This window comes from Chlamydotis macqueenii, chromosome 4, assembly GCF_036417535.1.
Source record: "Chlamydotis macqueenii isolate bChlMac1 chromosome 4, bChlMac1.mat, whole genome shotgun sequence".
NCBI lineage: Eukaryota > Metazoa > Chordata > Aves > Otidiformes > Otididae > Chlamydotis > Chlamydotis macqueenii.
In genome coordinates, this window is record NC_141559.1 from 9187502 (window position 1) to 9331680 (window position 144179).

Sequence of the window (144179 nt, forward strand, 5' to 3'; positions counted from 1 at the left end):
ACCTGTAGCACAAAATTCAGAGGCTAGACTGAAAGAATTTTCAAAATTAGGCTCAAGACCAAGTCTTCTTACTTTCCTATCCAGCATTCTTGCTGTTTTTCTTCCCTCAAACTATTTAAAGGAAGCTGATAATTTAGCTGGAGTTCAGGCACATGGTTATTAGTGTCATCTGTACCCGAGAGATAAGTGACGTAACCTTGGCGCAATGAAAAAAAAAACTGCAACTTCACTTGTTTCCTGCAAAAGTTTTGGGGTTTTTTGTTGTTGTTGTTTTTTTTTTTTTTTTTCTTGAGGAAATTCATGTGGTTTGTTGTCACTGTCAAGCACCGTAACATACATAGGAACTTAATCTCTTAGAAAATGTATTATTTGTTTATTTTTGCAAGCTGTGGCCTACATATACAGGAGTTTTTCCTGTATGTGGAACAAAATGATTTCTCAATAGGGAAGTGTGAGCTGAATATACCGGTGTTATTAATAGAGGTTAAAAATACCAAAAAGTCAAGATATTGTAGTTGGTGTCTATGCCTGTAGCACATCCAGTAAAAGTCTTATGCAAGTCTCAAACCTGAAATAGTATTGTTTGAAAAAATGAGTCAAGCAGTAAAAGTTTTCCTGCAGTTTTTAAAATGTACTGTAGTCAGGACAAAATTAATAAGTACAAAGATATGAGATACAATGATTTAGCTGAAAACTTGGGCTCAGATGTGTGTTCTCTCTCCCTTTTATTAAAGTTGAGGCAATGTGCAACAAGAGCACATACAAGCCATGAAGCGGGATGAGAAGAAGCAAGCCCTCTGGCTCTCCAGCACAGTGTTGTGAAATTCAGCTTGGAGAAAGTGGAAGCATCTAACTGATAGGTAGCCCTAGACAATCACATCTGGCTTCACAGGGCTGAGACTGAAGCCATGACCTCGTTATGCAAGCCGAAGCCGTTAAGATCATGCCAAAAAAATAAGAGCTGCAGATCTTCAGGGAATGTTGCAATCATGCAGGGAGGCACTAAGTAAGTTTACACTATTCCAGAGCCGGACAAATGAGCAAGAATTTGCTGAACTACAATTTTGGCCTTGGACATCAAAGTCCTTTGAACCTAGTCTCGGTAACCTAGCGTATTTTGGCTTAATACTCTCAGACCTGGCCCAAATTTTCACAGGGTTAAATGTGTCTATTTTTCTGCTATGACCTGTAAACAGAATTAGTGTAGCCAACACCTTGCTAAGTAGGACTTCATTTGGTGCGTATACTGGAAATTATGTGCAGCTTTTAAAGCAGAGGTTGACTAATTCCTCGTTTGCTGTCAGCGCCATAAACACTCATTCCCAGTGAAAAGAGAACTTCAACTCATGCTTTTGGTTTCAATGGTTGCTTGCAAACTGTAGGTACGTGGAAAGAGTTTTTAAAACAAGACAAGTATCAGCGTCTTCTTCCCTTAAGTGGGCTTGGAGATCTTCTGACTTTGAGATCCTTGCGAAAGCAAAGCGTGCGTGTGTGTATGTAGTAGAAAAGGGGTTTGGTGTATATTGTAGCTTGATTTTCCGGACTGCTATTTTTTAATGGAAAAACACACAATTCAAAGTATTAGTGTATCTCTGGCAATTTTAAAAGGATTTTAAACACTTAACCAGCTGATGTTAATTGTATTCTGAAGGGTAACCAGCTTACTCGGTTAATAGGGCTCCCTTGCTGCGGCCAGTATGTGACAGACGTACACATTTTCAATACTTATTAATTCTCTTCACGTGAAATGACGGGGTTTACACAACTGGTGATCTTGGTGTCTCATTACATTGCCCGAGGATGGGACCTTTTTGCTGTCATGGATTTCCTTCACTGAAATCGAACTCCAGCAAACAAGCTAAGCAGGACGTGTGAGGCATGTATCGGGCACTACTGAGCGCACTGTACTTGCAACTTTTTATTAAGGCAGTCATGAAAGATGCTTAATTTCCTTACAAAGGGGGGGTCACCAAAGACAGGAGCAGCTCTTTGAAAAGCATGAAATGAACATGTAAAGGTAGAGCCAAATCATTGCTTGAGGCTCCAGCGCCAGCGTGCTGGGAGCGGAAAAGTCCCTTTGCTCCCTGTGTGCATCAGGCCAGCCTGTCAGTCAATATGTGCTTTCTTACAGATGTTATTGATCCAAAGCACTACACTTGAGTGCCAGTACAAGTTGTACTCTGGCATGGGACTGTCTGCTCTGGGGCTGGCGCTCTTTCAGGCTTTCCTGAACTTATCTTCTGTAAACCTTTTTTTTTTTTTTTTCCACTCAGCATGCTACGGCCGAAGACACTGCCTGGCTCCCTTAAGTAGTTGGGCCCTTTTCCCGGAGAGATCTGAGACACTGTGGGCTCACCTTTAGCTTTGGCTGAGGGCAGAGATGCTGCTGTGGTTGGCTGAATATTTGAGAAGCCGAGTAGGCTGGAGCTGCGGTTTTGGCAGTTGCGTAAGGGTACGTGCACTCGCTGCAGGATATGCCCGTTCCTCCTTTAGAGATAACAGATTACAGGCAGCTGGCACTTTTACTTCGCCCCAGTGCTCGCACTTCCATGTGAAGGAAGTAACCTGCCTCAGATTGTCAAAGAAACAGAACTGCACGATGGTTTAAAAGCACATCCTGGATAAAAGAGAGATTCTTTTCTGACTTGTGCAATTTGAGGAGCAAACATAGATGTTTACCCTGTGCCAAAATCTGCCCATATAAGCAGATCAGACTTTTTTTTTTTTAAATTTTTTTTTTTTAAGTGTTGTTCTGGAAGGTCAGAGACTATTTTGTTTGCTGCAGGTTTTTTGCTTAGTGAAGCAAAGTTCACAGGAGCCAGAGTAATTATTTGATTTCCAAGTTTTCTTCATTCTTCACTGTGTGCTTAGTTAAATGCATCTGTGGCAGTTTGGCTTTGAGCAGTAGCAGAGATGATGTAACTTCTAAATAAGCAATAAACTCCTTTGTCTATTTAAAAAAAAACAAAACAAAGGAACTTCAAATTACTGTTATAAATGATATGAAATTACTCAAGGGCTATATACTGAAAATTTGCTGTGCAGTTGTTTAAGGGTTTACCTCTGAACTTCTTCATCTGCAAAGACTCTGCTACCTCCTGTAGTTCCAATCGCTCTCCTAGATTCTGAAGCAGAAATTTGGGGTTAGACACATCCCGTGTGCAAATGCAGTGTTATGGACAGCTGACCTGTTGTGTTGTATGTGTGTGTTTCAAACGGCACTGAAGGATTACGCTGTTGTAATATGTGGGGGCTGAATCCTGAGACTGAGTCTCTTTACTTTGCCAGGGGCAGTTTTCATTTGTATCTCTTTACTATTATGTCTCAATGTCTCATTTGCCAAATAGATAATAATTCCCTACCTGATAAGGGTACTGCGGCTTTTTCTTGTATTTTGGAAATTTTTTTACTGGGTATGTGTTTCTGATAAGCTTTTAGCAAAGCAGAAGCGTAACAGCTTGTTTTGTTTTGGGTATGTATCAATGCCAGCCAGATAGGGACAGTCAGCCTGGGCCATTTGCTGCAAGGTTATGTGGCCCATTGGTAGAGGGGGTAAACTTCATCCCAATACCCCCCTGCCCTATTTTAGGGGGGAGGTTAGAGAAGAGCTCATCTTCCCCTAATGTGTAAAGGTTCTTTTGTCATGGGTATTCTGAGCCTCTAGTTCCAAGTCCTGTTTGGTAGTGTTGAACCTCTGAATATATAAAACAGTGAAATGGAAGTACATGAGGCAGCTTTTTTTTTACATTTATGCTGATTAAAACTTTCTAAACTGCTTTTTTTTTTGGTGCTTACTTATGCAGTGAAACTTGTAGAAAAGCTCAGCAATTGATACTGCCACAAGAAAAAGATATTTAATTTTATCAATAATTTTTCCTGTGTGTTAAACACTGAATAACTTAATTTCTAAAACATGTAATTTATAAAGTAAAATAGCTTAAATAAACAGCAGTTGCCTATTTGTTTCACTTGCATTTTCTTGATCTAGAAGTGATGGCTTCTTTACACCCTTGTTGTCTTATATCTGCTTACTATTGAGCTCAAGTTACTCATATTTGAAGTAGGTTTCAGTACAATGGCATCTGAAATCAGTGGACCTCTAACTATTTAGGGAGAAAATTTGCCCTTTGCCAAAATTCTGATTGACACATCCCCCATTTCAAGCACGGAAGCTGGTAAACTGAGGAGAGGGAGCTACACCTCTTGAGGATAAACAGAATATCTCCTCTGCGTTGTAACTTATGTCTAATTGTCCTAGATCTGCTTTCTGCCGTGGAGGGTGTGCGATCGCTTGGCCATTGTGGCAGACCTCAGTTTCATGGTCTGGAAACAGCTTTAAATTCAATGATCTGTGAGTCACAGCATTTGGAAGAGGCTGTCCCAGGAGAAACCACAAATAGAAGCAACTCTGGGGCAATTCCATAAAGTACCGAGTGGAACCCAAACGAGCCACATGGGAAGGTACTTCCAAGGTTTCTGCTCTTTCCAGAAATGTTACAACAAGCTGCTCTGAGCAATTTCAACAGCTGATCTTCTTTTTTTAAGTTTAATCTTTTTTTTCCTGGCTCCTAAGGATCCAGAGCTGAAGTTGCTTTTTTAATTATTTATTTTTTTAAGTAATTTTGGCACTAGATTGTTACTGAAAAAATGGAATTGATTTTTGTTGTACTTCCCCAGTAAACTGGCACACTACTTCACTTTTAGCAGCCAGTTATCAGGACGCACTCTGCAATCAGAAAATGTGTAATCAGATTCTTTTGAACTCTTCTAGGAGTCTTGTGACAGCACCTTTCTTTCACTACATGATTTCTGCCTGCACAACCACAATTTAATATTGAAGTTCATTTAGATTAGCCAGTGTAATGCTGCTTGATGAGATGCCAGATAGACACGTGTATATACTTCAACTGAGATTTGATCTATTGCTGCTAAGCTCTCGAGGTTTTCACAATCCATTCTTCCTGTACTTAGGGTATTACCTTGGCTGCTAATTACTTCTCTCATCATGTCCAAAATTTTGTGGTTTACTTTAAAGGTGATGCACCAGCTTCATCTCGCTTAACTCGCAGACCTGCGAGTTAACTGCCTGCTTCTAGTTCTTCCCTCGAGGATCTTGTTCTACTGGTTTCCTGTCAGCTTCCACTTTTCCACTCATTTCAGTCACTGTACTTTTAGATTTTGGAATTTAGTAAATGTTACCTGTTGGACATATCTATTCCCACTTCACTCTTAGATGAATAGACAACATCAGCAGTTGCATAGCTGTGTAATGATTGTGTTTGACTTGCAAAAATATTTAGATATCTCTGTGCAAAATGTCATGGAGGTATACTTTGTACTGTGTTGTGTGCTACAGACCGGGCCAAAGGAGAGGATATCGTTTAATCATTAGAAACCTTGGACTGAGAGGCATGACTTTAGGTTTCTATTCTTGGTTTTAACGCTGACTTAACATGTGACTTGTGCGAGTTGATGATTTAACCTTTGTATGCCCCTGCCTACCCACACATAAAATGAATATTATAATCTCTGCTTCTCAAGTTCTGTCATTACAAAGACTACACTAGCCTCTCTGTGCAAGCACTCTATTTGATAGCATGTTAAGGATAAAGTTCAGCTCTAAAGATTGATTTTCATCCCTGCCCATCCTCATGCCTTACTGGCACAGCTTCTGCTTACAGGGGTACTGGCTCATACACCCAGTGAGTGACGTCTCACAACAACTACGTTTCAATAAAACAAAGGAACTATAAAACAGAAGAACTGAGGCTTGAGAGCACAGGAGAAAGCAGGTCTTTGGAGTATGGCCTGTGAATCTGCAAATCACTCTCAGAAGCAATCCTGGTAGCTGTAAACCTCAGCTTCAGAGTAAAAGGAAATAATATACTGCCTGAGCTTAGTCTTTTTGACCTCCCTAATCCAGACACACCAAAATTCAGTGCGTGTAGATAAGGAGAAGGAAGCAAAAGCCAGAGCACCAATTAATTTTTCTTTTTTTTTTTTTTGTGCATAATTTAGTGAGAAGGTCAGGTGCCATGTTGACATAAATGATGTATTTGGATTAGACAAAACTGTGACAACTGTGTTCCTTACGCATAGTCCATGCATAAGCCTGCATGAGCAAGTTTTATTTCTGCAGGAGTTACGCCATTTGTAAGTGGTATAGATTTACATATGCATGAGTCAGTGGCTTTTTTTTTTTTCCCTTGCTCATGTGTGTAGACCAACTAGAGACAAAATGGACCTCAACAGGATTTGGCCCAACTGTGCATCTGTCTTATCTCTCTGCAGCACATCTCTCACAGGAGATGTGAAAGTTCTCTGGAAGTTCTTACTCTTGAAGATTAAGGACAAGCTAAAGTCTTGACAGTGCTGGCTTGGATCCTGTGTTCCTCCCCTTGAGTTTCTAATCTTCAAAATGAAGAGGAGAAAATGGAAGTAGAAGTTCTTAAAAACTGGGGCCAAAAGAGCAGTTTTGAGTTCTAAGTGCCTAAGTTTAACTGTGGGGAGAAACTCATTAGCTCCACCTTTGTGTGCAGAGACTCTGAAAGAATTAGCGGAGAAGAGTCCAAGTGTAAAAGTAATATTACGAAATGAAAAAAAAAAAATTATCAGACACTGCTACAGCAATAGATTTCCAGGAAAGGCTGGAAAAAAAGTGCTGAAAAAACCATATATTCTTTCCTTGGCTTTGTGCACCTGCTCAGAAAAAAAACAGTCAAGAGGGTGACATTAAGAAACTATATAAATGACCAGAAATTTATATAAAATTTAATATATGAGTGACTACATCTGATGAAACAACTTGGAGAAGGGACTACAATTTCTGTGTGCTAGTACAAAGCCTAACTCCAAGCCTGATACATATTATCTGAGAGCTCCTGGAGTGAGTGGTAATCATAAAGATGACTGAGTGAGGCACAGCATCTAATGACGTTACTTGTGATAACAAAATGCCCGCTTTGCTGAGGGGCTGAATATCTGTTAGTGATGAGGGCTGAAATTCTGGCCTCACTGATGTCCATGGCAAAACTTCGAGTGACTCTACCTCCAGCAAAATTTTACCCATCACCTTGAAATTTAGACAGTGGAGGTAGCAGAAGACTACTGTGAGGTCATCTCTCACTTTTTTGGTTCCTCATCTTTAGAGTCAGACTATGGTCAGATGTTTAATGCAGAATTAAGATTTCTTTCTTTGCCCCACGTGGCTTGCTTTCAGCATCCTCCTCTGTTTTCTCTGGCAGGTTGAGCTGGGCACTGAGTTTGTAGAGAAGCAAGTGAGGACCGCTCATACAGTCCATTCTGGTGTCTGCTGCTGGTATTCTCAGGCAGGAGTCATAACAGTGTCTTAAGCTGCTAAAGGTGATTCTGCAGTGAACAACTCATCGCTTTATTTAGATCATGTGTAGATTCTTTTTTTTTAGCACTGTTTTGTATTAATGATGCCATTGGCTTACTCACTCTGGTATGCTCTATTACGTTATCTCCTGTTTGACCACAGCTATATTAGTGTACAACTTTGCACCTGCAACATTGAAGTAGTACAGGATGCAACCTTTTCTTTGTGAAGTGTTTTACAATAATTTCCAAAATTATTCCAGCCGCTAGCTGTTCAATTTTTCAATATTTCCTTTTAAAATGTATGAGTACATTTTTTCCAGAACAGTCTCAGTGACATGCAGAGACAAAATAACATCTTTTTTTTTTTTTCCCCAGCTGCGTTACCTTTCTCACAAAGACTGGACTAGCTGCTTTTACAGCGCAGCGGGCTCACATTTGGAGAGTCTTCTGCAGTAATTTAGATAGCATTTTTAGTCTGTGCTTTCTAAAACACAGCCCACCATTCTGCAAACATTCATGTTCTGTTCCTACATGTACAGCCTTGCATGGCTTCCAAGAGAAATGTTTCTTAAAATACAAGATGTTACTTAAACTTGGTTGTATATGGAAAGGAAGACTAATTACAGAAAAACAAAGATATTGCCTCAAATCCAATGAGTTTGAGACAGGACAGTTTCTATCGCTCCTCTTTAGAAATTAGAGCACATTCACATTTAAGGTTTTCTCAGAAACCAGTTCTGAACTTTCTTGGACAGAATTCAGAAAAGTGAGACAAACAGCATTTCCTGTGATTCTTCAGTCTTTTACAATATAGATTTTTTTTTTTTTTTAAAAAAAAAAACAAAACATTCATCCAGTAGAGGTGCATACCTCTGCATAGGAAATGCCAACTGAGAGTAGCTTTGCTAATCTTAATTATTTTTTTTTAATGGACTTATAAGAAATAGTCTATGAGCTCCCAAGGGGCCTGCAGACCACTGAGTGAGAAAACTCTGACCTAATCTGTTCCGGGGCTGGTTTATAGCATAGCACAGCAGTGGGCACACGCCGTGTAGATGATACAAATCAACAAAGTCTCCAGTCACCAACTTCCTTTGGCAGTATTGAAAATTAGCGCACGGGGCAGGTTCCCGGAAGTTTAGAGGTAAGATGATGGGTGTAAGAAAGTAATTCTTGCAATAAGTGGACTATTAATCAGATAATCTGATCCGGTGTGATCACAAGTACCTGATGGCTGTACCACGAATGGCAAAAAGCTAAGGCTCCGATCCTGTGAATATGAACGACATCAAGTGGAGCTACTCCGAATTAGACTGCTGATGTGTGCCAAGCTACTCCATCCGGTATCTGTACAGGCCTGGATGCCAAGGTAAGTGTGGGAGAATGTACAGACTGTATATGGTTTTTTTTGTTGTTGTTGTTTATTTTTGTGTAGATGAAAACAAGGCAAATCAAGGTCTTACTTTAGGGTCTAAAATCTGAAGATACATCAAGCTGTTCTATGAATAAAACTGTGAGTGTTTTATTTTCATAGTGAAAAAAATATCCTGAGGGAGAAAAGGATATTTTTGTAGTAAACTACAACTTCTTAGGATGTAAGTACCGTTTCATTGTTGGGTAGGTAGGTGGGTGAGCCGGCAGGATAAATGACTCGGTTTGCATGGATGAGTAACGACCCAATTCCTCTGTTGAACTAAGGTGTGATTCTTTGGCAGGCTGATATTGCTGTGGAGGCTGCACTAATTTGTATTTGCATACTATGGGGATTACTTTCCACAGATCGCCTTAATTCTCTGTCTGAGATTATGCTGAATCTTCTCCGTGGCGTTTATTACCTCACACTGTTTTTGCTCAGGAATTCTGCTCAAAAGGGGGAGTTCTCCTTCACTCAGGGAGCGCAGGTGCATGGCGTGAGGTAAAGCGGTTTCTGTGGAAAATAAAGAAATCTGCATTCAAACATACTTTGATAATGGGAAGTTTAGTATGTAATTTGGTGCCAATTTAAGATAATTTCCTTTCCCGCTAGAAAGATGTGAGCGGAGCCGCAGTATGTGTTAGCTCTTTCTAGTCTTTGTAGTATCAAAGTTGGGGAGCTGGGGGGCTGAGAATGGGGAGCCTGCAGGTTTATTCTTGCCCTAGCAATTAGGCGCTACGTATGTGGCCGTTTAACTCTTCCGTGCCTCAGTTTCTCTGCCTGAAAAACAGTGAATTATGTCTTAGGCACAGGGAGCCTGTGCAGCATCCTCATTCCTCCTGGGGAAACGGGTTTAGGTTTTTTTTTTTTGGGAGAGCAGAAGCGATTGTCGCAGGGTAAGGCCTGGGGATGTCCCCCTCCCAGCCACTCCCGCCTCCCGTCTTCATTTTGGAGGGAGGCGGGGGGAGTCGGTGGCGGGAACCCCCCGCGCTGCTGCCGGGCCCGCCAAGAGTTAACGGCGGCTCCCCCGGGGCCGCGCCGCCGCCTCCCCAGCCCGGCGCTACGTTATTCTTCTTCTTATTATTATTCCCACCCTCTTTCCCCCGGCTTCCCTCGCCTTCCAGTTTTGGCAGGGGATTAAAGCAGCTCCCCCCTGTGGCAGCAGTGACCCAGAAACGAGTTTTGATTCACGGAGTCCTTCCTCCATAACAAGTACAAACGTCAGTCAGAGGGAGTCTCTCTGTGTGTGTGTGTGAGGGGAGTGAGCGCGGTTCTCTCGCTCGGTGTGTGCGTGTGTGGCGCAGGCAGCCGCTCTCCGCGCCCGCCGCCCCGAACTCATGAGGCGGCCCCGAGCCCTCCGCGCAGGGGGAGCCCGGCCGCGCCGCCCGCCCTCCCCTCCTCGCCGCCGCCGCCGCCCCGCCACCGCCACCGCCGCCAGCAGGTAACCGTGCCCGCCGCCGCCGCGCCAGCCGGGGGAGCCGCCAGCACAGCCATATTTGATGGGTCTTTTTTTTTTTTTTTTTTTTTTTTTTTTTTTTTTTTCCCTCCCCTAATGTCGCTCCGGAGGCGGCGAGAGAGCAGTTTGGTGCCGAAGGTCGCTGCCTAGTGGAAATAAGATAGTACGTCATTAACATGGCGCCAAGAGCCGCGCCGCGCGGTACCGGGCGAGGGGAGGCGGACGAGTTGCGGCTCCGCTATCCCACAAGCAACTTGTGCCGGGCCGGGGCGGGCGGGAGGAACGGGGCGGTGGGAGGAGGGAGGGAGAGAGGGGAGGGGAGGTTGCGCTACCGCTCGGCTCGGCGGGGCCGGTGCCAGTAGCGGCCGCCGGCTTTTTTTTTTTTTGTTCCGCTGCGGGCTCCGAGTAGGGAGCGCGGAGCTCTGAAGGTGCAGCGGCCAGGGGAGCTGCCAGCCAGCCCCCCGCCCCAGGGGGGTGGGGTGTGGGGGGACATCGCCGGGCATCACCCGCCGCGGGAAGTGTCGGAGCAACTTGGTAGATGGCAGCGGCAGAGCGGGAGTCCTGCTCGGATAGCGATGTGCACGGGGGAGCCATGGCCAGTGCCTGTCACCCTGTCACCCCCGCATGTACGCGGGAGCCAGCGCCGCTCGCCCACGGCGGGCAGCGTGTGTAGTGTGTGGGGGGGGAAGGAAGTGTTTACGTGCAGAAGCAGCTTCGTAGTGACACCATCCGCCCCATCGCGCTTGCTTTTGGTTCGTAGAAAATGCTTGGAAAGCATAAAAAAAACTGCTCATGGGTGAAATGAAGCAGAAGTTGCTTTTCGGAGCGGGAGAGCCGCCGCCGGTTACCCGCCTGGTCGATGGGTGCGGGAAGCTGTGCTCTGGGGGCAGGCTGTCAGAGCTGCTCCGCTGTGTCCGACCCCACGCGAGGCAACTTGGGGGAGCCCCGAAGTGCACGTGTTTGGGTAGGGGGAGGTGGCACCCAGCAGGTGCACGACGGCCCCGCCCCGGGGGCAGGGGACGGTGGAGCGAGCCCCCCCTGCCTGGCGCTCAGTGGGTGCCCCGGGGCAGGACGTTGCTCTGCTAACCCCCCGCTCCCGGGGGTGGCGTGGGGTGGAGGAGAATCGGCGTGGCCGTGCTGGAGTTTGTTGACGAGGGAACGGAACATCGCCGGCGGTGTTGAAACGCTAACGTAACAGAACGAGGAGCGGCGGCAAACGCCTGAAGTTGCTCGGGCGCCGGTCAGGGTAGCTCCGCGATTCCGCTCTTCCCCCGGGGCCTGGCGAGCAGGAGGGGGTCCGGGCTGCGCCCGGCCGGATCTCCGCCTTGTTTCTGTGTAACGGTCCGTCCGCGGGAGGCCGGCGCGGCTCCGGTGATTATTCCACTCGCTGAAATTAGACAAAGCCGCCCTGATGCCGCTGCCGCCCCGCCTGTCGCTGGGCGGCTGCCTGCTCGGAGGATGACTTAGGTTTTTATTTTATTTATTTATTTATTTATTTATTTTTTTTTAAATTTTGCTTTTCCCTTTGCCGTTGGCGCCCGCCGGTTCGTTACCGATAGGCGGTGAGGTGCTCGTTATTCCGGGGCGGGCGGAGGCGAAGGGTGTTTGTTTGTTTGCACCGCCTGCTGGCTGGTTTCCTGTGACAAGAGGTGATCCACAGTTTCCAGAACTGTCTGGGAGTGGGAGGAGAGACAGACACAGAAAATGAGCTCAAGTCTCCTCCGTGCCGCTGCTGCTCAATCCGCCAAACCGCCGTTTCCCCCCCCCCCCACCTCGTCCCTCCTTCCCCCCCCCCACCTCGTCCCTCCTTCCCCAACCCCCTCCATCACAGCGTGGAGATGGGGGTGGGTGGGGAAGGTGCTGCGGCCGTTTTCGGCAAGTGACAGGGGTTTGGGAGAGAGGCAGCGGAGCCGAGGGCACCAAGTTTGATTTGCAGCCGGGGCCCAGCGGATTGGTGCGGCCGGCGGCGGGGAGGAGCGGGAGAGAGAGCCGGGAGGAGGAGAAGGTTGGAGGAGGGGGGAGAACCGGGCCGTTTCAAATGGAAACCGGCAGCCGTGCCGCTGCCCAGGAAGGTGCCACCCTCCCCCCCCGCCCCCCCCGGGGAGGTGCAGCGCGGCGGCACCCGGGCAGGGTAGGCGGCTCCGTCCCCCTCTTCCCGCCGTTGGGCCCTGTCTCGTGGCAGGCGTTAACGGCCGGCGGGCGCGCGCCGGGCGCTGAGGCGGGATCGCTGCGGGAGGAGGAGGAGGAGAGCTGCCCCCAGCGGCACCCGGCCGGCCTAGAGCCAGCGAGCGTTGGGCTGTTGAGGCTTCGGAATTGACTCTTCAAGCCCCGGTTCCCGCCCTCTGGAAAGGCGGCGACCGTTGGGCCGCTGGTTTGGAGTGAGCGAGGGCACCGCTCACCTGTGAGACCGCTTGGAAAAAGCCGCGCTTCCCGGGCGGGCTGCCTGCCGCTGGCTACACCTCTCCCTCGGTCCTCTTCCTTTTCCTTCAGCTGCCAGCTCTGCTCTGGTAAAGTTTAATATTAGAGTCACCCGCAGGTGACGTCCGTGGGATCTTGAGACCTGTCAGTCCTCCAGTGAGAACTGGCCGTGCGTGACATGCAAACGACTGGTTTGTGTGGCTGCACAATGAGCCTTAAAAATAGATTGCTTCTCCTTGGGTAGCTGTTAAGTAGTATTAGAAGTTGTGATAGCGTTTAGCAACACATCTGAGTTGACATTTTAATGTTAAAGCAGGAAGATGCTTTTTATGCTAGTCCTGCTTTTGTCCTTCTAGAGAAAGACTTAGCTGTGATTTGGAATAATTTCCTTTTTAAGCAGGCGCTGTCTTTTAAGTAAGTCAAAAGCTGCCCACACTTGCAAACCTAAAACCTTCATAAAAGTTATGCCAAAATATGCTTGTTATGATTCTATTTCTAGAGGTTTCTCACACTCAGTGGGATATTGTTGAAACAGCAAGGGTTGTACGTTTTAGTAGCAGGGTTTTCCCTCTGGCTTTAGATACCATTCACTCCCTGCTTTTGAGCTATGTTTAATACATATGGTTAAAATAAAATAATAATAATAAGCTCCCCTTTCCCCTCACAGCTGCAGATTTCCCTTCCAGCTTCTCTGGTTTCATTCCCAATTCACAGAATATAGTAAGAACAAAAACAACTTCCATTCTTTCCTCAGTTGTTTTCTCCGTGGTTAGTATTGCTGCTTCGCACTCCTGTTTTCAGCTGGAGCTGACCGAGCTGACAGCTTTTTCTAGATGGAAGAGATGAACTGCAGTAGGTGTAGGGTGGGTTGAATTAATTAATGGAGCCCAATTTCTCATTGCTCGAGATTTTGGGCAGTTAGTTTCACCAGTACAGCTTAGGAATAACTTGCTGCCACTGCCCAGATTGTAAGGTGATGTTATGAGCTGACTTGCACAGGTGCATGAATTAGCACGTGGATTGCTGAGGAGTGTTGGGCTGATATGTCCGAATTGTGCTTCTGCTTTTCCTTCTGAAATTTTGAATAGGTTTCCTGAATTCAGTAGAAATATTCACTGGGGAGAACACTCTTGGCCTTGGAACATACTTTTTTTGTTTCATGAGACTTGGGAGGACTTTTTTACTCCAAATCAGAGGTCTGTGGCTTTTTTTTTGTGCTGTGGACTGTGCTACATAATACCATAGTATTTCATTTAAGAACTCTTCTTGCGTCTTTGTGACTTTAAAATGTCAATATTGAAGCTTTCTTAGGTCATAAAGAGGAATTATAAAGTTTTAGGTGAATTTTAATAGCATAACTTATTTGTGATGTAGTTTTTTGTTTTGTTTTTTGTCTGGGTATAGAAGGAAAAAGAAGTTTTTTTTTTTTCCTGCTATGTCAGGTGTCAGTTGGTGAAGACTGGGATGGTGTCATAAACAAGCTATTTGAAAAGAGTACAGCAGTAGAAGCCAAGTGTCTTCGTCTACTATTCATTTCATTGAGACTATGTCACACTTTACTTCCATTTGTACAATAAGTATTTTGAAGCAATTTCTCGTGTACTAGAGATAATTAGGTCTTAGTTTCATTGCAGTTAGTGGGTTACTTTTAGGAAAAGCCCATTTTCCAGTTTGTCATAATTCTGCTTTCTTCCCATTCTGTCTCTGCAGCTGTTAAGTGCAGTTTGTTATAGTGACACCCGTTAACACGGTTACAGTTAATTGTCTGTTAAGAGTTTGAATTATACACTCTTTTTACCCAGAGGTTTATACAACCCTTAAAAATACTTGAGTAAGAATTGTGCTATCTAAAACCTTTGACCTGAGGATGTGGATTTCTTAATGTATAATTATTTTTAAAAAGCTGGTTCTGTTTAGCTATTTGCATAACAAAGACTGGCACACTTTACATCTTTCTCTTTGATGGTCTCTACTTGGGGTCAGGAGTGAAAAAGTAGATGGTGTTCTTAACTGTGCAGTGGTAGCATGAGAAGTTCTGTAGTGTCTTGCACGTGTGTGCATGCTGCCATGCCAGTTTTATGGGTTAACGTCTGGCTTTCTGCTCTGAGGAAGCTAGGAAAAAGGATTTGGATTTTTTTACTTCTACCTGTGCAACTCCTGGGACTTGAGTGTGGGAGAAAAGAAACATAAAAGGAAAGATCTTGGCGTTGCTGTCCAGTGTGGTTTTTGGTTTTTGTTGGTTCTTTTAAATTAATCTCCTGCAGATATAAGAATGGAGGATCATGATAATGCATACTGGTGAAAATAGTGAGTTCGCTGTACTGTGTCATGACGCTGGTTCTAACCCATTGCACTGCATCTGCCAGCAAATACTGGGAAGTAGGAAATGCCTATATCCCTAACTGTGCCTAGTGATTTGTGTAGACTTAGGTGTTTGCTCACTTCCACAAGGATACCTAAAGCCAAATGTTACTTTGTGGCTTGACATTGATTATATTGGATTATTGTCTAGTCATTTCATTTGCATAGTATTTTACAAGTAATTTGGAACAGGTTTAGTGCTCCCTCCAAAACACAGTAGCCAGAAGAAACGTTTTGGGTGTTGTAATCTTGCCTTTAAAAACCATCTGAGCAATTGTTACATGTAAGTCCTGAGTTACGTTTGTATGTTTGAAGTTTGTACCTGTGAATGAGTAAAACTCAGAGCTTGACTTTCAGAGCTAGCACGATGGAAAAGGATGGAAAAGCCACTGGTCACATGTCTTCCTAAAGCACAGTGCCTTTAGCTTCTGGAGCAGTGCAGCAGAGCGCATTGCAAGCTGTGCCGGCCTCGCCGGTACTGCCCTGGTGTGGATAGCTCGTCTGAGAGTGCTTGCGGGCTAAAAAGTCATGGCCTCTGTCCCATCTATGCCACTTCTTGCAGTGATGTGATTGCACAAAGTGCTTTTAGATGCTTTTTCCATCCTTGGAAATGAGAAACAGTGCCAGCAGAGTCATGGCTGTATCTATAAAGCTGTGTTTGGTTGAAGGCTGGCATTTGCCTGATTGCACATCTCACTCCCTGAATAAATGGGTAAATGTTATAGTAGAGTCCTCAGGAGAAAAAACTAGCAGCATGCTGTATGTTAGTCTCTCTGATTTCTGAAAGGATGGTTTTAACATGAGGAAACAATCATCTTTCAAGGAAATGAAACTGAAATGATGTAAAAAAGTTTCTGAATTATTAGGAATTTACATGTGTTACTGAAAACTCAGGGGATGTTTGGCTTGACGCAGCTGCCTTTGTTAATTGGGGCTGCTAGACTCTGTAGCTTTTCAAGTGTTGGGCTTAGCCTGCAGGTGAACAGTGTATGGGCAAATGCCCTTTTGGAGCAGGTGTAAGAATTTGGGAAAAACAGCTGTAGAAATGTTTGTGATAGAAGATGTAGGGTTCAAGGGCACGGAGGGTTGGGAAGTTGTTCTGTGGCATGTGTGGGTGCAGTGAATGTTTTGTGGAAACTTCTGGACTAAACAGCAATTATGTGTTTGGATGCAGTTGCAGTATTGAGCTCGGTAACCTGAGTGGTCTCCTCCTGTCCTGCAAGTGTTGCAGGCTGAGTGCATAGTTTTTACTTAGTGTTGATATGAATCTTAAAGCTTGGCTTAAATGTTTCATCTTTTCTGTGCTTTCATGTGAAGTCTCTTTGCTTGCAGGCATAGTGATCGTAGCCAATTTGTACAATTGTGATACAATCAGTCTTGATGAACCTGCCTTTACTTCTGACCTGTTGGAAGTGACAGACCTACTTCAGTTTCAGAAAGTGTTTTAATGAGATCAGAGTTGGATCAGATGGATTGTAGGTGCACCTGGATGTATTGAGTGTATGTCAAAACAAACTCGAGTGAAAAATAACCAACACTTTCATGACTGTGAAGAGTGAGAATTTCAAAGAAAAGTAATATTGCTGGCACTCCAGTCCCAGGTTAGGAAAGGGAAGAGAATGAGATAATGTTATTGAAAAGTTTGGTAGTTTTTCCATTCTGCCTTTTTGAGTATAAAAATACCTCCTTATTTTTATTAAAGGATGTCCCATGAAGAATGAGTTACTATAACTTGTGGGTTTGTTTTTTTGTTGTTGTTTCCTTGAAGATTAAAAAAGTTACTTGAATTCACAGTAAAACATGCTGGGAAAATGCGTATGTCGGTGGTTGAACAGAGAAGGCCTGCACCTTCAGTCTGCACCTAACCATCGCTATCCATAATCCGTGTTTATTTTTAATGCAGTTCTTGTGTGACTTTGAGGTCACTGTCACCTGATAGAAACAGATAGTCTTTGAGGCAGAAGCACTGCGAGACCCTTAAGAGCAGCAGGATTTCAGTCTGTGTAATTGTAATTCTTGTTAGCTGTTGTAGTGTTATCGCTAGAATGTGTGTTCGGAACTGTAGATATGAATGTCTAGTGGGAACAGTTGAAAATTATTTGAGAAGTTGAAAAAAACCTGTTTTATTATTTCTAATGACAACAAAATTTAGGGGGTTAATCTTAGGAGGTTTGAAACTTACTCTGAGAAGCCAAATGCTGCTTTTCCATCTGTGATTTAGTTCCCTATAAACTCAGGTTAGGTTCAAAGATGGGAAAATGAGAAATCTGGATTTTTACTCTCTTTTTTTTTTTTTTTCTTTTTTTTCTCACATGCACCTATAAAGGAATCTCACATGAACTTCATCAAATTGAGTATTTCCTTTAATGTTACTTTTGGGAGCACAGGCTTTTCAATGTGGCCAACATCGGAAACCTGTCTAGAGTGGACAAGGAAATTAACTGCCTTATCTAATGCTCTGTGTTTCAGGGAAGTGGCTTCTGTTCTGGCTTCTTATTTCCTGAAGAACTGTGGAAAGTGCTTGAATTGGGAGTTGTGAGTAGCACTTTCTCCTTTAAACAACAGCAAAGTTTCTTTTTTTAAAAGATGTGTGGTAGGAAGGAGAAGCTTCTGGGCCTCTCCTTATTTTGTGAACTTGCAAAAGTATGGCTCGGAGAAAGTGAACTCAAAATACACTTACCCAAAAGGATGTGGAGGAGCAGAATTTCAAATTCTCTTGTTCATCGCAAGCTCATGAGTGGGTCTCTGTACATATGCTATGTTATTTTGCTTTATGGTGCATAATACTTTTCAGACCGTGTGGGAATGAGCCAAAATGTGAGGATTTTGACCAGGAACATGCAAGTTACCTATCTGAGATAACTTAATTTTTCTTTATTTTCTTTCGTATTCTCTTTACTTTGCTTACGAGAGGCATTTCCATTCTAAGTGAATATGCTCTTTTACACTGCTACTGCTAATATTCCTTTCAAATATAGGAAAAGTATGTGAAATATTAGAAATAGATACTTAGAACATATGTGAAATACTAGAATAGGTATTTATCCTCCTGATTTTAGCCTTGTAGCAGCTAATTGATTTTTCAGTTCTGTCTTAGCTTGTTTTGGATCTGAATGTTGACTTTCTGTCTTTATAAGTGACCATATCTGAACTTGAGTCTGGATCTACTACGTTTGTACCAGATCTGTATTCAGACGATTTTGATGGTCCAGGCTGGTCTGCCTGTTTATTCATCGGTAGCGTTTCCATCTGCTGCACACTCAGAGTTGGTCTGCTTCAAAGCAATTCTTTGGAGAGAATTCTTCTAGCACTGTAAGAGGTTGTCGTTTAATGGTCCTCTATTCTCTGACATCAGACATTATATCTGAACTTTCACTCTATGAAATGGTGACAAAAGGTCTTGGTGAGTTTCTCTTCACCTTTAGTTATCAAAGTTTGCAGCTCGAAACTGTTGCATGTTTCAAAGACAGCCGTATTAAATCCCGCTCTGGAAAGTCCCTCTGTGGGAGGGAGGCTCCTCTCTCCCCATGTTTGCATGTATAATATAAAAAAGCTGAAAATTTTGCAAGGGTTGGGCTCTTAAAACTGTATTAAGTTCACTGGAAGTGTTAAACAGAGCCTCAGTTTCATTTGCCTGTGATCTGCTGGTGATGATAAAATGAATTCCCTCAAAAAATGCTTATTTCTTTTTATATGAATCACTTTTGGAAGAGATGGTATTGTTGTGCTTTTGTGGAAATAGTGTCAGACATTGGTTAGGCTTCTTGGGTTTCCTCATTTTGGGAATTGGTCTTGCAAAAGTTGAAAGTGTTACTGAGTTTACTACAATGAGATGTGTTCTCAGTGAACAAAGCTGAAGTAGTTTCTCAGTGAACAAAGTTGAAGTAGTTAACAGTATACTGAAGGATCAATGAGAAAGAATTGCTGAAAGATTTCTAGGAAATCCCAATTCACATGAAACTGTAGAGGTTAGATTTTCTGCACCTGTCTAGAAGCAGAAAAGTGTTTTGATACCCGATTTCCAAATCTGCACCCAGAGGTATACGTGAGGGCTTTGCTGCTAGAGGAACACCCAGACCTTGTTGATACCACAGTAGATAGGTGGTAAGCAAAGTCTCAGGGGATTTGATGTGCATCTAGGGCCCTTGTTAGTTTAACTTACGGTGGATATGCCTTTCTGCACTTGTCTTGTCATGTTTTTTCTGCTCTTCACCTTACACTTTTCAATAGCTTTTTACTTGTAAAGGCTGACTAGCTGTTTACAGCTTCCTTAATTTTTCTGAATTTAGTCTCATTGCACAGAGAATACATGCAAAAATACCAGTGCCCTGGGAATAGCCATTAAAAAGATACAGAACTTTTTGCCGTGGCACAACTGGTTTGTGTGCAGTTGACCTCAATACTGCTAGAAGTCTGGCAGTTTGGAGGAGCCTTTATGTAGTCAATTGATGGTCTGATTCTTGAGAAACGATGTTAGACATGGCGCTAGAAACATGCCTGCAGGAGAAAGTACCTCTCTTACTTTAGAGGTGATGCCTTCCAGGGCATAGATGTTGAATGTTTAGTTGGTCTGGGAAAACTTGTATAGCTACTGGTGATGTTTCTTTTATATACATCTAAAAGTGGATTATTTTAACCTTTGATTTTGTAAATCTGGTGCTTTAAACAGGAATAAAATGGTTTCAAAATCATATTAGCCAAAGTAAATATTGACACAAGCAGTGAAAATGTTATTGTGTTGCAAATGTAGTGTCAGAATGGGCAGGGGAAGTTAAGCACATTGACTGCAGATATGTGGTGATTTTAAGACCTCTCTGAACAAAATGTGCTTTTGTTTTGGGGTGAAAGCGTTGGTGGGATTGTCACTAGTACTCTCCAGTTTTGTTCACCTGCTCATATGATGACTGTCTAATTAAGGATCCTTGAGATACTCGCTGCTCATATTTCAGATGCTGTTTTAAGTTGTTTGTTTTCCTTTATGTGCTGGTAAATCCTTGAATGCCATCAGAAGCACAACTTGATGACTGTGTATTATTATCTCGGGTTAAGTGCTGTCTCATTGCTTTGCAGGCTGCCTGCTGTTTCCCGTGGAGATCATGAAACGACGTCGGCTTCCTAGCAGCAGTGAGGATTCTGATGACAATGGCAGTAAGTGCTCCTTTGTTGCAGAGTGCAGTAGGTTATGAGTTTGAAAACACGTTTTAACACAGCATTTTATGTGACAGAGGCATTTTGCATACTGGTTGGACTGGTAGAAATGTGTATGGTAGGGATCCAGTTTTGAACTCAGTCAGTCTGAGCACAGGTGGACAGTACATGCAGGATCCCTCCCACTGTATTGACTGTACAGTGCTAGTTAATAAAGTTGGTCTTCTTTAAAATCTTTGCAAGCAACATAATTGATCATTACAAGAACAGAACTTGCATGGAGACATCTGGTGACATTGTCTACAATTTCGTACTTAATAGAAGTTTGCATTTGGATTTTAAATTTGCTTCATTGTTCTCATACTCTCTTATGCAACGGTAAGGTAAGTTGCTTCAAACCTAAGCAGAAAAGATTGATGGTGCATAAAGTTGTTCCTTACTTTGTTTGAAAATTATCTTACTTTTGGAATACCTTTGAAGAATTTGCATTCAGTAAATCAGTAATTTGGATTGAGAATTGATTTTTTTTTTTTTAATTGTTTCTGTACTGACATAACTAACACTAACACAGACTCTGTATGGTCTATTCTTGTGTTTGGATTTCAGGGATTGATAATCTTTCATTTAAGAAGAATAAAAAAGAAGGGTGGGGAAAAAAAAAAAGGCGGTTTGGGAAGTGTGCCAAGGTGTTTTATTTGTCCAAACAAGCAAGTTGATTGTACTTGACATTAGCGCAGCTTAGCCGGTTGTCATAGAGGTTTTCCTGGTTTTAATTTGATCTATCTGAGTTGAGTTATCATCTTCACATTCTGATGTCTTTTGTGATACTTCAGTCTGAAATGTAACAGAAAATGATTGAGGAGGTTTTCCAGTTGCTTTTGGAAGTTTTACTCCGAGAATGTCGCCCTGTGCTACACAGCGGCCCTGCATAGGTGACTCCTTCACCTGCATGCGTTTCTTCAGGTGTGCCTGTGCTGCACGAGAGTCTGCTCCAGTAGCTCTTATGGCCAAATCTACACCTTAGAACAACCTTAGGCAAACTAGTGCTGAAATGAAGGAGTGGTAAAAGGATTGGAGGAGGTGAGAACTAGCAAGCTGATTAGGAGTCAGTCCAAATAAGAAATGAGTAAAATCTATTAAAGAGGTGTGAGGTTTGGCTTGTTTTTGGAGAACTACCTGCACTTGGGGGATTTTGGAAGAAAAAAAATCCCCAACCTGACCTATTTTTCATGGTTAGAATATTTGCTTGGGGTTATAAAAATTGAAATCAGTGTATTTCCTCAAAGGTGGTGTGTACTTCCCCAAAACAAAGATGTGTTTTTACTTGTAAAATAGACAAGTAGCAGCAAATGTGATGTCTTTCATAAGAATTTTGCTTTACCGTTTTCTCATTCCCTAGCAGCTTTATGTAAGTGTTTCATTTTGACAGTAGTGTTTATTTTAACTCTTTTCACTCTCTGATCCCTTCATGTGCCTTGTGTTATAGGCTTTACCAAATAAAATATGAAGCAGATAATCTTGGAATTGAAGTTCTGAAATAGATACAGTTGACTGATCTGTTGCTGATTGTAAAGCTTGTTTGTAATGTCATTTGATATATAACTATCTGGAACAGAGCTGTCCACTTACTGAACTATGTTTTCCACAAAACTGTATTTTCATCTATTCCATAGATCAAGATCTAAGCAAACAAGTTAGGGAAAAAAAACCCCAACACCTTGGCCTTTCATAAGCTCTCTAATTTAAAGCTTAATTAATACAAATAACTGCTTGTTGAATAAATCACATGGCAAAAGCCAGTGAAATTTTTTAAGTATTTTCAAGTATTGTTTGAAATATATACCACTTCCCTTTAATTACACTTTTTTTTTTTCTTGACTTGATGATGAATTTTTCCGCCTTGTGAAGTTACTGGGCAAATTCCGATACACGTTCCTGCATATTCATTCTTTTTCCATACACACGTTCAAAAAGATCAAGGGTTAATAATCAGAAGCAGAGATAACATTTAGTGTAGGGTCAGCATCTCAGCAGCTTTTTGTCACTCACGCTTCCATGAGAACAATGTCTGACACTCAGGCACTTTACCCTCCACTTTTCCTGTTACAGAAGATACCAATAGTTCCTTGTAACTGTGTTTAAACATCAAGGTTTCACCTTCAATTAATCTTTTCTTGTCTTTGGTAGAATTACTGACTACTCTCACTATGTTAATTTCTGTCCAGAGATCCGTTATTACTTTGTCAGTAGTATCTGTGATTCACTGTACTGATACTAGTGTTAGGAGGGTAGGCAAATTTTGTTGCCTAAAAAAATAAAACGTAAAAATTTCTGTGAATTTCTGGGCTCTGTGTTGAAGCCTTTAAATTTTTCAGTAGCTATTTTTCCTTCTCAGAGATTCCAGAGGCAAAAAACAATTAAATAGAGTATTCTGAGCACTTCAAACAGTCGTTTTCTAATTGAAAAGTTGAAATTTTAATCAACACTCAGTTGGAATCCTGTTGCCAAACATCTGCTTCCCTTCAGTCAGTAGCACCTCTTGACCCTGTGGCATGGCTCTTGCATTCCCATCATACTGAACTCGATAGTCCTTCAGCTTAGAGAGCTTCACTGCGCTCCCTCATCTCGCAAGGTGGGGATTGGGCCTCCAACTGTTGGGTTTCTTCAGTTCTGAAATTGAGTTTTCATACTGTGCCTTAGTAGACTGTGTGATCGGGTATCTCAGATTCATCGTGAGTGTCACTGGATAAATGCTGGAGTAACCTGAATGGTGATGCTTTCCTGGAGTAGACTCCAAGTGTGTAGACTAGTGCCACTTGGAAAATGAAGAAATACGTATTTTATTTTATTGAAGTCAGGAACCTGAGTATTTATAAGGTAATAATAATGATGCTACTAATAATGGAATTTGTCTGAAAAAAATAAATGAACGTACAGAGATTGTTTTCCATTAGATTGCTGAACTGAGTCAGTTTCCTTGGTGGTCATAAGGTGATAGAAAACCAAACCTCATACCTACCCCAACCGCTAAAAATGTGTTATACTGAAGATACAAGCATGTCTGTTAGTTCTTCAGAGGAAGAAAAAGATGCTCTCCTTTTGTGAGATGAAAGAAGGGAGAATCATTTTCATTTAGGGATGAAACACAGAACGGAAGAAAGCTTAACAACATGGCTGCAGTCCTAGGTTACGTACATGTATTTACTGACTTATATGAGATATTTCAGTCTGGGTAGTTATTTGCAGTATTTTAAAGCCTTGCAGCTTAAAGACAGAACCCTTGCTTTTCTCATCACTTTTTCTTTTGTGCCTTCTTTCCCAAAAGCTAAGTGCAGACTTCAGGCCCTCAAAAGTGTTTTATTTTATGTCCTCAGTCTAACTACTGAAAATCGTTGAGCTGTGTCCCCTTAACATCAGTCTTCTAAATCCTCATTTAGAGATGAGGGCAAAATAGCATATTTGAAGCACTGAGCAAGAGGTGTCAGTGAAAGTTGTGCGCAGCAGTTCTGCAGTTAGTCCCTGGAGATCTGAGTGTGTTCTCAGAGATTTCGTTTTATGAAATGATAGGTCACTTTTCAACATTTTTATCTGTGAAATATAATTGAATGAAAAATGACTGCAGGCATAGTTCTGGATTTTGAACCTTTGTCTAAATACAGAGGAATGGTGTTGGGAGAGGCTTGGGGAAGGGTTTGAGATTATTGGCACCTCAAAGTAATCCTTTTTTTTTGTCATCTGGCAGCTTGACAGTTTCTGTCCCTGTCCAGATAATGTATTAAAGCAACTATAATAGCTGCTAATATTAGCCAGGCACATCATAAAAGCCTTGTGAGGTACATGCCATCTTCCTTGAAACCTGTGTCAAGTAAATGAGTAATGTTTACCTCAAATTCAATTATATCCTTCTTACCTGCGTCGCTGGCTAGGGCTTTGATATTTTTAAGCCATTTTTGTTACGTTGTATTTCAGCTTACTCCTCCATTGCAAAAATGTCTTGTCTTTATGATTCCAGTTACACTAATTGAATGTTAGATACTGAAGCCATTTTATCTCTCCTGCTTTGTGTTTGACCTGACTTTTTAGCCTCATTGGTCCGTAAATTGGCAAAGGTGGTTTGTGCTGAATATTCCATGTGCTTTGTTTCCTGGTGAGATAAAGTTGTGCAGCGGAGCAGTTTCCATTTATAGCTTCAGGGCATACCTTTTGCGCTAATTGCTTGGACACGTGGACAGACTGTGTTTGAGACAAGATCTGAAGCTCAGACATTTGTATTGTAGGGAGCTTGGGTAAAATCCTGGCCCTCCTTGATGTCAAAGAGAGTTTGGTCCTTGTTTTCTATGAGCAAGGAATTCGGAGCATGATTTTCTTCACACTTGACTTGCTCCCGCGATGCCACTTCATTTATTCTTGGAGAGGTTATCAATTCATCATACTCCTACATGTAGAGTTTCTGAAAGAAGAAGTGAAGACACTTGCAGATGAAAAATACTGCTAAGATTTACAAAGTTTCACATCATTTCACATCACTTCCGAGAAATGAAAGATTTAGTGCTTACGGATTGTGGAATATGGTTCTGTAATTTAGATGGACCCTTACTCTATAATTGCTAAACAAATGTTATTGTAAAGTTAAACATATTTTGCCAATATCCGTTGCTCTGACTGAATGAGGAGCATCTTAGATTTAGAAAGGGCTTTTAATCCCAGTGGACTCGCGGTGTGTTTGAGATGGATCCCAGAGTACCTTCTCAAAGGTTGCTGGGTACATAACCTTAGGTGTGTGTGTGTCATTTACCACAAAATTGCAGCCGCTGCTGGCCTGGAATGTGGCAATTACTTAGCAGTGCGCGTAATGCTGTGCCGTGCTTTATGAAAAGGAAGTGAAGAGTATTTTTCAGTTGAACTGGCTGGAAGGTGAGGGATGGTGTTTAAACAACAGAATGCAGTGTAGTTACAGTGCTAGAATTTGGGCAGAGGAATAAGTTTAGTGGTCCCTACTGTGCTTTTAAGAAAGGATTGCGGCATTTGGAGCGATGACAAATGGCCAGAACTGTCTTACCTGAACGTTAGGCTCACTGGGGCAGGGTGGGTTTTGGTGAAGTTGTTGACACTTGAGCACGCCAAAAGAGTGATTTGAAAGACTTAGCTGAGCTGATAGGTTATCTTATCTGAGGAAGGGACATCACATAACCATCACTGTCGTTTTTGGAGAGGCACATTTTTCTTTACAAGATGGTTAGTACTGACTATACCTAACGCCACTTGAGTTGTGAGGCCTGACAACGTCATGTTACTAAGCTATGAATACTGGCTTGGGAGGTGCTTAGATAGACTTTGATAACCTGTAATAAAACTTGCGCTGAAACTGTGGGTACTATTATGGTAAACCAGTGCTATAATGGGAAGCCTTGGGCTAAGGAGCTAGAGTGGCACTTGGGTCTCGTGATGGAAAATAAGGTGGAGTTCAGGAGTTTCTCGCTGTTAGAAGTGTGGCATGTGCCTATGCATGGTTATGTGTGTGTTCTCTGAGATCATAAAACTCAAATGTGTGCTACTGAGAAAAGCGATGGTAGGAGGGAACCTGTATTGAACTGCTGTGGCAGGGAGCTGCAAAGACTGTTCATTATGTGTGTCAGATAGTGAGCAATTGTGCAGTGTGGTGGTAAAACACTACAGAGATCGTATGGATCCATGCATTGTTCAGCAGCTGCAAGCGGGTAGTTGTCAAATGACACTGAATTTTCAGTAGCGTTGGTGTTGACAAGATAAAAGGCTGTTGCTTTTTCTGTTTTGATCTTGAATGAGATTATTGTATAATAATACACTGTTATATAGGGAAGATAGATGGGCAAATCCTCCAGCAACGGAAACATGAGAAGGGGATGTAGGTTGTGTTTGCATACATGCAGCTTTCTCTGTGATAAGGCCTGGAGACTTCTATGCGTAACATAATGGAAAACTGTCTTAAGTGTAGTCTGCTTCTGTTTTATTTGTGCTGGAGTTTGGGTCTAGACACGTGGAGTTATGTCTAAGTGATGTGAAGCCTTGCTGTAAAGAGTTGTGAGCCAGGCAGTAAATGAGGAGACTCTGAGCATCTATGTTTTCTCTTCAGGCTGCAGATCTTTCTGACAGAGTGTTGGCAGCTGCACCTAGTTGCTCTCAGAGCGAGTTGAGGGAGAGTGTAGGCATCTGGAAATGCCAGTGCTAAGCAGAAGCGACAGGCAGACATACATCCATGTCAGGGATGTTTTGCTCTGTTGTGCTGCCTGGTGTAATGGTGTAGCGCGAGTGTGTTTATGACGGGCAAAGTGCTTTCAGACACACAGTGATCTGAGGCTTTGAAGTGTTCAGAGGCTGTAGCAGCAGGTAGTTCTCCAGGGACACAGCTGGGTGCCTTGCAGATGGCTTTACAACAGCCTTGTGCATGGTATGTGATAGCTGAGCCTTTTCTGCCCATGCTGAGCAGTGTATTAGTTGTGGGGTAGAACTCCCAGAGGGCTTGAATTGCTTTATTGGTCCCAAGGAATTTCTGTTTTGATGGGCTTTTTTTTTTTTTTTTTTTTTTTTTTTTTTAATCAAAACATATCCCTGACAGGTCATTTAATAAATTGGGAAGTGTGTGTTCTTCACATATACGGAAAAAGGATTCATACTTCCTTGATTGCTTTCTTTTGTTATCAGAGTGTGTATATGTTATATACACTCGGTAATGGTATTATAAAAACACTGTATTTACAGTGTAAGGTGTATATAATAGCCTAAGGGAACAGAAAGGTCTTAGAAATTGCCTTTCCAGCACCAGTAGTGTGTTAGAGCTTTGCCTCTCTTGCTGTGAATTACACCTTGTTAGCTTTTCAGGATTTCTTTTTGCTTTTTGTCTGTAAGTGGGTAAACGCAAAGGGAAAACTGAGACATGTACCCCCTCCCTTTGTTCTCAGTGATGAAAACCTCTTTAAAACAGATGAACACCTAGGCCATCCAAAAGGATCCTGACTGTGAAAGAATCAGAATGGTCTTGGTGTGTCTCCTGGAGTGATGGTGCTAGCTAGGCTCCTGTGTTCATCCTTAACTTGCGCAATCTTGTAACAGGTCAGGCACTTAGTAACACACCTTTTATCTCTGATTTCTAATGATGATAGTGATGCAGGTGTTGGATATGTTTATTTAGCTCTGTGGTTTGGGGTTGTGTGTTTTTCATATTCGCTGTTACTCACATGGCTTTTGGTAGTACGGGCTCTCTTAACGTCTCATTAATTTTCCATCTGCTGCAGAACTCATTTCTCCCATGAGGTATATAATATTATCTTAGAAAGGCTTTACGTCTTCCAAATCCCCGTGATTCAGACTTCTCTTATGTTTTTTTGTTATTTTACCAAAACTGAGGCTAACTTTATCTTGATCTTTAGTTGTTTTTCTAGTCGTAGTGATCCTAATCCAGTCTGGGTGTAAGGCTAGTATTCGGAAAACTGGTGATGAATGTAGTAATTTTGGATACTTAATGTGAGAGGATAATTTTGCTGAGAAGTGTCTGGAATCTTTCTAAAATAACTCAATTAGGTTCATTTGCTTTTGTAATACAGAAGAGCTGTTTTGAATCCTGTGTTTGTTTTGACCACAGTAGATTGCTCCTTCTGTATAATTCAGGAATCATTCTTCATATATTTAGATGTAAAAATCAGATCGTTAATCACTGCAGTAGCTGCAGTTGCCTGTGAACTTTTTCTTTCAGTGAGGTCCCTCTTCTGGGTTAGGTATGAAAATATGGAAAGGATACTTAAAAGACAAATAACAGCGTTTTCCTCCTGCCCTTTTATTGGTGTACTCAGAGTGGGTGGGTTGCTTATTCATGAAAGCAGCTTTGGGTAATTCAGTGACGTGGTCTTGGCACTGTTGAAGGCAGTGATATTTTGCCTTTAACTTCAATGGAAGCAGAGTTGAAACTCTTACCTGAGATTTCAAAAGTAGTTAAATTTAATGTGGTATGGGCTGGATATTTTACTATCATTTGACTGGCTCCTTTAATTTCTTGCACTTTTGTGTCTAAGTGGTGGTGGTGGTTGTTTGAATCTGTGAACCATACCGTATAGTTGGGTTTTGTTTACTCAGTGAGTAAATGTTTTCTCTGTTGAAGTGAAGCCCTTGCCAAAGGTCATCCGTTAGCTGCAGTTACAGATCTTAGTGGGTAGTAAAATCTCAGTCTCATGAGAAATTCTTCCACCTTTTTCTCATAGTGTTGTGTACAAGCAGCTTACACTACTTAGAAAAATACAACAGTCTCTTCAGTAACTTAATAAAAACATTGTGTGTTTTCACTGTGCATTCACCAATTTTATGTGCACGGAAACAGCTATTACAGAACTATGTAAGAAACTCTTTCTTCCCTTATTCGTTGTAGGAAGTTAGTTGGCATGGAAAAAATAGTAATTATAATATATCCTGAGGAACGCTGGCGCATTTGAGTTGTCCCTTGTGCATGGATATTTTATGGAGTGTGCTTTCGTCTAGCACTTTAAAAAAGTAATTTAAAATTAAGATTCTGTAGTTCTGGTGCCAAGAGTTGACCCTTCATGTTGCATGAAATAGTTAATTAATCCAGTGGCCTAACCCTCATGTACATGGACCGTATCTGAAATCAGAAATACACGTCAAAAACAGTGCCTTAAATGTGTAACATCTGCAGATGGCACAGTAAAGAAATGGAGATGGAAGATATGGTAGGGATTATTTTACTCCTTACCTTTATAGCTTCTCTGTGGCATGAGACACACCTGAAAATCCGTCTTTTAATACCCACATTAAAAAAAAAAAACAAAACAAACCAGCCCATATGCTGACTTGCACAGATACAGTATACTCTGGTGTCAAAGCACTACCTTGTCAGTGGAGTGTAGTTTCTTTATCTTTTTCTTTTCTTCCTGTTACAATATTTCTGAAAGCTGACAAGAGAGTCTGTCAAAAGGTTTCAAGGCAAAAAGCTATAATTTCTTTGGAATGTAATGAATAATTATGCAGACAAAAATCGTACAACCACGCTGAGAGATTTGCTCAGGAGAAGAGACAACAGCCTGTTTTGTGGGCTCTATTGTGTGTGCAGAGCAGCGTCCTTCATTTTGAAAAGGCTTGCTCAGGTAGAAATTGTGTAACTGATATAGATATTTAGGACATCAATACGTTACCTTCAAAGAGTATATCTCGGGCTATCAGCAGAGCTCCTGGTCAGTTATTCATCTGCAGACAGTGGTTTATTGGTGCTCAGAGGGAAGCATGCTATGAAGTAGCTTTCTTCAAATGCTGGGTGGAAGGCCGATAAGTGCAGTGAAGCCAATACATGCGTGTAGCAGTAGAAAATTGTAAACAAAACAAAACCAGAAGACTGATCACGGAAGTCTGACTGAAGAACCTTTTTCTTGTTCATTTTGAAAGCGTGTTTTGGAGGTTTGTCATAAAAGCCTGACTCTACCTTGCCTTACTCGCATAGTCCCACTGAGATCAATTGACCGCCTTGGGTGTGTGGAGAGAGCGAAGGCTTTTACTGATGGCAGCAGTGTCTGCAAATGATAATTTCTGTGTCCTAGGTCTGTCCACCTGGTCCCAGCATTCCAGATCTCGACATCAGAGGACTTCATGTTCCAGACATGAAGATCGAAAACCTTCTGAGGTATTTGATTTACATTTTGTTACATCTGTCAAATACAAAGCTGTGTACATGTTCTTGTAATGGATCCATTTCTTCTGAGTTACATTTTCTTTTCTTTTTGCTACATTTTAGCTGTCATCTGCCCTCCTCCCCCACCCTCCTTTTTTTTTTTCTTTTTTTTTTCTTTTTTTTTTTTTCCTTTTTTTTTTTTTTTTTTTCTCCAGGAGATTAGAGAGTTCAGCTATTGGCACAGCCACTGCCAGTACCAGTTTGTATCTGTGAATTTTATTATAGTCTGACACCCATTCAACATAGCTGTGGAGTCTTTCCTCTGTATTTTACGCGTCAGGGTTTATTTGCAGCTTGATTTGTGAACAGTGAAAATTTGTATTAGGTACATTGATTTCATAGTTAGTATTGGGTTTTGGTATGTGATCTTTGTTAATGTGTCTGTCAAACTAGAAATCTGCTTCCTAACAGTTCTGTCTTGCGTAGTGCTTTGAGGAAATCCTGTCAAGGGAGGTGTAAACCACTTTGAACTTTCTAGGGTGGATCAACTGTTAGTAACACATAAATGCCATCCAGTTCTTTGGAAATATTCTTGCTGAATCTCCGTATCTTCAGGCAAATACTACATTGCAAGTTTTGTGACCGATACCAAAGTCTTAAGAGAATAGTTTTCACAAGAAGAATCCCATTAATTGCTCTGTGTGAACTACACCTAGTACTGGTGGTTTCTGATATTCTTTTTCAATTGTTGGCTGTTAAAGACCTTTTTTTTTTTTTTTTTCCCCCCATGAATGTGGAGACCTCTGGTGAGCTTATTATTGCTGGTGACAGACTTGCATTTCTTAGTTATCTTTTGTACATCCCTTAGAAGTAGCCCCTTAGACCCAGTTTTGAGAACTACCCCATGAAAGGCTATCAAGAAATAATCTGAGATAATTACGAATCTTGCTGATTTTTGTGTGCTTCTGTTTTCTCCTGTCCCTTTCCTTGCATTTATTGTCAGAATCTTTGCAGTTTTGTGCTGTTCTCTCTTTTTTTTCTCAGCCTGGACGGACTTCTCATATACTTCCTATGAGCTCTGTTCCACAATCTTTTCCCCCTCTCCCTCCCTCTGTTTGCATTGTCTGTGCTCACCACAGCACGCTGTTCTGATAAGTGTACTGGCAGAAAAGTGACACTTGCTAAACTCCTCGGGTGAAATTCTGGTCTCGTTGAAGTTGGTGGCGAAATTCCCATTGACTTCAGCGTGACCAGGGTTTCACCCTTTAGCTTTGAAGTGTTCAGTGCTTCTGAGAGCCAGCACTTCTGTAAGCTCTGCTTTGCTCCGGGCAGTCTGATTGCATCAGAAATTAGAGCAGAAAGAATGGTGTCACAGGGCCAGTGGCCTGGGAACGAGTTTCGTGGCTGTCAGGTGCTGCCTTAGCTTTGCTGTTGAGGGAGTTTCGTGACAAATTTATCTGAGAGCCTGAGTTACTTTGGCTCTCATATTGAACAAGTTTTGTGTTCCATTTTGTATTTTTAGTCTTGTTTTCATTTGACGTTTGATTGCTTTAATTCAAATCACTTAGAAGTGCAAAATCCCCTGGCCAGCTGTGCATGTTTGCTTTGTGAGCCAGTTTACTCAGTGGCTTATTTTTAATTTCTTGATTGGAGCCTCACAGGACTTGTAATTGGATTGTTTAAAACATTTCATTATATTTCATTACCTGCATTCACTGTTTCCTTCATATGGTAATATTCTTTATTTTTTAACGCTGGCAGTTTTTCTGAACATGTTAAGGCAAGTGTTAAGAAAAATGTCATAATTTTACGCTATTTTTAAGACAAAACTAGAGTGGAAACAGAAACATGCTGAGACAGAAGTGGGATAGCGTGTGTGTGTTGGGAAGAAGGAGAGGTTTCAAGATGTGCAGTGTGGTAAGGCAAATCACACTTGGAAATATTCTCAGAGTATTATCAACCATCAGGTTCACTCTTTCCCTAAAATACTGCCTAAAAATCGTAGGGAATCTATTGAGCTTTCAGGTATGCGAATAGTGTGAGACAGAAATGGCTGTCCTGGGGAGACCTGCCTGAGGAGCACTCTGGATAGATCTGGTTCTTCCTCAGCCATATGCAACAGCTGGCTGGAGCTGACGTAAAACAGCCAGTGTGGCCATTGGTTTGGGACTGGGAAGTTGTGTCGCTTTACCCCGTTTGCAACCCTGTAAGAGGATCTAGGAGCACTGCCCAGATAATTTATCTTTTCCTTTGTAACTGTGCAGGGTGAGTATTGACTCTGCCTGCCACAAACTGAGAAGTCTGCAGGGCAACTTTTCTTAAGATGTTACCTACCACCTTCTTGTCCTGGTGGTGCTTATTTTTTGTCACTTGGTTGCTTGCTTTTTTAATTCTTTCCTTTGAATGTGGCATTGAGTAGTTAAAAACTTATGGTTGTGGAGGTGAGGAGTACTGAGTGCAGTTGCTGTAGTCTGCAGCAGCCTTGCCTTACAGGGAGAGTGCGGTGGGGAGAGCTGGAAGGCTGTAGACAAGTGCAGGCTTGTAGCTCTGATGCCTGCGATCGCACCCTTTGCTTTCTGCAGTGCTGATAGGCAGTGGCAAACGAGGCTGAAGCTGCCACAACAGTAGCACAGCATGCCTGCTACAAGAGTGAATCCCTTTTTATTTCGTTCTGAGACTTGTTGGAGACAGCACCGCTGCTTGTTTAAGGCTACTAACCCCAAAGTTGCCAGACATCCTGCTCGTTTTAGAGGTGGATGTCTTTGCAAAGGCGAAGTAAAATTACAGCTATGATTCAGAGGTGTCTGTAGCTGATCGAATAACAAGGGCTTGTGCTGAACATGGAGCTGCCACCAGAATTCCAGTTTGGATCTTGCTTTATTTGATCTTTTGGGTTATTTTTTTAAATACTTGCACAAAGAGTCATCTCTTTAGAATTTCCTCTTGTGGCTGGTCGTGGTAGAGTCACGCCTTGATTTCTACCACAGGGAATTTCTAGAATGTCTTTGGATTAGTCAGAGCTCCAATAATTAAAAAAAAAAAAAAATCAAAAAACCTTGGAGCAAAATTGAGTCTTCCTTGTGCTGCTGTTTTAAGACTCAAAGCTCATGCAGCTTTTAGTGCAGCCAAGGGGGAGGTAAAAGTGGGTAGCACCTTTCAGCATCACGATTCCAGTGCAGGGGGAGCATCAGGAATGTGGAGTTAGTTGGGAGTCATTCTATCACTATTTGCACCTTCTGCCACCCCTTTTCCTGCGATGAAGCAAACTTCTGTCCTGCAGTGGGTTGGGTTAGTTGACTGTTGATACAGTGACGTTGTTACGCACTGAGCTCCATGGTTACCCTGAAGCTGTGAATCATAGAGTGTAAATATCGAATGTCAGTGTCTCTATTTTTCTCTCTTGGTCACTCTCTTTGCAGGTGTTCAGAACGGACCTGATCACTGCCATGAAGTTACATGACTCCTTCCAGCTGAACCCTGATGAATACTATGTGCTGGCAGATCCCTGGAGGCAGGAGTGGGAAAAGGGAGTTCAGGTGCCAGTTAGCCCAGGGACCATCCCAGAACCAGTAGCCAGGTATAGTTTGGAGGAATGTAAACAAATAAACATACGTTTGTGCTGGCAGCTTATGTCTACATTGCCTTGGCTTCTTGAGCTTTATTCCACAGTGTCTAGCTGGAAAGGTCTTGGCTCTGAGAGACTAAGAGCAACATGCTTCGACTTTTTGAATGGTTGGGCCCGTTCTGCCTGCGTGTTGAAATATGAATGTCAGAGAATAATTTCTGGCATTACTTTAGGATGGAGTATGATGACAGAGCCTTAAAAATAGCTTCAGTTTGTAAGCCCAGACTTGACCTCACTCAGCGTTGCTGGAGAGCCCTTGTCTGGTGCTTCTTGTGCTTAGTTCCGAGCTCCAGGTTCCGTCAGGGAACAGTTTGATGAGCCAGATTTAAGGGCTAGAGAAAAGACAGCATTTGTTTTGATTTCACACTTTTTTTTTTGTTGTTTCATTTACTAGCTTAGGAAATTGTTTGTTAGACAACATTTCAGCTGTTTTAAGAACCATCCAGATGTGCATGTAATTAAATACACTAATGTGAGATTTTCTAGCTCTTACCCAAGAAACTCTTGTTTTCCTTACCTTGTTTGTTACACTTAGATATTATTTTATGTTTCAAATTAAACAGTGCAGTTGAAAGAGCAGGAGTGTGCTGCAGCTGAACTTTGTATTTCATGCTCAGTTGGGATTGGAGTTGGAGAAAGCAAGAAGAACAAGGATTATTGTTGTTTAATCATACTTGATCTCTTTGAGTAAGTCCAGGCTGGCCGATAAGGCGTTACCAAATGACCTACCAGTGCGGGTGGGGCCAGAACAGCCCAGTCTCTGATATACAGCAAAAAATTCTGGGTGACACTGCACTGCTTCCGTTAGGTCTGCATCTACCAGCTCTAACCTTGGAGTGGGGGAACTACAGGAATGTTTGTTGGCACTTTTTGTGTTCTGTGCAGCAACCTGCAGACCACTACGTAGCCCCACAAGGTCTGTACGATGAGGAACTTACCTGCGCATGAGGTAAATCCTTTCCTTCCTTCTCCTTCTGAAGGATTTGGACCTGCAGGAGGGCCAGGAGACCTGTGGACTTCAGCAGAGGGAGACCTTCCAGGAGTTCCTGACTCCATATCTTTCGGGAGCTAGTTTAGTGGCTCTACCAGATCCAGATACTCACTTGGGAGAAAGCCAGTGCCCAACAGAGGTGTTGCTCCAAATTTAGGCTATTAAAAGAGACAGGGAAAGAAGGCACCCACAGATGTAGGTGTCAGCACAGGAGGCACCACTCTTTTTTTAGTCGCTGAGCTGTATTGTGTGGTCCTACTGGTGTGCACCTGCTGGTCAGAGTTGCCCTCTGGTGCCTGATTATTATCCTGTTTGCCCCCTCACAAAATGCTTGGAGAGCCCTGTCGTGGTGCTGCTGGAGTGCTGGAACTGTTCTGTGCCTAATTTTGAGAGGGGAGGGAGGTGTTCTGTAAATTGAATTGTCAGTAGCTATATAGTAGCTGGTGTAGAACAGAAGGGAAATGCAGTACAGAGAGCTGATGCTAATGAGGTTTTGGCCTTGTAGCGACTGGTCAGGGCAGCGAGAGTAGGTCCAGAGGGGTGGGGAAAGGAGCGAGTCTGGTGATTCAGTGTGAGCATGTTGTCAGATGGATAATTCAGTTTAATAGTTTTTTTTTTGTTAGGTAGTGAGTATTGCTTTTTTTTACTTGTTTCTACCACAAAAATAAAAAGATGAAGATGGTCTGTTTTGAAGCCAAACTACCCATGCTTATTTCTTCTGTGCCAGTGCAGTGGTATTTAGACAGCCGGTGCAGGGTGCTGGCCCAGAGGTTATGACTTCCACACAAGAGAGGTACTCAAGAAGGAATCTGCGGTACAGAAAATTCAGAGAGCAGAGGCCAGTTTAAAATAAATTCTCTGTGAGGTGTCTGTAATATTTTAATACCGTACAGTATGACCAGGAACAGTTTGGGCAGTGGAGTTAACCTGGCAAGGTCATTCAGGTTCTCACTCTTCCACACTCCCCTTCTGTCCCTCAGAAGCCCCAAATTCAGCATTTGGCTCTCTCCCACCATGTCTCAGACTGTTGTAGATGAGGGGAATATTTAGGGCTGTGCAGGAGACTGAAATAGAGGATTTATTGAGATCTGTGCGCGCAGATATGCTAGCAGCAGATCAGAGTCTTCTGACGGGAGGAGAAGTTAACATGTTGGACCTCAGATGGGAGCAAAATAGGGTGGGGGATGTCCTGCTTGTTGTGGAGCTTAGGCTGTTCCCAGCAGGAAGTGTGTCTACATGGAGTGGTGCCATCTCCTCCTTTGAAGCACTAGAGCACAAAAAAAATCACCAGCTGGTGCTGCGGGAGGCAGTCATTTGGCAGTGTGGCCTGTCGCTCCTGGCAGTACCAGCGTTGCGTTGTGAAGTGAGTGTCATCCAAACTGAATTTCAGTGTGTGCAGTTAACTAAGAGAAGGTGCAACGTCCTCTGCTGAGAGAATTGTGCTGGAGGTGGACTGACAGAGAGATCTTGCTGTTCAGAGGCGAGTCATTAGCTTGCTGATAGAATGGCTGCTGTCCTTTGTGAATTGGGTGGCTTTGCAAAGTCACAGCATCGCAGGAATCTGACTTACGATAACCTGACAACTTAAGTGCTGTAGGTACTTTGCCATTTCCTGAACCGATGCCTGTGGTCGCACAGATTTCAGTTGGCTTGCAGCTAAAATACGCTTTCATGGTTGGTTGTTGGCCAACTGGAGCCTTGAGAACCTGAGAGAAGGTAGTTGCAGCAGCAGCTGATTTAATATTTGTGTTTGGCCCAGCATGACCTTAGTGATTGTGAAAGAGGAATTGCAGACCCAGGGTGCCAAGAGCTCGGATCTGCTTGGGTAAGTGAAGGTGAAGCTAGTGCAAATTTCTGATTCCCTCTGGAAAGGTCTTCTGAATTTGAGAAAGATGGCATCGCTGTAGCTCAACACACACACACACACACAAATTCAAAATAAACATACTATAAGAAAGAAAACGTCAAAGGTAGCAGCAAATACTACGCTTTTCCTGGAATTTTCTTGATCTTGGTATTGTAGTTAAACAGATGGATTTTTAAAAAGTCTTAAAACAGAATTTAACATCTGTGTGTATGGCAGCCATCACTACAGTGTTCTACTCTAGCTTTAAACAAGTGTGAATTCCAGGTAAGAGTAACAACAGCTCTATCCTCTAATCTTTTAATTTTATTTAGAATTCTGGTAATGAATTGGGTTTCTAGACAACTCCAATTAATTTCTTGTAATACTGCCAATCTGTTAGGAAAATGCAGTGTCCTGTTTCCTGTTCCCATCTCAGTGGTGCAAGACGGTTGCTGACGATTGTTAGTCACTTAGAATGAGGCATTTTGAATTCTCTAGAAATAACTCTCTCGGTAACCACACATACCTGACATCTGCTTGTCTGTTTGTTTTAGGATTGTGTCCGAGACGAAAGCCGTTACCTTTACGCGTCCCAGGAAGTATATTGTTTCGTCAGGTTCAGAGCCTCCAGAGCTGGGCTACGTTGACATTCGAACCTTAGCAGACAGCATGTGTCGCTATGATCTCGATGATGTGGATGTAGCGTGGTTGCAACTTGCCAATGAAGAATTCAGAGAAATGGGTGAGCAATGAGTGCTTGTGCTTTTGTGGGTTTTTTGTTGTTTTTTTTTTTTTTTTTTTTTTTTTTTAAAAAAAAAAAAAGCTGGCAATCTTAAGGATATTTTTAGGGATGGCAGCAGTGGGAAGAGATGGTAGTGATGTGAAGATATAGTAATCCTATGAGTTGGAGTAGCCATGGGAAACCAGAGCTGATGTGTTTAAGCCCAAAGATACGTGCTTTCGTAACTGCTGAGTTGTATCTGCTCAGACCAGGTCAGAATCTGGCCAAGTGTTGGTTGGTTTTTTTTGTGGTTTTTTTTTTGTGGGTTTGTTTGTTTGTTTGTTTGTTTGTTTGTTATTTTTTTTTCTCTGCTGCTTTCCATTTCACAAGAGAATTCTCACAAAGTTCCCATTTTGCCATCAAAAAAAAGAGAACATCAGATAGACCATTCAGGTAGCTTTTCCAGTTAGTCTTTTTTAATTTATTTATTTTTCTCTGTGTCACATATCCTTATCCATTTTTTTGGTTAGTGGTATTCAGTGCAAAGAGAGTAGACAAGGAGCCTTGGGAGGTTTAGAGAACCTACAGCAGTTGAATTGCACAGGGAACGAGACAGTAAGGAATTCTTGGAGGGACTTTTTTGAGGAGCCTCCCAAACCCTACTGTGACCATGTGCTTCAGTTTCGAAGCAGGAAGAGGAGGTATCACAAGGGGAAAAACTATTCCCTTCTCTACAGGATGGCTTGTGTGTAGGAAGGGGCAGGGGAGCAGGGGAAGAACAGGAATGTTTCTTTGGTAAGGTATGTGCTTCAGGAGAAGATTTCACTGGAAATGAAGAGGATGTAAGTCAGCACAAAACTTTCACCATATTGTTAAGATGAAGAAAAATACACTGGGCCAGATGGAAGAGGTTTGGATGTGTTGGTGAACACTGCTGAATTTTGGTTTAGCATTGTAGCCCTTCCCTGCTTTGGGTTACAGTTAGTCATACGAGTTTTACCTGGCTGTAGCCCATATGTGGCATGCCTCAAGTCCTGGTAAACCACAAACTGACCTCTTAGGACTTTTCTTAAAGAAAAAAAAAATTCTCCTTTTTAAACCCACGTATGGAAGAAACAGATGATCCAGCCTTGACCTGCTCTCTTATACAAGCCTTTTTTCCAGATCTCCGGTCAGACGTGCTCATGTTTTAGTGCTGGGCTTAGACAATTTCAAGACAGCTCATGATTCAAGAGCTTAGGTTACTTTTCCAGTTATCTTCAGGAAAACAGCAGCACCGAGTCCCCTTACCATTCTTGAAAGAAAAATTCAGAATAGTTTTTATGATTTTTAATTGACATACATCTATCCCACGCAGATAATCCCCTTTATCTGTCTGTTGGTTGCCAAAACCAGAGAGGGCTACCACAGGTTACCCTGGGGCTGTGAATAGCGTTCGTGATGCAGCACAGAGGGGCTCTTCATCGTGCTGATTTGTACCTGTGTGTGAAGCCCTGTAGTAGCCCTTTACGTCTGCGTGAAGCCCTGTAGCCATTCTGCTACACCAACGTAACCTTCAAAAGTACGCATTGCGTGTGAAACGCTGAACAGATCTGATCCTCAGTGTTGCGTTTTGGTGTAGTTTCTTGTAGCTCGTTTGCCCTAAACCTGTATCCACTCGATTCTGCTGTATGAGGGAAGGAAATGCTTGTGTCAGTCGCAGGCAGTACGGTGCGGGTCTGGAAGCACATGCTGAGGTGCTCTGTCAGACACGGCACTCTACAGACGTTATTAATGGGCATTTGAGAAGTGAAATGTTTCCTGATCTGCAGTTGCAGTGCTTGCGTTACGGCGTCCCTGCAGCTCTGAATTCCCTGTGTTTTCTTGGATACCTGTTGGAGTGCTTCACGTGCTGAAAATGTGTATTCTGTCTTTTAAAGAATGAATGTAAACATTTGAACTGAAGCTGCAGCCCCTTGATTCCCTTTTTTTAACCCTTATAAATGCACAATCAGTGACATATCTCTGAGGGGTTTTTATACAGTGATAGCGATCGTGAGGTTAGAATTTAGTTGCAAACTGGTCTGAAACCTGCCATCACCTGCTTTGCTGGTGCAGTAGTTCTGGGCTGCAGGGCAAAACTCACTCTCTTTCATCAGCAGGATTTTGGATGTTCCCTCTTGCTACTTTTTAGCAGCTCAGTTTGGGTAGCAGGGGATGCATTGATCTCTGCTGCAAGGATTTATCTGTCAGTAAGGGAAGCTGGAAGTACTTGTAGAGTGTTTGTCTTCTGATCTGGGGGAGCTAGAGAGGTTTTTTTTTTCTTCTTTGTTTTGTGGAATTTGTGGCTCAGTTATTCACAGGGAGAGCCGAAGAGAGGATTTTCTTGTTAAAACACACATCATGAGGTTGCCATCTTCTGTGTGTCACAGCAAATGTTCGATATAGGGAACTGGAACAAAAGCAGGATATCCTAAGCCTATGCTTCATTGTAGTGGTGTAAGTATATGGAAATTCTTGTGCTGAAGTGGCTTTGCAAGAGGAAGATGATTGTTTGCCGTGGTGTAGCTTTCTTGGTTTCACAGGTGTTTGTGTGGCATGATTTTGTGGTAAAGGCTGGTGTAGTACCAACTCGGAAATATTACAGCCAGTTAATTGTCACAGCAAGTGAGAGATGGAAGCAGAGGGAAAAGCACTGTGCTCTTTTTTGATATATTTTTTTTTTTGTTCTGCATCTATGATAGATATTTTTGCAGGTCTATAATAGTAATTTAATATGATTAACAAACTTGAATTACAAAATACTATAATGTAATTGGCCCATAGCTGTGGTGTCATGAATAATTTTCTGATGGACGCTGTTTGAAAAAAAAACAAATCCCAGATTAGATGTTGCGTTTATTACAACTGTGTTTTTCACTTTTAAAGACAAACTAATTTATTGGTGTAGCAGGGTGTGATGGAGACCTTAGTTAGAGTTGCACTCTATCGGGTTGGAACTTGTAAAAAAACAACAGTTGTTAGAAACTGCAAGTTGGCTACAGTATCCAAGCATTTTTTTGTCATTGATTTCCCCCCTTTACCGCCATCACTTTTCATTCAAAACACACTCAACTCTTTCACCAAAGAGTCAACATTTGGGTTGCAAAATTGAAGCAAAAGCCATAGACAGTGCTGTCCCAGAAGGAAAAATGAGAAGCCAAAATCTGTTTATGAACGTTTTCCTCAGGATATTGAAAGATTGGTTTGGATACTCTGCTTCTATTAGTTTAATACTGTTATAAGACTACTTTGACTTTTTTTTTTTTAACATTTCCCTGGTTTATGCTGGAATAGGCATGATTGTCTAGGAATGACATGTTGTATGTGTTGGGGTCAGCTGTATCTACTCAGAAGCTGGAGTTGTGTGGGGTGGTGGTTATCGCTCTTCCTTTAAATAAGTAACAGCTCCTGTTTCCCAGGGATGCCTGAGCTGGACGAGTACACGATGGAAAAGGTCATAGAGGAGTTTGAACAACGATGCTATGATAACATGAATCATGCTATCGAGACAGAAGAAGGACTTGGGATTGAATATGATGAAGATGTCGTCTGTGACGTCTGTCAGTCTCCAGATGGAGAAGACGGCAACGAAATGGTGTTTTGTGACAAATGCAATATTTGCGTGCACCAGGTATGGCGGCCAGGGCGCAGTCGGGGAGGGCAGGGGTGGTGACAGAAGCTTTTCCAAACCATTAAAGATAACAGGTTGGATTTTTTCCAGTGACAGATACTGATCTGTTAAGTTGTTGCAGAGTTCACCACTGAGCGGTGGGATGAATTCAGAAATCATGTAATTGAGGAGGAGAATTGTTACATGTAATTCTAGAAATGTCCTGCTAAGAGAGTTGAAAGTGGTATTGTGTCTGTGCACAGGAAGTTATAAGGTGAGGAACAGCCTCCTCAAAACACACATCTGTGTGCTGTTGTACATTCTCGCCTGGTCACTTCTCCTGCTATATTAATTTCCTCTCTTTCTGCACACTTCTGTGGCTAACAGACATTTAGTATCAGCAACTTAGGCTCAGCAAGGAGGGGAAAAAAGAACTTTCAGGCAAGCAATAGGGACACAGATAGGATTTATTACAGTAAACTTAATGGAGAGCCTACTGACCTGAGCTGAGGTAATGAAGCACTATTCTGTGCCACCTTTTTGTGGCAGTTAAGAAGTCTTCTTAGCATGGAAGAACAGATAGAATTTTAGCGCACCTGTTTCCGTGGCTGCTTCTTACTGTGGAAGATGCCTTCCTATCGGCCCGCCCTTCCTTTCCAACTTAAGAAGTTTGCTTTGTCATTCGGTGTTTGGAAAACTGTGTTGTCCAGTGAGCATTTTCTTGTTTAAATGCATTTGTCCTAACAATATAACGCTTGTGACAGCTGTAAGGTACAAATGGCTTTCTTGCAAGATACTCAGAGTAAAGTGGATGTTTTTAGACCTGTAGCGGTTCTTTGATCTTTAGTCTCTGATCACATCAAATCTGAAACCTAAGAGGGTTAACATTGACAGTAATTTGGAGGCAGATCTCTAGAAAGATGCAGTCTTCTGAAAAAAGTGATCTTAATTAGTTGCTGTTCTGCACTTTTCCCTCTGAATAGGAAGTAAAACCCAATGCTTTGGAATAACACTGAGTATTGCACAGCAGAGCTCTTGAATTAGTGGTTCTTCCCTTCTGAGTTAGATACAGTGCAGTCCCTGTTACCTGTACTCTGTGATACCGAACTTCATCCTAGCTCACTGCTGGCAGGGTTGTCTGTCGGGAGTCCCCTTGCTCTTTGGGCTGGTAAACACCTTTTTTCTTTTTTCCCCAGTTGAAGCGGGCAGTGCTTTTTTTTTTGCATAACAGCTGGTTATGACTTCTGCTCTTTTCACTGAGAGATCTTTTTGGAGAATGAGTGGGTAATGTGGTTGGCTAAGTTTATGAAAGTGTCCTGAGATTCTCCACACGCAAATGTTCCTCTGGTGTTAGAAATTACGTAGAAAATGTTTTGAGAGTTGCAAGAGGCTACAGGTAAATGGCTAAAAAGTAACAGAAATGCATGTTATTTCCTTTGTTTTCTTTCTCTTTTCTGTAAATGGAAACTCAGGCATGCTATGGGATCCTGAAGGTGCCGGAAGGCAGCTGGCTGTGCAGGACCTGTGCGCTGGGCGTTCAGCCCAAGTGTTTGCTATGTCCCAAGAAGGGTGGTGCCATGAAGCCAACCCGGAGCGGCACCAAGTGGGTCCACGTTAGCTGTGCTCTGTGGATTCCAGAGGTAGGTGTCAGTCCTCTGGAAGTTCAGGGCTGCATTGATTCTGGGAGACAAGAAATCATTGTTCAACCTAGCATATGTTGCTACAATGAGTGTAGCATATATCTGGTAATTCCTAGGAAGACAGTATAAAACGTTTTCAGTTAGATGTAACATCTGGCAGGGTGATGCATCATCTGTAAAGAAAGTGATTACGTTACCTTTGTCAACCAAAATTGGGCCTTTGCTGCTGGCAAAGCTCATTTAACAAGCACGCAAAGTACCATTTTGTTTTGTAAATGGAACATAAAAGGTGAATCGGGAAGGTTTGGATGTGAATTCCTGTGGGTTCTCATAATCAAAATATTCATCCTGATAACTTTAAACTGGTGAGCTTCACCTTGCAACTGTTCTGCTCATGCAGTGAGGAACTAATTTTTTTTTTAAAAAAAGAATTTTAATTTTATAGTTTCTTATAAACTGAGGAACTTGGAACATGCTAATTTTGCATATACAGACAAGGACTTTGAGGTCTTTGATAAAATGGTTTCCCTTTTCAGTTAACAGTGTAATAATAACTGTGCGTTTTCACGGTTTTTCTCTTAGGTGAGCATCGGAAGCCCAGAAAAAATGGAGCCCATTACAAAGGTTTCTCACATTCCCAGCAGTAGATGGGCACTGGTGTGCAGCCTTTGTAATGAAAAAGTTGGAGCTTCTATACAGGTAACTGCATAGCACAAATGTCTGTGTTTCGTTTTGTCAGTTTTTAGTAGATAATGTGCATCTGCAGTAAACTTTGTTTGATTTCCTGCTTGTTACTATGGACTTCATTGCACACAAAGTGCTTTTGAATGCTAGCGTGCTCTTACTTTCTAGTACAATTTTAATAATAATAGCCAGGTCACCTGGTAAGACGTCCTAATTTGTAGATATATTGATATGTTTATTAGTATACTGAAATAAAACTTAAATGTTGTCGAGTAGAGAAAAAAAACTCTATATCTGTGATGCACCACATAAAAAAAAAAAAAAAGCTTGAACACTGAAAGTCGCTATTTAGCGACTTCTAAGATAAGTTGGATGCTTCAGTGGGAGTTGGGTATTTCCCGTAACATGCATGCCCAGCTCTCACTGAAGTCAGTGGAAGTGAACACCTTCACTTTGGTGATACAGCTAGTTGTAGCTTTGAATTTCTAATTTTAGGTACTACTAAATATTGGCCTGTTTTGGTTGTAACTATTTTTTCTGTACCTGATTTTATTGTTGGTCCAGCTGTCAAGTTGCTGAGGAGAGTATCGGATCATTTAATACTGGGCTTTTTGAGCAGTGGGAAAGAACCACGTTGTTTGACTGGTCTGCCCTGAGATTCCAGCAAGCCACAAGCTGAGGAAATGAGCCCCATTTTCTCCATTGGTTGTGGGTAGATTCTGGAGCTCTTGGTGTTTCTAAGGGAAAAAAACCTCCTGGGTGTGAGTTTCCCAGTTCACGTTGCTGGAGAAGCAGTGCCACGTTATCATTCTGACTTCCAGGACTCGCTTGAGCTCAGGGGTGATGACTGCCTGAAACAGCAAGACGGGGCAGAATAAAAAAAGAACGTCTGGTCTTTGTAGTTACAAAAAGAATGATTTCCGTATGCAATAAGTAATTAAACTATAAAGCCAGCACTATAAATCTGTTTATTTCAAACCAACAACTCACATTCTTGGGCTGGAGCCAGTTTGTCTCATTGCATACTTATGAAATTCTCTGCAGTTTCAATTGGACATGGATTCAGCCTTTCTCACCGGAGCCTGTGAATTGTTGCTGTTAAATAACGGAATCGATCCGCACCAGAGCGTTTCAGCATGGGCAGTGTGGCTGCACGTGCATATTTGGGTTGTTAGCTGTAAAGCACTTGCAGTTTCTTACAGTGGAAAATCTCTCAGAAATGTTACATAATAATTTTGAAATCGATTTTGAAGTCTAGAGAGATTGAGAAAACGCATTACCAAGCCCCAAATTTTTGAAAGAGGAGATACTTGGTTGCCTCAGACACGAGAGAAAAGTTTGATCTAAGTTACTCGCGGACAAAAGATGGGACAGAGTAAGGACAGAGGCTTGGGGCAGCGCTGTGATTGTGTAGAAAAGGACAATAAAATGTAGCTCAGTATTGTGGTAATGCTCTTCAATGCGCTTCAGATACTTCAGGAAAATGATCCTCAGGAAGCTCCCTGAGACAGGTAGGGAGATATTACTGCCTCCTAAGGCGTCTGGCGAAGTAGAGTGCTTTCTGTTTTGTGGCTAGCCTGATGTTACAGGATCCACGATAGTAAGATGAGACACAAGAATTGCTAAAGCCCTACATTTTTTTAAAATTAGATTTTATCCATTCCTTTTTTCCTCTGCTCTGAGTCATTTGATGAGGTTGCCAGAAAAAGTTGTAAAGCAGCAATGCAGCAGTAGTTCCAGTGAAACTGGAATCGGTCTGTTTCCATTTAAGGAATGTATGAAATAGTAAATGTTAAGTAGAGAAAATAAATCTGTGCGCAGCAGATAAACTTGCCATCCTAATACCTCCTTGTAGAGCTGTCCCCTTCCTCTTCGCCACTGTTATGTATTTGAGAGAAACGGTTTTCTCCATTCTCCAGATCTGTTCTGAGGGGTAACTTAGTAGGTTAGGTTGAACATTTGAGCATTTATGTACATTAGTGTGCAGGGGAGAGGGGGTGTCCTTCCATATTTCTTCTGATACCACCTCTCCCCTTCCAGTGACAACACAGGATGACATGCAGGCACGATGGCTGCCACTTGAGACAGTTCTACATTTGAAATTATGGGGGAGAGAGAAAAAAAATTAGTTTTGCTTGACATTTTACAGGCGTTGTGTAAATCTTGGTATCATTAAAGCTAGCAGTGAGAAATATTTAGGTTTGTCCTGTGAAGTTTTATATGGCAGAGAAGAACATTGTACAAAGCCACGGCAGTAGAAAGGCAGTAGCATTAACTGGATGAACTGAGAGCGAGACCCTCCAGAGATGTTACGAGGTGTGCACACCAATTAGAAAAGCCGGTAGCTGGAAGCATGCGTCAGGCTGGGCAGAGAGCAGCTGCAATAAGCTGGGAAAAAGGAGACTGCGTATTCCCCCAAGGTCAGCAGATCTCCTTTCCCTGCTTCTCCCAATAAAACATTAGCCACACTGAGAGCTGATTATTCACAGCTTGGAAACCATGGCTGAAGTACTCTCCTGTACCGTTTGGTGCTCTGGTTGGGCTGCTGTTGCCCTCTTTGTTAGCACGAGAGGAAAGTGCAGAAGATGCTGTGGTATTTTTAAATTCCTTTTATATATTGATTTTGTTAAAGAACTTCTACAGTTTAAACTCATTTGTACCTTTATACTCCATCTGGCTGCTGAGTCAACCTAAGCAGGAAAACCCAGAGGAGAAAGATGTTTGGCTCCTTTTCAGAGTGCTGTATAAGCATCCTAGTGCAAGGCATTTCTCTTTATGGTTAGATGACTCGGGTTAAGCATAGTTTGGTTTCCTCAAGTTAATAGCACTAACACTCATTTCCACTTGAAATTCTTTTCACTGGAGACAGAGGTGTGAGTGATACAAATGCGTGTGTATATACGTACACATGCATTAGACCCTTTCAGGTTGTGGCTGGTAATGGCTACGACAGCGTTTTGCAAGAGCAAGTTACATGTAATTGAAGTGAAGTGCTAAATCAGCTGAACGAGTGCCCACCTCTCCATGACGGCTGGGTTCACTGGGAGGGAAGAAAAATGACAAAAAATTGAATTTCCTGTTCTCCTCATCTCCCGGGTGAAGTGAGGGCTGTACTCAGTGAAGTGATTGGCAGTGATTTAATGTTTGACATTATAAAATTGGGATGGATAGCAGGAAAAAGAAATTCCCCTCGGTGGAGGCCTTTTGGGTAGCATGGGTCCAGGTGCTGGCAAAGACTTTTAATTAAAAGTTATCAGGCTGGCCTGGAGCCACAGAGATGTTTTTCCCTCTCTCTCATGCTGGCACAGCCAAAGGGGGAACGTTTTCCTTTGTGTAACGCTGCCCTACGTGCACGGCTCCAGTGAGGGTAAGAACACTCCTCTTGTGGATTTGCTGGTTATTGAATAGCGTGCCGAGGGTGGTGAGGGGTTAACCACTCCTGTCCCACCGGGCCACTTGATCCTTGCCTGGCCTGAAAGCACTAAATCGTAAACCTAATTAAAAGAGAGCAAGAAAGTACATGCAGCTTAGAAGCAGAGCGCAGTAATGGGGTGGTTCTTCCAAAGCAGGACTGGCTGCTCGAATAGTTTTAGGCAGTGTGGCTTCTTAAATTTATATTTGATTATTTTTAATTAAATTCCTGTAGTGTTCAGTGAAGAACTGCAGAACGGCCTTTCACGTCACCTGTGCATTTGACCGTGGCTTGGAGATGAAGACCATACTGGCGGAGAATGATGAGGTGAAATTTAAGTCGTACTGTCCCAAGCATAGCTCCAGCAAGAAAGCAGGTGATGAGACTTTCAATGAAAGCACAGACCAGGAGAACGGGAAGGGGATTCGGGATGGCTCTTTTCCTGCCCACGTGGACACTTGCCACAGCATGGATCAGAACCAGGAGGAGGCCCATCGAGTCAGCCTCCGCAAGCAAAAACTCCAGCAGCTGGAGGATGAGTTCTATACCTTTGCTGAGTCTCTGGAAGTGGCTAAAGCGCTGTGGCTGCCCGACGAGCTGGTGGGATTCCTTTACCAGTACTGGAAGCTGAAGAGAAAAGCCAACTTCAATAAGCCTTTGATTACACCAAAGAAGGATGAAGAGGACAATCTGGCTAAACGGGAACAGGACGTTCTGTTCAGGAGGTTGCAGCTCTTCACACACCTCCGGCAGGACCTAGAGCGGGTAAGTCACCGCACTGCCTGCGCTTGCGCAAGGTGTCCTGGCCTTTGTCAGCCGAGTTTCCAAACGACGTTCTCCATTATTGCCCTTTGTGCAGGCACTCCATGCTGGATCCTAATTCAAAACACCAGTTTCCCTTTTCAAACAGCGCGTTAGTTCACAGGGCCAGCAGGTCTTGGCTTGTAGCATCCAGTCTCCTTGTAACTGGATTGTCCTATTTCCGCTTACGCTTTTTAACTGATTAACACTGATGGCTGTGGACTGCACTGCAACCCCCAGCTGGAGGTTTTTTAGCCTTTAAGGGCTTTCTCTGCTCCTTTCATCTGATGCATGAGAAGGAAAAGATTATGGAACTTACCTTGATTTGGAGCACGTCTGTTTTTCATTGACACGGCACAGTCGGGTGACTTTTCACTGGACTATCTGTGTAGCAGGTTTGGGAGGCACATGATCCTCCACTCAGGTTTTGAGCGTTTAAAGAACAGTAGGATCAGTTTGGTGTTTTATCTTAAGCACATCTGATCCTGTAACAACCCGAGTTCCTTCCTTTTTGGGATTTTTTTTTTTTTTGGGTTAAGTTTAAGGTATGTGAGAGCCAGAAAGAGTGCTGAAATTGTTTTAGTTTTTCACATCTGTACATCAGATGGCTCGTGTAGGCGGTGTATGGAAGCTGGCGCAGGAGGTCCTGCCTCGGCCTCAGTAACCTGTGGGTGAACGAGAGCCTCTCTTGCAGAGCAGTCTCTAGGCTTTAAATCAGGACGGCAGGTGCTTGTGCATCTGCTCCGTCCTGTGTAAAGGATCCTGGTGGCTAATTACTGTCCTGATGAATTGTGGCAGTTTTTTTTCTAGTTTGAACTTCAGCCCATGACCCTTCTCTGGCTCGGTGAGGTATTTCTGCTCCATGTACTCAAGATTTCTTTAAATCTTCTCTTTGATGAGCTACATAAGTTGATCTGGTCCCTATGTTCACTAGGTCTTAAATTATTCTGGATGTGTGATGTCAACATAGGATACATCATTCTAAAATAATATTTTACTACTACATTGTTCCCACTAGAAAAAAAACAGAAAAACAGGGCCTATGCTTTTTTTTTTTTCCCCTCCTCTTTAAGATAAAGTCAGGTAGGTTTGATAAATGACATTAGTGACAGCATCATTGATGTAGAAATAGATTTTGAAATCCTGTCATCCAGTTTCCCTAATGAACCAGGTACTTGTGTGGACACAACGCATCTGTTGTGCGGCTCAGATCAGACATGGCCATGGGCTGTATCAGAAAGGGTACTGGGCTAGACCAGCCCCTTGTAATTCAAATCCACAGCGTAATGACAGTTACAGGACTGGCTGTTGGAGGACTGGAAGCTTTAAACAGAACAGGACCTTAGCAAAGCCAGTCCCACGTGTTACGTCCCCTCCTTCGTGGCTGTGGGACCAGCCTACGAGACTGTAATCCATCGGGCACTGCGCCATACGCCAAACTGAGAGAGAAGCTTCAGGAACACCCATGGCCACTTCTCAGCAATTCCCTCCTCTAGGAAAGAAAGAACATGTCAGCTCTAGGAGAGTGGTGGTTGTGAAACTTACAACTGTCTAGATTAGACAGTCACCTTTTAAGGGCAGAAATGTAGTTTTCTTCTAAAAAAACCAGAGCTAGGCAAAATTATTCTTTAATTACTATTTCCAGTCCCTGCTACCTCTGTTGTGCTATGGCATGAACAGACTGGCCTGCCTTCATTTCATACTGCGGTGGCAGCAGCATCAGAAAGACTGGTACTGTTGAGTAGCTCTCCACGTTTTCACGCTGTTAGTCAAGTGCAATTTTTTTCTGGTGCTAGGCTATTTACTACTGAGCATATTTAAGCATTTCCAGCATTTCTCCAGAAGTTTTGTGTGTCTGTCTGTGTCTGTCTCTGTGTCTGTCCCTGTCTGTGTCCACCTGGGTATCTGTCTGTCCGTGTCTGTATCTGTGTGTCCGTCCGTATCTGTCTATGTCTGCCTGTCCCTGTCTGTGTCCAGCTGTATATCTGTCTGTGTCCATCCATGTCTGTATCTGTGTGTCCGTCCGTGTTTGTCTGTCTGTATCTGTCCCTCCCTGTCTGTATCTGTGTGTCTGTCTGTCCCTGTCTATGTGCAGCTGTGTATCTGTGTGTCTGTATCTGTGTCTGCATCTGTCTGTCCGTGTCTGTGTTTGTAGCTGTGTGGGCCTATATCTGTGTGTCCATCCGTGTCTGTCTGTGTCCATCTGTGTCTGTATCTGTGTGTCTGTGTCCATCTGTGTCTGTCCGTCTCTGTGTGTCAAGTGTTCCAAGAAGTTACTTTTGTGCTGTAGGCCTCCCACATCTGATGGAATAATCTGTCAGTTAAATGGTATTTAAAACTCTTTTCTAAGAAGTGCGTTGAAGAAGGTTATGTTTAAATACATTACTAACTTGTTTAAATGGTGTACAGTAGTTGAAGTAAATTAGGTCAAAGCACAGATTGACAACACTATAGAAACACAATTCCTGTAGAACTCATCACATTCATGTCTTCCAGGTGCGTAATCTCACTTACATGGTGACCCGAAGGGAAAAAATCAAGAGATCTGTTTGCAAAGTTCAAGAACAGATATTTAATATCTACGCAAAGCAGTTGGAACAGGAAAGAGTTTCAGGTATGCTTCAGTGCTATCTCTTCCACGTAAGACCACAGGCACAAGCATTGAAAGGTTTAGTTACAGGCTAATGACCAGTTTTGAAGGACAAACAGGACCTCGTTTATTCTCATTAACATCCCAGGTAGTCCCCCATGCGTCCGGAGATTGGAGGGAAAAAGGAGAATGGGCGTAGCTCTAACGATGGGCACATTGCCATAGAAACCACTAAGTCTGTATTCTTATCCATGGGGCACGGAGCAGCTTCACATCCCTTCTGGTGGGCTCTGTGATGACTCCTTATGACAGAGACCATGACTTACCCTCAGGTGGCTATGGTACCCAGTAAGGCTGTGGTTTATTAGTGCTGCACTAGTGTTGGTTTGGGATGTGCTTCTTTGCATCATGGATGGCAGTTTAAAGAAATGAATTTGGAAAAAGCAGCACTCTGGTTTTAAAACAATATGTTTTTTTTCTGCCTAGTCTCATTGACAGTAGTCTTTGCTCAGAAAGATGAGTAACGTCAAAGTTACTGCATTAATTAGATGATCCTTAAAGTATTCAGTAACTAATGAACTGTATTTTAGACAGAATCAGTCAGATCCACTTCCTCGTTTCTTTTTTCCCCCTTCTCCAAACAGTCTCTCTGTCACAGTGGATAGAGCAGAGCTAGGATTTATTTGCTACAGGTGTCATTAGGTGCAGCGCAGCTACAGGAAAGTAAACTGCCCCAGCAGTTACACTGAGAAACCACCACATAGCCACATCATTGTGATGTAAAGGTGCTGGAGAGGCAACCAAATACCCATTTATGCTGAAGAACGTCAGGCACGAGGAACAGGATTAAAATAGGTACATTCAAAAGCGCGTTTACCTGGGCGTGGAATTGCTGGACTTTTAACTCCATTTGTTTACATTTAGGTGTGCCTTCCTCATTCTCCTCCATGGAAAACACGGTGTTGTTCAACAGTCCATCTTTGGGCCCCAATGCCCCTAAGATCGAGGATTTGAAATGGCATTCGGCGTTCTTCAGGAAACAGATGGGCACATCTCTAACCCGCTCTTTGAAAAAACCGCACAAGAGAGACAGAGTAAGAAACAGCTCTGGGAGCGACAGCAGAGCCGTGCTGCGGCAGCCCAGCCACAGGGAAGGCGGTGCAGCTCCAGGTGGCTTTTTAAATTTGGACAAGACCTTTGCAGAAACACGGATTGTACCAGCACAGCGGAAAAATGGCATAGTTATACCAGACCACAGGAAAAGGAGAGATAATCGTCCGCAGTGTGAGGTGATCAAGGCAGAACTCAAGGAAAAGACTTCTAAACACAACCACAAACCCCTGAGACCCACAGAACTCTCTCAGAGGCAATCAGAAAATAAAAGGGCTGTGAACCACTCCAGTGGTAGGTCAGCGCCTGGCACACGGAGGGATATGGTGCCTAAATGCAACGGGGGTCTTGTCAAAGTAAACTCTAATCAGACAGTAGTTAAAGTGCCTACCACGCCCACGAGCCCAGTGAAAAACTGGGGCGGATTCCGAATTCCAAAGAAGGGGGAGAGGCAACAGCAGGGCGAGAGCCTGGAGGAGACCTGCCGCCAGAACTCTGGCTACCCCTACCTGGGCGTGGGCAGAGTTTCACCGAAGGACAGGGCAAAAAGCAAGCTAAAGCCTGACAGCGAGAATGATGGGTACGTCCCCGATGCCGAAATGAGCGATTCGGAGACCGAAGTGGCTGAAAAAAAGTGCAGGCAGCAGAGGCTCAGTCCAAACAGCACTATCGGCAGAAGGACAGACATTATTAGGAGAAGCATTCTGGCATCCTGACTGGACACAGGGACATGGTGTCAGCACTGTGCTCCGTAGAGTCACTGCCTGCAAGCCAACTCCACATTATTTATTGGTGCGAGAGAGGAGAGTTCTTAGACGTGGCTACCGACTGACAGATTGATAACCTGTTATTCCTGAGCTGTATGTTTACATGCAATTAAAGCTGGATTGTGGGTTTTTTTTTTTTTTTTTTTTTTGCACCCCCTCCTCTCCCGCCCAATTCTGTGAGAAGTTTTAATCATCTCCTTTATTTGCAGCTTTCCTGAGTAAGCAGAGAAATGACATCACTACTAAAATCAGATGATTTGTGATGAACACTAAAGTAACTAAAAAAAACCCCACAACTTTTAGAAGGGGCTAGGGTGGGTGGGGGAAAGGAGGCTGCATTCATCCCTTTTAGCTAAAAAGCACTGATAAAATTTTACTCCCTTCCCCTGCATTCTGGAAAAGCACAAGCTCTTAATTTAACTAAACTAGTGTGTACTGAATCGAGGATGGTTGTACTGCACTGCTAAACCCCATTACAAATGGTGGTAGGTATTTCTCCTCTGTTTGCAGAATGTTTTCTGTTGCATTCAGTTTGGGCATAGATGGCAGCTCAAACCCCTCTGGCAGTTCCCCAGTTTACACGTAGGTGCACCTGTGAGATGAGCAGTTGTAACCATGACTTTACACTGGAGGAAGAAGGGACAGGTCAGCGCTGCAGCTGCCTTACGGTGCAACAGCTTGTGAAAGACTGGCACTGAGCACAGAGGGCCCTCTCAGCTGGCTCTGTCTGAGAAAAAGGGCTGCCGTGCAGGTTACTGCACCCCATGGAATCACCCGGCACTGCTCAGTCACCTGTCTCCAGGAGTACGATGACAATTCAAGAAAAACATTTCTAAGGCACTAGTCAGTAGGATTTCCCAAAGCCCACCAGGTATGCACTAATGGTATGTACTGGGAAAACCAGGCTTATGACACTAAAGGGTTGCTTTAAAATGGATATGAAAAAAATATATATATTTTTAAATAAAATGGAAAGGCAATAAGTTGTGATTAGCTCTTTACAGTCAAATGAAGAAAAAATACTTAGTTCTGTTCTGGACTAGATTTGATGGAAGAGGGAACTCATATTCTGATTGTGTACTTTTTTAAATAATTGCAAATGGCAATAACTAGTAAGCTATGAGCAATAATAGTAACAGATTATTGGGATACTGTTTGGGGCCGAGTAGAGTGTGCACATAATGGTGGAGCATTAGGAGCCTGTAAATTTTGGAATTCTGCATAGACATGTCAGGTATGTACTGGTTTTAAGCAGCAATGTGTTACAGAAAGACAGGCATAAAGAACTCCTCCCCCCCGCCCCCCTTTTCCTACTCCCAGCCTGATGTTATCACATCCCCTCACTTTTTAGTGTTAGACCCTTGCCTCTTGAGCAGGGAATGTTTAGAACACAGCAGAGATCTGCCATAACTGAGTCTTCCAGAGGATTCAATTAAAAAAAAAAAAAAAAAAAAAAAAAAGAAAAAAAATGCTTATTAACACCCTACCTTGCTATGCAAGTTATCACTTAATTAACTATTTCAACAGAATGCATCCCTATGATTTGTTTTAAAACGCTGAAGTCTTAACATTTTGCTACGTTTTGGGATGATGTTGAGGAAGGGGAATTTTGTGTAAGATAGCGTTACTTTTAAAATACCAGTGCTGGTCCCAAGAAGTTAGATTAACTTCGTGATTTACAGAGGCGAGGGTCAAACAGGGCACTTGCGAAGCTGAAGTTACACAGTCACTCTTGGGATGAGTTAAGAGAAAATGACTTACTTGATCAAACATCAACCAACAGAAGGTGAATGCAGGTGAGTTCGTTCCACTCGACACAGCGCAATGCTTTCCAGCCAGGCACTGTTGTTTGCTGTAAGAAAGCAGCTCATCACCTTATACGGAATTGTTTGTCAAGCCATAGATAGAATCAAAATGTAGATCGTTCTAAGTAAACATTTAACCTCACACCAGTTTGAAAGAGGTACCTTGTTCATTTGCACTATTATGAATACTAATGTTGTGCAGAATTCATGCCTTACCTGTTTTGCTCCCCGATGTTTAGGTTAATAAGCTTTCTAATGTTTCAAGTTAAGCTGAACCAAAACCAAAAAAGCTGTAAGAAGGCCACAGCGTGCCCAGCTCTGTAGGTTAGTTTTGTCTCCCATGCTTAGCGCTCAGCAGCAGAGGCGTCATAGTACAGCAGTGACAATACAAACCCACCCCTGTACCTTACTGGGGTAGAACCAGTTGCAGAATTTGTTTTTAAGCGTTACCTTACCTTGTGCAGACTGACCAAGAGATCTTTGATGATGACTGATGTATTCTGTTGAACTGTAGGCTTAGTTGAACTTCTGTAAAGTTGCCTGGAATGCCATTTGTTAGGTGATAAACTCACACAACTCTAAATGAAGGGTTATACATGTTGTGTATAAATCTTAATTTCAGAAATTTGAGAAGATTGTCATTACATTTGTAAGACCTTGTACAGAAGATTTTTCACTATGTGCCTAGCTTTGGTGTCCATTCAGCTGAAAATAATTAAGAAAGGTGCATGAAGAGAAACAGATAGAAATAAAAAGTATATGTAGAGATGACTATTTTATATTACATGGCCCAATCCTGTATTTATTTTCTCCCTTTTTTTGAAGTATTTATAAAGACCTAGTTGAAGACAGCTGTATTTTTTGTTAAAATATTCAGTAGAATTGTGCCTTTTTGTCTGTACGTGAATAAATGCTGTACATTTTTGCAGTATCCTTGCCAGCAGTGTTTTAGAATTTGCAGTAGTGATTTTGTTTGGGTTTTTACATAAGCACTTCACTGCAATGATCTGAACAACTTTCATGGTTAAAATATGCATTCAGTTTGGATTATTACAGTATCAAAATCCACGCTGCGGTTGCAAGATGAAGGTGGTGGGTTGCTTTGTTGTTGAGAAATAGCATAGGGTCTCGCTACTGACAGCTGTGCCTGTCCCAGCAACAGAAAATCGTATGCTTTTTTCCTCCAGATCCTTAAAGAGGTATTGCTCACCTCAGGTTGTTCACATCTGTTGATATACGATGTCCTTCCAAAGCCTGTTATCTTCATACGTGTTCTGCTGGACGGGGAACATGAGAACATGAGGTTTCTTACCTGTAGATCTTCGAGATCCCTACGCTGAATGTACATTCACAGTATGAACTGCCTGTAGTCAGGCAGTGCTGGTGGAGAACATCTGCTGCTGTACAGGATCTCTGGGAGACGAGGTGTGAAGGGCACAGTAGGTCCTGTCCTCTCGCTTCCTGTAAACTCAAGATGTGGATGCATGGAACAGACTTGGAACAGAGCAAGTAAAGGACAAGGTAGTGAAGACCTGCGTCTAGGAGTACACCTTGAAAAGCAGCTATGGGTAAATAAAATCTCTCAGCACTGTACATGTATCACATGCATTCACATTGTGGGCAGCTGTGAGTGGCACCACTCAAAAACGCATCCCAAAGAGTGAGGATGAAAGGAAGGCTTCTCAGAGACTAGTACAAGCTCTTCACAGTCTGAAAGAGGTTTTTTGCAGCTCCTTTATCGATCGTGCTGACAGCAGCCTTTCTGAAAGGCACTGCACTGCTGGGTTACTCAAGTAAGACTGGGTCAGAGCTGAGGGCAGGGTGCTATCCACTTAAATAGATTCTGAAAAAGCTTCTTACATGCAGTGCTACAACTTTCAAGACCGGGCCTGTGCCAGAAGGTATGGGGCTCTTGGGAAGGCCCAAAATGAAACTCCTACCACCTTCATAGTTTCTCTTACCTGCTGAATGGAAGTAACTATGCACCTAGAGACTCTTCCTAAATGAACTGCCAAGAACAAAGTTTTACTCTATGGGAAGCATTAATATCACACTAGGGAATCTTTAAAACACTCAACACGTGGCGTTGAGGTGGGAAAGGAAAGTAAGGGAAACAAAAGCTTTTCAATGGAAGAGTGACAAGAAATAGATAGAAACAAGTGTAAAAGAACAATGACAGACGACTGAAAAAAAGCCTGTTACTCAATTCCGTGAAACAAGCCACTATCACAAGGGAAAGAGCAAAACTTGTCTAACCAGCAAACCTCAAAGTTGAAGTCCTCAGCAAGCGCCTTTCCTCTGCAAGTCCAGTTTGTGAGCAACATGCCAGCAGCCTCCTCGAGGAGCCAAACAGAAATGAAAGGTGATGGTATTTGTTAGGATGACGAGCTTGACTTGACCACATTCCCTTCTGTGGTTCAGACAGATGTATTTGGTCAATTTTAAGCTGCTCCGAGGACTGGGCAGACAGATGAAAGCAGGAAATCTTTTTCTTTCCTATGTCATCTGCCGTAATCGCTCTGCTGCCCCTTACCTTTATTATTAGGTGCTTGTGTCATCACTGCAATTCATGTTCTGGCAAATAACCACTACACAAGAGCTACACGACACGTTGAAATGAATATACTCAAGAGGCAACCAAGCAGGTGCCCTTCTGTGCCTCAAGGAACAAATATGCAAATGGTGTTGCTCAAAAACTTAAAATTATCTGCTGCTTTCAGCCAGGTTTCACTTTGCAGCTAGAGCCTCGCTTTAAACAGTGAATGGGATTAATAGCTCACACACAATCTTGCAGGTGGTTTGTCATAATCTCAGATGTGTATTATGCAAATACAAATAAATAAGGTACCTGGTACTTACCACCTGTGCATCCCACACCCCATTGATTGAGGAAAATCTTACTGTAGCAGACATTTGGAGCTTCTGGCCAGCATATCTGTGCTGCTTTGAAAAATCTTTGAAGTCTAGAGATTGCAGTGGATAGAGGCAGGTATCAAACTGAGAAAGCATTAGTAAAGAAGTGTGTGCAGCTGTAGGAAATAGTAACTCCCTCTGCTGTAAGCAGAAATTTTTCTTGAGGTTGCATCCATCTTGCAGGCTCCACTTGAACAGCCAGGTTTTCAGGAGCTGGCACAAACTCTTAATTCCATGTGGTGACCCACCCCTGTCTGTCCTCTAAAATGCAAATATGATGATGATCCACTGCAACAGACCTATGGGTCTATTGGTCCAAAACAACAGTTTCATCAATCACTGGTTACGCGTTGTCCATCAACTGAAGTAGAAGTTGGTTATAAACCAAAATTATACTCTTGACATTTAAGAGGAAGGACAAGAAATTATGTCAGTTAAGTCCAAGAAGGGAGCACTTGAAAAAATCAGTTAACACCTGTCAAATGTTTATAATATATACCAAAGGAGAAAACAGAGTTCAGTGCTAATTTTAGAATGCTATCTATGAAGTTTCTCAACTGTCAAAGAAAAACCTGTACACAAGAGGATTCCCACATATTGGCATCCGTAGAATACAAACGCACTATTTCCAAAATCCATAAAAGCCGGATGACTGCATGACTTCACCAGCTTTGTGCAAATTGAAGTAATAAACAACCGAAGCTCCCAGACATACACAAACCAAGAGAGCAGATCAACAGAAAAGCATGGAACAACTGTAAAATAGCAATTGGGAAGAAAAGCACAACTGAAGAAAGATTACAGTCCTTAGAAACAAGCTGTATGAATAGCCAGCGTTTTATTTATCAACAGTTTCCCAGGGGCATCAGAACAAACTGAACCAAATCCTTAAAAGTGGAAGGCGGTGGAGGTGTTTCACAGCTGTAATGCCTACCATGAAAACAGCAACTGTTTGACATTTGTGATGCAATTAGTGTCTTACTACAATTCAGGAAAGGTTTTAAAAATATTCACAAGTTACTGTACTGCAAAAAACCTAAAGGTATCGACTGTATGTGAGCAAAGCTCTTCATGAATTTCAACATAATGTTACCGATTCCCAGTACACAATCTTGTCATCGTCGGAGCTGGTGTTTTCTAGACCAAAGACCACCAATATGCCCCAGCACTGTATCAGATTGTTGCATCTGCTACATTAAAGGACTTGAATTACGACATTGTGCAGTCTTCTTCCAGTCTTTACCATGCACACAGATACAGTATCTTCATCCACCCCTTTCCTACCTGAATAAACCAGAAAATATTTATCTAAGTTTTACAAGCCTTGCTGTGCATTGGATTTTCATGCTCCAATATGAAATTTCTCCAGCAATCTTCTTAACTCCAACATTGTGTGAATGAACAATAAGTGTTTAAATATTTTCCAGATCCTTCAGGGAAGCAGCTTGTTTCTTCAGTGTGCTCATCAGGCTGAGCTGTAATGAAAAACAAGCAGACAGATTCTTATATAATTTTCTGTAAGCTCAAAGTATCAGTAGAACTTCAATATGGAAGGTGTCATGAGGGAGGGGGAACAAGCACAGAAGACTGGGAATTTGCGGTAAGCAGTAGAATGTCTATAGATTACTACAGCTTTTGTCTTATTTTAGATCCCAAAGAATTCAAGATGATGCAAAAGTAGTTAGCAGGAGTACACTTCACAGACATCTACATAGAATGCACACATTTTAAACCTGTGCAAGCATTACCCTGAATTTTTTGTTTCTTACTGAGTTACTATTATTTAATAATATGCTAAGATTTACCATAATTGAACTAGCCACAATAAAAATGTAATTTCTAGGCTCCCTACTAGTACAGCTCTAGCCTACACTGGGTTTAGTTTTACAAGCTGGATAGTGTAACGAGAATACACTATTAAGTCAGAAAGTAGCCTTCAACCCACAGACTGAGAATACAGAGAAGAGTTACCATTCTGAATCTGAGGAAGCACACATGAACATTCAATCTTCTGAGAGCTAGAATAGAATAAACACCTTGTTTCTTCAGATTCAGAACAGTGGATGTTCTCGTGGCTGTACTTTTGAAGACTGCTTTTTCCAGCCTTGAGCAGGAACAGTGCTAGTATGTCTTTTTTTTTGAGGGGCAGAGGGGGCTTGGCACTGAAGTTCTTAAGTGGCCACAAAGAAGCCATGCCTCACAGCTGGCAGCAGGAACCTCTGCCAAGCCTGAAGAAGGCAAGGCCATTCTGAAGACTGGCAATAAGATCTGGACAACAATTTAGCTGCTAAACATCTAATCGAATCTCTTTGTCATCTTCCAGAGGGAGATTGGTGTGGAACAGCTAATTATCGATGATTTCAGGAACAGCAAGACCTCTTCCTATATGGGCACTGAGGCCAGGAATTTACTCCCTTGAAAGGTGATGTGACCGTGTTTTTTAAGGAAAGACAGCACCTCAGAAATACTAGAGCTGAACAGATCCATATAACAAACAGGAGTTTAAAAAAAAAAAAAAAAAAAAAAATCACACTTTCATAGCAAACCTTCACCAGCTGGGTAGACCTTGTCCTGACAGAGAGCCTTTACAGCCAGGAAACACAGCTTATGTTATGATAGCTTGGCAGCTATGCCCATTTATTCACTGCTGTTGGGGAAAAAATGCCATTTGTCCTAATTGGACAATTTAGATCAAACATTTCCTCTCTGCAACTCACATGGGATCATCCACATTAAAAAAGCTATAATTTGCAAATGGGTTTCCTAAATCACTGTAAAAAATTAGGAGGCAGAAAGACTCCTTTACTTAATAGGAGACCAACTTGAGTAACAAATTTACTTGGTAAGAAAGTGAACCAGTGTGTAAACCCCCCACGGGATTTGCTTCAAGATGCTTGAATAGTACAGAGAAAAAGGACACTGGACGGAAAAAACTCGCCTACTGTTCGGCAGAGAAAATACACAATTATAGGTAGCACAGGGTTTAGACAATTAAAGCCCAAAGTTTTTCTCTCTCAACAGAAGAAAAAAAACCTTTCCTCCCAATTCTAATGTCTAGAAATACTGAATAGTACTGCTTAAAGTTGGAACTGAGTTTTAAGCGAACTGGAAAAAGAAAGCAGCAACAATTCAGCTCGTTAAGTGATCACAATGGTGCACAAGGAGGTCTTAGGCTCCAAAAGACAGTTTAATTAACACAAATTTAATCTGCATCAAATTTGTTTCCATAAACAAATCCATACTGTCACTTAAGCATCCTGTCAGGAGGGGGCATTTAATTGAATATGCATCAGTTTTGTGACGATGCATCCAAAATACAAGCTTGTTGTTAAAATTCTATTAGTAATAATGCACAGAAATGATCACCTCTGCCTCAAGAATTATAGAAAGTGAATATTTTTGTAATATTCCAAGGGACTTTTAAAATGCACTTGGATAACGTGTTTTTTGTTAGTTTTGTACCTTGTGAGATGCTGTAGCTGCCCTCTGTTCTGCCTGGCTCAGTCGCTGTTGAAGCCTGTTGATGTATTCTCGGTATTCCATCATTAATTTTTCATCCTGTGTAAATGAAATAGCTCATTACAAATGCAAAGTTCTTTTTACTGGATCCATACGTACTGTAGTGAAAAAGCTTACAAGAGGAACTTAACTGGAACTGTGTATCAGTTACGGTAAGACTGAAGACATACTGCTGACACACTTTAGGGAATTTCCACCTCAACTATGACATCATAGGACTTTTCCAATCAGAGTACTTTGCAGAGGAAATTTTACTCGTTTCATCATCTTGAAGTAAGATGCATAAAAGCTGACGTTTAAATCCAGGTAATTTAATTCACACAATCTTAACAATGTAAATGTTTTAGCTATATTCAAATGGAAAAAGAATATACTAGGTAATACAAATGAGATTATAATCTTGCTACGGATTTCTTCTCTTCATCAAAGGGTCTGGATAAAGTTTTTCTTAACCATTTACTTACTGAAATCTGTTGTCGCATCAGCCCCATTTTTCTCCACTAAATAACACAGCACTACAAAAACCAACCAACACAGAAGGACTTATCCTAGATAGAACTGAACGTTATCCCAGATTGATGATGCTGACAGGATAGCTGTTTTCTAAAGTGGCCATTAATTATTGAACAATGCACGTTACAAAACAACCCTGCCCCTAATCTTTAATGGATAACGCTTTTCTCTATATGCATATGTGCACAGTGTAAATTCTACTACACACACAGTATGCTGAGAATCTGATATCTCTGCATACGCTACGTTATCCATAACACAATGCCTACTCCTTTTTAGATGTATGCCTGCATAAACAGGCATATGTGACTTCAGAAACATTTTCTGATTTGTCTAAAATTGCTCATTAGTAACCTTGAAAGATGATCTCTCCTTTACCTTTTCTTGTAATTTGAGAGTAAAAGTTCATTTGTCTTCCTGCCATTTGAACATGTCAGCAGAAACAGCGGAGTCTAAAAGTTATGACTACTCCTGTCAAAAATCCTTATTTTTTCTGAATCAGCAACACAACTCATCAAAATAGGTTTCTGTTAAGATCCTAGTGTGCGTGCATCAGGTTGTATCTGAAAGTAGTTGTCATCTCAGTCATTGTCTTACCTCAGTTACTTTTTCATTTGCCATTTCCAGCTGAGAAATGAGCTCCTGGCTCCGAAGTTTTTGTTGACTCAGCTCACTTCTATTAATCACAAAAAAAGATACTGATTAACACACAATAGCGCAACAGTTATCAGGATATAATTTCATAAGTACTTGCATTGTAGGGGTTTATGGTGCATTTTTAATTACAGCGTTGCTCTTAAAACATTGATTTCAAAAGCACTAGACAGCTAGCACTTCTTCACGATGCCTATACAAAACTATAATGGCAGAGGAATGAGATTTACTTGTTTGAATCAACAGGACTTTGTCAAGAGTGTTTGACATTTTACAGAGGTTTGTTTTTCTGCTTATTGAATCTTATTTTGCAGGCAGGTTATCAAATACTCTATAAATAAAAGCTGCATTTGCACAGTACATTCGTTATTTAGATTAGCATTTAATTAGTGTCCCAAACCAGACTTCAATGTGGACATTTTCGAAGGTTCTTTGAAGTACCTAAAACCAAATCATTCTATACTTGTGAGACAGACAAAAACGTAACGCTTCATAAGGAAAAGGAAAATGCCACCTTCTTCAACCTGGTCTTTTTACTTTTATACTGAATGAGTTTTAGGGATCATGAATTTGTATAGTACTGAGGACAAAAGATATCTGGGTTATGGTAGACATCTTTGACTTGGTGCTCAAAGGAAACAGTTCTTGCCTCCTGTAATCACAAGCCATTGACAAAGAGGGATGACCAAAAATGGACAAGTCTCTGAACTTTGGTAACGTTAGCCAGAGAAAGACTCAAAACTAAATGAGCTGTCTCTAGCACACTAGCAACAGCCATCACAAAGAAACGGTGCGTGATCAAGATTCTTGCCACCAGTTTCAGCTTCTACACTGAAGTTCAAACACATGCAAGAAGAAGAATCTTCAAATCTATTCTCACTTTACCTTCCTTTCCCAAGTTGAAAGTACGCTGAAATGCAATCACCTTCATGAATATGTAGCACATTGACAATGCTCAGAAAGCTGATACCTAAACCTTTAGGTGCTCTGCCTATTACTGAAACGACATGCACTGTAATGTAAGCTAAAGCCTTTATTCTTTCTGGGGGAATGGAGGTAAGGCAGGAGATACTTGAACCTCAGATCTTCATCTTAAAAAGCCTCTGCTATTTTAATGAAGGCATTTAATTCTCAACAATAATTTACTCCTAAGAACTTTTAAACTCAGTATTTCATAAAAGTTTGGCTGAAAACTGCTGTATGGCTCTTGAAATACAAGGTTGCGATACATCTGTTAACACAAGGTTGTGAGTTTACCTGGCCAGTAGGTAACCAATCCCAGGCAGGTATCATAAAAAAAAAAAAAAAGTTCAACATCTTTTGACTAGCTGCTATAAAAATGAGAGTACATAGGCAGATATTTAAACAATGTTAAACACTTAAAATTATATATAGATTATACCTGTATTACTATATGTGAACATTTTTGTATAAAATAAGAATTAAAGATGGATTAAAATTGCAGGATCAAGATAGTATGTTAACACTGTTATTGCAATTTGTCCTCTGTAATCAATATCAAGCATCAAGACGAAGCATTTTCAATGTAGGAGCCCTAATGAACAGCTGGTTTTTTTGAAAATTCAGTTTTTATACACTGTTTTATTAGCAAAACAGAAATTTTATACAATTCCTGTCCTATCTTTTCAAATGTACCTTTTCAAAATAAACTCTCTAGAAAATTATTACAGACACTACTCCTTACAATGTGTAGACTGCTTAAGTTCAAGTTTAACTATGCTAGTAAAAAGGCTTTGAAAATAAGGAAACTTAAATGCTGACAAACTATCGTTATTGTTACGTCATCTTCTAAGACTATCCAAACAGATTAATTTTCTAAATTAAAAATTCTTAGTTACTGAAAACAATCTGTCTTCTGTAATTGCATTGAGGTGTGGAATTAGTACTCTTAGCAGCACAGCCCATAAACAGAGTTTACATGCTCATATACAGCTGTACATCAAGAAATTATTTTTCTAATTAGATCACATTGAACACGTATTTCAAGAAAACAGTTTAACCTTGTAAGCATAAGGAAATGTGATGGCTGTTGAGCCAGACATCTGATTCATTCCGATTGCTCACTCTCCCCAAAATGCACATTATAAGATTTTAATATTAAAATTGAGCAGTGACCCCAACTGCTGAATAATCAAATCAGTCCCTACTCCATATTGTCGTTGTTAAGCGAGTAGGAAACAAAAGGTGAGCTTTTAGCACTTTGGCAGACGGGTGATAAATCCACCAGCTGTAGCGAGTACCTTCTGCAAAGCTCTCGTATGACAAGTATAGCATGTGCCAGCTGTTTTTTCGGTTGAATTATGCTATAATATGCTTCAGTTACTCTTAGTAATTATGAATTTTGTATACTGCCAGTACCTGCAGCTGTCTCTCACCCTGTTAATTTTTTTCTTTAATGAACATCTTAAAATAAGCCGCTACGGCTGCCAAACATTACAGAAGTGCAGCCAAGAATAATGTTTTAGAAATGGGGAAACTTCTTCATCTCAAGATGCTGTGCAATTCACTCAATGTACTGTCCAGGATGTAGGGAGAAGAAGGCAGTCCCAGCCAACACTTCATACACAGGTACCAAAAAAGGTCATTCCTCAGAAGCAGATTCTTTTCAACTATAGAAAAGATAAAACCGAACTCCAAAATCCACACATGGCTACCGATGAGTCAGGGACTCTAACTATGACACAGAAATGTTTTGGAAGCAGAAGCTGGAACAAAGACACTCAAAATAGCTGCAACCAGATGACTTAAGCTAAGCAAAGTATTTAAATTTAAAAACAATATGGCAAGGATTCCGTTTTCGGAAGTACTGACAATTATAATTCAAGCAATTGTAAAAGAAAAAAAAAAGAAGCAATCCAGTATAGTTGTTCAAATATTATGGGTTTATGTTACAACATTTTTTTTGTAATTTCCACCCCCCCCAAAGGTTATATCTTACTACTAGACAGTAGTGGTGGATAACTAAGATGATTAATTTACAATTTGTATTGAATGTATTTGTATTGAATTTTTTTTTTAACTCTTTAGTTAAGACTTCCAAAGCTCCGCAAATGAATTGTTACAGTGAAGTAACTTCTGAAGTACTTACTCTCTTTATCATTTAAGCCAACATTTATAAATTGTCACATGTACTGTTAGTTTTGTTGATTCGGTTTATATTTCTAAAAAGAGAACAGAGTTGTTCATACCTATTGCTACCCCTACTCAGGCTAAACCATACCTTCACTGAGCAATCATCCATGTGTCCAACAGGCCAAAGTGATATTCATAGTGAACTTGAGAGAACTGTCAATTTCCTGTGACGTTTTCAAGTTATAAGATCTACCTTTTGCCCATCTGAAGTTTTCAAGGTCTACTCCACTGAAGGGCATTCTGTGGATAATTCAGTCATTTGACTGAATATGACAGTTTGCTTATCAGTGTGAATCCTGGGTTCTGATCCCTGGTCCAGAATAATGTTCAACAAAAATACGCTCTTAGTGTTGGCTACTGGTGAGGAGTCTGGTAAGGGTTTATATAAAACCGCTGGTTATCTGCCAAATCATTTCCCAATTTGCCCCAATTACTGTCTTCATTCTCAGGATTAGGACATAAAAATCTATGAAAAATACTGATAGGCCAATTAGAAGGGATTAACCATCTATTACTACTTGTATTGTGACCTCTTGTTTATTTTTTTGCTTAACCTATTTAAGGTAAGCACAGAGCAGTCAAGGTGGACTTTACATAATGAATGAATAATCTGCCCTTATTTTTTAAACTTGCATACAGTCTTTCACTTTATTTTCTTTTAGTAAATGCTGGCAGATCCAATTATCCTGGTTTTGCTTAAATCCTGTTGTCAGAACTTTCGCTCTCATCCCGTCTCAATATCCTGTATTCTGTTGTTAATGAAGTTTGTTTCCTTACAATTTACAAATTTCCTAATATTCCTTTGGTATTGCTGATTGCACTTTCTACCTCTGCTGTCATTTACTTCTCTCAGCGTAAGTCGGAAGGACGATATAGCTTTATACACAATGCTGTAAGGTAGTAAGAACAGTCCTGGCCAGTCTCTTCGCCCAAAATATGAGTATAGGAACCATTTTTCTAGATTAGAGTACTTCAGTAAAAGCAAGAGCCTTTAAAAATGTGTATGTATTTCTCATTTCTTTCAAAAGTAAATTATTTCAAATGAAAATAAGAAATGTAAGAGAAGCTCAAAGCACTTGCTACTATTACTTTACCACAGCTGTCAAAGGCAAGATCACCTAAGTCCCTTGAAGTTTTGGGACATTCAAACTAACAGTGATCTCGGAGCTACAACTATACAATTTGAAGCTCTACATCCTGTGTATCAGCAACAGCAGCAACAACAACATGGATTGCTTCTATTTCTTACCAAATTCCACACAAATTTGTGGAAAAGTAACACTGAAGATCAAAATAACTTTTTAAACATTAAATCTAACTCAAACTTGGTTATTTAGATTACTTAAACAATGTTCCAGATATAATGTGAGGAAAAAAAAAATCAAATAGAAACTGAAGTAAGTGTCAGTTACAAAAATAACAAACATAATAGTTACATTATTCACTAAGACTTAAAAGCTCTTTTGGTGTTACGAAAAATATTACCTTTTGAAATAAGTTTGCTAGTTATAGCATTTCTACACTTCTCTCCTTATTATTTTCCATTTAAATCCCTATAAAGAATGTGAAAGATGATTTTTTGCCTCTCAGAAGTCCACTTCATTCTACTGATTATTCCTAGTCAGAACTAAATTGGTGGTTCAGCCTCAGACCCTAGCAGAGGTGCAGCTATCAAGACGCAAGACCAAACCAATTCAACTAAAACTAAGTGTTAATACATTTTTCTGTCACAAAAGCCACATTTGTCTTTCAGTCTTGAGTGGATTGACCCAGCTACAGGTAAGCTCCCACCCAGTTGCTTGCGCATTTTCCCCCAGAAGAAAGGGAGGGAGAACTGGAAGGGTACAGGTGTGAAAAACCTCATGAGTCAAGAGAAAGACAGTTTAATAAGTGAAGTGAGGGGGGACGGACTGTCAAAGCAGTCACTCATCACCAGCTGACCAATGCCCCGGCAGTATCCAAACAACAGAATAATTTCCACCCAGTTTTATTGGGAAAAATGACATCATCCCTTTGGTCAGCTGGGGTCAGCTATCCTGGCTGTGTCCCCTCCCAGTCTCCTTGCTGGGGCAGCAAAGTGAGAACCAGAGAAGGCCTTGACATTATCTTAGCACTGTTCAGCAACAGCCAAAACACTGCTGTGTTACCAACACTGTTTTGGTCATAAACCTAAAACACAGCACCATACAGGGTGCTATGAAGAAAATTAACTCTAGCCAAACTAGTACAGGTCTTTAAGAAACATTAAATTCACCTTACTAAAAATATAAAATTCCCCCAAACTTGATCTGAGGGTGATAGTTTTTGTATGCGTTTATAAACACATATAAACAAATGCATATTTAATTTTTTACATGTATACACATTCTTAGAGAAAGAAACAACCTAAATTCAATAGAAAAGCCTTGAACCAACTCATCTTTAAATAAATGAGTGCTATGCCACTTTTTTTTTTTACAACCTTTAACAGTAATCATTCATTTGCATTACTATTTTATAATTGTAAATATTTGCTGTCTAATTTCACTTCAGTAAATGTCATTAGAACTCAAAGTACATCTGAAATGGATGCAAAAGTCAGAGAATACAATCATAGAATAGTTTGGGTTGGAAGGGACCTTTAAAGGTCATCTGGTCCAACCCTCCACTTTGTTTCATATTCTGCCAGACTAGACATTTTGCAGGAATAAAGAGAATAAACAGTAGCCATGAGTTGTTAGTCATGCTGCCAAGAGCAATGTACTTATTTGGAACAATGACCTATGTTGCAACAAGCATGGACCTTCTTAGTTACCTTCAAGATTGACTTTTGGCACAAGTATATTGAAGCAGAACTGGTTCATTGCCCTCTTGCAAGGTGAGGTCTATTGCCAATAAATCCTTCCAAAAGTGTACAGCATGTTAAGATGCTTAGAGGGAAGAAAACTCTTCTCAAATTAAGACTGTAATGTATTTTTATGAAGAAAATGGTGGAATTAAATCTGCAAGTATTCAATGCATTGCCTGCTGTTTCAGCACTGTTTTCTAATTCCAAGTTCAGTTTTATAGGCAACGATTACATGTTTAACTTGAACTGAGACCCAAGCATCCAAGAAAGTACTGAATAATTTTCCGTGAGGCCTGAAAGTAACAATTAAACATTTTTATTTGCAGGTTTTTCACTGATCTACTAGATTTTCATACTATTTAAAAAATCACCACTCTGCTCTACTGTTACAGGTTGCAAAATTTACTTTTCCTTCTTAATTATTTTTTAAAGTACAAACAGCCAAAGTTCACTGATGTTGCTTCATTTCTTTAAAATATTTATTTAATGCTTCCTATATGCATATGTATTACGCCTCACAAACAAAACACTGCAGACTTAAAAGATGACAAATGAGCAGCATAGAATATGGAAAAGTTAGCAGCTGCTGCTGGGAAGTTAGTAAGGAAGCCAAAATGTTTCAGACACCTTCAGATGGAAAATGAAAGTAATGAGGATAGAACTGAAAAACAGCAACAGATCATGAATTTAAGGCAAAGGAATTGGAAACTCCTACACTAACAAATGGGACACTGACTCAATGCTTATGCGAGCTACACAAACAACAAACTTCTGGTGAAATGCAATATAAAATGCTTTTATGTAAACTGCCTCCCCAGTGTACATGGATAGAACTTTGTTAGGAAGATTATAACTTCCTGAAAAACATTCGCTTATAGAGCACATTGCTATGCTGTAGGAGTAATAATTCTTATTAAGACCTGAAATTCTGTCACCCACACAATTTCTGTATTTGCTTATATATTTACAAAAATCCAACACATCAAACGGTAACTTCTTGAAGTGCCAAGGAATATCTCAGACTGTCCTCAAAATATACTAAATAATCATGATGTGCTGCTAAACTTGGACAGCTCTCTACTTAAATCCAAAAAGAATATGTTGATATCTTCATCTAAGTTCATAGCCTTTCTGCCCAGTCATGACAAGTTGAAGTTTATAAGGAAGACAGAAAGTTTTTCTTACAAGCTCACAGCTTAACTAATCTTCTCAAAACCAGATAAACTTAAAAATGTGTGTATATATGGGAAAGCGGAGTGAACATCAGCCTTTTGCTTGGACCCTGCTATAAGGCTTGGTGATACCATTTCCTGCATTAGCCCCAAGAGAACTTTCACACAGAGCTTGTAATTCAACAGATCCTGCTTACCCGGTATCAGTCTATTCTTTAGTGGTCTTGGTGACATTTCTGTTATAAATGCATTTGCTGAAAAATTATTTTGCTCTTTAAATAATCAGCAACTTTGGTTTAGTTGACAACAAAGTAAAAAGTGATTTGGCATTCTGTACTTGCATGCAAAATACTTACTCTAAATATTATTGTGATAAGATTAACATAAATATGATAATTATTCATTTATAATATAAGCATGGACTTTGCCTTGAATAACTACTACTGTGTAACTTAGGAGCTGATTTTCATGCCAAGTGCATTCTGCACTATGTAGCTTGGTATCTCGTAAAAATATAACGTGAAAAATAAGCTGGTTTAAAATTTTCTAGATAATACGTACAGGTTCTGTGATAGCCATTTATCACCATAATATCAGAGCATCACTGCACAGATTTAATTATGAAATTCCTTATGTCAGTTTAAATTACAACCTTCTAGCAGAGAACAAACTTGTTTCTATTGCCAGCTTCCTTGTTAGGTAGAACAAATGTCTGAAAAACTTCTGCTTCTAGCTTACATAGTACGTAAAAGCATCACTTATGAAATCATCTTAAAAAGTAACTGACTTTGCTTTTAGACTTGCACCAAAATATCTACTGAAGTCACAGAGAATCATGTGAACTTAGTGTGACTTACAGTTTTTAATAAGAGATGAACATTTTTTCTATTCTGCTCATCGGGCAGTATTCTCTGATATAGGATATTAAATTATTACAGGAGTTTTCCTGATGATGCCACATAGGCAGCCTCTCACAAACAGGGACATTTTCAAAATTTACTACCTATTTTTTATACAGATTCACGACGCAGACTTCTTCTCACATCTGTTATATTTTCTATGTCAGCATTTTGCTGCAGATAAATAAGGTCTAAAGCTTTTGGTCCACTATAACAGCATTTTAACACTTAACATTAAAGCCTTAAGAAGGCAAACAGCTGTTTCAGACAACTTCAATTGCAATTTTTCAACTGTAATTTCTGCCTTTTAATTGGAAGTTGGTGAACTACATTCAAATCTCATTATGAACCTAGATGCTCAAATGTGAGAATTTTTATAGTTTCATTTACAGAAAATAAACTACAAGTTTAACAGCTTAAGTTTACTTTAGCATGAAACACTACAAAGTATTTTTCTTTACTAGTTACTGCGTTTACAAAAGATGTCCAAAAAGCATTAGTAAGACATAGCTAATCACACACAGTGAAGCTACACCACTAAAACTGTCAGTGACTAAGCACAGCCCCCAATGTCTCCCAGAGGCGCTCAACATTGATGTCTACTCAAAGAGACTTGTGACTTTTTAAAGGACCATTTAGTAATCTTCGCAAAATGCAGTATATTTTAAGGCAAAATAAAGCCTGCCTGTATCTGGACAGATAAGGTAAAAACTCCCAAACGGTTTACTTAGGAAAGGTAAAAGTGATCAGAGAGATTATGTAGGACTTGTTTTTCTAGAAGAAAATGGGCAAAAATGTTATCCCTAATTGGATTTAGTATGATTTTGAACTATCTGAAAAATTTCAACTGAACCAGTTATCATAGGTAACAATTCACTTCTACTACTTAGTGTTCTAAACACTCTGACAAGGAGCTCTTGAAAAAATGAAAAGCAGATCAGTGAAGCTGCTGGTAAAAAAGGAAGGTCATTAATAAATGTTTATCAATGACTTGTATTTCAAGCAAGATGGAGCTCATAGCATTCCTCTATTTGGACAGACAATAGGTACAGCTAGTCATGACACACACTTCATGTGTCACTTCAAAGCGGAATGAAACTAGTTTCAAAGGGAAGAACTACTACACACAAGCTTGCTATTTGTGAAGTTCACTGGAGGTCAAATTCCAATACTTCTCTAAAAAAGATGGAAAACCAAGTTAGAGTAGTGGTAAGGGAGATTTGTTGTAGGCAACATTTCCAGGAAGTTATTTTCCTTGCTCAGCTTTAGAAACCTGGGTTCTAATTCCACTCACACCATTGTCATTCTGACAACTAAGACATGTCAAGCTACACCTTAAAAATTGTGACTCCAAAAATTGCATAGGATACTGGAAATATTATGATTCGAGCTGATAATATGTCACATATTATCATTACAATAACAAAACATGAAAAATCCAAAGATCACTCCAAAGGAATAAAAGCTAGAAATCACAGGTTTCCAATTTTAATAGGGCAAAAACTTTGCTTCCTTATTAACATGATAGTAAGTAACTTCTAAAATCAATCTGAGCAAAGAATGCACATGAGTGCAGCCTGTGCTTTAAGTTACTAAAGTTAAAGGGTCATTTCAAAGTTCTCAGAGCTGCATACACTGAGTTTTTCTTCTAAAAAACACTGAATGCACTTCCTAAAAGATAATTATATATGCAATGTTATAGTCTTCTCTAACTATTTCAATTTTAAATAAATGAAATATAAGAAATCAGGCTTCCTAGTTCAGAAGTTACTATGTACTCATCTGTCAATCTCCTCCAATTTTCAACCGATTTTGAAGACAAAGATTTTGAGCACATAAATGTCCAAAGTTCTATAAAAATATTAGGCTAATTTAGTCTCTAATTTATAGTCTACTTGATCTAACTGACAGAGTTTCCTGAGCTTAGAAATCAAATAAAGCATGAGGCAAACATATCTTTGCTTCTGTTGAGAGGAAGCACATTTAAAACTTGGCCTCCTACAAGCACCAGCTAGCTGGCTAACCAGAGTGAGTGAGCGTGTGTCTCAACCAAGATGAATGCAGATGTCTTATCTGCTTATTTCATAAAGTGATCCATGTGGATTCTTAACATTTTTAAATGGATATTAACATACAAATAGAAGCAAACAGTCTATAGCAGTACACATTTAAAACAAAAATAAGTTTGTAGAATTTATTTCACACATAACTTGCAAATGGCTAATTTCTCATTGGGATACTTCCTTCTCTACTCATTTCCAATAACGTCACTATCTTTTCTACACTTGTTCATGACTACCTGTATATAGGCTCACAGGCACCATAGGTGCTTGTATTCCCCAGCGTTTAGGAATGATGTGCAATCTTTATCTCTCTCTGTTTCATGAGATGCTCTTGTTATCATGCACTTTCAAAACTGAAAATATTCTTACATTCTGTGCTGAGAATTCAAGTATCAGCTAGTTACATGGCAACCTGAATGAATTAAGAGAAAAGTAAAGTTTTTATATTGTGTTTTTGCTTAGGGCAATCACACAACTCATTTGTATCCTTACTTATGACAGTAGCTGCTCAAAGGAGAACATTAGATGTGCGTCCCAATAGCTTTTTTTCCCAGCTTATTTTAGAAGTCTGGAGACTTACTCCACAAATGATTTTATAGTCACTGTTCTGAATAGTTACAAATATAGAGGTTTTCATAATCCAAAGCCAAAATTCTCTAAATTGAGTGTACTGTACCTTGAAAGGGAAAATTAAAAGTAACATATTCCATTTACTTTTTGTCATTACAAAATTTACACACATCAACAAAATGTGAAATTTTTACTTCAGTGCTAACTTAACAAAAGGTATCAAAATTCTCTTTCTTGTTTTGCTAGAAGCACATCATCTAGTCTGGATGGTTTGCTCTTTGTGGTTTTTCACCACAGGTCTACTGCCATACACCAAACAGCAAATAAAAATGTAACAGCTTCCAGAAGAGCAACAAAATTGCACTTACTTTAGCTTACTGATCTTGGCTTCTGCAGTTTCAGTAAGATGTTTTGTTTCTTCTTTCCACCGATTTGTTGCTTTTTGCTGAGCTACTAACAGACGTCTAAGTTCAGCAGTAGACTTTAGACTGGAGTCTTCCATTTCCTTAAGTTGAGCTTCATATCCATGTTCTTTCACAGCATGCTCATGCTCCATTGTGCTTATCTAGAAAAAACAGAAATCAGGTACAATCAAGTCTCTTACTTTTTACTTTGTTTTCTGCAACACTTGAGTTAAATTTAAAAACATTTCTTGAAAGCATGTAATATAAAATAATTGAACTTATAATTATATGCCTAAGTAGATATATGTTCCCAAAGCCTATTTATGGAAATAGTACAACTGACAATAAAGGATAATGAGTTGCATATACTTATTTTTGTAAATTATCTCTCTTGTGTTTTCTCACAGAAACAGATTCTTTCTTTTTCATCTAGCTAAAATGTATTAGGAGTTTATTAAACTATATTTAAAACCCTTTGCACATCAGAGGCAAACAAAAGCAAGCAATAAATCTTATCTGTGACTATAATGGAAGCCTGTCTGATTAAAAATGAGACAAAGATCTGGTATATGCATTATAACCACTACCTATCTGTTCCAAGACTCTGATCCTTTGTCTTTAAACTACATTTGACCAAAGGGTTCTGGAGCTGGAACAACATTTCCTGTTTAATTTGACTACTTCCTTTATCTTGTGGTGCAAAGTGGTAAACAGATTCGAGATGGTCCCAATTCCTAACTTATAAAACTGGTTACTAAAGTAGTCGTCTTTGCTGCAGATTTTTAGACCTCTTTTCAGTATCTTTACACTCCTGGAGTTAAGAGCAGAGGGGAAACTACCAGCTTTACATGTTTAGAATGCACGTGACTCCCTCCAGAAGCCAAAGGTATCATGAATCTGCTGAATTTACTATTAATTTGTTATCTCATCTGCAGTCTATTCAGGTGCATTTAATGGAAGAAGTTCAAAAAGAATATCCACCTCTCAGCTAGTGATCTTGTTTGCAACTATTCATATAGAAAAAATTTCCTGTTCAGAAAATACAGAACCAATGTTCGACAACCAGACTATTAAATAATTTATTAGTTACACACTGCCCTGACAACATCGTGGGCATACAAGCAGAGGAACATTCTGGACTGAAAGTCATATAGAGATTCCTACCACATTACAGACATTAGATAAATGAAGATCTGAAATTGGAATAAATGAAATCACTTGAAGGAAAATACGTTATTATTTAATCTATTAATCTTATAAAAAGCAAAGAACATTTGTGATCTTCTTATCAAGCAGAATTTAATACATACTAAAATACAATTTAGTTAGCAAAGACTGAATTACCCAATATATTCTCAGGACACACGATGCTACAACAAAATTACTTTTAAGTAAAGGCAAGGAAGCATCATTGAAACTTTCATCCTTAATTTCAACCTTCAACAATTTTATCTTAGAGATGCTGCCTTATTAAGCAAATATCAGTCTTATATTAAAAAAGAAATAACGTAACATATAAACCATACCTTTATTTTAGCTTTTTGTTGAGCCTCTGTGGCCAGTTTTCTCAAGCCCTCCATTTCTTTTTGCAATTGTTCATTCTCTTGCTGAAGTTTTAGTCTTTGTTCACTGACAAAGGCACTCTTTTCTCTTTCTGAATCCAGAATGCTTTGCAATTTACAGATAACTTCCTGGCAACGAGATTTCTCTTCCTCAGAGCTGAAAGAGAAGAAAAGTCTTGTTGGAACTCAAGAGTTAAACAACTATCATATTAAAGAAAAAAAGAAAAAAAATGGGGACAAATCTTTGGTCTGTTCCCCTGTTTCTTCCTGAAAGCTTATATCAATTCAGCATGTTTAATGGGCCTGACAGCTAGGACTACGCACTCAGCAAAGAATGTTATGACGGAATTCATAAAATCCATTTAATATTGTAGCAATCTCAGTAAAACAACAATGTGAAACAGAAGATTTTCATTTTTATAACATTTCCAGATTCCCAGCTAAGGATTGCTCAAGTAACAGGATTTGCGATCATCAGACTACAGGAACGACTGAAGCTTTTAGATAATCCTACACTTTTTATGCTGAAAACAACAACCTGGTCTAAAAACGTGTGCTATGTTATATTTTTTACCACTGTATTATTGGAGCTGCAGTAATGTCTGTTAGCTCTGAACACAGACCTGAAATTCAGTATGCTATGTACATGCATTCTGCATGTACTTAGGAGATAACACCCTGTAGATAAATTTATAAAGTAGTAAATTCTGCCTGAATATTTTAGAGTACCTTTCCATTAAAAAAAATTAAAATGCAGTAAGACTTCAAATAATATAACACCTACTTTCACTTTTTTGTGAAACAAGTGCTTGCCGTTCACAGCTTGCAAAGAAAATATTTCATCCTATAGCGCGTTATCCCCTTTAACTCTTTTATAGCAATTCATAATAGCCCTTCCTTCAGAATTACTGTATGCTTGATACTATTCCTGCTAGTGTTTAAAAAGATGTGACAAAAAACCTAACACATAATCAACAATTTAATTAGCCAGAGATTTCCCTTGTTTTCCATTCCAATTTCTGTAACATCTTTTACTTACTTCATTTCCAGTTGTTTCAGTTTATTTTGTGTTGTCTGTAGACTTAGCTGAAGGTCACTTTTTGTAGTTTCTGCAAGTAAGTATTTCTGATGCAATTGCTCTAGTTTTCTATTGTCAAATTCACGTCCTCTTTCTTCCCTATAAATCTGAAAAATAAACTTAAATATAAGATCATCTTTGCCTTGAACTGGTGATTGGCAGTGTAGTACTGACAAAGAGGCTACTCCTTATTGTGTCCTATTTTCCAGTGATTTAAAACAAAACTGAATTTTATAATTTTTGCTGCTACTTTGAAAAAAGTTTTCAAAGACCTGGCATTCATTTAGTTTTCTGTCTATTCAGCTTAACTGGAAGACGTACCAACATTCTTTCTCAATCTGTGCAATGCTTCTCCTTTTACTTTTTACAATTTTCAAAGAACCTTCTTTTTCAGTTTAGTATTTCGGTTTTAAAACACTTTCCAGATTTAAAAAAAACCAAACAAACATTAAAATAATTACATGAAAACTTACAATTAAGAAAATCTACTCAGAAAATAAAATAAGAAAACTGAAGGAACAAAAACCTCATGAGAAGTGGAAAAAAAAAATCAATATAATCTTTTCATTCTGAAAAGAGATCTTAAATGTGATGTAAAAATGCATGCAATTGTCTTACCTTTTCAAGTTCTTCTTCCACTGCTCTCTTTTCTCTAATGGCTCGTTCAAGTTGACTCTGTTTTTCTCCACATTCCTATTTTTAAAAGTAATATTAAAATAAATCTAATAAAAAGTAACTCAAAATAAAAATTCAAGAAGTGCCAAAGCCAAAACCCAGCCATTTAAAATTTAATTGCTGCTGGTATGTATGCATTACATACCTGCCCTTTATTTTCTCTACAGGATCCATCTCATTCACTGTACAGAATAAGACATGTAAAATGAAACCTTTTAAGAATAAATTTAATCCATCAACAGCTGCATATGCACGAAGCTCTTCTGGTCTTGCATATAATTTGTTACAAGTTCCTGGTTCATTCAAGAATATGATGATTGTGATGCATAGACTTTCTCTTAGCATACTTCATCAACTTTCATACACTTCATTTCTACATACCCAACTATAGATATGCAATACTCAGCTGTCAATGCTTTATTTATCCCTAAAAGAAACAGGGATACTTAAGAAATACCATCACATGGGAAGTATTTTCTAGAGGACAGAATCTTACTGTCAAAATGCCTGTGAACTACGATAAGAGTAGGTGTAACTCAAGGAATAAACTTACACATAGAAATGTGTGGATTTGCAGAACTGTATTATTTCATGCAGAGCCAGGCAAGATTCTCAGTAAAAGAAAGATATGCTTATATACATATAAGGCAAATCTGCACATTAAAAATGAATTTTCAAAGCAAATATCCTTTGCACCTAAATATGTGCCTCTGCACTGACTGTTAAGACACTGCACATAGTTGGTTTTGTCAAGTAACATGAAAGACACTGTATGTTGCATTAATGTCTGGAGACATGCAGGATGTGAAGTGTAATACAGTAATAAAGCACAGTCCTAGACAATTATCCATGGATCATATTTTACTTTATTTACTTTTACCTGAATTTAGTATTTTAATGGATAAAAAAAACCTAGAAGTCTCAAATGTTTTGCTATCAAAAATACTTTGATCAGTCAACACCATACCATTTGAAGAGCTGAAAGTTCTTCTGTTAGTCGAGCAATCTGCACATTATATTGCTTCTTTGCAGAGTCGACCTGTGATCAAAATAAAAAGTAAATCTAAAAAAAATAAATCCCATGAACTATTTCTGCATCTTGTTTTTATATAAATATTGTCTATATGTGGTGCATGTATATAAATATGGAAATACATGAGACTGCAGAACTGACAAATCTTACTACATAAATGTTAGAAAGAATGTTTATTACCAAGCCATGCTACTTTAACTAAGGGTGTTTAGAAAAAAAAGCAGAAAGGAAGACATCACAACGAGGCCTTAAAAAACTATTAGAAAAGCTGCTGTCCATTAGGTGCAAGTTATTTGCCATTTGTGTAACAGCTAATTTTAGATAACATAACAAGAGAAGTATTTGATAATACCCGGAGAGACATGACAACTCATAGTTTGAAATTTTAATTTTTTTATGCTTTTGCTTAATTTACTTTTACTAAGATAATTTCAAAATAAGAAATAAGTCATTTCTAGATTTCTAAATTCTGACTAGTAAATTCTTGTCACAACGGCACTGCTTATCGTAGTTGCTCTTGAGCTCTTGCTCTTTAGCTCACCTTCTCTGTGCAAGAGTAGGTGTATTGCATACACCATGCAAATAATGTAAGACATTAAATATTGCAGTTTTAAGTAACTCACACAATTTTTGTGATTCTTTCAGGTAGCAACCAAACAGAAGACACAAACCATCTTTATCCCTCATTTTAAAGGGTCTGAAATTTCCAAGTGTGCTGTGATATTGAGCCTTATGATTGTTAGTTGTACTTAGAAGAAGAGTCTTACTTGGAACATTTTTACATACTGAGATGCCAAAAAAAAAGCTATAGTATAACTTTCAACAGGTCCTATCACCTGAACAGACACGATGAGCTTCCATCAGCAACTTCCAAGACGAGACCATGTATTATAAATTAAATACCTTGATCCTAATACAACACAGTCTGTTGACGTGCTACTGAACAGCACGTCTGAAATCAAAGTGCCATTCTTTGCATCTTCATAGTGAAGTCTTTTCTATACCAGTGTCTGCGCAGACAGAGACACTTTTGGTTCTTGACAGATTTAAGAGTAACATTTAGATCAGAAAAATATATGTCTAGGCAACAAAGCTGAAGAGTACAGTACTGTCAACATGCTGCCTTGCTACCTGTATTAACAAAACACTTGTAATAAAACTGCTCATGACTATCATGCACCATCAATAGCTTCTCACACTGAGGAAAACAAAAAAAATCTTTCCATTCTTTTGAAACATTGTAACTTACTGTCTTTCTAATTCTTGCAGCAGTATCTTCTGCAAATTGAGACATTTCATCTTTCATTTTTTTAATTTCCTCTTCCTTTTGTTTCTCCCCAAAGAGTGCCTAGGAAAAAAATGACAACTTGAAATACTACTGATAGTATTTTAGTGGTGACACTGTATCTAGCACAAAGACAAGAAACCACACACAGTCACTGTTCAAAACATCTTTTCCCGTTTTACTTTGGAGTAGCTGCCACTGAGACCCAACAAGAAAATAAGAACAGCGAGAAAATTTTGCACTAAATGCACATTCTTGTACATCAGAACCACACAAAAAGTTATGTCAGTAGATGCCTTTTCCTATTGGGACTTTCAGATTTTGGCTAGGCATGGAATTATACAGAAGAAAGCATAGGAACTCAGACTAAAAGACAAAGCTACTCTCCAATGTTCTCATCTAGGGCCAGGATCTGTAATAAAAAATGCGAACAATGACGCATAGGAAGTTCCTTGTTAGGTAACTGAATACCTTTATACACACACACATGCATGCTCCTACATACAGCTCAGCATTTTTTATGATTAATATACTACATTACTAATCTCACAGAAAACTAAAAGTAAAGGACTATAAGCATCTAAGGAATGTGTATGCAGTCCTTTTCAGGGTGAATAACAATGAACCAAACAGCTCTTTAGCATAAAAGAATGGCAAGAATTACAGAAAAGGTGTAGCAAGAAACTCTTACTCTGGAGGACGCAAGAAGGCTACTGATGTTAAAGTGTAATAGGAGATACTGGTCTGAAAAGATTGCATAATATAGAATCCTGCACAGGGGTTGGACTAGATCACCTTTAAAGGTCCCTTCCAACCTAAACTATTCTGTGATTCTATTATTCTGAACCAGTGCCTAACAGGTAAAGGGAATTGTAGAAGATCAATTCACAAAGCAAATAAGATGCAGAAAATTATGAGGAAATTATGAAAATATATCACCAAAGGGTTTCCTGAAGGAATACATATACAGGAAAAAAGACTATAACAAGATGATAATCCTCTTTTGTATATAACAAGAAGAATCACAGAAATTTAACTGCAGCAATGACCAGAAACCTAAGCTATGTCAATATTTTAATCTATTCTGGAAGCAGGCTAGAAGGTAGCTGGATGTCTTTAAGAAGTTAGTTCTCTTTTCTGTCAGAAAAAAAGAAGCAAGTCTGCTTCCTTTGTCACAGAACTGAAATCAGCAAGAGCAACACTAACTTTAATATTCCAAAAGTTTAAAGTAAAAGGCTAGTTTAGATATTCAGGAGGCTGCTCAAGTTTAAAAAGCACTTTTTCAGACTAAAAGGGTGTGTTTATCTCCTGAACTGCTCAACAGTTCAACATGTTAGCCCAAACAGAATCAATTCTAAGATTCTCCATTTATTCCCACAGACAGTAACTAAACTGGGTTTCACTTACTGATGGCTACAGTTCCCAGAAGTGCATTAAATTTCTGTCTTGCCAGCAAACACAATTCATTAAATTTCTAAAAGCCTGACTCAAACTGAGGCTTAGCATTAAAACACAAAGAGCCCATATTAGACAAAAGTTTACCAAGCCCTGTATCCTATCTCCTAAAGGGGCAAACAGAAGATACTTCAGGAAAGTTAAGAACTGGGAAACAGGGCAACTATTTTTTTTTTTTTTTTTTATCAATAGACATGTCGAGACTTGCTAGATTAGACCTTGCTCTTCAGGAAGATTTGGTGGATTTCCCTGCCATGAATTTGACTGTTTTCCTACCTATACTTTTGGCATACACATCATCCTATGACAGTTTAATCATGTATTACACATAAGAATCAGTTTTAAGGTCTCTGCACATCTAGTTTTCTTTTTTGACTCCTCCTACACTTTCCCCGTTCTCTTATGTCTTGCCTGAAATGGGCTGATCAAAACTGTACATGAAGGTGCACTATGTCTAAAAGCATCTTTACTTTTAACCCTCATTCTGAACATTCTATTCATTGTATCGAGTACCAGTACGGATTGCAGTAATGTATTCTTAAGAGACACCCACACCATCTCCTAAAACAGTTTTTGATTGGTTAGACTAAATTCAGCACCCAGTTACAGCACATTTGAATTTCTCCTGCCTATTTATAATATGCTAATAAACATATTTGCAATTTTTTCCTGACTGCAGACTTCACCTACTCATTACTCAGTCACTTATCCAGATTTCTTCTGAATAATTAAAATCTGAACACAGAACTTACTCGCTTGGTGACCTATGTCCATCATGTAACAAAAAAGTCCCTTTAATTTTACCTCTTCCTTCCTAACCATTAATAAGTCATAAATTCACAACAGGACCTTCCTTTTTATTCAGACAGCTCTATTTGTTTATAAGTATTTGATATGAAACTCTGTCAACAATTTTTTAAAATTCAATTTCAGGTACAGTAACATCACTTAGATCCCCTTTTATCCAGGAACTCAATATATTCTTTGAAATTTATACTGCATGACAAGTCTAAGTAACATATGGTGATACCATAGTTTGCTATCTTACACATTACTAATTTTAGTATAACAGGCACAAAAGAAGCTTGGTTGTGTATGCATGTACGCCTGTACATAATCAGGCACTTTTCAACTCTAAGTGATGAAAGTATTCTAATATCTAAGAAATATCTTAATCCACTGCCTTACCTGACTTTTTTGTAGGTTAGCTTCTTCTAAGAGCTGTATGCAATCCTGGACTTTTGTAACAGCTTCATAGCTCTCTCTTTCTAGATTAGCACACTTGGTCTGAAGCTCTCCGATTTGTTTCTCCAGGGCTGTTCTTTCTGTTCTCAGCTGTTCAGCATCTTGGGCAGTAACACGTAATCTACAAGACAGTAATAATTCTGCTCATTTAGGAATCAAATACTTAATTAAGACACTAATTCTTTCAAACAAAACTAATGGGAAGTACTTATTCCTAAGTTGCCCAAACTGCATTACTGGTTTTCAGCTTGTTTTTGGACAGAGTCTTTCAGTTTAATATTCATCAAGTTCTAGAACAAAACAGAATGAAAGGAGTTAACTCAGATGTCTAATCTCAGAAGGTCCTTAGAAGAATGTTGCTATCCTGGGATACATCACTGAAAGTGTTCTATATTAAAACAGAACAGAACAGTCCCAGAAGGAATAAAGTTTTCCTCTGTGAAGGAAATGGAATAATTGGATGTGGGCAATGAAGTTGCAGCTATACAATTAGAACAAGAAAGCCACTGGTAATTTTGCAACAGCTCAGAAATTCTTATTGTTTAATTATGATTGCCAGCATCGGGAGGCATGAGAGAGGGCAAGACAGTCTCAGAGGTATCCTCTAAAAAAAAATTCTCAGAAAGTTCCACAAGTGCTGCTGGTTCAATGAAGTGCATGGTTCTAAATATCCATAGTGAGCACTTTGGCAACACTTGGGCTGCCTTTTCAAGCAGCCATGCTTATTTGCCTTCTACTATGTTTGTAATAAAATATACAAAGACAGACAACCACTCTATATTTTTGTAGAGCCAAAACACAATTTTTTAGAATCAAAAATCTACAGAAAATAAGAAAACTAGCTAATTCCTTAAGACATTCTAAAATAAACTTAAGAGCCTCCATGATACTTAGGCCAGTGTAATTCATCAAACAGAGGCAGCCACACAGGTCTGTGCAAATTTTTGTGGCTGTACTTGACTATATATACGGTCACAATGTTGGTTCCCTAGTAATTATTTGGTTTCTGGAGTTGCTGAAGAGTCTGTTAATCACACTCACAAGCCTGTGATCAAGAAGGGAAGATAAACAGTCACACAATTATTTCAAGAAATTTAAGAATTCTTCTTAGCTATCAGGTCACCTGACTAATTATAATAATTCAAGAACTGTTCATGATACTTAAATCAAAATCACTGTGCTCAGATAAATGTCATATCCTTGGAAAGTGAAGGGGGAAGAAAAATCCACACAGAAGAACCTGATCGAGTTTTAGATCTTCCAAGTAGGTAGCGCTGGAATTCAAGTTCTACTCCTTAGCAGTTATTCAAACTATTTTTGTAACTAGCATTTATTGTTAAGAAGTGTGCTTTAACAATTTTATTTAATAATCTTTTTTTGTATAAAGATTGCCGAACTAAGATCTGAAATAAATTCTTATTTAACACGGAAAGAAAAAGCTGTATTCGTCTCAAAAGCACCTAGTTTACATAAACATTTTCAAATTTCAGTGTGAATGTCTTCCTTTAGAACTCCACCTAAAGCTAATGAGAGTTGAGAAACTAGAATTTATGCACTAGAATGAAAAATATATGTCTAATTTTTTCTTCATTATAGTCAATAAAATCAAGTGGTCTGTTTCATCATCTTAAACCTATCAAAATCAGAAGCTGTTCTGAAAGACTGCAGAATAGAAGAAATAAGATAGAGAGCAGCCAAAGATAAGACATCTTTACTTTGAAAAAACAGAACTTCTTAGAAACACAAAACCCAGAGGCTGAAAAAACCATAATATTTTATCTCACTTGCATGTATCCTGTTATTAACACCCAATAAGCTGTCTTTACCTTGTTTCTAATTGTTTTATACTAGACTGCATTTGCTGCAAGCGTTTGTCAGATGCTATTTCTCTTTGCTGGGCAGATACCACGTCTTCTTCCTAGAAAGAATACATGCATTATCCAGACATCATCTGAACTTCCCTGAACAAAATAAAGATACACTAACGTAGAAGACGTTAGAGAACAACTTGAGATTAATTTAACTCAGCATTGAGATAACTGACTAGCCATCCAATTGCAACAAAAAATTATTCCTTTCTCTAGAATACCTTTCTCTCCAACTGGCCTTGAAGCTTCTCTGTCAATCTGGTCATTTCATCAACCTTAGCATTTGCCGTCCGCCCATCTATTTTGGCTTGTCTGTATAAAGAAAACAGTCTACAAATTACATTTCAATTATCACAAGAGAAAAAAAATACTATAGTGGAAAAAAGAGACTGCATTACAACTTTGCTGAAATAGCTGTGAAGGGCAGTCAGATTCCATAAAACTGTTCCTTCAGGGCAGAAAATGTTTCCCCCTTCTCCTTTTTACTACGAGGCAGGGTGAGAGAGGAATACCAAATTCATTAAACAACTGTCCCATGGAAATAACTTCTTAAAGACAACTTAATATGAAGGTGTACATGTTGATTAACTATTTCGGAGGATTAGGCAATCAAAAACTTCACGTGATTGAATAACTTAATACACTTAAGCCACAGATACTTATAGAGAATTTTTATTCAGAATTAGATTTCACTTTTTAAAGCAATTTGATGGGGAATAAGAAAAATCATTAACTACTTCTGAAGAACTTAACTGATGTGCTTTGTAATCTGAATAGGTTTTACAAGCTGAAACAGAAAAGAAAAAAAAAATGGACTAGTTAATGAATCAGACTTCCTCCTCAGTAGAAAAGCTTATTGAATTGAGCAACCCTCCTACTCCTCTGACTTGGGAACAGAAAGACGTAGAGAGTCGTTCACCTGGGGTGTAACCCAATTATTCAGGCTGCATATTAGGCAAAATTTAAAGACCAAAGATTGAATGTATGAAAAAGTTAAAAAAGAGCAAACATATTAGGTAAGCCAATGCAAAATGATAAAACTATCAAAACATCACGACAGCCCAATCATATGAAGTTTTTTAAGTATAGTATCAAACTGAAATAAAAGGAAAATTTAATAATACAACCAAAATTATATACATTATAAATGTTAAGCTTATAAAATTAAAAGTTTATTTTAAAAAGCTTATTTAAAGCTTTAGGTAATGCTATAGAAAAATATCATTGGTTGATAATGAATCAATTTCCTTTTTATTGTCAGTCCATAAATCCACTGTTTACTGAAATTAAATGTTAGTTTGACTGCAATCATCACTAATTAAAAGAGTTAACAGATACAGTAAAGTGCCATTGAACAGACTATGGATGTAAATACAAATATTCATGAAATTGTGCTGCAGGTATTTTTCTAATTTTCCTTTATATACTTCAGGAATACAATTAATACTTCTCTTACCTCTAGCTTCCAAAGAGCCTATAGTTTAGAGCTCTTTAATAAAGTTTCCACTTGCTGTTTCTCAATAAAAACACTAAAACTTGAAACTACTTTGAACATTAAAATTTCAGAACTATAATAATTACATAACTGGATTTTGAGGAAACTATATTCTAATTAATGCCTATTTTCGGAGTAAATTTTGTTGTGATACTGATACTTGGTTCCTTTTAAATCAAAGGTCAAATGTTGAATATTTCAGGAAACAGCTGAACCAAACACCACCACTTGGAAATACGCTATCCTAACACTAATGACACACATATTTGTAACAAACATAAGAAACATTAACTGAAACGATTGCAACTACCCCTATCAAGTCAGTTTGCAGTACAAACAAGGCCCATGATACAGCAGCAGGTTAGAAAAAGTTACAGAAAATATATTTAACAAAGTTTTAAAATTGCCTGGTTTATACCTCAGTTGTTTTCGTAGCTGCTCTAGTTCCACATTCTGTTCTGTTATAGTTTTCAGAAACTGTTGATTGCTCTGCAAAATAAAGAGATATTTGTAACATGTTCCTTAGTGTATTGAATATGTTATATGTTCAGAATTGTTATAGGGCATTTTAACAGAATACAATACCATCAAAATAGCCAATAAGGTCTATTTAACTCTGTGAACGGTTTCCAAGTGCCAAGGTTTAGGTAGAGTGCTAGTGAAAGACAAATGCAGTGATGTTACCTAATCTCCTTCTTTGGTAGTGTAAGAATTTCCTGAGATAAGAATTGTAATAGCTCAGACAGACATCTGCATCCGCATCTAGTTTAGGTGACCAGAATACCATGTGACAATGAGGACCACAGTAGATCACATATTGCTGGAAAGAATTCCTTTGTTTTAGAGACAAGAAACAATGAGCAATTGCTCCTCTTTCATTCTTTCTATGCCAGCTATAGTGCTGGAGGTGTAACTCTCCTTCAACTGTCTTCTCATTTGAGAATCATTTCATGTTTTTGTTACCCTACTAGCCTTTTCTAAATCTTAGAAATACATGTATCTTACATTGAGATATTAGATATGACCATAACTGCAGGCAGCATTCAAGACACTACTGTACTGTGGACTTAAGCACAATATATTCTTTTTTTCCCCTTATAAAAATTGCTATCGTTCTTGCTTTTTTGACTGTTGCTAACAATTGTTTTCAGACACACCCTACTTATAAAATACATATTCGGACTAGTAACAGATAATTCCAAGACCATCACAGAGTATCCAAAGTGAAAGCTCACTCTTGCCCACATGCATTATTTAGCTTTTATCAATATCAATGAAATGTCAATAAAATTCACTCAGATACTCAACATAATGAGATCTTTCTGCAAATTTCTGCAGTTTACTTCAGTTTTCACTACTCTTTAGAGTTTAACATCAGTAGTCAACACTGTTGCCTCAATACTGCATCTCATTTCCAGAACATTTATAAATATGCTGAACAACTCTAACCTGAGCACATCTAGCAAACACAGCTGTTCTACCACAATAAAGAATTTGACTAATTACTCTGTCTCTTCGCTTCCTGTTTTTCAGTCTGTTAGTTCAAGAAAGGGCATGCTTCTTTATCCTATGACATCTTTATGCCTTTGGCAATAGACTTTGCCAAATGTTTTTTGGATAACGCAAACAAATGAATTACCTATATCTTAACATTGTATGGAGAGGAGAGAGTGAAATATGCGAGCTCTTTGAGAGAGATGAAACAGAATCTCTTTGCAGTTTTATGATTTTAAGCATTGAGCAATTTTACTTTTTGAGGTAACTACTACTGATTCACTTGTAGCAGCAGACAAAACAGTCTATAACTTCCAAATCCTCGCCAAAATTGCTTTAAAAGCTCATAATTGTATTTGCTTGAGATCATTTTCAGACAGCAACCTCCCAGTAACTCTGAAGTATCTATCTTCAGAGAACAATTATTTTTGAGAGCATCACTGACTACATAAGGTAAAAGTTCCTCTCAGAGTACATTATTGTGCTTTTACTAACAAAATAATTTGTAACCAGGACAACTGCTTGCAATATACTATTCTGTAGTAATCTACAACATACTACTCAACATGGGTAAGGGCTCGATTGGAGTACTGTAGTGTTTCCAGCACCACAATTCAAAAATGACAGCACAGTTGGAAAGAATTTTAAGGTGAGGAAGAAGAATGATTAGACATCTTAAAAGCACAGTCAAAGAACATTTCAAGACTTAACTTGCTTTGAATAGAATAGAAAAAGTAGGGAAAGGGAAAAGATGGCAATAGAAAAGTTTTCAATTAACAGGCACCAAAACAAAGAGCGTAGTGGTCTTTCCTTCATATCCACAGTATTTAACACCAAAGAAACAGCCTTGTATTTTAACAATAGGTCACATGTGAGAAAAAAAGGTTCCAGTGCTAAAGACAGAAGAGACCAGATTGCCTAGAGTAGGTTAGGACTCTTTTTACACTGCGAGTATCCAAATCAAACATTAATCAAAAATCACAGAGGAATCATGTCTGTCTTTCAGAGAAGAAGCTCCTCAGCCAGAAACCTCAAGTCTTTCACCTCAATTTTTCTACCATATTAAAATGGTTTGTCAGTCCTGGAAGTCATAGGCTAAAGCTTAGAAACTAGAAGTCTCACAATCTAAGGATATGGATGAAGCACTAGGAGGCGACCAGAGCTCAGACAAATCCCTGAAAAAGTCAATGACAGACACTGAAGCTAGCAGTGCCGAAGTAGAAATCAATAAACATCTGGCAGAGCTAGCCTATGTAAGATGTCACCATTTAAATAATTTTTTCCTTTGTGAAGACGGTTTTGAATGTGTGACTAAAGTACACTCACCACGTACTAAAATTCTGAGTGCGAGCTTACCACTGACTTCTTGGAAGAAAGAGCTCACGCAATATTAAGACCTAACCTCTCAACCACCCTGACCTGGTGTTTGGAGTTCAGGAAAAAAAGTGTTACTACTTGATTTTTGACTCGTCCCTAGAGAAGTCAGCAAATCTGAGTGGCACAAGTTCTTTTCCAACCAGGTATGTACGAAGGACTTTTTGCTTTTCTTTTGTACTTTAAGGCTTTAGTAGGAAAACAACATAATTTACTAAGTCACTGTTCAGAAGGTTCTACTTACCAACTCTATTTTCTCATTGGCTATATGTAGTTGCTGAGTCAACTGTTGAAAACCAGTCAGTTGATCCTAAAAAGAGAATTCAGAGCTTCTTATAGCCATTATAATCACAAAGAGTATATAATTAGAGAGTTTCATAGTTAACTGAAAAGATTTTAAAAAATGTATACATGTTGCAGTAAATTCAATATGCCTTTGCAGATTTTAATTAGATTGTTTTAGCTGTTGACCTAGTAATCTGGTAAATTAGATTTACTACTAAAAAATGTATCTGAATTTCACTCAGTTACAAATTGCCTCCTTCCAAAACTCATACACACTTAAGATCAAAATATGAAAGCATACATGAGTAGTGCCTTTAAAGAACCACATAGACTATGATGTTACTGTAAGCACTTTTGCTAAGCACATTAGGACACATGTATATCTTAATTAAAAAATTGCCCATATGAACGCATTTAATTTGCTCTTTGTCATATAGGATGTCTTGTGTCCATAAAACCAAAATTGTTCGATTCAATTCTTGAGTCCCTGAATACAAACTCTGCTTCCTAGGAAAACCAGCATAACACTAAAAAGCCCATCTGCAGCATGCTAAGCGTCTTCAGAGCATGGAGAGGACTCAAGTCCCTGAACTGGAATATCTACTAGTTGTGCTGTGTTGAAGAGCCTCAAGGCCAAGTATATGCCAGAAACCTATTCTAACAACTGCCTTATTTACTACGTCCAACCCTTACAACAATATCCTCTTTCATCTTTGCTTTCTGTCAATTCTAATTCTAGTTGGTCTTACCCATTTCTCTTTACCTCCAATAGCTATTTCCTGCTCCTCCATTAAAAGCAAAACCTAAAGTAAAGAAGTTTATTCCACTAAAAAGTCATCTTCTGTGGGAGTCCATGAGCATTTAAGAATAAAAGGCAGCTCAACCTTACTCTTATTACAACGGCATTAAAATTCACCAAGAATTTAGTTACCAATGAAAAGTGGAATCTGTCAGCCCTAAACTCTCCAATAGCTACCAATGGCTCTGTATACTCCACTATTTGTATGTTACCAGTAACTGAAGATGCAACAGAAGAAATTATCTAATAGAAGGAATACGAGCAAAAAGTTGGAAATATACATAGATAAGAGTTCTCAACTATTACTTGAAATAATTATGAAAGTTGACAGAGCACAATAGCTGCACAGACATTTTCCTGTTTCTCAGAAAAGAGTATATTGCTGAGGTGGACTTAATACCACAAAAGGACAAAAATCAGTAAAAAAAAAAAAAAATTGTTATATATGTGAGATGTAACTGTACCTGCAAGTCTAGGGTACTTGAAAATGGAAAGGAAACGTTAGAAAACTTGAGGCACCTCTTTAGAGACCTAGAAATATCTGTAGCGAGGTACATACAGGAATGAAATTTCTTAGTTCGCCACACAATGAGCATCTTTATATAGCTCAGAGTGAAACAGCTTTTCTGAATTAAGATTTCCTGAAAGGCTTTCCGAAACAGCAGAAGAGAAACAGGATGCCAAACACAAGCCAGTATTAGAAGAATACCGGTGAACTTATTTTTCAGCTGTTTACACATGCTTGTTTACAGAATGACAACAGGAAATGGAGCCTACTTTTCCCACTATCTCACTGTGATCTTACAGCCAAAATTCAGGATTCAAACACAGGAGAAAATCTGAAAGCCTTCCACTTCAGAATTCAGAAATCTTTAGCAGCTTCTTCAGATGAAGACTTCCAAACATGCAATTCAAACACTATTATTTATATGCACACGCATATGTTGTGCACATATACATATATATGCACTAAGACTCAGACTCAGTGCATTCCTCAAGTTCCTACGTTCCTGCCCATATATTTGAAATAAAGAACTTTTCCAGTCATAATGGTGCATTTAGCTGATGAATCAGTGCCCACATCTGATAACTCAGTTTTAGATGACTATTATGGAAAATTAACAATACTGGTAGAAACTTCCCTCCCCCGGCTTCAGTCTGACTACACACAAACCCAGAATCTCTACAGTATAGAAAGACATTCCAAAATTAAGAAAAATGTAAATGTAAATTACTTTCTGCTTTTGCCTTTCAGCCACGTGAATCTGCGTTTCAGTCATGCGTTCCTGGTACTGCTTCTGGAGTCGATCATGCTCCTGTAATACAGTCTGCCAGAGCTCTATTGCTTGTTCTTTTTCCTAAGATACAGAACAACAGTTTGTATTAAGTATTCTATTACAGCACATGAACATTCATCTATCATTCTCTAAAAAGGGAAGTCTTCTATTTTGAAAAAAAATGCCATTTTCTGTACTTTTCTCTGCACATATTGTAAATACACAGCAAAAATATCAAATTCAGAAGCAGAAAAACATGTTTACAATTCCAAATTCCACCTACAAATGGACTGCAAGTTTTCCAGATTTTTTTAATAGCTTAAACTTTTACAGGTATTTACTGCAGGCCTACAGTATACATAATATTCAAATAATGAAATTCAGCTGTCAGTTTAACTTCAACTTAGCAATACGCCATAGTAATAAGCTCAACAAAACTTGCTTATCTTTTCAGATTTAATATTATTTCCTATATTCCACATGTACTTGCCTCCTCATATCACATTACAACATTATAGATTAAAATGACAAGCTACTCCAAAAACTTGACTTGAACAGAATAGTTCACTAATTTCCTGGTCAGGAATTCAATATCAAGATCAAGTTAACCAGGTAAGATACAGGCACAAATTAATATTAAAAATTTCTTAAAGGAATCTAGGAAAGAAGTTTCTTCAGGTCTTTAAGTTGAAAGTATAAGTACTTGTTTCTTTAGCTACAGAAAGTCAAGAGGGCCTCAAAATAGCGTCAAGCAACTCTGAAAACAAATGAATTCTGAACCAAGAAATACAATAGTCTTCCCTAATCTGCCAAGGCACAACAAGAGAAATCAAATAGCATAAATGCTTCATCTCACACACTTGATTTGACAGTTCTAATTGTTCTTGAAGGTTTCTCACAATGCCTTCATCTGCAGGAATATCAGTTCCCACAGGCATGAAAGGAAGATCCTCCAGTTGCTTCTCAAGAGACTCCTTCAACTCTGCATGCAGCCTGTAATTCAAAGAAATAAGTTCAGCAAAGTATTTCTTTAACAACTGTTATATACCATACCTTCAATCTATACATACTATTTACTTCTAGGTCATATTTAAATCTATTAAGTTATGTTCTATGAACACAATAGACAGTTTTAAATAGTTTCATATCTAGTTCTTTTAGAGATAGGGTTAAGTCTCGTAAACCTAGTACTGTAAGCACTTGAAGACTCTAACATTATGCTCCCAAGTATGAAATCTTCAACTAGTAAGTAGATTCAAAAGATTTCAAAGTCCTAGAAAAAAGCTTTTTAAGCTTAGAAATCAAGAAAAATAGCAGTAGTAAAGAGGAAATGCAATTATTTACCTTTCATTTTCCTTGGTGACTTGTTCAAATTTTAGTCTCATCTCACCCATTTGTGTCTAACACAAAAACACGCAAGAGTAAGCACTCATTTAAATGACACAAACTTTGGTAATTCCTTAATCTTTTCATTCTGACTAATACTGTAAAAGATGGACCATTTAATTCAGTATAATATAGTAAATGAAATTAATTTTCTTTAAGGAAAGTCACAGGATGCCATTTAAAATGTAACAGCTGCTATATTCAGAAGTTATTATGAGCATTAAACTTACCTTTTGGAATCCTTATAGCTCTTAAAGATTGATTCTAAATTAACTCAAGTTCTTTTAGGGATACACTTGATAACTCTCACATTTCTTTCAGTAAGCATTTGAGAAAATAGGAATTAACTAAGGAGAAACTTCAGTCAAATGGACTGTTTTGTTAACTAAATAGTGCAAAAACAATAAACAAAGCCATAGTGCTTCTATTGCCTTCTGAAGACTGTATTTGCAGAATCTTTATGATGGACAGATTAAACAAATTAAGTGCATTAAATTAAAATCAGAGTATAACTTCTGCATGAAGATCACAAGCAAAAATAGCTTTCTGTATTCCACAGGTTTTTAATAATTAAACATATCACTTTGTTTTTCAGCGTTCACATGAAGCATTAAAAAGTTTCATTTTTCTGTAGTTGAAAGGACAGTCCCCCTCCACCTCAGCCTCCAGGATAACAAATCTTTAAAGAATTATTTGGATCTGAAGAATTATTAAGAATGAAGAAGGCTGTGTGTATCTACACTTGCAGGACTGAGCTGGACTGCATGGCCAAGATCAGATCTGTAAGGAAAGAGCTGCCTCATCTGAATGTCACCAGGAAAACACCTGCAACCATATCAGAACATCTAGAGAAACACAACGTGCATGTTTTATTTCACAACACTACTTCTCCAAACACACCGTAATCCGTGCAATTTGAACAATCTCCCAGCCTTTTTATAGAGAGTTCGCCGTTCATCCATTTGAGGCAGACTGCAGTCCAGCAAGCATTGTGCAGGCGTACTTTCCTTTATTGACAAAAACTAATGGCCTAGATATTAATACTGTAAAATACTAAGAATATACAGTCTGCAATGTCAGGAACATCCATACCTGATAAAGCTGCAGCTGTTCTCTCATTTCTTCCAAGTGATTATCATACTCTGTGATTAGATTTGACAAGCTAAAAAGTTGAAAAACATGCTTAGAATAAATTTTGTAAATATTGAAACATTGTTCTGATAATTAACCAGTTTTAAAGAATTCTTAATCTAGAGAACAGAACAAAACAATCACTTTTCTTTACTTCCAAGCTCAACATTCACCAAAATCAAGTTAACAAATTTAATTACTACTTTTAAAGTATGATCATCAACAACAGATTTCCTGTATAACAGAACTAGAACATGAGAGATTATAAATAAGCATTAATACTATATTAATATTTCATACATAGAATCCCAAATGATTAAAGACTAGACTTTGTTACTGCTTTCACATACAACAGTAAAGTGGCCTATAAGACCACTTGTTGTAACAAAAAAAAAAAAACATAACAAAAAAAACCCCCATAGTTCTACTTATATACTTTTTCCTTCCCAATATTTTTGTAATTGATAGTAATTCTCTGAAAAGTCTATATTAGTATAGAGTGATAATGCTTTAAAAGCTAGCAAGAAATGGATAGTTTATTTTTATAACAGGAAATTACAATTATTATTAAACAACTTACTAACAGGCCAGTGTTAGTTGAAAATTGTCAAATAAGCATTTTTAAAAACATTCACCTGGCCTCAACAGACAGAAGTTATCTGTGCTACCAAGATCAGTACAATCTTACCTCCACTTTTATTATTTTAAAATTTAGAGCAGAGAATTCTTTCATTCATCTCTCATGCTTTATTTTACTGATTGTGGAAGAAAAATCACCTATTTAATTTATTGAATAAACAGAATAGTAACTAAAAATAACTCCTACGGGAACATTTTTACAGACCTCTATGCACAAGTTCTCAGAGCTGTGAACATATGTACATAAAACTAAGTTCACCTGGGTATTTACACTTTTAAAAGCATATGACAGTTTGGTTTTAATATTTTGTAGTATTCCAACTTATCATTTGGAATCAGTTACATTACCTTTGGTCCATCATCCCGGATCCTGATACGCCACAGGCACCAGGGGCAGTTTTCTGTAATGGTATACCTTTCATGTTAGTACTTGCACATGTAATTTTAAATTTTTATATGCAACCCACAGCTGCTGTTCTGTCTGTACTGTAATCACACAATATCCCACATGATCACTTTCAGGTTTAAGTTCGAAAATCCTTGAGTGCTGGCCCAATTTGAAAAAAAAAATATTTTTTTTTTTTCTTCTGCTAGAGGTGCTCTCATACAAAGCATAATTGCATCTGAAGGGAAACCATTTCACTCCTAAAAGAAAAATTATAAGTTTGTTTAAGTGCTAAGTTCATTTCCATGCGTTTCAGCATCAGTAAAGAGCTGATGCCTTAGCTTCTGCACAGACTTGCAGACAGGCTTATGATACCCAATGCAAAAAGTGGTCTCAACATGAGACCAATCTCTTAGAAAAGAGAAGTCTATAAAAGTGAAGAAGTCTACTGAAGTGGAAATTAAGTACTCTTTCAGGGATACAATCTCCTGCATACGACAGACTGTAGAAAATAGACAAAAAATAGAAGAATTCATTGTTATGACAGTTTTATTTTGCTATTGCTGCTTGGAAAAATAACAAGCAACTCCAAAGTTGTGCGATGGATGCAAAGCAAGCCCAGGCTACACTGAAGTGGGCTGTGCTCTATGTACGCAAAGACGTTTGTCACAAAACCTCCTCAGAAAAATTCTTACCACTTCCATTCCCGAGTTCACACACCTGCTCAGCAGCAGCTCTCAAAATTTCATCTGTTTCATACTGTCCAAGTGCCATATTTAGGCTCTGATCTAAAAAAAAAAAAAAAGTTTGAGAAACATAGCTACAACATGGGCCATTACCTACATAAACCTGACTGGCAGCCAGAAATATGTTTAACAGTTTCTGCCTAGAAAACCTACGAACACGTACACATCTTAATGATTCATGACATCTAAGTGCAATAAATCACACTGTGTGTCAATTCAATTACCTGGATGTTTGACAACCTGTTGTTGGGAACTCAACTTTGCAGTTCCGAAGAAACTTTCAACAAACTTCGGTCAAGAGAGCTTCCCCGATAAAGAGATCTGAGCACTCAAGTATATCCAGAAGAAACTCAAACAAGAATGAAGACATGCAGTCTGTCAATATCTGTTTTTTTTCTGAAAGAAGCAAAGCATAATGAGTAATGGGATTTCACACTGCTAAGCTGGGAACATCAACTAAGGCATCACTCCTCCTTACTCATCTAACTTTCGCTATTGGGATTTCAGAGAGTACTTGTACTACAAATGAAAGAACCAGTAGAAGGTTGGAAGGGAGAAATAACAGCTCTTCCCTCTTGTTCACAGAGTGTTCTTTGATGTAACAAAAATATAGTATAAACAGCCAGTCAAAAGAAGTGATTATCCTGTATTCAGCACTAGTGTGACATCATCTCAAGTACTGTGTGCAGTTCTGGGCCCCACAATTTAAGAGGGATGTGAAGGTCCTTGAACGTGTCCAGAGGAGGGCAACACAGCTGGTGAAAGGGCTGGAAGGAATGTCCTGTAGGGAGTAGCTGAGGACTCTAGGGTTTGTCTAGTTTGAGATAAGGAGGCCGAGGGGCAACCTCATTGCTCTCTACAGCTTCCTAAGGAGGAGAAGTGGAGAGGGAGCTGCTGATCTCTTCTCCCTGCTATCCTGTAACAGGACGCATGGGAATGGTTCAAACCTGCGCCAGGGGAGGTTGTAACTGGTTCATAAGATCCCTACACACAAAGGTCACCCAACATATGATATTTAAAAACACAACAGTATTTATTGCTCTATTCTAGCCTTGCATAAGCAGTTCCGAGCATAAGCAGTTATCAGCGTGTTGTCTTACCTTTATGAGAGCCTGACCACCCCGACTAAGCCGGAGACACCGCTGAGCAGGAAGATGATTATCAGTGGGGTCAGAGCAGAGAAGGGAGGCAGGCGCAGCACCTTCAGGGCGTCCCCTGTTGTTCGTAGAGTGTGCTCTGGGTCTTTTCTCTCCCTTCTGCTCCGAGCCGCCTCTGTTTATCCCCTCAGCAGATTCAGTGGCAGAGTACTGACCAGGTGTTGATGCACGCGTGGCCAGCGCATGCAGCAAGGCCTGCCAAGCACGTGCCCTGCTGGCGAACAGCGGTTCCCGGACAGCAGCAACATCCTGCTCAGTAACAACCCTCCTAGCTCCCCTCTCTGAGAGGACAACCCTCCCAGCTCCCCTCTCTCAGGTCGCGTTCTCACAGCTGTGTGCAGCTTGTAATTTCCCACAGTGGCCCTACACAGACCATCACTGAAATCCCTCACACAGAGGTTTAGACAGGACATTAGGAAACACTTCTTTACTGAGAGGGTGGTCAAACCCTGGAACAGGCTTACTAGAGAGGGGGTAGATGCCCCAAGCCTGGCAGTGTTTAAGAGGCATTTGGACAATGCCCTTAATAACATGCTTCAACTTTCAGTCAGCCCTGAAGTGGTCAGCCAGTTAGACCGGATTGTTTTTGTAGATCCCTTCCAACTGGAATTACTCTATAAGATTCTAAGCAACACCTTTGTTGCAAACTTGTTATGGATACCAGCTCGCTGCTAGGAAACCCCCTACCTTTCCCCTCTTGATCTGGGTATCGAGGACTTTAATCAGTAGAATTATAATCAATGATAACACCAATGATTGATAATAGGATTGATAATAGGAAAATACTTAATCAACATGTTTCTGGAATATAAATATGGGGTGATTCTCATTAACCATATAAAATTTAACCCTATAGTTCTATGAAGTATCCTTGCCTTAGCATCCTTATCTTAGAAATGTGAAATATCCTTGCTTTAGCAATATAGATCATCCTTATTGTAGAAATAAATTAGCCTAGCATGTCGGGGGGTAGTTTGGGGATTGGTAGAATGAGGCATCAGCTATGCAGCTTGGGCTCTGAGCCCTCACTTTCAAGCCAAAAGATTCAAGGGCAAGATGACCTTGTTCTCAGGACCACATATGGAAAATTCAAGGAGGGGTTCGACTAACCAATTTGAGGAGGGGGCATCCTGACGACCCCCCAAGACCACCAGAAGCCCCCCGACTCAAATCACTGAGCATGCGTGAATAGGAGGAGACATATTATAATGATTTCTCGGAAAGTTGATGTTTATGCATAACATTTCTCGTAAATCTATTGAATGTGTATATCGAACGTGTATTTAACTGTGCTGTTGAATCAGACAGGTGCGCACGCTAGGTGGAGCGATCCCCCGTGTGCCCAGCGCTGCAATAAAGAAGTGCCTGCTTCTTAACTTCTCATTGCTGTTAAGGAGTTTTATTCCGGATTTCAGTAACACCTTTGTAACTGGAATGGGTAAAGTGGAAGAAAAAGAAAGTTGGGAAGGTAATGCATATATTTCTATTTAAAACAACTTCTTGCCTCTTTTTCTTGATACGCATCCCACGGTTCTTTTTTCTGGTTCTAATCTTCTAAAGGAGGAGATAAGAAAAATACAGATGGGATACAAAGAAGGTAATAGGAAAGGGATGCCAAGGAACAGGAAGGGGAAAATAGCTGCTCTCACCAGCTAAAGCAGTCTGCAAATATGAGAGGTCATAGAGGCAAAGGGGGACAAATCTTAAGCATCCTTTATAGATGCACTCACCTTCAACAGTGAATCATTAAATACATTCTGATCAAAGTTCTATGTATTTAGTAGCTTATCACAAAAGCATGAAGTGGAATGGAGGAATTATTATTTGTAGGGTTGGCTGCTGATACTTCAACACGCGCTCAGGTAAAACTCAATTTATTAATTGATCAGTGCCAGAGACCAGCATCTAATTCTGAGAACCTTCTTTACAGTTACCTCTTTAACACGACAAATATTTATCTACAACATTAAATAGAATAGTGCTTTGAGAATCTCTTTTGATGTGTATTACACACATTCAGCATTTTAGAACTTTGATTTCACATTCATAAAACAAGAGAAATACCAACCCATATCCCAGACTTAGCACAGTCCTCAAATAAGCTAGGTCTCAGATGGAGAGCAAGCCAGCTTCAAATTGGCACATCTCAAATCGTATGAAGCTTTTTAAAGAGAAAATGGAATCCTTTGATAGAAAAGGCAACTCTTACCACTTCACAGTGAATTTAGTCTGAGCTCTATTTAGAGCCTAAAGATTTATAAAACAAGAAGCTATACCCAGACAAAGTAAACACATACAAAAATGCAAAGTACCAAATATTTGAAACCCCATGATTTGTTCACATCACAGTATAACAAATACTCATGCAAAGCTTGATAAAGATCCGCGCTTTTGAGCCAGGATGACTCTGTTGGCTCAGACAGAAGCTTTTCTGCTACTAAGATCCTTGGAATCAAGAGCTGATCTTTCACTTCAGGCCACCCAAAGCTATCATATAAAGTTTAGTATCAATTGAAATTTTGATTTTTGAGTGATGCACAGCCATAGTACTTTCTGTACTGTGATCTTGGCCTACTTTCTGCTGTGCTATCAAGTTTTCCCACAAAATAGGGACAGTAACATTCTTAGGACTACACATGAATATTCGCTATTCCCAGAAAGATAAACTGTGCAGAAGCTTGTTTTGCCAGTATTTTGCTGGCAAGTAATTGAAGTGTAGTCTGGCTCAGTACGCTTACATTAAAACTATCAAAACTGTAACAAAGACCACTTAATGAAAAATACTGATTTTAGTCTGCAAAGCAAATTTTATGAGTAACTGGCAAGATAGGTTTTTTTTTTGCCTTTCAGGTGTAAACCAAGCATAGGAAATGCACGCAGTTTTTCTCAACTAGAGAAAAGAGGCATTATGACAAAAAAAAATTTTCACGTTTTTGGCTATTACTCTCATTAGTAGCTTTTAATTACTAGTCTTCAGCTAACTAAAAAAAATTAGTTTTGATGCTATTCACTATAGCAAGCACTAGAAGAGCTACAGAATAAGGATACAAGGAAAGAATTTTTTACAATGAAGGTGATGAAGCATTGGAACAGGCTGCCCAGAGAGGTGGTGGATGCCCCATCCCTGGAAACATTCATCCAGCATCCCGGTTGGACGGGGCTCTGAGCAACCTGATCTGGTTGGAGATGTCCCTGCTCCTTGCAGGGGGGTTGGACTGGATGGGCTTTAAAGGTCCCTTCCAACCCAAACCATTCCACGATTCTATGACTATAAATCTTCATTACTACAACCACAGGTAGAAAAGTTTCTACCCTCTGTAGAAATCGACCCCAGCTCCCGAGAGGCACCGTCCAGGCCTGGGCTCCTCTGCCCCGTCCTTCAGACAGCCCCAGGGCGAGCAGCCCAGGGAGCCGACCGCTCGCAGAGACCCCACCTGGCTCTCCCTCACTGCCCAGCTCAGCAGCCGTGTTTCCAGCGGAAAGCTTCACCGCCGCTGAGAGTTACCCCCTCCTAGAAAAAGCCGGAAAACCTGCGGGTTGGGGGGGCTGGGCCGGTTGTTTCAGCCGCTCGCCACCCCCGGTGCCCGGCGGAGTTTCGCCTCGCCAGCGGATAGGGAAGGTAAGACGGAAGGAATAACTTCCAGGCGCCGGGGACGTGCTCCCTTCACCTACCGGCTCGCAATTCCTTCGGAAAGCGAAGCAAAACGGGGACAGCAATCTCAACTTCTTCCCCTCAGCCGCCGCCGCCCGAGGGAAGCGGCCTCCTAACGGCTAACGGAAGGCGCGCGAGCGCCCGAGCTCCGCCCCGCCGCGACCAAGCCCGGCCCCCCGAGCGGCGCCGCGGTCACGTGGCAGCGGCGCGAGCGAGCCCGCAGGAGCGCGGGAACCCAGGAAAGCGGCCGGGGTGGGATAGAGGGAAAGTAGGCGGTGTGCGCATGCGTGGTAGGGCTGCGCGGCGGGCGGCTTGAGGCGTGGGGAGGCGGGAGCCGGATGTGCGGAATTGTAAGTGATCCCTCGTTAAGCTCCTCTGGGGAATTCCTGGGTTAAGGATGGGTGCTTAGGCGTTAAACTTCTCGTCAGCAAAATGTCGCCGCTGTTAGTGGCTGGATTCGCTGGGAGGAAGGGGAAAAACCAGGAGCGGTTTCGGGCCCTCCGGGAGTTCGCGCCCACGCCTGGCGATGAAGTCCCAACCCCAGTGGAAGCCGCTGTCTCTTGCTCGCATTCCTGCTTCCCAGTCCTCTTGGAGCGACTAAGAAAAACACCAGTGTGATTTACTTCTTGCCTGTTTTCGTCCTTGTTATCGGGGGCTGGGGATAGAAGGCGTGAATCCCCTCGAGGAGGAGGGGCCTGAGGCCCTGGCAGCCGCCGCCCCCTCCCTGCTGCTGAGGTGCGCCGCGCTCGGGGCCGGGGTCTCAGCTCTGCCTGGCTTGAAGCCGTGCAGTCTGAGTGCTTTTAAGTGGCTCAGAAAGCACTTGCCCTAAAACTGTTACGTTTAGTGTTTGTGTCTCTTTGCGATGTATTAACAACTGGCTGAGGTGTAGTGTTCAACAGTAATGAAAGGTTTCCTCTTGCTGTTTTAATTTAGTGTTAGACCATTGCTATGTGTTGCTGGTTTTTTTTTTTTTTTTTAGAATTGAAAAGTCATGCTAGTAACCACCGTACTTAAATCTATGTAGCGTAATAAACTTTAAACTTGCACCAGTGGCCGTTAATTTGGAAAATGTTAGGTCTGCTGTCCTGTAAATTGAGCAACCTTAGCACGAGGTAGACCTCTAATGAAAGGTAGTGAATGCTTTGCAATTTTCCTTATTACTTTATGATTATTTTTAAAATTGCATGTTCTTCTATTCAAGAGTTTACAGGAATGGGTTAAATCTTCAGCATGTTCGTTTCAGTCCACTGTAAGCTGTCCCTCCAGGAGTTAGGGATTTTAACCAAAAAAGTAATCTCTCTCTCACATAGGTACAGATAGGAATGTGTCGTGCATCTTGTGTCTCCTCTTCATTTTAGGCACTACACTTAGAATAGTGTCTAAAGTAGTTTATCAGGTTCTATTATTTCACTGCTTTTTAAAAAAATTGGTATGTTGTGGCTTTTCCTGAGACAACCTTTCAGATCTTGTGCACAGGGAGAAGCTTCACATTGCTTACTTCAGTCAGGAATTTTAATAGGTAGTCATGGAATTCTTCCTGGATTTTAAGATCTTCCCTGGCTACTTTTATTAGAAGGCTATGTTATTTTAAAACACTATTGAAATCTGGCAGTATTTTCAGATAGGTTTTTCAGATATTTGCCTTGACTGGTGAATGCAAATAGTTAAATATATTAGTATAAACTGAAAATAGATTAATAGAAAGAAATGCATAAGAGTGTTACGCATTGTTAGAGCACAATGTTGATTTAATAGAGTAGTATAAAGTGGGTTTATAACACTTTTAGCTTTCTTAGATGCACCCGTCTACTCTTTACTCTTTTGAGTAAGTGATCCTACTTGTGGAATTCTGTCTTGTTTCCTTTCACAGTCAGTGTGGGTAAGGCATTTGCACTCCGTTTGCAGGAATTCTCCTGTTCATTTCAAAAACACTAGGACAAGCGTAACCATCTGTAGATACTTTGCGTTTGTGCTGCTCAGTGTTTGCAGCTTAGAGATTTGAAACCACAACACTCATCCACTTTTCCTGTGGATTAGTATTTTTCTCAATCAGTTTGAGGTTAAATAGCCCATTGAGTATGTTTCAGCAGCTGTTTGTGTTGTGAAAGTGACTTGTTATTTAACATATTGCTCTTTTATTTGATGGTGTGCATTGTAATTGTTGCAGAAGAGTTGTCACTGTTGTTGCTTAGAATACTTTTCTTACTAGTTCTCTCTTTTTGTTCTGAGCTGTGGATGATTTAGCTTTGACCGTTTGAGTTACTACTAATACTGGATTATGAGCCAATTTCTGCTGGCTTAAGAATGCCGTTAGGACACTGTTAGATGTCTTCTCTCCCTGTGCTTTGTATACTGACTGTTTTCTTTCAACTTGTGTCATCTTGCTTCCAGAAACTTGCCACTTGAGTCTTTCATAGCTTCTAGGGCTCTCCCAGGTCTCTTGCATAAAGCACGTCTCATGCTTGTCTAGCATATCATGCAGTTAAAATGTTGACTTAAGTATTTAATTTGTGACATAAGTATTTAATTTGTTTTCAGTTTATTTAAATACAACCGTGACAAAAGTGGTAGTCCAATATTTGACTTTCTTTCTTTACTGGACTTCTTAAATTAAGGTGTCTAATTACTAAATCTCTTGCTTCAGATTTTCTTTAATCTGTCACACTTCTTTGGTCACATCATCATCTCCTTGATTGTAAATATATCTACCTAACGTCATTCTAGCTATTTTACGGACTTGAACTCAAAGCGAGGAGGTCTGGTGCTTTTCAGCGTGAACATCAGTGAATGGAATCTGGCTAGAGTGACTGTAGCAGAGGGTGTGAGACACAGTTAATGTGTGGTTGTAAGAGCAAGGCTCTGGCATATAGGGAAGTGGGATGCATGGGATTATTCTGTCTCATGTACTACACCTGTTGATCACACCTGCAGAATGTTATAAGTTATGCATACCTTTCTGTGAGTCCCAACAAAATGAGTATCTGGCTAGAGATGAAATAACCTAGGTTAGTGTTCTCCACTGAAGGGAACTTTGTTACAACTTAGCTACTGAGCTAGCAGCTCTCTGGTCATGGGACTTAAGAGCATGTGCATAACTCACAGTCAGGCTCTGCACTGCCAGTTCCCTTACTGTATAGCTAGAAAATGTGTCAGGGAACAAACCACAGATTGCTTTTGTGGAGATGGGAAGGAACTCATAATATTGCGGTGGGGAGGGATAAGGGGCCATAAACTTGTTGGAAACTGGGCTCCACTGATTCTTTTGCATACTGAATAGATTAAGGCTGTTCTTAAGGTTTGTATGGTTATCTCTAAGTAACAACAGCTGTTGGAGTGCAGTCTTCTCTGTTCTTGCTGCTCCGCAAACATTCAGTGTGTTTAACAAGAAGTGCTTGCAGTTTTCCTTGACATCCTGTAGTTTGGCTGGTTTGCAGTGGCTGCGAAGGAAAGCTTTAGATAATTGTTTCGTCTTCTTGCATCTCAGATTTATGAAAGGTGGGTTTTTTTTTTTTTTCCCTCAATCTATTTTTCTCATTTTACCAAATCATTTAAGAGAGAGGTTTTTTTGGAGACTTTATTTTGCTTATCTGTTCTGTTGATAAATATTTCTGATGGTTTTTGAAGGTGTTTAATTAGGTACGTAGTTGAAATGCCTTAAGCTTTAGAAGACTTCAGGGTGTTTTGTAACTATTCAAGTATAAAAACCTATAAAAAGCATTCATGTACTGTTTATTTAGTTGCTTTATAAAGCTAAACTATTCAGTTCTTCTGATGTTTAAAAACATGATTTGATAATTGGCTTTGTACGGAAGTGTGCTTTTTTTTCTGGCCAAGCAAATAGTGGAGTTGGTGCTGAAATGGAATACGAGATCTTGTTTGATGGAACTTTCTGTTCTCATTTATGTAGTGTATGAAGATGGAATTTACAATTAAACACACGTGGGATGGTTTACCTGTGAGCCATGAGCCGGTAACAATTGGGCTGAAGTTGGACAATGCAGGACTTCTAATGGAAGTTAGTGCTCCCTTCTTTAATGACCCTCCAGCACCGCTTGGAGAGCCAGGGAAACCTTTCAATAGACTATGGGACTATGAGGGTAAGTGTAACTGTTCTGCAAATATCTGTTATGTTCTGAGCAGTCTGGGAAAAAATACTGGGAAGGAATTTAGTTGTAATCACTGCCTTACCCTTAAACAGCTCCTTAAGCAAGTGTAAGCCTCATGCTATATTCTGCTGAAAACTGCCCCAAATTCTGTCAAGAGTGATGCTCTTTTTCTAGGTTGTAAATTGATTTTTCATCTCTAGCAGGGCTGACCGTAAGGTGAGCGGTTATTTTACAGTAGTACAAAAATACAAATGACTGGGAAAAGAAACAAATAGGTTATGTCACTCAGTGGCCATAAAGAAATGGAGTCCAATGAGCTGGATTGTCTTCAAGAATGATGAGATTGACTCTTCCCAATCGTGTCAATAGTATAGGCACTAAAACTTAGTTTCTGGATTACTGATATAACTTGTGGAATAGAAGAGACTTGACATATTTGAATATCAAAATAATTTTGTGGCATATATATGTAAATGCATTTGCAGTGGGTGAATAGAAGTGTAATTCTACAGATAGATTCTACTTTTGCTTTAGGAAGCAGAGAGCAATAGCTAAAATATATGTCTATTTTAATCACTTTTCCACAGTCTATTTGAGGAATAGGAAGGTGTGAAACAAAGAAATAGCAGCTCATAAAATATGATTCAAAATTGTACCCAAATAGAATGAGGAATATTCTTACAGTAATGCTGTTTTCTTTCTCCTGCCCATACTGTTACTTCTACCCATTGTTTTGAATAATGCAAGAATTGAATGTTTCCAGCTGTTCTCTACTTCCTGATTATTAAACTATTCTGATTAAAACTCTACTAAAACAGGATTAGCTCCTTGTTGATATTATTATACTAAATAGGCTTGTGTAAAAATAAAATAAGATTATCAATCATATCTAGTCAATAATTCCAACTAAATCTTTGTAATAATATCATTGCTGTGAGAAACACCATTATCGTTCTACTATGTGTTCCTGAAAGGTGATTCAGCAGTCACGTGCGGCTTTCGGGTACACCTGAACAGTAATCCCCTGTCCAAAGTATCAGCCATTTACAGGGAAAAAATGTTTAATTGCTGAATGCTTTCTTGCTATTTCTGAGATTTCGCAGTCTTAGTTGTGGAGTGTGTGCTCTGCTGTGAGTCTATGTTCCTCTTTGCTTTTTTTTATTTATTTAATTTTTTTTTCCTCCTCCTCTCTGGTGCTCTGAATCCTCAGCCTACCAGCAAACACAAGACTTCTGCACTTAAGTACTCTACCTGAAGTGCCTGCTGTGAGTATGATTCACTAGGATCACTCCATGTCGTACAGCTTTGTGTACAGCAAGCATATTAGGTGAAATAGCTGTGTGCTGATGCCTTTCTTGCTTCGTGGACACCTAACATTAGTTAGTAGACTTGCCATTTTTTTCTGCTGCATCAAGATGTGTGTTTCCAAAGCTAGAATTGATAAAGTAAATAAAATTAGTACAGTGCTTTATAAAGCTCTTTATGATAGACATTACAAATAAAAGCTTTTGAAGTTACAAGAAATAGTTAGGAAGCTGTCAGTAGCATGTACACAGTTAGTCAAGCTCTGGCATGGCACAGGCCCGAAATCATAAAACCAAAATTTTTTTAGAGCGATATGAAGGTCTCAGGATAGTACAAAACAGTTAATATAAAATACTGACAGCCTGGTTTTGGTTTTTTTTTTTTCAGTTGTAGAAGCATTTTTCCTGAGTGACAGAACTGAACAATATTTAGAAGTTGAACTTTGTCCGTAAGTACAGCACTCTGAAAAAGTCAGAAGTGTTAATTTGCATTTCCAGTTTTAATTCTCTTAAGATGTAGGTATGAGGAAGGCTGAGTACAGAAATGTTTCTAATGTGGGGAATGTACGTATTTGTGGCAGAACAGTACACTAATAACTTGGCATCATTTTAAGAAAATTGTGCTCTGATTTTTTGACAGCCATGGACAACACTTGTTGCTGCTGCTTTCTGGCAAAAGAAGAGTATGGAAAGTAAGTGGTCAAGTACAGAAAAACTAGTTGGTTTTAGGTACCTGTTACCTGAATGGAAGATGAAATTACTTTTTTTTTTTCCTTTAAAAGGAAGAACTTCCTTTGGAGTTTGAGGTGACCAGAATGCAAACCAAATGGGAGGGTAAAGCTCGTCTTCCTTGGGATTATTTTCCACCATGCACTAACAAGTTCAATGCATTTGCAATTCATGGCTCCGGAGAAGAGAGAAAATATGAAGCACTTCATCCTGTGCCTCGACATGAACTGCAGGAAGGACAGAAACCAGATTTGTAAGCACAAAATCAGCTTTTCTGTAACGTAATTGCACTATTTTTTGAATACTTAAAGAAAACTAGTCTAGTTTTCAGACTGAGTGCCACCAGTATTTTAATTATACTACTTAGTCCTGGATCCATTGGCACTGTACTTTGTACAAAGCACTGTGGCAGATAGCTGTAATTAGTGCTTGATTTCTTTATTATCCCCTAGGTGCTTAGAAAAAATGGTACATTCAACACCATTGGCATCTGTTTTATCACCTTCCTCAGCTAAATCGTAGATAGGTTGTTCTACTTTTTCCTTGCCTCCAGCACTTCCTGAAATGCTGTTTAGTGTTAATTTCACCAGATACATTTCCAGTAAATCTCTTCTGCTTCTCCCCTACTGTTCTAAACAACCTCACCTTTACAGATGGCTCCATAGTATGGAAAAATTTGAAATGGCAGACTGAACTGAAAAGCATAATAAAAGGATACCCATAATCAATAGAAAAACTAGAATATCTTCATTTTTAAGTTGTGCTTTGAGCCTGTTTATTTTCTTTGACTATAAGGCTGAGATGATTTGATAAAAACTGCTACTTCTGGGCATTTTGTGTAAATGAACTAGTTCTAGAGGGTACACTATAGTTCTTATGCAAACTTGTTACTCAACATATATTGACAGCCAGCTAAGGTAAATTTTAGATAAGTGACCCTTTTTTGCCTTTTTTTTTAAGAAAAACTTAACTTCAGCAACTGTTTATTTAAAAAAAATTCTAAGCTATTCCTAATAAAATACATTTTCTTTATCAGTACTGCATAAGAAATAGATACTTTTGTTTTTCTGTGATAGACGGGAGAATGCCTGCAATATTTTTCAGAGAGGGATTCTTTCTGTGGTACCCCTTCCAAAAAACCCCTTTTCAGACATTGGTAGCAGATGCAATTATGTGAAGAGATTGCTCCTTGCTACTTTGATTGGTCTTAGTTTGTCTTTACTGTTACAAATTACTTCCTAATAAGAGAATCCAGTTTACCTTTTTAAATGATTAGTGTAGTGTCAGATGTTCTGTCTACTGTTTGGCAGTTGTTTAATGTAAGTATTAATTAGCAATGGGCTTTGGTGTCTTCCTTCTATTGTTTTTGTGTGGTAACCTAAAGGAGAAATTCTTTGCAAGAACTGATTTATAATGTTTAAAAGAAAATGAGACTTCTAGTCTTACAGATGAAATATATTTATTAGCTTAATTATCCTATCCAGTCTTTCTCTTTTCTGTAAGGGAAGGATATCCCTGTGAAATAATTTTTCAAATGGTCAAGAGTTGTAAATTTTTACTCTGTCGTAGTGTGGGTAAGTCATAAAGCAGGGTACCACTGTGCTCTTGCTCTGACCGCAGTTCCAGGCAATGTAAGTTGAGGGAGTTTAAAAGGTGAGCACTTTGTTAACTTCACTTCATGCTGTGTGATACTTGTTCAGAGCTGAGAATTTTACCCTTGGTTTTCTAGTACAAGATTTTCAGAAACACAGTACTGTTTTTTATTTATAAACTCAAGTTTTGAAAAATGAACACATGGAATGCTGGTTGGATTCCTGTCCAAGAAAACCTGAAAATAAAGATTAATTAAACCTATTGAGGATACTGCATTTTATTAAGACGTATACTACAAGACTTAGAACTTTTTTTGTTTATTTCTCCTCTCTTTGCAGTCATCGCCTGGAATATTTCAAAGATTTGAACCTGAAAGAACTGATGGGAGAAGATTGGAAGCAGCCTACATCAGATATATGGAAGTCTCTCGCTAATTAAATGGATTGAAGCATAAATTTTTATAGCATTAAGGTTGGATGAAGCTGTATGGAAGCAACTTCTTCATTCTGAGCAGAGTTTGTAAATATCAGATTAGTAAGGCTTTCCTTGACACCAAAGTCATTGATCACTTTTAAAATCAACTGTGAAGTATCTGAGCCAGGTGATTATAAATGTGTGAAGTACACAATGGCTTGTGGTTCAGTTTACCTGGCTATGAAGTTTTTCATCTGTGCAAGACATGGATCTGCTTTTACCAATTTTAGCACCAACGTGCTAAAATTACAGCTTTGTTCTCCTGAGAGCTCTAAGCCTGGTGAGGCCAATATGTGGCGTGTAGTCTTTTAGTTTCCTGTAGTTACTGCATTTCTGCTGTATTTTCACTGCTGCCTATTTGTTTCTTGTAAGTTGAATGAGATTAGGTGCTTTTTGATTGCAGTCAGGAGAAAGAATGCCTCCTTCAGGAACAGAAAAGAACATCGCCGTCGTGGCCGTTTTGTGACCCAGTACTTGCATTGCAAGATGCTGTAGAGATGTAACACTACACTTCCCTATACCTTTCTGTACCTGAATTTTAGCCTTGCATAGTGCTCAGGAGGAACTTAATCTGTATTACTTTATGATCAGACCTCTCTACTTCAAAGTCAATGTGGAATTTCTAGTGATATTTAGGTACAGAGGATAGATTTGCAAAAGGTTTTATATATGCCAGGAAAAGTTTCTGGGAAAAATAAGAACTTTTAATTTAGTTGTGTGCCTAGAAAAGCTTGGTTGTTCCAAGGCCTTGTCACATCCCCTTAAGGATTCAGCTCAGACATATGAGAATTTTGTTTGCATGCCACCAAATGTTGCAAATGACTAACTGTTTGTGCCTGTGTTTTCTGCATATGTTTTCTGCATTCAGATAAAAATCTGAATATTTTTAACAGTACTGAATACAGAAGTTTGTAAACTCTCACAGGTTTTACAAATGAGATGTTCCTTTCTTGTCTAGCATAGTAAGTGCTACTTGATTGTGGCTGCTACTTGATCCTGTATAAAATTAAATTAGAAAATGGGAAGCTTACCCACTAACCAGATCCTACATCTGAAAAATAGGTGACTTTAAAATCAAACTTCTTTGGTTTAGTTCAGAATGAAGATTTGGACCAGCATGTGCTCCTCAGTCCTTTACAAGAAAGAGGACTTCCTGCATCCTGATGAAATGGCATCATCGCAGGGTAAAAGGTGGCCATGTTCTCTAGTTTTGTGAGGAAGATTGTTTTAGGAGTCTTGAGAGAATATGCTCAGTCATAATTGAGGGAGTATCTTTTAGAAGTTATACCCTGAGGATGTTGTGTTGGCTCTCATCCTTTTGTGTAGCACTTTCTGGAAGGGACTGATGTTCTTGTAGCCTAACATCCTGCTCAAAGCAAAGCTATTGTTGAAGCTACATGAGTGCTCAGGGCCTTGTCGAGTTTTGAGTAACTCCAGAGATGGAGCTTCAGATGCTCTGGGTAGCCTGTTTCAGTACTCAGCTAGTTCTGTTATGAAAACTTACCTGATTGCCACTTCCAGTGCTGCAACTTGTGTCCATTGCCTTTTGTCCTTTCTCTGTGCATCTCTGAGAAGAGTGACTTTTTTTCTATAACTACCAATTAGATAACTGAAGATAACTGTTACCTCCCCATGGATTCCTTTAAATGTTGTCATTCTCAGTTTGCCTTTTGTGACTCATTAATAAGCACCTTCCACTCAGATAATACTGACAGACAACTTAAAAGGTAGTTTGGGTTGTAACTCAGAGGTAGCAATGCTTCCAGGCCTTTCTTGTTTATTTATCTCATAAATGGTTCTAAAAATCTTCTGTGTAGCTTTAGACATCAAAATGCTTGTAAAGTTTTGCGCAAGGCTGCACTCTAAGTTGTATTACTAAAAGGATTCTTGGCTCTCTTTTGAGCTTGTATGCAGTAACAATCATTGTCTGATGGTCATGTTTTCTTTGCTATCTTTAAATTTAACTCTACCTGTAAATTCTGCCTGAGAAGAAAAGAAGATGGGAATATCCTGCCTTTGTGGAGAATGTCTCAGTGTGATTAATATCTAAGCTAGAATGTTACTTCAGAGTTTTTGGCTTTAGATTCCCTCTTTGCACTTCCAGTTTTATAGAACTATATTTTCAAATTTAAGGATATTGGGCTTCTCCAGATGCAGACTTTGGCGTGTCAGTGCACCCAGCCATCCCATTGTTTTTACTCTCTTTTAATTAGACACTATAGATTCCTTGCTATAAAGTGCCATCTGTTGAAAATTATAAGTATTGTACATTCAGCTGTTTGACTTCTTTGCTACCTTCAATCCACGTACAGTTTTCTAAAGAACGATATCAGTCTGAAATACTGAATAATCCAATAAATGTTGATTAAAAAATCTTCTAGATACTGACATATCAAAGCTGCTTTAGAAATTTCAGTCAAAAGCAAAAAACCCACTTCACTAAACTTTTAGACTTCTTTTAAAGTTTGCCGAAAAAGTGCATGCAAAGGTCCAAAATGAGTTTACTATTTTTCTCATTAAGATTGTTTTCATGTGATTAATTGTATTTTGTATGTAAATACCAGTAAATCCAATTATTTATTCAGTGGCTTAATCTCATATTCATTCCCACTTGAAACTGACGTCAGATTTGACTTTGGATGCTTTGAGGGAAGTAGATTACTTGCCCTAAATAAGTAATTTGAAGTGAAATAATTATCTCTTCAGTGAAAAATGTAATGCTAGATGCCACTGAAGAAGAGAATTATTGTATAGACTTCATTCAAGGTGCATGCTACTTCTCACTGCTGTCAGTTGGTTCAGTTGTATGTTTCTAAGCTTTAAGAGTCTGTTTGAACTGTAAGCTGGCTTTCATCAGAAAGTTTCCATATGGGTTCATGGAGTGCAGAGTTGGAACCTGTACACTCACTTGTTTCTAGAGGTTTAAAGTTAAATTAATCCCTTACTGTAGGAGGGAGTCTCTACGTAAGGCATCTGTTAGATGGAAGCACAGTGTCTGGCACGTAGTAGTGAATTCATGGCTCATCAATGGACAGTACGATGCTTGCCAGCATCACTTAAAGCTCTTGGGACTTTGCAGGAATGGGTATCAGTATTCATTGAGATGACTAGCTAGTTTGTAGGGTTTTTTTTGCTCTGATCTGCTTTTAACCGGGCCTTGTTTTACACTGTGGAGTCTGGTTGTAGCCTGTCTTTCCTTTCCTGAATTGCCTCTCTTTTTTGATAACATGAAGAAAAGGCAAAAAAAACTCTGTTCTGTGTGAGTTCCATTTAAGTACATATTAGTTAATTATTACTGGTATAGAAGGAATGTGATTCAATCCAGTCTAGTTCAGTGTATGTGTGTATATACATGCGTATGTATATATAGGCATTCAGCATTGTGCTGTTTTTGTATGTCAGACTTGTATCGAGTAATACAGATAAATTCTCTAAATTGTCACACTGGATATACTTTATGTGGGATATCAATTTGATAAAATGTAGGGCTGCGTGATAGAAAGCACAGATCATGCAAGCACTCTATCCACAAATCCATTTTACTTTGAAATGGATTTAAACGCTTCAACCCTGTGAGCACTTCTTATCCATTGTTCTCTTAAAAAAAAAAAAAAGGAAAGTCAACCTGTTTCATAAATGTTTCCTGTGAATAATATTTGGCCTTGTGCCAGTTATACCATGTGGGGTACAGAGTCTAAGATGCAGGAATTATATTACTTTGGAAATGGGGGAATACCCACTGGGGAGTGCATAGTATTTGAATTTATTTTTGGCTCTGCCAAGGCTTTAGATAACCTTAAGTGTGAAATTTTCACATGTGAAAACGGCCATGTCCTGGCAATATTTAGGTGGTGTTTTTTTTTTTTTAATGTATTTAGCTAGAATTTCTAAGGAAATAAGGCTGTTGAGTTATCACTACCTTCTTGCCATTCTGGCAATGTTGTCCTCACCTTTTTCTCCCACTACCACAACAGTTTTTAAATCCACTGGCCAGTTTCGGCTGAATCAGAAGAACAAACAGCCTCAAAAGATACTGGATCCTTGCAAAATGTGTGGATATGAACAGCTGGAGGCAGTTTCTCACTGTAACACCCCAAATTGAGGAAAAGGAGAGATCATCTCTTAGCCCTTATCCTGTAGTTGTAATGCCCAATACTTGAAGCAGCTGGTGCATGCTTGACTTCAGCTGTAGTACATATAATCTCTTACTTTAGACTTTGATTAGGAAACTAGGAAATGTGTGGAGCTTAAGGGATATGAGGTGCTGTCACAGAGGTGAGCTTAGATTTCATAGACCTATGCCCTGGTGTTATCTTGAAGTAAGAAGCTTAGGAGACAGAGTGTATGTATAAAATATAAATGTATGAGGAGCCATGTTTTGTTATTCCTGTTGCTAATAGATACCAGACATGGCCAATATCCAAACATGTTTTCAGTGCTTCTTTTTTTTTTTTTTTTTTTTTTTTCCCTCTGCAAACTGGAGGAAATAATTCCTCTGTTCCTGTCCTTTTTCAGGAGAAGATCGCACACAAAGGATAAGGGATGGAGTTTCCCCCAGTTTAATGCCAGGTTTAGTTGAAAACACAAGGATGTAGTATCAACTTGGCATTGCCTCTGAAAATACACTTCTGGTTTAATCAATTTTCTAATTCAGGAGGTTCCGTTATGAGAATGTTGATCCTAAAGAGAAGCAGAAGGTGAGCTTGAAAACTCAGCTCTTACTTAAAATTCCAATTGAGATAATAGCTATATTTTTATTGTTTACGTAGTGTTCAATACTAATAGCAATGTCTTTTCTACTGTGGCCAAATAATTAAGCAGAAACTTTTAATTAGTTCTTGTGTTCTACTACAACTACCTTTCTGTCTATAGGGCAATAGAATTATATGTCTTAGTTTATACTACTGTAATATTTGATTTACTAAGTTTCATGAAATGGTGAGCAGATTTGCTGTAATGGTTTGGTTCTTTTGTTTTTTTTAAATCTTCGTAGTAAATACTTGAACAGTTGAGACAGAATGCAGATTTGGATAGTTGCAACCTCTTATTTACAAGATGATCAGACTGAATAACGTGGAAAACAAAAATGCAGGGCTTCATGAATGAAAAATATACCTGTAAAGAGAATTGAGGTTTGTTTCAACAATTCTATCTCATAAGTGCGTTTCTAAGCTCCTTGTGATAGTGTATTTGTTCCTTGAGAACATAAACATGAAAACTAGACTTCTACATGATTCAGTCCTCTTATAATGTCAATGAGTCTTTATACGATTTATGTTTGAAAACATCTTATGACTACACTCCCAAATACCTTGTTTTTATGCTTCTTGCCACTAGGTGGAAGAAGAAGGTTATCAAAACTATACCTTGGTGCTAGCAGCCTAGTTATCCTTAAACAGATCCCTTCCTTCTTACTGTATCCTTGATTTTAGAAAAAAGGTGCTTCAGTCAAGCTGATGATGGTTTATTTTGATTTTTTTGAGACATCTTTATCAGAATAAGCACTATGCCATGCTGTGTGGTTACAGTTCTGTTTTTTTTTTCCTACAGTAATACTTCTATAAATAATTTTGAGACAAAATTAACAGAAGATAGATTCTATGAGGTGTCAGTCTGTAATATAAATGATAACATTGCGATACGCAGATGATTTGAATATTATTCCTTGGTTTTTTTTTTTTTAAATGTCTTGGATAGTTTCTTGCAAACTTTCCAAAAAGGCTCTATTTAATTCTGAGGAAATATTTTTTTTAAAATACAACCTAGTTTGTAAGAGGTGGTGCACCCCTTCAAGGATGAGGCTTGAGTGGTATGAACACTTGAGTGAAGCTTAGAGAAGAATGTGAAACAATGTGAAAATTGTAGCTTAAGAGAGACAGAAAATTGTTATTCTTTAATACAAAAATTGAAAACGAAAATTTTCTTTAAAGAAAACTTGAGTGGTAATGTATCCTACTGGCAGAAGTGGTTTGTGTCTTAAATGCAAAGACAGAGCAACTTAGGCTGTCAGGGATGGTAGGTGATAAAATCTAACTTTCTATGTAGTGACACTGCACAGTGAGGATTTTTTATGCAAAAGCTCTGAACGGGAGTAAAATTTTGCTGATATCTTTGTATACTTTTAAATAATTCTCTCTAATATGCCAGGTCAGATATTAGGGCTAGTAAACTCTCACCTTATGCTGGATTATATATGTTTTGTTTACCATGGTTGGCATAGCTACTGTATTATCTGTTTAAGTTAACTCATTAGAAATGTGAGTCAATTAATGTTTGTACTGTCCAGCACTATGGTTATACAATACTGATGAATGTGATGCTAAGTACTAGAGGTATTTGTGCCTCTGAAAGGCATAGCATAAAACGTTTGTTGTATTAGAAATTCTGACCATGTAAAATACTTAAAAAATATAAACAGCGCATTGCATATTTTGCTACACATAAAATTTAGAACTGTTCTTTCACCCTATCAAAACCATCTCCAAAGTGGACTTAATTGCGTTTAACTATGGAACATTTATTATAATTCTGTTGAAGTTTGATAGTTAACCTGCATTTATTTTATTGATGTGTCCTTCTTTTTGCTTTCAGTGAGTGCTTTAGTTCACTACAGTGTCTCTGAACAGTGCTTCAGCAGAAGTACTGGGAAGTACTTTGAGCCTGATTACAGAACCCTTATTTACACTGGTTGTATAAACAGCTATACACATGCTCATACATGCTCACACAAATAGTCCCAGTGAGATCAATGCAACAGTTTAAACTTACAGTGTATCGCAATTATGCCTTTTTCCGTCTATTTGTTGAAATTAGTATCAGTATTATCAAGAGAATTCAGTTCTAGAAGCTAGTTCTATCCCAGCATATTGCTTGGCACTGCTTGTTTTCTTTCCTCTGGCTTAAAACAAGAAAAAGCCTTAGCTGCAGGGTCTGTGGGAGGGTGCAGGAGACACTGTTTGTATCTGCACTAGCTATGAACACATCAAAATATGTTCGTGATTAATTTTCAGAAATAATGCTATAGGCTACCACTGAGTATGTGTGCAAACACCCTCTGCCAATTATGTAGTTTATTTGCAAATACAAATGTATTCTTACACATGTGGTAAACCAGAACTAACTAAATTGTGTTAAAATACCACTGGAAGAAAATAAATTACTGTGCCTTCACTGCTGTTTTAAAACGGACCTAGCCAGACTAGTTTAGTAGCTTTCTTGGAATATACAACAGATTCTTGAGGGGGAAAAAGAAAATAGTTTTCAGATGTCATCTTTTTAAAATGCAGACCTCCCCTCTGTAGAATACATTTTTAGCCAGTTTCATCTTGTCTTTCATCTCATGAGTTTGCTCTCTTGAACTTAGTCATTGCAAGAAATGAAGTTTATATCTTGGTGCAAGTAGTAGCTGTCATTAAATAATTAATCTCTTTAATTCTAGGCAATGTAATTGGTTCCTTTCTTCCTTACTGCTGAGTTTGCTTCCATCAGCAAATTAAACATTTTGGAAACTGGTACTTTCTCAGTGCTTTATAGCTTGTACAAGCCACAGTATTTATATTTAATTGTGCTTGGCACTTTAAATAATTGGTTCTTCTTTTTAAAGTTGCATATTACTTTTTTAAATGTTAACAGGGTGGTCTGTAACCTCTGATGGTGGGTATCTACTTCAAACTTTTTTTAATTTCAGCAAAATACTTATCTGTTTCAGAGGAAGGTAGTTCATGATGTCCGCAGACAAAAATGTGGTCTTGTACCTCCTTAAATTCTTATGACTTCTAGAATGAAATCTTGCTACTTGGTGAGAGATCTGTATTATTGTCAGGAGGAGTCTTTTGTAATCTTTATGAAACAGCTTTTCAGAAACTATTCTGTACATCTTCAAAAGAGCTTTTTGCATCTTGATAGGTGAATTCTCTGAAGATTCTGCAGGGAGTGGGAATACACCACTGGCAGGTAGAATTGCCAGGCTTTGACTTCACAATGTTGATTGGTCTTTCTCCCTCCCAGTGACAGATCATGATGGGGAATGTGCTTTTTTAATGACTGTCTACTGCTTAAGCTATAGTCATAGAGAAGAAACTAAATATGAAATAGAAGACTGCGTTGGTCACTTCTGAACTCAAGTAGTTTATGCCGCAGTGGATTTTTATGCTCCTTTATTATTCTTTGATGGATCCCTTCAGTTACTTCTACAGGCTCTTTTGCCTTGACAACAGTGTGTGAAGTGATACCAGTCTGTATGTCACAGATCACTGTTCAAACTAGCGTTCACCATGTTTTCCTTATATCGGTAAATAGATCTGGCTATCTTATTTGAATTTTTAAATTGTTGATATAATCTGTGTAGAGAAGAGAGTCAGATTTTCCTTTAAGGGACCTCATACCTGAGTCTGTCCAGTCATGTAGTAGTAGTTCTTTGGGTAGGAAATGGTGCTCATAGTGGAATTTTTCCAGCCATGAGATGAGTCAGTACAGACAGCAACTCTGGCTATAAAGAACCAAATAAGCCCTTTCCCCACCCAACTCTTACCCCAGCTCCTCTCTCTAAGTGGGGGGAAAAAAAAACCCTCAACACCAAAACATGTGCAAAAACCTTAAACCAAAATAAATTTCAGTTGAATGAGTATTGTCATAAAGAAAGGAGCATAGACATGGGTGTCTGGTCAGGGAAAAGGGATAGCTACTACAGTTTAAGGTATTGGCAAATGTAAGGCACTTGCTTTCTTTGAAGGGAGAGGATGTTTCTGTGTACTGGAAGTTCCTTCAGAGATGAGTTCATTTCCACATGTTGCATATCTGAGGTGTCGAGACTTACTGAGACTTAGCATTCAGGACTGGAAAATAATATCTGAGCTAATGAGAAGTGGAAATTTATTTTTTTATTTCTGCACCTGTTTAGTTAGTTTTAATAGAGAAGTAAATTGACTGCTTTCCATCTCAGTTAATCTGTGGACTTGATGCTTGGGTGAGGCTCTCCAGATTAATTAGCAGGTTTAGTAAATGATATAGAAAAAAGTAATCACACTCTGCATGTGTTAGTATCACAGTGCCAAGTCTTTATTTTCGTCCTCCTGAGTCTACAATGCCTGAAGTGCTTAAAATCATGATAGCATTGCTTATAAGGTGTATAATTTATCTGTTAAAATGGGGATTATTCACAGATTACATCACAAGCATTGACTGCATTCGTCCAGTTTTTTTTTCTTTACTGTAATGTGAGATGCTGAATTCCCCTCTTTGGTTATTAACACCTTCCTTCCTCCATGATTCTTAAATGTATTCTGAAAGCCCTCTATAGTTTTCAGCAATATCTGGTTTTTTTTTTTTTTTTCCTGCTGAAATCAACTTTTTTTTTCCTGATTAGCAAGACCAGAATAACTTCCTTGAAGTAGAACTTTGTCCAAAGGTCTGTGCAACTTCTGTCCTTTCTCTTTTTAGCTTGTGTTTCAACATTTACAGATCAGAACATTGGTTTAGCCATTGCAGCCCTTAAAAATTCTATTTCAGTCAAAATTGTCTGCTCTGTTTAAACTTCATGAAATGTCTTCTGGTTGTTAGTGGTGTTTTTATTTTTATTTTTTTCTCCACTCATGCAAAGATGATTTAATTAAAAAAAAAAGATGGTGCTAATCGACGAATGTAATGATTCTTTTGAACTACTAAATATACTGCTCTTAAAAACAGGCATTTATAGGTACAATTTAGTGGCTAGTTTATTGGAGCTACTAATTGTCTAGTTTTTTCAGCAGCTGTAATGTAAGTAATTATGGTCACAAGGACTGGATTGTTCAAAAGAAATTCCAGGTATTATACGAGATGAGATTTTGTTTTTCAGTAGTCCACGTAATGGGAGCCACCTAGTATTGCTTTCACAGTTTTTGGCACTTTTAGTCTCTTCTAGCTTAGTTGTGATGTTCTCTAAGCCGTATCACGAATAGAATTAATTATGGATGGTTGTGTGTCTTTCAGCGTCTAATTAGAACATACTAATTACAAGCTGTTTTGTGAAGCCTGGTTTCCATTGGATTTGTGTTCCATGTTCCCTGAGCCCTTCTATCTGCATTAGAAATCACTTAAGAATCTTAGGTCTTGTTAGAAGAGTGACAGTTAAGGAGCTTGTAATTGCTGTCAGGCTCTGATTGAGCTGAGTATCAGTCATCTGTTTCTCATAAATTGAGACAAGAGAAATATGTTGAGTTTTTTGAGTGAAGAGGTTAACTGTTTCTTTGCTTGCATGCACAGCTTAGAGTAAGGTCTACGAGCTTTCATTTGACATCTTAGGAAGTTTTTTGAAGCAGAAGACAGTCTGAAGGTTTTCATATTTGTTTAAGCTCCGTTAGCACTGGTATTGAAGGTTATTTTTGTATCTAATGGTTAAAAGTTGGCAGAATCTGAAGTGATGTGTGGGTCTGAAAAGCTGGGTATTAGGAGACATTGCACACTGAAAGCGCTGTATTTTTAAGAAATCTACTGATGGTACCTGTTAGCCACTCTAGAATATTAATATTTATGATTAGATATGTCGGGCCATAAATTGCGTAAGTTAAATGATTTCATATTTGTATGTTAACCACTCTGACCACACATGTACTTTTGCACATTAAAAAGAATTTCTAGAATTAAAAAATTAGGTCTAAAATATTTTCCTTGGTAGGTCACTTTTGAAAGAGAGTTGGTTAGATTAGATGCTTAACAAGACTTGAAGATTTCCTTAAGGCTAAGATTTAGAAATATTTTTCTGAATTTCTTTATATATAACAGCACTAGAAAAAAGAAGACTCTTAAATCAAGAAATGCTTATGCATGGTGCTTTGTTTTAAGTAGAAAAGGAGTTATTCAAGCTATTTTTAAGAGTAATCTTGTTCAAGAGCCATGTAGGATAAGATCTAAGAACATGTAAAAATATTTGATTGTTAAGAATAAATTCACACCTTGCCAACTATTTCACGTAGTAGATTTCCATAGAAAGTACACTATCTTCAAGGTTAAATGCAAGTAATTTTTAATGATGTAAAAATAAATGAGAACCATAATTGTAAAACCAGTTTCTCTGATGTATTTTCTTTTAATGTTTTTCCCAGTTTTTAATTTACAGAGTGGCTTGCGAATTGACAGTTGTTGCCCTTTTTACGGTCTTCCCCTTTATGATTTTTCATTTTTTCCTTCTGGTTGCTAAAACCTGTATATTTCACTTAATTTGCTTTAGTGTCCTAAAATAAATAATTGAAATAATGCACTTTGAGTAATAGCAGAATATCTCCATATCCCTTGTAAGTTGGCTCAGGTTAGCCGGTTAATCAGAAAACTGTTCTGTGGATGTCTCTTTATATTCAAGTTTATACTTAAGCTTTATGGACACTCTATGAAGACCAAAGCTGTTTTTTTCCCCTATTAAATATCAAGAAGTCCAGCCTCACTTTAAAACATTGTACTGAATACAAATGCATTTTTTCAGTAGCTCACACTTTCAGTTAACTGCACACTTAAGTTAATGTTTTTAGAGTAATAGAATTTCTGTAATGTGTGAAAACTTTGGCAGGTAGGTTTTAGAATGTTTGTGTACCTTAATGAAGAGTATTAATTTAAGACAAATTTGTGAGAATGGTTTGCGTGCATCATCAAGACTGCAGAAACTTTAGTTGATTATAGTCTTTTATTACACTTACAAGGTTGTAATCTGGCCTCTATTGAATTAAATGACAAAACTCATAGGATTTTACCCCATGTGATCAAAATGTTTCTTGTACTTAAGCAGCAATTGATTGTTTCCTAAGTTTGTGGTTTTGGTGGTTGTTTTTTGGTTTGGTATTGGCATTGTATTAATAGCACTGCTATTAATACAAATACACTGTTTCTGCTGTTGAGGTAAGGATTTGGCATGATGGCTATCCCAAGGTGAGTTACTAACTTAATGCTTTCTTTTGTAATATAAGAAAAGATCTTGTCTTCATTTGGGCAGATGAATTAGTTACAATTTTGTCATCTCAGGCTTATGGCATGCTTAGCCATTCTTCTCTGATTTGGAAAATAAGCAGCAGTTCCCTCCGTGATGAACTAAATTGCCAGTAGGGATTGGAATTTATGTTGTAGTATATGCAGTCATCTGGTCAGGACCAAACCAGAATTTTTCTGAAAATGACAGTTCGGCTGACTTGGATATGTTGTTTTTCTTGCAAATAGAGGGTAGATTTTTTTTTTTAATTGCCGCAGCTTAGGAGCATAAGATAGACAGCCACAATTGATAGTGTTGAATGCAGTGTTGTGGCAGAAGAACAGTCTTCAGAAGTAAAATTTCTGGCAATAAACTAGGTAAAGTTGTTTCCGAGAATCTGCTCACTGCAGAGTGTATAGTGAAGCGAGTGGGGACACAAAATCTGAGAGAGGGGGAAAAGTACACTTCTAGACTTCTGCAGGTGGTCTTTGCCTTTTCCAACTCGGTGTTTGATTGTGTCTAAACCTTTTTTTGATATCCCTCAACCATAGCTTATGTGGAGGTAATACCTCTTGTATCTGCAGCATATTGTGTCTATTCAAGCATATGACATAAATAAAACTGGAGCCTACTGTTCTTAAATGCACATAAATATTCTTTGTCATCCATAATTTTCAGCTCTAATGGGTAGCACTTATGTTGTTGCAGGTATTGTAACACCTAATCATGCAGTAACCAAGGCTAAAGAAAAGAGTAATTTTTCAGATTTAAATTAATTTTTTTTTTTGTATTTGCGTGCCGTTAGTTGGTTGGACAACTTCATGGTAATCTGTATTTCTTTCATCTATATGTTGAAACTAATAATCCCTAAATAATAAATAATTGTGAAATAGTAGAGAAACTTGGATATTCATGTCTGAATAATGCAGATAATGAAAATATTTTGAAGTATTTGAAAATGCTTTAGTTCAAAGCATTTTGCCAATATCACATTACAAATAAGGTTGAAATTTTGATGACTTTCTTTTAAATGCTCTGTAAAGGGATTGATCTGCAATAAAAAGTGGATATAAGCTGGAGCAGTTGGAATGATGTGTCATTTATTCATTGAAAGTATTTGCCACTTGAGAATAACAAATTCCATATTATCCATGGATATATGATTGGAAGAATATATGAACATTTCATCTAGTACTTAAAGAAGAGATTGAAGTTTGTCAGGAGCCTAATCTGTGAATATCTACAATTTCCTTTTGCCAATAAAGCAAGATTGGTCTCTGAGGCCACTGAAGTCTGAGAATAAGTTTTCTCCTTTTGAGTTTAATGAGTTTTGGATTAAATCCAGAATTGAATGTCATTTGGACTGTCATCTGCAATGAAACATTTCAGCTAATGAGAATATAGACCATCCTATGTAAATTGATTATTTGCAGATGTTTAAAAGGAATTAATCTTCTAGACGAAATGTAACAGCTATATGCAAACAAGCTGCAGAGAATATATTCAGCTATATTCCTTGCACATGATAACACATTGATTTCGAAGCTCCAGAGCTGATTTATAGTGCCTAGTGGCCCTGATTTCAGAACTTAAGCAGGATATTGTTAGAGAAAAAAAAAATTATGTAGCAGCTTTTCCTTCATTTCAGGCTTCGTGGTTCTGTAATACCTCAGAATTTTCTGGCTGCCTGAAGGACCCTAGGTGGTCCCTGTTTAACTCTGTTCAAGCATGTTTTCCTATTCACTATTGCAGCAAAGGAATTGGAAATTGCTCTGTCCCTGCCAAAAAAAAAAGTGTATTTATCGGCTGCTTTTAAAAATCTAGTATTTTGATATCTAACTACCTGATTGGCCAGAATATAATAGCATTCATATTCTTAATATTATACAATATTAGTATACAATTGTTATTATACAATACTAGTTCAGTTAATGCAAATAAACTCTTAGTAATTACTTGCAAAACCAACTCAAAACCTCATTGCATTTAAAGGCAAATTGAATTTTGCTGCCCTGAAACGTGTGACTGAGACACAGTTGTATCTGGTGAGATACGTATGTGGCCTTGAGTAACATGTTAGACTTGCAAGTGGCTCCTTACAGAGCCAGAGACTATGAACTCTGGTTTTGTCATATCTAAGAAAATTTAATTTTTAAGTGTAAATTATTAATTAATTAACATCCCCTTAATGGAAAATATTTGAAATTATTTTGATCAGTCTTTTAAGTAGTGGTTGTATTCATCTTGTAAAGCCATAGCTTAATCTCTCAAATTCAAAGAGACTTTGTTCATGTTCTCTTACCATCAACTGTAAAAACTTTGGGTTTTGTGACTAGTTGGAACACTTATTTATATAAAAAAAAGAGCTGCTACCAGCTTTCATTTTCTTCAACTGTAGAGTGAAATTGTTTTCCAGAACATCAAAACATTTAGCAAAACATGGTGTTTGTTTTTCAGTTAGTCATACTTGGTACTCACAAAAGCTGTTCTAGCTAATCCCCTTGTAGGGAAGGAATAAGCCCTTTGTAACAGCTACAGTTTAATTATAGCCACTGTGTACCTGTTCCTTTTGGATCCAGCTTCTGACTTTGCAGATTTTTGTGTAATGTATTTCAGAGTGACTCTTGGGAATGATCTTGTGGAGCTGCTTAAAATTGGATTCTTTCCAGTGGCATAAACAGAATTTTCTCTAAGGAGACTTTCAGAAAAACGGAGGCGCTGTGTAGATTCTCCACTATTTGTAACATGCGTACAGGAATATGGTGGTAAATAAGATGACAGTGTTTATGAACTGTTTGTTCTAGACAGTCCATAAGTTATGGTTCATGGTAATAAGTTCACTTTTCTTAGATCCATGCGGATTTTACACAATTTATATGTTCTGGAGTGCTTTCTTTGTTCTAAATAGAACCTTTAAGATGAAACTCAGTAAAGAACAAACCGATTCAGAAAACATTAAATGTTATTTAAAAAAAGAAAAGCATGACTACTTTATATAGACAATCCTTCTGTACTATTTTTAGTAACTCCTTTTTAGAGCATAGATTTTATAGGTGGCTGAAAAGGATTGTGAGTAACAGGGCTTCTTTCAATTAGAACCAAAACTGTTGACTGTTACTGAGCATTGCTGGATGTTATTTTTCTGTCAAAAAGTTAGACCTTGGTATAATTACAAGTAATTAATGAGCTGATTATCTAACAGTTTTACTGTAGTTAGGAGCACCTTTTCACTGTGACCTTTTATCTTTCTAATTGAAAACATTCCCTTGGTGATGGAGTTCCTACAACGTGTAGGTCAGTTTTCCAAGAAAAACAAAAAATGAAAACGTGACATGTTGCGTCCTTATCTTGTGTACTATGGTTTGGGTTGGACCCTGTCTTGAATTCAGTACACCCATCTTCAAGGCAGCTGTGTGATTGAATGTGGCTTGAAGTCTTTTAAAACCATTCTCTGAAGTTCCTTATAGTGACACTTTAAGTTTAGGAACTTTAAATGAAAGTGTGTTAAGTTTTCTTTGCAGAGTGTTATTAACTAGAGGGATTCTGGATTAATTTAGCAGCCAGGTCTGTTCTTTCAGCCATAAGCCATACTGTCAGGGAAACTTAATTACACTTTAAGTGGGATGCAAATGAGTTGTGACACTACATCATTTCACATGAAAGGTTCATTACTTACATTAACTGCACCATGCTCTCTCCTAAGCATAGGGCTCATTACAATTTTTCTATTTTTTAACATGGCTACATCTGAGTATGGCTTTTACTTTTAATATGTCTTTTCTTACTACATGTCCTTTCTTTAATCGTTTAAGATTTAAGCTGTTGAGTTTATTAAATGAGTTGGACCTGAGTAGCACAGAAGATACTAAAAGTCAAACTTTATAGGCTTCCAAAACTCTCACTTCGAATTAATTTATCCTCTTCTGAGTTTTCATGTGTGCAAAGCTGTTGCATGTACTTTTATATGAGATGTCACCCTTAGTAGGATGTACATTTCTCACATCTTTGCTAGAAAAATTAGAAGAAGATAGATACCGTAATTCCTTATGATTTACCATATTTCTTGGATCATGATAAATAATGATGGTTCTTTTACAGTGGAAGGAAAAGTGTTTATAATGACTCAAAATTAAGGAATTTTGATTCATTGTTGGTCGTTCTCAAGTGAGAAAATAACTTATAATGGTATGTCTTAAACACCTAGACCAACTCCATAGTAGCCTGGTAGGTTTGTGCCATCAACCAGTTGTGGCTATATTGGTGAAACAGGTCAGAAGGGTGTATGTTGAAAGCAGCTTTTAGTTGTCTTTAAGTCTTAATTCACCAAAAGACTTAATTTTAATATTGGTGCTCCTCTACATAACGTCCTCTTTCTTGCTTTAAAAAGAGGACAGGGGGTGTGGGAGAGAATCTTGCTTTTCTGACCCAACAATGAGTGGCCATTTAAGTCCATTAATTGTTCTTTACTGCAAGAATATCACATCAGTATAGACAATTATTACGGGATATCCCTTGGGTTTTGTTTTCAGCTTCCATAGTGCAACCGATTGATAGCACTTTGAAATAGCACTGAAGCTGTCCATTCTTAAAAAGTTCTGTAAATATATTTGATAAGAAAATAAATCTTTGGGTTTATTTTATTATCAGTAAAGTTACTATGTTTGCAAGTTCACACTAATCTAGATACTAGTTAAACCCTTTGTTACTGCTTAGTTAGGGCTTTGAAGATAAGAATTTTAGGTACTATCATCACTTCACTGCTAATTTAATAATTGCCAATTAATCTAATAAACCCCATTCCATTTAGCTGAATTTAGTGCTCATGAAAAATGCCAACATGATATCCTTGGAAATTTCTGGCAATCCAAGGTCAATGTTTTACTGCACCTGTCCTTTTTATAAAGAGCAACTTTATTGCCAGTTCCCTGAGGAACATGCTGTAACCCTGGCTTCAGAGGGTGAAACAATGATCATATTTCAATGCCTACTCAGGCTGTTGTCAAGCACAGAGTTTGAATTTATGCTTTGGTAGCATCATTATCCTGCTGAAGTCAGTGGGATCACTATGGAACAGGGTGGGACTATTCCTTGAAATCAACGGGCCTTCCCTGGGTCTTGGTTTCATTATGACTTTGGTAAAAATGATACCTGAAAAAGTTCTAATGAGAAGTTTATTAAGTCAGCAGTCTACTTCCGTGCTAATTTTATGCATCTCTGAAGTATGTATGTCAACGGCTCATTAACTGCAAAACTGCAATTTTAAGAAGGATATCCACGTTTATAAACACTGCTTGGCATGCTGCTGTGGACCTAAGCAACAAAATAACTTGCTTTTCCTTGGGGGGAACCTTGGGTATCGTCAAGCTGTCTCTTAATTTCTTATCTTTGCCTTCTATTAGATTAGAACACAGAAAAGTTGAGATCTCATGAGCTTCCCACTAAGTTTGAAACAATGTACGAGGTAGTTTTGTAAAACTTGTGAGAATGATTACCCAAAATTAATGTGCTGTCTTGTTTTAAAGTATAAATGCACCCATAATTACTTTCTGAGTTGAAAGCTGATTCATACATAACTACCACTGCACCATCAACAAATTCTGATCTTGCCCCTTCTTTGGAAATTAATCACTCCATGAATATACCTTTTGCTTAAAAAAAGATAGAACATGTTAGAAAATGAAACAAAACTTTTTTTGATATGTTTACTAGTTTTATTAGATTATTCCTTCTTGTGCTTTATTGTTTTTTTTAAATAAAATTATGTAGCTTGTCTTATACCTTGAATTTTCTGAAGGCTATGTGAACAAACTGCCTGTAATTAGATTCTAGAACACGTCACAGGGAACAAAGGGTACGTATCTTGCTTAGTGAAAAATTCAGAAGAACTCAGGTACTTCATTAGTTCTTCGCTAAGGCAGAACAGATTGATTATAACAGAAAGGAGACGCTTGTGCCGTGGTGTCTTTCTGTAGGTTATGTATTTGTCAATATGTGTATTCCCAGATCCAGCAAGATGAGGACAGACTTGGCAAACTCTTCGGGTAAACTGAGTGAATGGAGAATATGATTTAAGAACTTCGTAATCAGTTCCCACAGAACAGTCTTCGCAAAAGTCATGTGATGCTGTCATGTGAGTTATCCAGGCCAAGGCAAAAGCTGGTTGTGTAACTCCATTGGAGTGTTCCACAGGAGTTTATTTTGGTTCTATAAGAAAAAAGAAAAGACTACTAGGTGCAGTCAGCTGAGACTGGAGACTTGTAACACTAGCTAACTCCTGCAGAGTTCATATGGAATCATTGAGCAAAGCCAAGCAAGAAATGGGATTTTTAATTCATGGAGAGCTTGTTTCCCTCAATTGTGTGATGTTTGGGTATGCTTGGTGGACTGGAGATTTGAGAGCTTCATTTTCTTTATAGGTTGATGTGTTTTTCAGAAATGTTTGAAAGCCTACTTGGATAAAATGAAGCTTCATTTTCCTTTAGTAACATCCCTTAAGAACGGAAATATTAAAAAGTACCCAAACTTGCCTTTAAAAACTTTTCAGAAGTTACCTTTTTATTTGGGTACATAATACAGTGAAAAGGGAAATGTACTTGATGGTTATTTAACTTTTTTTTTGTGTAATCTAGCATTATCTTATCTTTATAAAAGAAAATCAATGTGTGTGTGTTGTTTTTTTTTTTTTTTTTTCCCAAACTCCCATCTCCAGATTTAATAGTGTTTTGAATGAGAGATCTGCAAGAGGTAGAGGGCAGATTCACTGCTCTAGAGCTGAAGAGGGAGTTGTGACTCTGAAAGTAGGAAATTGTTGACTGTGCGTTCCCATTTCTGTGAGCAACCTGACTTTAATGGCTGGTACATAGGAGGCTGGACTGAAACAGGTTGTGGTCAAAGTTCCGTTACTTTCCCCTGAAGTAAGAGGGAAGGGAACAGAAAAGACTTAGAAGATAGACGTGTAAAAAGTAATAGTGATGATAATGGGGCTTTCGGGGACATTCGTACTTGTTTATTTTATTTTATTTTATTTTATTTTTTTAGACACTGCACCATTTGTCTATACAAGATTTTCTTCCACACTTAGAATAGCCTGGGCTCAGAGTACACGAAAGAAGAGAGACCATGCTGTGTATTAAGAAAGTGGAATGAAGTACCTGACACTGAGCAGCATTACTTAAACATGTCTCTTCTGGAGAGGCAACCGTTCTAGTAGTCATGCAAGTAGTATTAAAGAAAGGAGGTTCTTAAACACTACAGAAGTGACTTAGGTAACTTTGCACTCCAGGTTACTACTGGAAACTTGACAATATTGTCTCTAACTACTGTTAAAATGGCCAATTGTAAATTTTAATATTTCCACTTCAATTTAGCTGATCAGCTGGTAGCTGATTTACTGAAAGGCTGAGACTCAGGCCACATGTATTCCACTCGTGGCTACCTAGATGTGAATATGAAACTCAAATGCATAGATCTTATGTATATATCATAGATCACTTTTCAGGGAAAACACCTTACATATTTTGCGCTGGAATTGTTTTTCTCTTGTTAATATTTGAAACTTTCTGTGAAACTAGTTTAGTTTTTAAATTCTGTTTTGTAATAAATATAGAGTATATATTTTTTTTGATTGTGTAAGTATCAGATTGTTATCTAATTGCAGTTAAGGTAGGAAAAAAAGCCTTTACAATATCTGTGAGAACAGAGTGATTCTAGGCAGTATGTTTTGTCCAGTGCATTAACAATACATGAATTTAAAACATTTGCCCTTTCACTAATTATTTCTGTATCAAATAATTAGACTTCCTGGAATACAATGGGAGGAGAATTGCTGAGAACTTTTGAAAAATGCAGCCTTGTTGATACTTTCAAAAATGACTGTGAAATACTTTGGAATGATCTTGAATCTCTAAAGCTGATTGCCAGTATTCAGCTGGCTAGCAACCTAGAGGCCATCTGAAATGCTTTGGTGTAAAATATGCTAAACTGCATAGTAGTGAAACAAAATATCAAAATATTGATGGAAAAGTATCCTTGTCTCATTTGATTGTGTGTAATCTTGGAGAGGGGACAAGACACAAGTAAAAGATCTGCCATGAAAACAAATTTCAGGACCTTGAGATCAGCTTTGAAATATTGTTGTAAAGTATCTGTAAAATATTCCTGAGGAAGCGTGTATTGGGGAAAAAATGGACCATTATAATAAATCATTAACAGTTAAGGATTTCTAGCACTTTTGTTCAGACTTAGAATTGCCCATAGAGTTAGAAATTCAGTTGTAGAGAAGTTTAATACCTAAAACAGTTTTGAGGACTAAAAAGTATACCAATAAATCACTTGTCAGTGTAGATAATAGAATACTGCATCATTTTCTATCAGCTCAAGTAAAGGTTGTACACAATTGTTTACTCAAACAGTATGTTCTTATGGGAATATTCAGCATTGACTTCCATGGTTGCTGAGGGCCAGAATGCCTGGGAGTGAGTGGGTAAGTGAGCCTCAGTGTAGTCTTCTGCATGCTGATTTTTCTCTGCTGCCCCTTTCCTGCTCTCTGTTGTGTCTCTTGCTGAATGAGGTGAGTTGAGAGAAATGCGGAATGGACAGCACTTGCATTTTAGCCTTTGCTGTACTGGCCTTTCTAATTCCTATTGGGGAGAGTGGACATGGGGAGGGGATGTGAATTGGGAAGAACTAACCTATTACTGATAAAGGTCTTGAGATAAAAGGTAGCAAGGAAATAATTATAGTTATTTCAAAGATCCTGACTTCAGCTGCTCCTGAGGCACAGCAGTTATAAACTGCCCAATTTATTATTTACAATGTGCTTTTTGTAATTGAAATATTTTACCTCTTCCTGCAGTTGTTATAATTTCTGAACAAGATGCCATCGTATTTAGTAGCAATAGTGTTAGCAATATTTGAAAGACAGTGATTATTGAACTAAAGTAAAAAATTACTTTCCTTGGAAAAAATTAAATGTTGACTGTAAATATTATTCAGAGTGTTCTGAATAAAGAAAGTGTGGTAAATGAATAGCTTGTTTTGCTTCAAATAGTAAGACGTTAAAAATCACAAATATTTACATTTGAATAGAAGTACTAGGGTACTTCAGTGTCTTTACAACTAATGGTCTGTAACCAGAAACACTACTTTAAAGTAGCCTTTGTAAGTGTTATTTTTCTGCCATGAAATTGCACAGAAGGTGAAGAACATTATAGATTAAAAGTAAATTGCAGGAGGCAGTTGAGACTAGACATTGCCACCATTATATTGAGTGGTATTTTATGCTAAATTAGTTTAAATGGAACTGTCTTGGGACTCTCATCTCAATAAGATTTAGCTTGAAAGAGAAGTCACACTATGCCCACAGTGGTCACTAATTTAATCTTTTCCTTTTTGTCTTGTCTTCATCAGGATTCTTTCCTGTGTTCTTTCATGCCACAAATTTTCTGCCTATGTTCAGAGAATACAGGGAATCTGACCCCTTTGCTGTTGTGGGGTGAAACTATAAGTTACGCCTTGGTTTTTTGTAGTTACTGTAATCTCATGAAGACTATTTATAAAGCAAGGCTGAGGGAGCATTAAATCCTCCTTTAAGCACTAAGAATCTCTTTCCACTCAACCTCATGTGATGAGGAAGAGGCTTAATCCTCTGTGATTTAAAGGTGTCAGAAACTGTGATTCATTCTCTGCACTGGAGACTTGAACTCATTCTCCCGTCTATATTAGCTGTCACAACAGCAGTGTGAAGTACAAAAAAAAGAGTTTTCATGTTTGTATTTTAAAAAATGAAATGAGGCTTAAGTGAAGAAAAGACATTGATGATACTACATGATAAGTGGAGTGTTTAAAGTCTGTTAGGACATATATGCCTGAAACCTTGTTATGCTTTAATCAAGATGGCAAAAGCAGCTTGATTTACTTACAGTATTTAATTTTCTCTTACTCTTCAAGACATGAACACTCCTTTCATGGTGTGTTTGTAGTTCATTGTGTCTGTGTTGTGGGGCTTCTGTTAATACCATCCCCCTCCTGGATATGTACAAGTGAAAGCATAGGAAAGCATTTAAATCAATGAAGCTAACAAATAAACAGCATGTGGCTGATGCATGACCTGTCAGTTAGAAAATACAGTGTGTAGGTCATATTGATGGCTTCTGGCGAAGAACCGTACTGAATATTGACAGCAAAAGTCTCTATGTGATGAACATGTAATACATCTGTACAAGTTAACAGTAGTGAGAGAAATGCGATCCAGCTTTAGAATCACAGAATGGTTAGGGTTGGAAGGAACCTCTAATGGTCATGTAGTTCAACCCCCCTGCATGGAGCCAGGGACGTCTCCAACCAGATCAGGTTGCTCAGAGCCCCGTCCTACCTGGGCTTGAATGTTTCCAGGGATGGCCAACCTGTTCCAGTGTTCTATCACCCTTATTGTAAAAAATTTCTTCCTTATATCTAATCTAAATCTACCTCCCTCCCTTACTACCTCGGTGATTGACTTTCTTTTAGTAGACACTTAGACCCTTGTCCAAATAATAACCACAAATATGTCATGTTGATGAGGTGCTAATTTGCTGTGAATTACCACAGGTTTCACTTTTGAACAAAATAAATTAATGTTAAAGTTCAGTTCTTCAGGTTGGATAATACCAAAACAGAATCTGTATCATTATGTGTTTTTAAAGGGATTTTCAGGGAATGATTGTGTTAGTGCAAGGTCCCAGAGTAGTTGACTATTTCGATTCAGGCTACTGTGGATGAATTTTCCAGTCAGCTGAGTCCTCACTCTGAGTGCAATACTTTTACTTTGTTATCATTTATTTAGTAGTTCTGAAATATTCTGAAATATTGACATATGATGCACAGTTTTCTGGATTGTGGGTCAAATTATATCAAGTTACATGCAAGCATTCTACAGAAGTTTTCATCTTGCTCTTCTCTCAAACTCCTCTTTTGTTTGCTTTTTACATGCTCTGTAAATCCTAGAATATAGAAATATAAATATCTAGGGGCCAATGAAAGTCAATGTAGAAAAGGCAAGTGATATGTTTTGGAAATGTCTTCATGTTCAGATAGAGAGGTAAAGAACTCTTACCCGTGTGTTATCAATGTGAATGTGGCTTTGAGATTGTGACCAAGTGAAGGTGCATGGTGTGCAGTCCGGAGAGCAAAGTACAGTATAGAATTAATACGTTGATATAATGTTGGGAAATATCCAAAGGAAGGTAACAGAGAAGATGAAAGGGATGAGAAGATTTATATGTGAAGAAAAAATTACTGTTATACATCAATTATTTTAAGTAGATATTACTAATTGTATAGCATCTTAAAAACTTTCACTCTGGTCTAATGTTAGTCTTAATTTTAGGACAGATTTTCTATAGTCCATTGTGTAGAACTGTGTGCAGTGAGACTTAACACCTCATTACAGTTTTTGGAAAAATGCATTCCTTAATGATACCTGATATTCCATCCAATTGAACTAGATCCTCTCATTAATAAAGGAGGAAGAAAGATACTACTACTACCTTCTCGTTCTAGGAGATTTTGAACCTTTTCTTCACTGCAACTATTGCCTACTTGTCAGAGGCTAGCAATGTGCCTTGAATGACTTAACACAGTTTAAAAAAAAAAAAGAAAAAAGTAGTCCCAAGTCTATAAAACACTTCCATTTAAGAACTGTAGGTTTACTCTTTCTTTTCTGGGAATTAGGTGGAATAACAATCACAAAAGACTCCTTCAGAATGAGTATATGCCATAAATATCTTTGTATAAGGGTTCCTCTGTAAGTATTATGCTAAATAGGCTATTATTTTAAAGCATCATTTTACTTTTCTAACAAGCAGCCTGAAGCTTTTACATCTGGAAGCCATCATGACAGCCATGCTTGTGTATGGTGTCTGCAAACAGCTTTTTGGTGATTTTGTTAAATGGAACTAAAACCATACTTAGGATTTGAAATATTGCACCTCAGAGCAGAGTACCTTTCAGTTGATTATAGGTTTCTTAAACGTCATCTTATAACCACAGTATCCTGGAGGTGGCAGCAAAGTACATGCAAGGAAAATAAAATGAACACTAATGCATAAACAAGCAAGAGATTAATGATGCTATGCAGCACTGATGATGACTGACTAAATGCATCAGCCTCATAGCTTAAAATGACAGTGCAGGTAAATAGAGGGTTAATGTATTTATCTATTGTTTTTTATTTATATTGGGTTTCATCCAAATGCACCGAATTCTGCCTTTTACATCTCAATTTTTAGCAGAAGATGGAAGTTTGTGTGTTCTTTCCTTTTTTTTTTTTCAATTTTTTTCCCCAGTGTCATTACAAGCAACTAAGGGAAAAAGCCCTTTTGATTAGAGTTTTCCAGTTTTGTGCACTAATTCAACACAGTTCAAAACCTATCTTCCCTAGTCTACTTGTATTTTTCAAATAGCTTTTCTTAATCTGGAAATATACGCATTTCAATCCCTCTTGGTTTTCATGTCTTCAGCATTCATAATGGTATGATTAACTGGCAAGGTGATTCATACTCTAATAACAGATTGCAAAGGACATCATATTAGACATCCTAAGAGCCCTCCTTCCTCCAAAGTATACATACAGTAATGCCTCAGAGACATGAGTTATGGCTGCTGTACCTTGAATAACAAGAACAGTGAGTGCTGGCAGAAACATTATTAGAATGAAAGAGAGGAAACTCCTGGCTGCCAAATTGCAACTGTTGGTTTCAATGTTAAACTTGTTTGTCAAAATACTATTGGGTGGAATCAATAAAAGCTGCAGCCAGAATGTTCTACAGGTTAGCAATCTAATGCCGGAAAGTTCATTTTAGATCGATCTAAATGGGCAGGGTCTTTTTTTAAAGAATATAATATGACCTTTTTCAAATGCGTAGCTGGCCTTGTTGGTTAAAAGAGAAGGCCTGGAGCACAGAGTCATTTATTTGCAGATACAATGCAGGCAATAATGGAACAATTTCTCTGCTCCCACTTTACCTGTGTGCCTAAATCCCCGCTTGCATGAAAGGCTTCAGGGGATCAGGACATGTCATGTTCAAGAGAAATTTGATGTTTGGCCTCTGTGAAACAATATGCACACTAAAGCTTTTTATGAAGTGGTTACTGGGAGAGAGAGAGAGGGGTGCATCTGGGTAGCGTGAGAAAACAAGCTTTAGGGTTTTGCTTCCCTCCTTTGGCTTCAGCGGTGAGAGTGATGGGCAGCTGTAGCTGTCAGCTGCATGGAAGTAGTGCTAATGGGGCCAGCACAGGCGTGAGTGACAGAGAAGGGGTCTGTACCCTACAGCAGTGACATGTTTTGCTGGAGCTTCGGTGAAATCCTGTAAGGAAGCCTGAAAGCAGAGTCTGTTCTTGGCAATGTAGGGGGGCAATGTCCTTTTCCTCAACCCTTTAATATATCCAAAGGGAAGACAGGTATTTCTAGCACCTGTGTGAAGAGGAAGGAAGAGGGAAGTCTGACAGCTTTCTAAGATTAGTAGGAATGTGTAAAGGAAAGGCTGAGCCCTTGTAGAAGCTATTGCCTGCAGTGTTTCTTTCCTACTGAGTTAAAGAACTTGCAGCACAGTTGAATCTTCTCTCCACTGTCTCAGCTTCTCACTCTGTGTGGCAGCAACAGTGATGGTCTGGTTCTAGGTTGCCCCTTTTGTAGCAGATATGACTAATGTAGCATCTGTCTGCTGCTACTCTTGTATCTATGAGTTCTTGTGTGGTTTGCTATTTTATCTAATCACTTTGGCTTTTTGTCAAATATAAGAATCAGAAATGCTATTGTTTCTAAATATAGTGGTATGATGGCAAAACTGGCGTAGTATGACATGTTACTGACTTGTGCTGAAGGTTGTTGAAATGCACCCTGTAAATGTTAAAGAATTTAACCCTAGAATTGAGAAGAGAATGCCACTTGTCGTAGTTCAGCCCTGATCAGGACCAGACTACGCAGTCTCTCTCCCGCTCCCCCCACCCTCCGAGAGAACAGGGGGAGATGATATAAGAAAAACGGCTCAAGGTTTGAGATAAGGACGGGGAGAAGTCCTTAAAATTACTGTCACGGGCAAAACAGACTCGACTTGGGGAAAACTATTCATTTATTTTCTAAAATTAGCAGGAGAATGAGACAGGGAACAAGATAACCTCCCCCCACCCCTCCCTCTTCCCAAGCTTAACATTATCTCTACTACCTTCCCCTCCCGAGCGGCACGGGGAGGGGAAAAGGGAATGGGGGTCGCGGTCAGTTCATCACGCGTTGTTTTACGCCGCTGTATCATCGTCAGGGGAAGAACTCCTCGCATTCCTCCTCTGCTCCAGCGTGGGGTCCCTCCCACGGGCCACAGTCCTCCGTGAAACTGCTCCGGCGTGGGTCATCTCTTCCACGGGGTGCAGTCCCTCTAGAACAGCTGTCCCAGCGGGCCCTCCACGGGCCACAGCCTCCTTCAGGCCTCCACCTGCTCTGGCGTGGGGTCCTCCACGAGCTGCAGGTGGATCTCTGCCCCTCCGTGGACCTCCATGGGCTGCAGGGGGACAACCCGCTCCACCATGGTCTTCACCACGAGTTGCAGAGGAATCTTGGCCAGGAGCCATATTACTCCTCCCCCTCCTTCTGAACTGACCTTGGCGTCTGCAGCCGTTCCTCACAACAGGCTGGCAAACGCCTCTCAGGATCCTTTTTACATCTTATTCACTTCTCATCTCCTCTCCACTTCTTGCAGCCGGGCCGGGCCGAGTTGGGCCCAGTCAGCTGCCCGGCGGGAGGCCAGAGGGTGAGGCCTGCAAGGCCCATGAGGCTCGCGCCTCCCCCTCTCTGCCCCCCGCTCAGCTACTTCACATCTTCTCCTCCCTCTCTTTCCTGTTTTCCCCTACTTAAATACGTTATTGCAGAGGCATTATCACGGGACATTCTGCTACCAATTGGCTCGGCCTTGGCCAGCAGCAGGTCCGCCCTAGGCCCGGCCGAGTCCACTGAACAAAGGGGAGCGACTTCTAGCAGTTTCCTACAGAAGCTACCACCTTAGGCCCCCCCTCACTAACAAAACCAGAACACCACTATAGAACTTTTAAATTAATGGATTAAGCCAAGTCTTTCAGCCATTTATTTTCTAAGCATGTTGTGGGTCCTGCAAAAAATATACCTGCTACTAGCCATGTAAGCTCAGATTTTTTATTTTTCTTTGCTGTTATGCTGTTAAATGCTCTCTCTCCTTTGTGGATCTAGTCTTTCTGTCTTTTTCCTCATTAAAAGCTGAGACATTTAACTTAATAACTTCACATGCATCAGCTCAGCTATAGTAACTGGCTCCCTGCATATTTTCAGTATGATACAAATGTCTTTGTTGTTTGAGCTAACAGTTTTCATGTGTAGCTGGCCAAAATCCTGCACATACACTGTGACTACTGCTCAGTTGATTAGTAACTCATTAAGCTATGGGAATATAGCTGTCTGGATGATCTTTGAATTTATGACTGATAGATGTGTATACTTTTTTGTTATTGTTCTTCTGTATTTGGCCTCCTTTCTACATTGAGCTGTTCATACTCCTAATTATAAGCAGCCAATAATAATTGCATATTTATTTACTTCTTTGGGCTCCCTACTCTATTTCTCCTGGACCTAGGTTCCTCACTGGGAGTGATGAATCAGATACTTTGTAGAAAGAATGATTGTTAGATTTAGCAGGACTGTTACAGCTAATACGACGAGCTGAAGCAATGTTAAGCTGTTGTTCTGGTTTTGTTAGTGAGGGGGGGCCTAAGGTGGCAGCTTCTGTAGGAAACTGCTAGAAGTCGCTCCCCTTTGTTCAGTGGACTCGGCCGGGCCTAGGGCGGACCTGCTGCTGGCCAAGGCCGAGCCAATTGGTAGCAGAATGTCCCATGATAATGCCTTTGTGATAACATATTTAAGAAGAGGAAACAGGAAAAAAAAAAGGAGAAGAAGATGTGAAGCAGCTGAGCGGGAGCAGAGAGGGGCAGGCGTGAGCCTTGTGGGCCTTGCAGGCCTCACCCTCTGGCCTCCCGCCGGGCAGCCGACTGGGCCCAACTCCGCCCGGCCTGGCTGCAAGAAGTGGAGAGGAGATGAGAAGTGAATAAAATGTAAAAAGGATCCTTAGAGGCGTCTGCCAGCCTGTTGTGAGGAACAGCTGCAGACACCAAGGTCAGTTCAGAAGGAGGAGGAGGAGTAATGCGGCTCCTGGCCAAGATTCCCCTGCAGCCTGTGGTGACGACCATGGTGGAGCAGGTTGTCCCCCTGCAGCCCATGGAGGTCCATGGAGGGGCAGAGATCCACTTGGAGCCCGTGAAGGACCCCACACCGGGGGAGGTGGAGGCCTGAAGGAGGCTGTGGCCCGTGGAGGGCCCGCTGGGACAGCCGTTCTGGAGGGACCTGCACCCCATGGAAGAGATGACCCACGCCGGAGCAGTTTCACGAAGGACTGTGGCCCGTGGGAGGGACACAGGATGGAGCAGAGGAGGAATGCGAGGAGTTCTTCCCCCGACGACGAAGTAGCAGTGTAAAACAACGCGTGATGAACTGACCGCGACCCCCATTCCCTTTTCCCCCCACTGTGCCACTCGGGGGGGGGAAGGTAGTAGAGATAATGTTAAGCCTGGGAAGAGGGAGGGGTAGAGGGAGTTTATCTTGTTCTCTGTCTCATTCTCCTGCTAGTTTTAGAAATAAATGAGTGTTTTTCCCCAAGTCGAGTCTGTTTTGCCCGTGACGGTAACTTTAAGGATTTCTCCCCATCCTTATCTCAAACCTTGAGCCGTTTTTCCTTATATCGTCTCTCCCTGTTCTTTCGGAAGGTGGGGGGAGCGAGAGAGAGACTGCGTAGTCTGGTCCTGATCAGGGCTGAACTACGACAGCTGTATCAGTTATGGTCCTCCTAACAATCTATGTTTTGTCTGGGTGTTTTTCGCTTGTGAAAGACAATTTTGTGAAGGTAGAATTTAGCAGAAAGTTGAGAAGCAAATAAAATGGCCTATTGATTACACAAGTAGAATGGCAGATGGCTAATACAGGCTGAAATGAAGATGGCAAATTCTTTGCAATTTATTTGCAGTTTTCTGAGACTTTGAAGCATTAATCTTCTGAACCTCAGTCCTGTGATGATGGAGCCATCTTAAAAGAAAATTAATACTTAACGAAAATATTTCTAGGAATAGAGACCAAAACGAGAGTGGGCAATCTTTATACCATTTTTACAAGTTGTTCTCATCACAGTCTTAAGGCTATAATGCTGTCATGATATTTCTTGGATAATGACCTCCTATTGGTGTACTTCAGCTGTGTTTTTTCCCTATTTGTGGGTGGTTTTTTTTTTTTTTTATAAGGCATACATTCAAATTTTCTCCACTTGTATTAAATCTCTACTGATGTTAGCTGTCATCAGTTTCTGTGAGTGGGAAGAATCTGATCAAATCTTTACTGTCAAGAGGTATACTTTAAGAAGACGTGCTTGAGGCTGTAATATGTTACCATTCACAATACTGAGAGTCCACAGCTGGGAAAGGTGGCCTTGAAGTGAAGGGTAAAACTGTAGCTTCTGGCCAGAGTAGTAGTTGATGGCAGAGCCCTATTCTGTTCTATGCTTAGGGTAGTTCCCCTGTCTCATGGCTTTATAGCCTGTTTCGTGATCTAGGTTGTGGTTACTTAGGTAAATTAATTACATGTGAAAAACTTACAAGCCTTCAAGATGCAGTTGTTATGCATTTCAAGTTATTCTTTATTTCATACAAAAATGCTACTGCTGTGAAGATTGCAGGGAGTTGGATGAAGCACATTCATGGATGTAAACCAACTGAAGATGAAACTAAGAATCGAGTAATACTGATGGGCACAGTATTTGGGACATTTGCAGATTTGATGTGACATCCTTGGTAGGTGGTGATAGCTATGGTTAATAAATCTGGGCTATTGCTTGCTGTCATGTAGCAGGACACTTCAGCCATGTTCTTGATGGACTGTGGCTTGACTTTATTGCTCATTTTTCTGTTGCTCCTCACCTGGTCTAGACCAGTGCTATATGTATATGGGTACATCTCCAGTACTTTGGAGGTTCTACTCAGCAAAAAACATTGCAACAGATCTCAGCAATACGAGAACTGAACTCAGTTCTCTGGTGCCTTCCTGCGTGGTTTTTGTTACTAGTGGCCATTCATCCAAACTCTGTATGAATTTTTTTTTTATTTTATTTGTTTACAGTTGGAATTAATGGTAGCTTTAATCTTCAAATACTTTTAAATCCACTGAGTAAGCTCACATCTCTTGATATTTGAAGCAGGCTTCTTTCATGTTTTCTCCATTTTGAAAGCTTTTAAAACCTGTGAGAAATCACTTAATTTGCTGGCAACTTTAAATCTCAGAATTACCTTGAACATTTCCAGGCTGGAATTTGAGATGCAGCCCATGAAGTTACGTTGTTTCACATTCATCTACACACTATCAAGACCCTGTGACATTGTTCCCTGATGACATAAATAGAGGTCTAGTCATGTCAGTGAAATTTCTCTCCTTGGTGCTGACACGCAATCTAATATTTCCATTAAATTCTAAGTAAATGTCATCGACATGGAAAAATGTTTGGTGCAGTTTAACTTAAGAAAAAGAAAAACCAAAGACTTTCGGTGCCAAGTCAAATACTTTTAAAGTTTTTTTTCTGTCACTTCACTCTCATATAAATAAGGAATCCATCTATCCTCAAATAGAAGTGCCTAGATCTTCTATGACATCACTCTCTAGCCATTACTTTTCCTTTTAAATTAGTAGATGTTCCAGACTGTTCTTAAGACATGCTGGCACTACTTCAAAAATCAGAAATAATGCATCTCTGTTAGCACAAGAAGCGAAAGTGATATTAACTTGATCCTAAAAACAGTAATAGGGGCAAAAGGATAAATAGGACTATCAAGTGTTTATGTGGGCTTCAATAATACTGAAAATGAAATGAACCTTATGAGTGTGCTGAAATGGGAGTTGCAGGATTCTCCCAGGCATGCTGTATGGTCACTGGTTGCTTCTCCAGGTAATTTACAAGGCTTCCTGCTGTGTGATGAAGCACAGGTGCTAATGCTGTCATCCAAGGCAGTGACTTATTAGCTTTGTGGTACTATAGACCTTTTGTAACTAGCACTAAATCAAGTATATGTGTACAGGAATAATGTTTTGTGATGATGACCCATGGAGACCCTTTAGCTGTTCTTGCCCTTTTACCATTTTTGTCATATCTCGTCATTATTTTGAAATCCATGAGATTCACTTTCTGTCTTAATTTCCCAGCAATGAAGGTTGCTTCACTGCAGTTTTATTGCTATTGATTTTCTGTTGATATGTCATACCACTAAGGAGTCTAAAGCAATATTGAGAGGGTGAGATACCCCAGGGCAGTTGAGATCACTGAGAAATTCAGATGGCTGCAGCACATCTCTTTCATTGTGCCAATCTCTGGCAGTTTGTACCATCTTTCTAAGTGACACTGGCATGTGGTAAAAATATGTCTCAGTCGTAGTTTAGAACATATTATTTACAGAGCTTTTCTTCAAGGAAACTCACTCAAAGGTTTCATCCTCCAGTTTTCATGACAGTGACTATCAATCAAAGTCACTGCCTCTTGATTATCAGTGTACCCTTTGAATAGACTAGAGAAATCTTTAATTACTATTAAATGCTTGCCAAGTGTGGAGATAAGGGGAAAAAAATCAGTCAGTCGAGGTGCAGGTCTAGTATAGACACTGAATTATAATGAAAGCACACTTGAGAAAAGTAAATGAAATAAAATAAAATGAATTAGTTGGGAAAGCAGAGGTAATACACAGAGGGTAAGGAAGATTTAACAGGAGAGCAGAGACTTTGTTTTTATGGCCCTGTGTACAAGCTCCTTTCCGTCTTGTGATCTAATATCCCTTCCCGTAATTACACTGATGGCACGTTGGGAAGGGAGCCTAGTAAAAGCATGTCTTTTACATAACTTTATTTTGGGACTTTTGAGTTACAAACAAATGAACACAGTTCTTAGTCTCTGCTCTACATTAATGTTCTTTCCTCCTTTGTCTTCTTAGGTTGAAGTATCTTGGGTCGTTTGGTACAGACATATTCAGAAGGAAAGGAAAACAAGTCAACAGCTCCATGTCCAAGTAGAAACCGGTGATGAGTGGTGTTTGTCAGGGGCTGGTATTGGGACTGATGCTCTTTGACATCTTTGTCAGTGAAACAGGCAGTGGAACTGAGTGCACCCTCAGCAAGTTCGCCGACAACACCAAGCTGTGTGGTGCTGTCGACAGGCTGGAGGGAAGGGATGCCATCCAGAGGGACCTTGACAGTCTGGAGAGGTGAGCCCATGTGAACCTCATGAAGTTCAACAAGGCCAAGTGCAAGGTCCTGCACCTGGATCAGGGCAATCCCTAGCACAAATATGGGCTGGATAGAGAATGAGAGGGTCAGGTGAGCTAGTGGCCCCTATCTGGTAAGTGCTGATCCCAGGTTTTATGTTATCTTGCTTTACAACCAAAATAGCTTTTCTTCAGCTTTTATCCGATAAATTGGTATCTAGAACACATCCCTATTCTGTAACATAGCTGGATTTTAGTCTTCTGCTTTAGAGAAGTTGATTTCCATCCTTTACCTCCCTCACTGCCATGCGGAAGGTGCATGGGATAAATAGATGGGAATTTAGGGTGAATGCGACATTTCAGCCACAGTTGCATTTCCTGTGCAGACATTAGGATTTTTTGCATCTGTTTTCTTTGTATTTGATGTGTCTTTAAACAAGACTTTTAACTTAGACTGAATGGATAAATGCTCAAAAGAAATGGGGAAACAAATACCAAATGAAGTTATAGGAAAAAGACAAACATGAATAACAAGATGTTTATTGAGAACAAAAACATATCATCGCCCCATTTATAGAGTGCTGCTGAGGTATGAAAACTTATGAGTTATAAATAGGAGGTTGCTACTGAATGCTACAAGGAACTAAGTTATACTTCGTCAGAAGCAGACGTCAAATGTAATGAGAGCCAACTGAAACGTATTTGAGACTTCGCTCTTTTGCAGTTTGGAGTGAAACCAGATTTTGAGTTTTAAAGGAACTCTGTAAGTGTAATTCACTGAAATTAGATGGTGATAAAGGACCTTTTGCTTTCTTTTTTCTCAGATAAATTACACTGAAATGTACAGGAATGTTTTTTTCTAGTTTGAGAGTAAGTGGGCTTGTATAATAAACATTTCTGTAACACTCAGCTGCTTTAGCCCAGACAGCTCAATTAGGGCTGTGCAGTAAAATACAACTTCTGTGCACTTTGTGAGCACTTAATGTGACTGAAAGCCTGTTAGCGAGAAAGCTCATAGAAAATAGGTCCTGTCAAGTGTTTAAGGAAATTGAATTGGCATGTATTTAACTCATAGATCTGAAAAGCAAGAGATTTCTGGATGCTGAGTAATTTAATTATATTGTCATATTTGACTTCTCCCATTAGAGTCTCCTTTATTCATTATTTTTAATACATTAAGAGCTGTGCAAAAGGGGCTGGAAGTTACTCATGCAAGCTGACAAAAGCAGAAAATATAAAATTAGGCTTGACTGCATTTTCCTCATTTCATAGTTACACATAAAACCCAGTCTCCTCAGGTGAGTGATAGGCTAATGTTTTTCAGCCGTGTGTTCTTTGAAAATGAACACATTTTCCTCCCTGAGACTTTTAAAGGAGTGTTCTAATAACAGAGGAAAAGTATTCTGTTACATTTGTATAGCATTTTATCTATACTTAATAATCTGAAGAATAGTTTTAATTAACATAACATATTCTTTGATCTTCTCGGAAACACTGTTGCTGCTATCCTACAATTGGGCCAGGAATTACTGGTTGGCTGTAGCCACTGCTCCATGAATGCTGGTTCTGGTTTGCTTCTACTGAGTTGTGTGTTACTTTGGACAAAGACACTCTCTGAGAGGACGTTCCCATCTTTAGTTATCTAAAAAAGCAAGTATCTCATTTATTCAGTGGTGAAAAGATAGGTGACAGCAATTCTGTATCATAACATTTGGTTTTGGGTGAGGTGGATTGTCCTCTGGAGATGCCTATTTCTCGCTATTTACTCTAAGGAGAGCCCATAGGGCTTGCTTAGCCTGTTGGTACAACTTCAGGTAGTCAAAATAAGAAAAAATCAGACCTCTCTGTTTGCTTTTCATCACAAAAAACTCAAGGTTTGGTGTGGATAAATAAGGTTAATGCTGAAGAGCTGCTTTCCGGCATAACAGAGTATTTGGCCCTTTGTTTAAAGAATAAATATTTCAAAATAAGTGTCACATTGAATCTTTAAAAGAAAATATATTATATCATGCTACTGATCCTAGGAACAGCACGCTTTGTAATTCACCAGTTATTTTGCCTGGCGAAGATGGAGATGAGTTTCATAAATTGGTACCAATTGCATGCCTGCTAGGTGGGAGCCAGTGAATGAGGTGACTTTCTATCTCATGAATTATACTCAGTTCCGTTAAATACACATTTAATTCTGAAGGCAGGCATGGGCAGGCAGGCCATTATTACTACTTTAGATTAGATTTATTCCAGACATTTTGAATGATCAAAATTGAAGGCATTTTGGGGCATCCTTATCACCATGTAAACTGATGATTTACTCTCAAGAGAATACATAGTTAAAGAGAGAAGATATGTTATCTGTCTCCTACTCAGACAGGATGGATTTTACACCAGTGATAATAAACAATAAGAGGACACATTCTTGTTATGGATCAAATAACCATCTGCAGGCAGCCAACGTTACTTTTATAATTGCCATTGTAGCGTAAATGTGTTAGGAACTGTATATAACGTGAGATAGATGCTCAGCAAGTGCTGATGATAGTTCATGCTGATATAGCTTGAGGATGCCAGATCCATCTTGTCATAGTGAGAAATTGCTATTCGCTTTAGGGCAGAGAGCAAATAGGAAAATCAAAGTTTGAGATGCTATTTTAAAACAGTAGCACTTCCAAATGTATTTGCAAGTTTACATTTTCTAATTCACAAACAATAGGAATACAGAGAATATTCTGGCAAATATTATTTTTTTAAAAGGAAGATCAAGTGATTATGAAGGCACTTTTAATTTTCCTCTTTTATTGCTCAGCAGGGAAATCATCAACACTTCTGAATGAAAGTAAATATTGAAATGCCGCAATTTTCTTGTGAAGAGCCAGTCAAATATTTACTGTTGTATATAGTGCCCTGTTTTTCATTACTTGCCAGAATACCTCATTTATTGAATGCTTCAATTATACATTGAGAAAGGTGGTTTTGTGTTATGGTAAGCAGTTTAAATATTGTACTGTTGAAAATAGTAGTTGTAGGCTAATAGAAATGGATTTCAGAACGGATCAAATAGGCTAGCCTGCTGTCTGCTAGTGCTGCTCTGGCTCACAAATGCTGCTGTTTTGCTAGTGAAGCTTGGCTGGCTTATAATAATGATTCTATTTCCTTACAAGGAAGTAGACACATCACCGCTTTTTCTTCTTAGTGAGTTCACTTTACTATGAACATCAAGTGGCGTTATAACCTGTAACGATTTTATTACAATTAACTACATTTCATCTTTTTCAGCATGTTCCTGAAGAAACGCTTGCGCAAGTCATTACTATTTTTACATGCAAGTCCTACATGCAGAGGTTTTAAAGCAAGAAAAAGGGGCCATTTTACTGTTGGGCATGTAAATCCAGATGTAGGTGTTGAAGTTAGGAATGGTTGTATAACATGAGCACTGTTATGAAGAGCTCTAGAAAGGATATGGGAGCTCCAAATGAGGTTAGGATGGACACTTGTTGACTGTTGTACAGTTTGTAGCTCTGTTACATGCAAATGATGTTGATCAACTGGGCAAGGTCTCTACATTTGATCCCTTAATGCTGTTGAGTGTTTGATTCTGAGAGAGAAACGTGCACCCACGTTGTTTTTGTGTAGTGTAACAGTATTTGATAGAAACAGCTTGGACCTTCCAGCCACTTAACTTGTAGCACTCTGCTGACATGCCTAAACTGAGCACGTTGTCTCAGACTCCCTCTGTAGTCACTCACAGGAGGTAAACATACTCCAAAAGCCTTCATTCCATTGAAAATGTGAATTGCTTTCTGAAAGTGTCTTTTTCTAATGATTATAGAGGGAGCTACTTCAGTTGATTGTGATGAATTTGAACCTCAGCACTGTAGGATTCACACTGAATGGCAGTCCCTTCTCTAAATGTAATCTGAAAATCAGCGGAAATTCATATTATGTACCAGAGCTTGATAGAGATGCTACGAGATTTTGCAGAGTAGCTTTGAGGTGTGGTTTAATTTTGCAGTAAAACTAGTAAAGATTGTATACCAATCTCGTAAAGATTCTATAACCTGAAGGCATTTGCAGGAAGCTGTTATGGACGTTGTAGCTGGGTGTTTACCAGTGCCTACACTGAGGTAAGTACGTGCCTACTGCCGAGGCAGGTACATACCTACCACTGAAAGTAAAATACTGATGTAGATAGACATGACATTTATTTTGTGCAGAGACAAAAAAATTAGGATAAGATGGAAGTCTGAATGTCTTGCTCTTGACACTAGCTGAGACCATGGATGCCCTGAGGCATCCCAGTTGTTATGACATGGCTGTAACCACAGTGACTAAAAACATGTTAAGTGATGCTGAAGAGGGTATTAAAGAAACAGGCTTCAAAGATTCTCTGAGTGTGGTGAAGGCAGCACCTCTTTTATTTGTATATTTTTAAATTTAAATTAATGTACAGTTCACTGAAAAGGGAAGAATCCCCTATTTTTTTTAATAAGACTCAGACTGTGAAGGGCTGGTACCAGGCTAATAGAAAAAAGAAATGATGAAATAAGATTTCACGAGAATAAAAGCAAATAATAATCTGGAACTGGTAACACAGGGAATTCTTTGAGAAGAAAAATAAAGCACCAAGACTTGGATAACTGCACCTCTTAGCAAGTGCAGGGACGTGGCTTTAAGAGGTATGGTTGGGTCCGTTGTTACTGGAGTGAGAAGAGTATTCTGTACAGTGCGGATGTCTCTTATCAGTGCTTACAGTGTATTTCTTAAGGTATTATAAATGTTTAACAAAGCTCAAGCTTCAATAAAGCTTAAAACCCAAGCAACAAGAACTGTGACTCCCTAACAATGTTCCCTGTTGACCCTGCAGATTTCTTGGCAGGAAGCTGATGGAGAATTAAAGCTGCTTTAGAAATAGCACTGACTGCCCTCACTTGCTCTCCTCCACAGGAGAACCATGCCAGTGGTGGCTGAGGGATAAGGGAGAGCAGTAGGACTGAAATGCTTCTGTGCCGGCTCTTTTGTGCCGTGAGGGCAGAGGTTCCTGTTCATAATTTAAGCGCCTGCTAAGAGGGCTGGTAGAGCATAAACACTTTGTGGTTTTTACAAAGCCTAGTTAAAACGAGTTTGTGTATAACAAATTTGTCTGATGTTTTTCAAAAGACAGCGTTCAAGTAAAGGTACTCATTTTGTGTAAACGAATAAAAGAGCTGTAGAGTTTTCTGTAAATACATAAATACGTATGAAGCTGATGCCACTTTATAAACAGTAATACTAGATAATTGATAGTTTTATACATAATCAGTGCTGTCATTGAACTAAACAAAGCCCTTCAGAAATAAGACAAGAGCAATTGCTTCATTGTAGTAGGAAACTGAATAGGAAGGCTTTGGACCCTAAGGGTGACCTAAGAGTTGACTTGCTGAAGTATGATTGGTAGACTAGGTTGTTATTTTAAAGAGAGAGTTCAGTCTGTTTAGACCACAGATGTAGATGCATTCTGAACCTAACCATTCAGATAGTGCAGTTCCCCTCAGAAGTGAAGGGTGTGAGTGTGCAAAAAACTTGGTTTTGAAAGCAAACTGCTTTGTTTAAATT

At 39.2% G+C, this 144179-nt stretch overlaps 3 protein-coding genes across 12 annotated transcripts; 2 read left to right on the forward strand and 1 right to left on the reverse strand.

Annotated features, from left to right (window-relative positions):
• Positions 1-8570: 8570 nt before the first annotated feature.
• Positions 8571-54338, forward strand: JADE1 (jade family PHD finger 1). Of its 9 annotated transcripts, none has more exons than XM_086746444.1 (12): positions 8571-8710; positions 17460-17525; positions 20061-20138; positions 29714-29796; positions 33204-33361; positions 36801-36988; positions 40408-40619; positions 42071-42238; positions 42821-42937; positions 46569-47099; positions 49632-49749; positions 50650-54338. In XM_086746444.1, exons 3-12 carry the CDS (start codon positions 20087-20089, stop codon positions 51549-51551), a joined length of 2529 nt encoding a protein of 842 aa, XP_086602570.1. In that variant the 5' UTR covers positions 8571-8710; positions 17460-17525; positions 20061-20086; the 3' UTR covers positions 51552-54338. The 9 variants fall into 9 exon arrangements, 7 of the variants coding, with proteins under 7 accessions (XP_086602570.1, XP_086602569.1, XP_086602568.1 ...); XR_015258400.1 differs by lacking the exons at positions 8571-8710; positions 17460-17525 and adding an exon at positions 9867-10196 and having other exon boundaries at positions 50650-52486; positions 53285-54338; XR_015258401.1 differs by lacking the exons at positions 8571-8710; positions 17460-17525 and adding an exon at positions 9867-10196 and having other exon boundaries at positions 50650-52473; positions 53285-54338.
• A 2801-nt stretch (positions 54339-57139) lies between these two features.
• On the reverse strand, positions 57140-98274 carry SCLT1 (sodium channel and clathrin linker 1). 2 transcript variants are annotated; one of them, XM_086746448.1, is made up of 21 exons: positions 98136-98274; positions 93281-93348; positions 92524-92576; positions 91498-91567; positions 90364-90419; positions 89880-90012; positions 88978-89100; positions 86903-86968; positions 84209-84279; positions 82517-82607; positions 82254-82345; positions 80371-80548; positions 77692-77790; positions 76377-76448; positions 75353-75427; positions 74696-74841; positions 73621-73813; positions 72059-72255; positions 60950-61028; positions 59783-59878; positions 57140-57795 (listed from the first exon to the last, which is right to left on the reverse strand). In XM_086746448.1, the coding sequence occupies exons 2-21, from the start codon at positions 93332-93334 to the stop codon at positions 57733-57735; spliced, it is 2007 nt and encodes a 668-aa protein (XP_086602574.1). In that variant the 5' UTR covers positions 93335-93348; positions 98136-98274; the 3' UTR covers positions 57140-57732. The 2 variants fall into 2 exon arrangements, with proteins under 2 accessions (XP_086602574.1, XP_086602575.1); XM_086746449.1 differs by lacking the exons at positions 90364-90419; positions 92524-92576; positions 93281-93348; positions 98136-98274 and having other exon boundaries at positions 91498-91569.
• A 493-nt stretch (positions 98275-98767) lies between these two features.
• Positions 98768-106325, forward strand: C4H4orf33 (chromosome 4 C4orf33 homolog). Its single transcript, XM_010127593.2, has 6 exons — positions 98768-98850; positions 102023-102212; positions 103914-103974; positions 104166-104217; positions 104308-104507; positions 106186-106325. The coding sequence occupies exons 2-6, from the start codon at positions 102026-102028 to the stop codon at positions 106283-106285; spliced, it is 600 nt and encodes a 199-aa protein (XP_010125895.2). The 5' UTR covers positions 98768-98850; positions 102023-102025; the 3' UTR covers positions 106286-106325.
• The last annotated feature ends 37854 nt before the right edge of the window (positions 106326-144179 follow it).

Bases quoted from the DNA above. Each gene is read 5' to 3' on its own strand.
- JADE1 (XM_086746444.1), top strand. From the start codon at position 20,087: ATGAAACGACGTCGGCTTCCTAGCAGCAGTGAGGATTCTGATGACAAT. The intron at 40,620-42,070 runs GTATGGCGGCCA...ATGGAAACTCAG, and splicing joins GCAATATTTGCGTGCACCAG to GCATGCTATGGGATCCTGAA. The intron at 42,239-42,820 runs GTAGGTGTCAGT...TTTTTCTCTTAG, and splicing joins GTGCTCTGTGGATTCCAGAG to GTGAGCATCGGAAGCCCAGA.
- SCLT1 (XM_086746448.1), bottom strand. From the start codon at position 93,334: ATGGCACTTGGACAGTATGAAACAGATGAAATTTTGAGAGCTGCTGCT. The intron at 84,280-86,902 runs GTAAGTAGAACC...TTTATTTTGCAG, and splicing joins CCAATGAGAAAATAGAGTTG to AGCAATCAACAGTTTCTGAA. The intron at 82,346-82,516 runs GTATTCTAGAGA...TATTCTTTCTAG, and splicing joins AAGGCCAGTTGGAGAGAAAG to GAAGAAGACGTGGTATCTGC.
- C4H4orf33 (XM_010127593.2), top strand. From the start codon at position 102,026: ATGAAGATGGAATTTACAATTAAACACACGTGGGATGGTTTACCTGTG. The intron at 104,218-104,307 runs GTAAGTGGTCAA...TTCCTTTAAAAG, and splicing joins GCAAAAGAAGAGTATGGAAA to GAAGAACTTCCTTTGGAGTT. The intron at 104,508-106,185 runs GTAAGCACAAAA...CTCTCTTTGCAG, and splicing joins GAAGGACAGAAACCAGATTT to TCATCGCCTGGAATATTTCA.